This window comes from Zea mays, chromosome 4 (genome assembly GCF_902167145.1).
Source record: "Zea mays cultivar B73 chromosome 4, Zm-B73-REFERENCE-NAM-5.0, whole genome shotgun sequence".
NCBI lineage: Eukaryota > Viridiplantae > Streptophyta > Magnoliopsida > Poales > Poaceae > Zea > Zea mays.
Window position 1 is genome coordinate 204,876,139 of NC_050099.1, and position 144,179 is coordinate 205,020,317.

Below are 144,179 nucleotides of genomic sequence, written 5' to 3' on the forward strand. Positions count from 1 at the left end.
AGAGCAATATCACAAGTGAATAGAAAAGTTGGGAAGAAGGAAAATCGTGAGAAAGTAGTGAGACAAACGATTTTTATCTCTATTCAGCCAAGCCAACATCCACGTTGTGGTGTCCTATCTTGGATAAAGGTTGCACGCAACCTCTCTCAAGCGATCACGTAGATCAAACTTGAGTGCCACAGTTATTCCCTTATATTAAGAGTTGTTCCTGTTCGTAATAAGGAATCTGCACTTGGAGTCTCTTGTATCCTTACAAAAGATCAAAGTTACAACTTAGAGTAGGGTAGGGAAAAGAGTACACACACAATAGCAAAATCACAGCAACACACATAAGAGCAAAACCACAGCAACACACACAAGAGAGAAGATCACAAGTGCACAAAGTAACAAGAACAACTAAGAAATGTCACTCAGATCTCACTAAATCACTAGAACGCTTTGTTGCAGAGTGTCAGAGTGTTGTTGTGCTCTTTGAGTACTTGGGTGCTGAACGAAGGTGCCTAGGGGCTCTATTTATAGCCTCAAGTGGCATAGGAGCCGTTGCCTCCTTACTTGTAAAAATGCAGATTTGGGTTGTCTGCGGGCACACTAGACCGGTCCGGTGCACCACAAGACCGGGTCCACGTGCCAACAGTCTGGGATCTAATTGGGAGCCTTCTTCATCTAGCGGGCACTGACTATTCCGGTGCGCCACCAGACCGAGCCTATTCGTTGTCTCGTTAGTGCGTGGGAAGTTGACCGTTGGAGGCGGTCCGGCAGCACACCGCACCATGAACAGTAGAGGTTTGGAGTTTTTTAATAAAAAATCCCGAGACCGAGCAGTTCGGCCAGGACACACAGACCTGGTCTGGTGCACCACCGGACTAGTTCGATGCGGTCCATGCCAGACCAGATAAGGTTCTTTTGCGCCTATCTCCTCCAAACCGTTTTGACTTTCTTTGAGGGACTCCCTACAACTTGACAAACCTAATTAGTATGTAATTCAATTGACTAAGTGTGAGAAACTTACCACTTCTCCATAGTTTCATCAGGATTTTCAATATGGCTCAATACAAGTCCAAAAATGCACTTCTTCTACAAAAGAAGTTAGAGATAAAAAAACAAGTGCAAGATAAATTGTAATGGGCATGTGCAACTTATCTAAACATTCAAACATGTTGGTTTTACCATTTTACCCATAGTTGCACTTTATAGACCTATTTCATTTCATTTGGACTTGATCTCTTTAACTTGCCTTCAAGTGGACATATGCTCATACTCAAATCAAAGTAGTTAGTCCAATGTGGTGTGTTGGACACTTAATCACCAAAACAGGTAGAAATGGCCCTATGGCACATTTCCCTTTTAATCTCCCCCATTTTGGTGATCTACTCCAACACACTTAAACAACTTAATTATGATTGACTTAAACCAACATGAGTCAAAAATGGCAAATTCAGGTTCAAATTCAAACTTAAGGAGTATTCGAATGATTTTGTCATATTTGGATCACTTAGCCACCACTTGTTTTGGATTTTGCAATCAAAGCCATTTTTCTAACTTCTAAGTTAAAAACTTTGTTTTGCAGAACAAATCAATTTGAAACACTTGTTTTGATTAAACACCCAAAAACTCCCCCTTTTTCTCGTACTATAACTTCTCCCGATAAGAGAACAGTTTTTGCAATAAGAGGGCTCCTCTTTGCTATCTGGAGGGTTTTGATCAAAAGGACAAATTTAAAGCTTAAAATCTTTTTAAAACTTAAGTGGTGGTCGATCTAGTTGCTTTGGACTTTAACTTCTCCCCTTTGGCACACTAAAATGGAGAAACTAGTGACCTAACCTCATTGCCTCACCAAAAAAATAGCAAATGAAGTGCAAGGGCAATGAAAATCCAGGGTAATTAGTAATTTGGAACAAAGTACATTGATACCATTTATGTAGTGGAAGCTTCTTCCTTTGTCCAAATTCACATTTCCCTTTCAATCCTCCTTTGAGACTACACATACTCAACTCAAGCAAATCATTAGTAGCATATTCTCCCCCTCAACATATACCTCAATGCACTTGGACTTGTGTGGTCCACGAATGTCATTATACAACCTGAGCACCAAAATAAGCAATAATATGAAATAAAGCTTAAAGAACATGATCAAAGACATATAAGAGATGTATGCTATAAATTAATCCAAGTTCCGCGAATCTAAGACTTTTAGCTTACTACACAACTCACCAAACCTTCTCTCATCTAAAGGCTTGGTGAAGATATCAGCTAGCTGGTGATCGGTGCTAATATGGCAAATATTGATATCTCCCCTTTATTGGTGGTCTCTCAGGAAGTGATGTCGGATGTCTATGTGTTGTTGATCAGTGCTAACATGGCAAATATCAATATCTCCCCTTTCCAGAATAATATTAGAAAAGCTGAAATTCATATTTAATACTCGAAAACCACTCTGAATGCTTCAAAACTTCCCAAAAAATCCTCAAGGTAAATCGATATGTTTCGGCAACTTGTGCACCCGTAAACACTATGCAATGACATGAATGAAACAATAAACTTCTCTAGGGTTTTATTTCACTAAACTGAACCCTTGTATACATAAAATTACTCTCTATATTTAAGGAAAGAAAGAAAAGAGGAGAATAAAAGGAGGGTAACACCAGATTTTTTTAGTATAGTGCAAATAAATTTTTATACCCAAAATTCGGGGTGTTACAAATGGACCGGGTCCATGCAACATCAGACCGCCACGAGTCGCCTCCCTTGGCGCTCGGAACTTGTCCTTACTAGGCAGTCCGGTGCACCGCCGGACCATGAAAAGTACCGATCTAGTGAATTATTAAAAAATAATTCTCGAGACCTCTGAGTTCTCCCATACAGGCATTCCAATGCACACAGACTCGGTCCCGCGTACGAGCCGTCGAATGCCTGAAGTCTGGGCTCTCTAGTAAACCGGTCCGGTGAGTCACGGACTAGGAAAATTAAGTCCTTTTCTTCAAGTTTTGCTCCTTTTGACTTGGACTCTCTTGTGAGCTTTCTCTACCACACTTACATAAATGTTGTTAGCACATAACCAAAGGCTCACTAAGTTTTGCAGTTTAGCTCAAACTAAGTTCAAAATGTACTTTTCTCATAGAATCCAGTTAGGCAGTAAATCAAAGTACTAGAAACATTGTATTAGACATATGCAACTTATCTAAAGGTTCAAACCTCATAATTTTATCATTTTACCCGAAGTTGCACTTTCTAGCCACCTTTGAGCTCTTTTGGACTTAGAACCTTCAAATTGCATATAAGTGAACCTACTCTCATACACTTAGCACATAAGTTAGTCCATGATGGTGTGTTGGACACTAAATCACTAAAAAAAGTAGAAATGAATAACTATCCCATTTCCCTTTCAGAAGTAATTGATCTTGTTGTGAAATGCGGGTCAGATTATGGTAGTGATAAGCATGGCATTGCCACACAGTTGTTAGTGAAAAGGGATAAAAAGAGATGTTATTGACCCTTCCTATAAATGAAATTAGGTTGTACAAGGGTAAATATGGCAACTGAGTTTGGTAGAACTATTTTAATAATGTGTTTGCTTATTTAATTTTGGATTTCCTTTAGTTATGTAATTTCATATTCTCTTTGGTTGAACAATTTAAGAATGTATTTGATTATGTAATTTTAGATTGTGTCTGATTATGTTAGTTTGGATTCATGTCATATTTTTGTTTGTCTAAATTTGAATTGTGTTGACTTATATAATTTTACATTTGTCTCATTTCAGTATGTATGTATTATGTTTATTTGCAGATGTGTGAGTCTGATAGTGACAGTTCAGACGATGATAGTGATGAGTTTTGGAGTGTTGTTTTTGGGTGGTGCGCAAGTGGCATAAAAATATATCGAGTTGTATGTTGATAAGAATCCACCATGGATAGTGAATGCAAGTGGCATGGGTTGAATATTAGAAACATTGAAGACTTTGGGTGAATGTTATAGACAACTTCGTATGAGCACAAAAAAATTCATGGATCTTCATGACTTGTTGGTTGGAAGGTATGGGCTCGAACCATCCATGCATATAAGCACATATGAGAGTCTAACAATTTTATTATTCATTTGAGCTAGGAATGAGTCAAATAGAAAAAACCCAAAACAGATTCAACTACTCTAGTGAAACCATTAGTAGAAAATTAGATGAGGTCCTACGCTCATTGATCGATATGGCGAGAGACTTTATTGTACAAAAAATGCCAACTTTTGAACTATGCATAAGAGGATAGCCGAAGATAGAAGAGCATGTCCACGCCTCAAAGATTGTATTGGTGCTCTAGATGGGACACATGTGCGAGTATCACTACATCCTAATGAGCAAGAGAGGTACATTGGTAAAATAGGGATCCCCACTCAAAACTTTTTAGCCATTTGTGATTTTGATATGGGATTCACATGTGTGTCGTTGAGACAACCAGGTTCTATGCATGATACAAGTGTGTTGTACAATGCAATTAGAGTGGACAAAAAATCTTCCCACATTCTCTAAAAATGTAAAAACTCATAACCTTAACTATTTTTTATTAATGTTAATAATATTAGTTGCCTCTTTGTAATGAGTTCCTTGTTTATGTGTAGATAAATATTATGTTGTTGATGCGGGATATCCAAATCGTATTGTGTACCAAGCGCCATATAAAGGAGAGATTTACCATACACCAGAGTGGCACAGAGGCATGGAACCAAGAACTCTTAAGGAAAGGTTCAATCAGATTCACTCATCGATACACAATGTGATAGAAAGGTCATTTGGAGTGTGGAAAATGAAGTGGAAAATTCTCTACAAAATACCGAACTATCCAATGTGGAAGCAAAAAAATGATAGTTGTGGCGACTATGGTACTACATAACTTCATTCGCGAACATAAAAGTGGTGATTTGGACTTTGATCGTGTGGAATGAGATGAGGATTATGAGCCTACAATACTCGAAAGGTACAACAAGTATGCAATGACATGTGATGGATCAACTTTAGTTTCTAATGTGCACACGATTGATATTTCGCGATGAGTTAGCTACGACAATTTCTATGTATTGGAGCTAGGCTAGATATTATTTTATTTTGTAAAGTTGAATATTCAATATATATGTCATGAAAATTATGATAAATTTGACACATATCACTTATATAGTGTATTAAAATATTTTTTCATATTTGAAAAATTAGTAAATACAACATCACCGTAAGGGTAACATAGACAATGTTCAACAAAATCTCAATTTCATGGAGCTGTAGAAGGATTATAGCCAAACACATTAGAATACTCGTAAACTCCAGAGTAAAGTGTCGTGGTTTTGGAAACCGGGGGACAATAGATTTGTGTTTGGTGAGGATGCAAACGCGGACTCACTCTGAATGGTGGATCACGGGGATCCGAGCAAGGAAATGAGACACGATGTTTATACTGGTTCAGGCTTGCGCCCTAGTCTAGTGTAGTGATGATTGTAGTATTGCGTAGAGTGTGTTACAACTGGTGTGCATGTGTCTGTACAAGGGGAGAGGGACTCCCTTTTATACTTCAAGGGACGACCATTACATGAGAGATAGAGATAGAGTTCTTTAGCTAAAGCCCTATGTTGTAGTGCGTGGGGGCCTCTTGGGTCATTCTAAGGGCGTGCCTGCGTGCGACATGGCTCCTCCTGACGGGTCGTGTGCTACCACACTCTTGGTGCAGCGTCCTATCTCGTCTGTCCGGTGTGCAAGTTCCTGTAGCTCGCTCTATGCTCGTACTGTCGTACCTGATGGGTCCTACAAAACGTGCTCTTAGTAAGGTTGGGGTTTGTGTTCAGTATGGCTTCATCTTCCATCAATGCCTTGTGTCACCCTTAAGCACGTACTAGCATGCACTAGGTGTGTCGTCCTATCTTTTCTAATACGTGAGTGGAGACTTTGTTGTTGTGACCCCCTTGGTACTGTACGCATGGCGTGGACATGGTTTGTTGTCGACGTGCCCTGTTACGACAGTCGTGGACCAACAGTGTCGGCCTAGCCTCCCTCCTTGCGGGTCCGTTTGGTCGTTCACTCTGCCTCACAAACTTGCTCGACGGTGGCTTGGTTGTTCACCTCGCCTCACAACTTTCTCAGTGGGGACTTAGTTGTTTGCCCCGCCTCACAGACTTAGTCCGTGGGGACTTTGTCTTTTGCCCTGCCTCATAGACTTGCTCGGCGGGGACTTGGTTGTTCGCCCGCCTCACAGACTTGCTCGGCGGGGGCTTGGTTGGTAAATGGGTCGGAGAGAGGTTTATGGGACTCGCCTTGGGTACCCCTTTCCTAGGTACCCGACATAAAGTTGCTCCATGGTGGAGTTGGTAGAGAAGAGTTGGAGTTGGTGGAGTGGAGCAGTCCTAAATGCCCCTTAAATTTGGAAAGAATTACATGGGCACCCAATATTGAATTGAGTTGAAGACATAAAAGATCCGAGGCGCTCGATCGCAAAAGCACCGCTCGTCTCTAGGGATGAAAACGGAAGAAATCAGTCGAGATAACTCCTCTCTCGTTTTTTACTTTCACATTTTTATTTTGGAAACATGATCGAAAATGGGCCGTCTGAAACGACATAAAAACGGGGCTAGTGGGATGATGAAAACGAACCAAAATGAATGGAACAAATCGATAACGGATCGAAATCGGACGTTAAAAACAGAAACTTCACCGTACCGAGTATAAAAATAAAGTAGTTTTGTGATTAATTGAAATATCTCATCTAAACATATAGAAGCAATATATTATAATATAGATATGACTACTAAAGAAAATAATTAATTATATTAGTTTATTGCGATATGACATAGTAGTCTATGATTTGTTTATTATATTGTCTAAAACGATATATTATAAAAACGAGATATCATGACTAAAAACATGATTAGTCAAAAAAAAAGTCGAAAATCACTTGTGTGCTTTCCGTCCTATTTACTCACACATCTGCCAAAAATAAAAACAGTCTTGTTTGATTATTGTAATTTCATATAAATTGGAGTGTATTAGAATGAATTTACTATGCATTTAAACTGACTCAATAATACCAAATCCACATAGATTACGGTAAAACGAACACGCCCTAAAATGGAACGCCCACCGTTTTCACTAGAGTTAGCAATGAGGTCCCCCTATCACTGATTCACCGCGAGAAATTCCTCCATTAGAGGATGAGGATGGGAAAATTTCTTCCCCCATGATGCATCATGTAAACAGAAAAAATTCTTCTCCCGACAAGTAAACATGAACAGAGATGAGGAAGCATTCGACATTCCCCACCACGTTTCCGCGAGGCTCATTAAACTTACATGAGACGATGTTTTTGTGTAATAGTTAACGATAAAAATAAATAATTATCTTGTCAAGAGATTTATTCATTATACAAATGTGTTCAAATTGATGTATACATAATCTTTACTCCTATTAAGGCTGTAAGGGGTAGGCTGCCTCCCCTGGTTCTGCCTTCGGTGAATCTGCACCGTCCGCTCGCTTCCGTAAATCTACACCGTCTGCCCGCTCACGCCCACGTTCGTCCCCCCGCCTCCCCCTTCCCCCACCCCGCGTGAGCCGCCGCCGCCCCGCCTCCCCCCTCCAGTCACGGTAACCGTCGGCGGCCCCGTGTGCGCTGCTGGGGAGGCCGCCGCGCCGGAGAAAATGCCGGAGGAGGACGAGGAGATCGTGGTCGCCCCCGCTCCCGTCACTACCGCGCCCCTCGACCACAGCCGGGTATGCCTTGCCCCCGCTCCCGTCACTACCGCGCCCCTCGACCCTCCCCTCCACTCGCTGCGACATCGCCCCATTCTCCCGTGATCACCGCCGAGCAAACTCGACCGTGGTCCTCCTCCTCGCCTGTTCCTTCCATCAGCTCGAGCGCTCGCTCCCGTATTTTTCTCTCCCCGACATCGTGTCCTCTGCGCTCGCCTCCTGCTACCTTTCTCTCCTCGACACTGTGCCCGCCGCGCTCGCCTCCCCCACAATCCCCTCCATCTCGCATCCCGCTCCTGTCCTTCCCCTTTCTCTACCCGACACCGTGGTCGTCGCGCTGACCTCCCACACAATCCCCCTCCATCCGCGCGAGGACGTGGAGTTGTTCGTCTGTTCCCTCCGCAGTGGCATCTTCCTCCGTGGGTGACTTCTGTGCGCTCCCCTTGATGGGCGCCACCACAGCGGCGGACCAGATCTTGTTGAGCTCGAGGAGACGACGGTTGACCTCCTTGGAGTATGCCTAGAGCACCTCTACCCTGCTTGGCCCCACTGACGTGCTGCTGCATGATTTCAAGTTCGAGCTAGAGCAGGTGCTGAGAAGGGAGATCCTGTGCAACGAGAACTGTGTCACCGGTAGCAGCACCCCATTGTTTGGGACACTTTGTCATCCACGGGGGTGGGGCCACCGACGCCTTCTACTCGGGCCAGGAGGATGGTTCGTCTGAGTTAGGGGAGAAGACGCGTCGCAGCCGCCTCAAGTAAATTAGTGGTCGGTCTCCCTTGCCATGGAGACGGGAAAGCATTAGCGGTCGGCACCAGCCTTCTTGGCTAGCTAATCTTCATCGTACCCATCAATTTTTTGAGAAATTTTTCTTGCATATATATAATTGTTGTGGTTTGGTTTGTGGGGGCAAGAACTGTAAGCACAACCCTGAAATACATATACAAGCTAGGAGCTTTATACTGGCAGAGAAAAGGATGTGATCATGCAATATAATGGCAAATCTGATGGTTTTTATTAGAGTGGGTGTTTCTTTAGTAGCTTGAACTTGGTTACAGCTGTAGCAAATCTGACGGGCACCAAGTTTGACTTCTTGGCCTACTCGTCGGCGCTCAAGCATTTGGTACTTGGTCAGGTCTACTTATTACACGGTTCTTTCCTGTTCAAGTATCCTTGTCTTCATGGTGGCAACATGATTATTCTGGTCACCATGGAAAACTATACTCTTTTCATATTTGGATACGGACAGACAAGCAGAGAAACACCAGTTGGTCAAGATGTTAGCTGGTTTCCAGCTCGGTGTGATTAGGTCACTTGCACTCTTTGTTGCTATTGTCATCTGCAACAAAGCTCTCATCTGCACGCTTGGTTTTCCGTTTGGTTAGTACAACATACTTTGTTTTTCCCATGCATCAATGCACCTTGAATAACAAAGCATCAAGTATAGCTGCTTAGAGCAGGATGTTGACTTGTCTTGTTTATGAACCTATGTAGCTACAACATTAACAAGCTAACATCTGACGGTGGCCTTCTGCACCCTTCATGTGGGATGTGACATAGCGCTTGCATTTTTTAGCCCAAGATGATTGATGGACAAACAATGATACTCTTTGGGTTGCTGAATAGCACGTCAATTAGCCTTCTCACCCTGAGTTTCGGATTCAACTACTAGATTCTACTAGGTAAGCTCGTTTAGGTACTATCTTGATCTGGTCCTCTCTTTTTGATAATAATCCTTATTCAGGTAAGCATATCTGTTTGTTCCATTTTTTGTTTATGTTCTTCATCAGTTTCATTGTCAGTAACTAATTATTTAGATACTCCATTATAAAGTTTGTCAAGTAGAGTTGTAGCAATTTCAAGTAATCTAGAATGGAGTGTTCCGTTTTGTTTCCTGTTAAGTGGTTATGAAGTCTGATTTGTTTTCTCCTCTATACCTTGGGAAAGAATACCCACCACATTGTCAAACTTTATTATCCCTAGCATATGTGCAACTTTTAAATAGTTGTAATGCCTCTCTTTGAAGATATCGTAACTTATCCTTTGGTACAAAACTTACTCTATTGCATAAAGAGTGGCTTTTAATTATTTATTTTTTTGATGTTGTAGTATCCACATCTTCACAAATATGCACTAAATTTTCGACGACCATAGTTATTATTCAACAAGCATAGTTATTTTATTGTCTGAAGATCCTGTATATGGTGACAAACACAGTTCTCATTAGCTTTTGGACCTCTGTACAAGTTCACAAATGCCCGAGTCAGAACCAAATATTTTGCGTCCTCACCCCCCAATAACTCACACCAAACACTATAATGTTCTGAATTCTTAAAGCCCATCTTCTCGTTATGAAGTCCCACATTTTTATTTATATTAATACCCTATATTGTTTTTTTATTTGGGGATGAAGTGCACAGGAGTTTTGTAGTGTGGGTGATGATGCTTATCTTATTCTGTGGGATGCTCGAACTGGCACTGCCCCAGCTGTTAATGTGACAGTTCTCTTGTTCTATATCTAATTGGATAAAATATGTTTTTGGCCAAAATTGAGTCCATGAATGCAATGCGGCTTCTTTTGTAATAATATAACTTCACTCAAAGAGGTGATGGGCTGTTGGTTTTTAATGAGACCATTGCAATCACATGGAGCTATTTATTTAGTCAAATTGGCCTGAGATACTTTACTTGATGCATGATAATTGTGTTTCTAATTTTATTTCTCGAATGACTGTTCATTTTCATTAACTTAACTGATATAATGTGTTGGGAAATCGATCCTGACTGATTTATTGGTCGAAAGTATTTTGTTCAGTTTTTTACTTGTTCCAAACAGGGTGATATTATATTTATTTCCTAATGTGGTGTACGTTTAGAATTTTCTTTTTCAGGATATGGAGTTTGTAAATGCAGCATGGACTATGATGTTAAAAGTTATTTATTATTTATTTCCAGGTTGAGAAAGCTCATAGTGGAGATGTTCATTGTGTTGATTGGAATCCCCTTGATGTTAACTATATCTTAACTGGGTATGATGGCATTAAGGCTCGATTCAGCATAATCGTTGAAACAAATTTGATCTCTATCAGTTCCTTATACGTTCAAGTAATGAATGTTTCAATTGATATTTCAGGTCTGCCGATAACTCTGTCCGAATGTGGGATCGTCGAAATCTGGGTTCAGGAGGAGCTGGTTCTCCAATTCACAAATTTGAAGGCCATAAAACTGCTGTTCTTTGTGTTCAGGCAATTCAGGATAATATTTTTGCTGTTATTTTCTCTTTATGTGGATGTGGCTGCTTTCTATGCTGTTTTTTTTACCTTTTTTTGGCCATAATTCTCTCTTTTGGATTTCAGTGGTCACCTGATAGAGCATCTGTTTTTGGAAGTTCTGCAGAAGATGGTTTCTTAAACGTGTGGGATCATGAGAAGGTAACCACTCATACACTGAACTATCTTGTATTTTCTGAAGGAACCATGCACAACATCGGTGAAGATGATTGGGTTCAATTGCTTGTGATTTCTCATTATTTCTTAGGCCTAACTAATAGAAGTGTTTGTAATGGCATGTGGGGAAGAAGAAAAAATCTAATGTCCCAGCCGAGCTTTTCTTTCAGCATGCTGGTCATAGGTTTGTTTTCTCAGATGCAAAAACTAACCCTTAGCATACATGCTTCTATGTCTACCATGCATTTCATAATTCATATTGTACATCTTGCAGGGATAAGATTGTAGACTTCCACTAGAATTCGTCAGATCCTTGGACAATTGTCAGTGTCTCTGATGATGGCGAGAGCACTGGTGGAGGTGGAACACTGCAGGTACCACCTATTTCTTGCAATATTTTTTGACTGTCTTTTTGTTTTGACTGTCCTTTCTTGCAATATTGCAAACAAATGATTTTATAACACAAATATCAATCTGTATTTTCATAGTTAATTGGAGTCACTAAATCTTCTATATAAATGTCTTGTATTCTTACTGTTTTGTCTGTGCAGATTTGGCGCATGAGTGATTTGATCTACCGCCCAGAGGATGAAGTTCTTGCAGAGTTGGAGAATTTCAAGGCTCACTTGGCCAGCTGTGCACCGAAGAATTGAGTCATGTGGGTTACCTGCGGAATGCAATCCTGTGGAAACTGAGTAGGTGATGTAGTTTCCTGGCCATAAGTATGAGCTCCAGTTGACATTGAATCTGTCCTCTGATGCTCCTAGAGTTGTACCCTTGAGGGGCTTGTGCTTTTGTGTTCTTGGTCGCAGGTTTATTGATATGGCAGAATCCTTGTGTCAGAAACGTGCTTTGGAGGCTTTCCGTTTGGACCCGACGAAGTGGGGAGGTAAAATCTTGTATAGTCTAGCAGCAATATCTATTATGTTGCCATGTCGTATGTTCCTTTTTTGTGAACATATCTCTTCGCAGTCAATCTTTTACTACACTAAAGCTGTAGTACTTTTCTCCTTTCCTGGTTTGGATAATGTGAATTAGAGAAGGCAATGATGGAAAACACTCTATTTTACCTATGAGAGATTAAGAACAGTTTGTAGCAATTTAGAAATGTTACAAAGTTTGCAAGGAGTTCAGATTACATAGGATCAGTTGAGAGAATTAACTTCTGCATATGTAGGAATTGTTCCATCACAGACTAAACAACTTACCCATCTTACCTACATATAATGTGTGTCCACTCTTCTACATTATTATATATGTTTTTCAATATTTATCTTTTGTTTCTGACCATATTTCTCTCATAATGTTAGCTGCCTTTTCACCAAAATATTCTTAACTCATGACCAATTTTCAACCTCTACAGCGAATAATGTGCAACCTCTATCCGGTTCGCCCGCCAACTTCCATGTATACACTGCACTCTTGAGGCCACATGAAAGGATCATGGCTTTGGATCTTCCTCACGGTGGACATCTTTCTCATGGTTACCAGGTACATGGGTCTGGAGTTTCCTTGTACCTCCAACTATTTTTATTTTGATGCTGCACACAATCATGGATGTTTCCTTCTCTGTTGCCTTTATTTCCTTTCTGTCTCCGTGGTTGGTTTGGATTTCTTTATGGCTGTTCCATTATTGCACTGGCACCTGCTATGCAAAATTAAGTTCTGCCTGCATGCTTGATTATGTAATGCATACGTACTATCTGCAAATGAGTGACATTTTCCCATAAATTCTTAGTAACATTCAGATATGATGCTCTAGATACTCCTATAGCTCAAAAGTTCTACCTACTGTTTGCATACTGACACTAAGAAGATATCTGCAACTTCAATATTTTTTGAGACAATGCCTTACAGATTGGATGAAAGCACTGGATTGATTGATTACGATCAGGTCATTTGCCTTAGCAACGTGGGCGCACACTAGCTGTTCGCCGAAACTCCTGTGGAGTGAGTAGTGATAAGTATATTTTGTGACAAATGGACTGCATCGACAAGGATTAGGTTTTCTACACATTGTTTATAGTCTGACCCATGTATGTTGTTTGATTGATTTCATATCTGAAAGACATCAAAAGTGTCATGAGGGATATGTGATTGACACCCTCAATAGGTATTTTATTATGTGATATTGGACCACACATTGCCCTACTCTTTTGTGAGAGAACACATCTAGGTTGTCTCTATTTTGTTTGTGCACGAGTTTACTATGATGGTAACATTCAGGTGTCCTTAGTCTCACTAATTTTCTTAACTTGCTGTAATCAGGCTTCCAAGTCTGTCATTCCCTTGGAGGAGGCACTGGATCTGGAATGGGCATGCTTCTCATTTCAAAGATCGGAGAGGAGTACCCTGATCGGATGATGCTGACATTTTCTGTCTTTCCCTCGCCCAAGGTGTCAGACACTGTTGTTGAGCCATACAATGCAACCATGTCTGTCCATCGGCTGGTTGAGAACGCTGATGAATGCATGGTTCTTGACAACGAAGCACTTTATGACATTTGCTTCCGAACTCTGAAGCTGACGACCCCTAGCTGTAAGTTGATTTAAGCTCAAGTTTAATTTTCTTGTTTTCAAAATGTGTTCTTTGCGATATGCATTGTCAGAAGATTTATATTCCTATGATGGCTTTGCCACAATATATTTTTGCTCAATAATTTCATTGAGCTTTTATTTATTCGTATTGTTAGCAGATTATATACACAAAGCTACCGAAATAAAAAAACAAGCTGGCATTTGATCTGTACCAGATTTCAATCAATGATTTCGCTTCTTAGTGTTTACATAAATCATGTTGTCATTTAGTGTTTTAAAATTCTTGAATACTTCTGACAGTTTGTTTCTGAATAGTTGGAGACTTGAACCACTTGATCATTGCAACGATGAGCGGTGTCACTTGCTGCCGAAATAAAAAAAACAAGCTGGCATTTGATCTGTACTAGATTTCAAACAATGAATTTGCTTCTTAGTGTTTACAGAAATCATGTTGTCATTTAGTATTTTTGAAATTTTTGAATACTTTTGACAGTTTGTTTCTGGACAGTTGGAGACTTGAACCACTTGATCAGTGCAACGATGAGTGGTGTCACTTGCTGCCTCTGCTTCCTAGGACAACTGAACTCTGACCTGCACAAGCTTGTAGTCAACCTGATCTCGTTCCCTCGGCTCTACTTCTTCATGATCGGCTTTGCGCCACTCACCTTGCGTGGCTCGCAGCAGTACCGTGCGCTCACCGTCTCTGAGCTAACCCAGCAGATGTGGGATGCCAAGAACATGATGTGTGTTGCTGACCCACGCCATGGTCGCTGTCTCACAGCCTCTGCCATGTTCCGTGGCAAGATGAGCACTAAGGAGGTTGATGAGCAAATGATTAATGTCCAGAACAAGAACTCGTCCTACTTTGTGGAGTGGATCCCCAACAACGTCAAGTCCAGCTTATGATTAAGCATTATATATTTACTCTTTAGAAATTATTTGAGTTGGGTAGACATATTTATACCGTTCTGTATTTATGTTTAATCACAGATTTTACCGTCACTATTGTACTCACGTCGCTCGTCGGCAGGGCCCTAAGTCCATTAGAGGGTCACAATTTGTATTCCGTGGCATCGCACGTGCACATTCCTAGTAATTTCTTAATTCTGACAATGTGTATAAGTAACAATGATTTATATTAATAACAAATAATATATGTTCTAATTATAATTTAAACACGAAAGATAGACGATGGGAACTAGGAAAAGAAATTCTTCGCAAGCGTTCCTGGGATTCGTACAAGAAAATTTTCTATGTAGGAATACAGATGAACTATTCCGTGGCATATAATTTTTCATTGCCCATACATAGGTTTCACCCCTTCGTCCCCATCATCCGGGATTCATCCTTCGACCCCTCCCCCCCACGGTCCCTCCCCCTACCCACACCAACGCGCACACGGACCGGGAGTCGCAGCGGAAACCACAAAACCAGCGTGAAGGCGCCCGAACCACCGCGAGCCCCGCCCACCACTCCACGAAACCCAAACGCACCTCCGCAGCGAGGGATATCCCCCATCACCCCCTACCAGTTTCAATTTTCAAAAGGGCGTGGAGGCGCCGCACCACCGCCGCCGCCACCACTGACGAGGGAGGAAACGCCACCTCCCCGAGCCAGTCCGATGTTGTCCGACCAGGAGCTGGCCCAGTACGTGGAGTCCCTCGTCCAGCACACCGCTGCGCAGGGTGGCACCGGGATATCGGCGGATGCCGTGGTGCGCCAGCTCGGGGCGCAGCTCGGCGTTGACCTCTCCCCCAAGGCGCAGCTCATCCGCAGCGTCCTCGTCGCGCTCCTCGGCCCCGCGGCCGCGCCGGCGCCGGACCCCACGGGTTCGCGTAAGGATCCCTTCGACCCCGCAACCGCTGCCGCCGCCGGCGGGCCCCGCGCCGAGACTCCTCCACAGCAGATGCACTTCTCTACCGCCGCCGCGTCGTCGGCCCCCGCCCCTTCTCCAGCCGTTCCCCACTTCTTCCCGCAGCAGCACCAGCACCAGATGCAGTACTTCCTGTCCGCCCCGCAGCAGTATCAGCACCAGCAGCAGCAGCAACGCGCCGGCGCGTCCCCTTCGCCGTTTGACATCCCCGCGTCGTACCGCTACGGGCACCAGCCCTTGCCGCAGGCCGACCAGGCGCAGCTGCAGAGGCTCGTCCAGCTACAGCACCAGCAGCAGCAACTGGCCGCCGCGGCGAGAGTTGCAGCTGCAGCGGCACCGACTCCGGGGGAGAGTCCCCGTGCGCCGGAGCCGCCACCGGCGCCGGCGCCGGCAGCCTCCAAGAAGAACAGGTGACACTCCTGCACTCTTTAGTTCATCTTCGTTACCCCTTTCGAGTTAGGGTTTCGAGCATCCACTTAGGTGCTAGATGCGGGTGCTCGTGCAGTTAGATTTAGTTAGGTAGAGTAGCGTCTACGCGAAGCAAAGCTCCTAAAGCTCTAGGATCGAAAGATTTGCCCTTTCCAGATTTTGTTTGTTGATTTGAGGTGGGATGAACCGGAAGAGCTTACATGTTTTTTTGGTGGTCACACGGTTTGTAGTGGCATGTATTTGGGCTTGATTGTTTCTGGCGGACAGAAATATCTATGAGGATATGATTAGTGGGGTTAGGTGAAATAGAAGGCAAGGAACTTCTTTTCAATGGCTCCAGTTGATTCATTTGAGGAATTTGAGGCGCCATTTCTACTTGTATTAGACATTTAATGCCCGTGGCTCCAAGCTTAGGGGAGGCGGTCGTCTTTCTAGTGTACCTGTGAAAACCTTTGAATGCTCCCGTAGTCATGTCAACCATTCATGCAGAATTAAATTCCCCTGAGGCCATTAACGTAGGAAATGGATTCCCTCAACCCCATCAAAATGTTTGCTTTTCAAGCAACCGGCTTCAAACGAAGAAACTTCCATCACTGCCAATTTGACTTGCAGAGTGGGCCCCACATTTAGGTACTAAACTAGCTGGAACTTGAAAGGTATTTGTTTGCTATGTGGATTCACTTGAAAGGAATCTATCGCACTTTGTATGTACTAAAAAATCTGTACTACTATTCTGCAAACATCAAATTGTCTGCATGTGACATTGTTTCTGATATAGATCTCGACACTCACTTCACTCTCCTGGAACAAGACATGGATATGTCCCATGTTCTAAGTTGTCAGCGTTGGCTGTCATTTGCTGGTGTTCAGCCTGTTCACTGAACTCAGTGTTCTTGTTGTGGCAATGTAGCAGTGCTAGTGTTGGAGCAAAACGAAAAGGTGGTCCTGGAGGGTTAAACAAAGTCTGTGGTGTGTCTCCAGAGCTGCAAGCTATCGTTGGTGAACCAGCCATGGCTAGAACTGAGGTCCAGTCTTTCTAGCACATCTTTCTAATGCCTTGTCTATATGTTTACATCATGGCAGGAAACCTGACACTATCAATCAATGCAGATTGTTAAGCAGCTTTGGGCATACATTCGCAGGAACAATTTGCAGGATCCTAACAATAAGAGAAAGATTATATGCAATGATGAGCTCCGATTAGTTTTTGAGACTGATAGCACGGACATGTTCCAGATGAATAAGCTTCTGTCCAAGCATATACGTCCTCTGGAGAGTAAAAGTAGGTGTTTCTCCTGATGCACAATATCTTTGTTTTGCAGAAAAATACTATCTTCTTTACTGAACATGTGGTCCAAATTGTACCAGATGATTCGAAACCAGAAGCAAAGAAATTGAAGCCACAGGGTGATGAACCAATTTCTTCAGTTGAAACTGATGTTAACCAACTTCCCCTTATGGTTTCTGATGCGCTTGCTACCTTTTTTGGTACCGGAGAAAGAGAAATGGTCCATTCTGAGGCTGTTAAGCGTGTCTGGGATCACATTAAAAGCAATGATTTAGAGGTTTGGATGATTTCTATCAGAACTGCTATGTGCTACTGTTCTTTTTTGAAATGTTGGGTCCAATATTAAATTATTATAATGCTTTGCAAGTATTTTTTTTTCCAACCTTGGGAAACTATAGAAGGTCAAAGGGAATCTCTATCTATGTTATGTTTAATAGTACCAGAATACCTGTTTTCGAATGAAAATGTAAATGCATCAATATTGGTAACTCTTAACTGCATTCGCTGTGCTTTAAACTGATGTCATATATGAAAACATGTCTAATTCATGTCATTTTTTGTTAGTTGGACTGTTGGACAACCCTGCTTGGTCAATATCTTTTTTTTTCTTGGTAGATCTTTTGCTTTCTATTTTCTATCAGATTTGAGTTTGGTTGGTGGCAAGGTTGTTGTTGGTTGATGAACTAGATGCATACAGTGGTTGTTTGTAGCTATGTGTTGCTGAGTGTACATATTTCACATGTGGTTCAATTTTCGAACTTGAACTATTAAATTGGGCCAGTGTGCTTTTCAATATTAACATCATGGCGATATATGAGGATTGTTATTATTTTTTTGCAGATTGCTTGCATCTGCAAGTTGTTTTTTTTTGCCTACCCTTTTGACCTATGACAAGAGTGAAGCATAAGCAAAGCATGTTCCATATAAGCCCATCTTTTCCTTTGGCTTTTTTCATACTTAATTGACTAGTAATGATTCTGCCACCTAGCATTTTTGGAGGAGTTGCAAACGGATCCGCCGGTTCACCAATCATTGACGGCTCTAGAACCGCTAAACCTACATTACACGCAATAGTACCTAGAATTACTACTGGAAAAATGTATAAAAGATCGTTGGGCCACGCGGGTTCCCCATAATAATTATGTCCCATCCCTTTAGCTAATTTTGCTCTTAATACAGGATCATTTAAGTCAGGTTTCTTTGTTATTGGGATAGGTGAATTCTTTAGGATCCATCCCCCAAAGGAACCGGAATAGGACGAACGAACCGGCCTCCGCGGATATCTTTGCTTCGGAACAAAACAATTAGCATTAGGCTCGGTCAACTGGAATGTGTATTATCCATATGGGAGATCTTCCAATCGAGAAGATCCATCGATCTGAGACGAAGAGAAAGGGCCCATTTTCTTTACTTATTCAATGATAAATCTGAAAATAAGCAATAGGTGACTTATGTTATTGGCTACCGTACTGCAGAAATTTGCTTTTGGTCTATGGCGAGTGTAATGCATTCTTCTATTTTCCTTTTGTTTTGTCTTTGTCATGTGAGTTGCCTCTGCTCATATTTGCTGGTTTGCTTCATTAGTTAATTATTTTTGGGGGTACATTTTCTGTAAAAAAAAACATATTACAGATCCTTGTATAACCATCTGGTGTCTGCATAAGTGCAAACAGGTTGGTAGTCTGATTGGTTTTCTTCTCTTGTTATGTTTCAGGATCCAGAGAATCCTACGGTGATACTGTGTGACTCGAAGCTTAAACAACTCTTTGGACGTGAAAGTCTTACCGCTCATGGTGTCTCGGAGTTGCTTTCAGACCACCTTTACACGCAATCTACCAATATCTGACTGGTTAGTTACCGGACTTTCTCTTGGCAAATACGTTTCCCTTCCTAGTCGCGCTTGTTGGAGAATTTCAGTCGTCTGCCTTTTGGCCCTGCTTTGCCCTCTGTTAAATCTGCCGCAATAGTAAAAGGAGTCGACCGACCGCAGTCAAATTGGTACTGCAAAGTTTCGGCCTAACCGAATTTAGTTGTTCTATTCAATCTGTAGATTTCTGACCTCACTCAGCTGTGCCAGATGCGACTGTTTGGCTTGTTGGCTGCAGGCGATACGATTTTCTGGACTCGGCTGGGCTAACATCCTGGGTAGTAGGCGCTGATGAAAGGACAAGGGATCTGCTCAAATTAAGTGTTGTATTTGTATCCTCCATATTGGTGAAGACTGATTTACAGTAGTAAGGGAAAAGGAAATGGCAGTTGTGTTGCATACTATCTAGTCAGACATAGTAGTCTACGTGACTTGGAATGATGCGGCGTTAAACTAAAAAGGACAGCGAGAGCTGATGTAAATTCGGCAGCCGTATACCGTAGGCGCGTGCGTTTTCTGGTAAGACTCTCTTGCATTGCTAGTGCCCTAAGTTGACTCGAGACATCTGTACCTCGAAATGTTGCTGTGTTAGGTGATACCTAACCTTAATACAGTTTAGATCGTTATCCTTACTCATCCTTTTCCTGAACCCCTGCATGTATCATCATTGTGTGTGCATCGTATGCGGCAGCAGCTGTTTACGAAAGGAACAGCTAGCTACTGCTTTTTTCTGTTCCTGCATGATGCAGGCCGTTTACAAGATCCTGCCTACTGTACAAGGCTAGATACTTGCTCCTTGCCCTCCTGGTGGTGCTGCTGGTGGCGACGGCGACGACGAAGCTACAAGTTCTTGAGCAATGCGTAGAACAGCAGCATGACGAGGAGGCCGATGACGGCGCAGAAAACCATCGTGCTCCTCTGCTTCTCGTCGAGGGTGCCTTCTGGCAGCACCTTGTGCACGACGGCCAGGACTACCGCGTCCAGGTTCTGCAGTCGCAAAAGATAAAGGAATCTCAAACTGTTTTAGACCTTGTTTCGCTATCTGTTTGCCATTGATCGCATCGTGTGCTTGCTTGCCTGCTGCATGATCCCAAGAATCCTCTGGAGCAGCGGCACGCAGGTCTTGTTCACTTGGCTGCGTGCGGTGCGACGGCGACGGGGAGACAAGGCGGTTATTTAGCCGGTCGTTCTTTTGCTGCACGTGCAAGCATGCGAAAGCAGCTAGCAGAAGGTACCTGATGAGCAGGAGGCCGCGGTAGACGTGGGTGGTGGAGACGTTGCAGTCGAGGTCCCAGGGCAGCTTCTTCCCCTTCCACTCTGCAGAGCAAATGGTTCAGGGCCATGCTGAAAAAAAACCCCACGGACTGACTGACCAAGCAAGAGCAACAAAGTGCTGTTTCGACCGACCTAGAGACCACTTGACGCCCAGGTCGAAGCCTGCCTCGTCGTCCGGCGACGGCTTGAGCACGAACGACACGTGGTGCCGGACCATCAGCGCGTGGAGGAGCAGGAACATGTCCTGCAGCAACAACAACAACAAGCTAGTAGGGCCTTGTTAGATACGATTTGGCTGTCTCTCCTCTCCTAGGATGCATGATTAGTGAACGCTCGTTAATAGGATCTCAGCTCGTCGTCGGTTTCACCTTGCCCAGCCGCGGAACGTCGACGGACCGGAGGTTCCCGAGGAAGTAGAGGCACTCGTCGCCGAGCAGCTCCAGCAGCTCCCTGACGCTCCGGTTCTGGATGGCCGAGTTGAGCTTCACCATCCTCATCACGGCCCGGAGCCTGTCTCCTCCTCCGCCGCCGCCGAACAGCCCTCGGGCGCGGAACTTCGTGCCGGCGTCGGCGCGTCCTTCTCGCGCCGCCGGCGGCATCCTGCCATGTCTCGGGACGGTTTTGGGTCGGCGGTGCGGAGGAAGACAGTGCGGCTGCCGGTGACGGCGACGAAGCGACGACGGGAGGGGAGGAGGAGGAAGACGCGGCAGCAGCAGGGTGGAGTCCATGGAGCCGGATGGAGACAGCAGGAGGTGCGAAAAGGACGTGCCGCCGCCGCCGGCGTCTTATACGTCGCCGAGGAGTCGGTCTTTGCAGGCGATCCGTGCATGACCGGCTCGCAAGCAAAGGATTGGATTGCATTGCATGCGAGGGAAAGGGAAGAATAGAAGGAGATGATGCATGCTCTGCCGTGCAAGAGCGCAAGCTAGGCTGAGGAATTGGGCCGGTTTGCCAAGCAAAGCAAGGAAATGATGCTCTTCCAAACTTGGGTTAGGGTCCATGCATGCCCCCATAATCTATAGGGTACCTACGTCAAGCTTGTATTCGCGGAGTATTTTGTGTGAGCACGACAGAATGACTTAAAAAAAATCATGTTCAAATGTTAACCATCCGGCTCCCCAAATCTCTCGGAGGGAACCGTGGAGCCATTCCATCCCAACGGTCTTCAAAACCAAACGCTACGGTAGTGGAGCTAGTTGGGAACTTGGGATGGAGCGGCTCCGTCCGAACTTTTTTTAGATAGCCAGATGATTCAGTATCTGAGTATAATTTTCCTTTTTAGAGTCATTCTATTTTATATAAAACCAATCCAAACAATAAATTAGGAGTAGAATGGCTCCTACTCTGAAACTAAACACTGCCTAATGCTTGCACTCTAAGCAAGGGTCAAAGTGAGTCCCAGCTGCGGAGGTACGCAGATGTAATGGGCCTGTTTGGTTCAGCTTTTTTTCTGACCAGCTTTTCTGAAAATCTGGCTGTGGAGAGAATCTGGCTGTGGGAAGAATCTGAGTATCATTACGATTACGTGTGGAGGAAGATAAAGTTGTTCATAGGGCTCAGGATCTTGAAAGTGACGGATTCCTACTATTACAACGACTCAACTGATTATGTGTTTATGTTGATTTTGAATGGTTTTTGTTCCAACGAATTTTATAAAAGCTGGCTGAAAAGCCGAGCGTTTGGCAGTCCGCAGCAGCTTTTGGTGGCCAGAAGCTGGCAGAAGCCGAAACAAACAGGGCCAATATGTCCCAAGTCCACGGTCAAACTATTAGCCCAAATAGAGATCTCTTTGACAAGTATTTAGTGTCACACCCGGATTTAAGGGTAAATCCAGACACATCTTAATGCTAGAATCAAGTCTAACACATATGATCACTTATGATACAGAAATCAATGGCATATCTTTATTAAATAATAGAGGTTTTGTACAGAATAGCTAAATAAAATATATCATATGACGACAACGATCATCCACAACCATAGTTGACTGAGAGACGACAGTCTATACCTCTCCGAACTCATTGTAGAATCTTTCATGATCCTCATCTTGCGGTACATGTTTTTAACCTAGTGTGATTATAGCAAGGGTGAGCTCTCATAGGGTCATCGCTCAGCAAGTGTAGAGAAAAGTGCAGTGTAAGGCTTACTATGGAGAATGGTTAAGGCTAAACATTGCTTTTAATAAGTTGTTCAAAATTTTATTAGCAATTACTGTACGTATAAATGTATACCAACCCAATTAAATAATTGATCATAGTTAATAATAAATTTCACAATGCAATACAAATGATAGGTTAACTTTAATTCCATAAATTACTCATGAAAGAACCCGCTACGGTGTCCGGACTGTGACAGCCCTCCCAAGTTATCAGGCTCAAATGCACGAATCCTTGCCTTACTGGCCTAAATGGCTGTGCACGTGTACCGGGCAACTTAACAAGGCTATCGAGTTCGCCAACTGGAACTCATCATCCCAAGGATCTCCCACATAACAGGTATATTACAGTAATCACATTTGATACACAGACATTGGAGATAGAGCGGAAGACTTTTACAAAGTACGCTTTACATTCCAGAACTCAAGTTTTACATGGTAGAAAGAGATGTATTTATTACAAGTCCTGATAGTACTCGAAGTGCATAACTTAACTACAATAATTGGAAGGGTGAAGCCTCTCCATAAGAGATATATAAAAACATTCTAAGCTTCAAGTCCTCCACATGAAGTAACTAACCCAAAGATAAGGGAATAAAACTTCTCCTACAAAAACAACAAGGGATAAAAACCTGAGTACGCAATTACTCAGCAAGACTTACCCGACTAAAGAAAAGACTCTCAAGGGTATGCTGGCTTTTGGGAATCAAGATAAAGCTCATCAAAGTTCAAGGACTCATTTTGCAGAAAAGCTTACTAGAAGTGGGTCCTTAAGCCAAGTTTTATTTCACAAGTTAGTTTATTACCTGAATCTTCTAGCCTGAATCTAGCATTTTCCTAATCTAGATCATTCACTTGACCTACACTAGGTTGCTTTTAAAATCCAAATTTTGTTTCGCTTGTTATCTACGATGAAGGGCAGCAATCCAGTCTTCATATCCAAGAAGTAACGACGATCCGGATCGATTAATACCCAGCTGGGGATCTCCAACCACACGACATATGTAGCACTTAACCCTTGCATATGTCAACCATTCCCACGGATCCTCCACTACATGAACCGGCCCGCGCTACCCGGGAGCACATTACCATACCATTTAGCCTCTTGCCAGGAGGGTAACTGCTACTCCCACCATCTCCCACGCCCAGTGCGCGGTTGTCTTTTCACATATGGAATAGCCGGGTTCAGGCTTACCCATGACGAGGTATGTGGCCAGTTAAAAGGTCCTAGATCATCAGACCAACAATCGGTACGGTCCTTAATCGACACAGATGGGCGACCTTTCCTGCTCAACGTCTGGTCCCATTTTAAACTATTTCAAAACTTTGGCGCCTGACAGAGGGGCCATTCCTGGATAATGAATTTATCAACGTTTTGATGCCTTCATTATTCCAAGCCCATTTTCCTTTTGTAAAAACATGAGTCACATATCATAAAACATTTTTCTTAGTCTATCATCATGACTAAGCATCTCTAGTTTTTATAAAACAGGTGACAAGGTTTGGTAATCAACCTTTCAAGGATGGTAATGCATAAAGGGTTTAATCAATCAACTCCTATAACCTAATGCAGCATATAAGTGATAAAATTTTGTAAACACAAGGAAGGTGGAAAATGCACCGGGGCTTGCCTTATTGCAGCAGAAGATCCCAAAATTATTCTACTCTGGTAAGTAGTTAGATGAAACTCCACCACTGGATCAACAGGCACTGAAGTGAACTCCTTCAAACATCACTTTTTCTAGGTGTTCTACATGAAATGATATGAATATGAATGTTTGCTTATGTCAAAGAGAATGCAACTCGTAAAAGAGACAACACAGATTACTACTAGACTAAATCTATAATCCAGCATCTTAAGCTACAATTACCAGGGAACTACTTAACCCTAGACCTCACCACCTATCACTCCAAAACTTGTTAAGCCACCTCATCACTTCATTAAGACACTAGGTGTCCAAGTACTCAAGGTTGAAATCCTTTTTCTATTTTGAGCAACAATTAGGTTACTAAGCAAACCATGTCCAAACAGCTTCAAACTTTACCCAGGAGCTAATTGTTCAAGATAAACTTACATAAATTTTCCCATAATTTTTATTGCTCTATTTTCATTGAGTGATTTATTTCACTAATGGCAAAAGTATTTATAATTAAGTGGATATTTGACGACCAAATGAATATGCCCCAAAATGAACCAAATCTTACAGCGAGTGAATCTAAGCTTACGTAATACCGAGTCGAGTGGAGGTTCGCCAAAATGGTGACGAATCAAATCCGGGCAATATACAGAGAACCCGGCGAGCGACGTTCTGCACTCCACTATTCTATATTATCTAGTTCCCTTCATTTTCAACTAGTTGCAGCGCTGCAATTCACACGTATAGCCACAGGATTGACGTCGATGGTGCAAGCCGCTAGTCGACTTCCAAGTTCCGACCAGAGACGCAATACACCGGCGTGACTCCAAATACGAAGTCCACAACAATAATTATACTCGATCTAGAATATACACAACCATTTCGTCCTCTAGAGATCACAACCACTGAATGACATCGGCCACCAATAAAAGCTGCTGCACTCCTGAAGATCGAAGCTGGGAGGCCTCACCTTCGAACGGATGAAGGGCACGATGGTGACGTGGCTGGAGGTCGAACACAGCCAGCGAAGTTGACAACCAGCGAAGTACGGGTGACGGCGAAGTCCCGAGGTGACGAACAGGGGCAAGTGTCTGAGCGTGCGATGGAGGGCGCGCGACCAGAGCGTTGTGTCGGTGTGCACCAGGAAGTTGATGCCGAGTGCACAGTGAAGAAGGGGACGGTGGCCTTCGCCGAGGTGGGTGGAGCTCAGTGCCTGCAGGACGGTGACGCGACGAGGCTGTAGGGCGAGCGGTTTCGTGCTGAGCATAGAGGTAGACGATGGCTAGGCTGCGGCGAACACGGTTTGGAGGAGAGGTAAGTCCCACGGTGGCGAGGTTGAGCGTATGTCCGGCGAACACCGGCGAGGAGAGACGCGGTGATGGTGAGAGCGCTGAGCACGGAGTCGAGCGATGGAGAAAAAGTGTCGGCGTGGTGGGAGACACGACTGGCGCTGTCGACGAGAAGACCGGTGAGTAGGACCTTAAGCACAGCGCAAACAGTAGGTCCGGCGAGCCAACACAGAGGCAAGCAGCTGAGCGACGGTGGTGGAGACATAGGCATCTTGATCACCAGTATAAGCATGGCACGGACTAGCAGAAGTACCGGCTGAGGATTATTTAGGAGATGTCCAGCGACTTCCGGGGAGATATGGAAGAGAGAAAATATCACGAGATGGAGTAGTGTCCAGTAATTTCCAGGGCTGAACAAAGAGGCTACGTGGAGGGGATAAGGAGGAATTTGGTGTACACGAGAAGGCTTCCAGCCGAGCACTAATTGGATAAGAAACAGATGACGTGGTTTGGAGATAAGGATGGCTGGGATAATGACAAAGAGTGAGCAGTGGGAGAGACGCTTCAGGAGTTTGAGCGTGTGAGAGAGATGACGTGCTCAGGATAAGGAACGCTTATCGCATCAGCTAAGCGGCGACAAGGAGTAGAAATTGGATTGATTGCTCTTCATTTTGCTATAAGGTTCAGCTGTAGAGGGGTAAGGAGCAGCAAGATGGAGGGGATGAAAATAGAGTGCATGAACTGAATTTCAGTTCAGAAAGCTGAATTCAGTGAACTGTTTCTGATCTTCTCTCCCAACTAATCTTTCAAAATTATTTTCAAATTTGAATAACCACCTTTAAATTCCCAAAAGCAAAATTTGCAAAATTTTCAAAGTTCAAAGTCCACTACGTGAGGAATTAGAGCCCTAACACCAAATTCCCCAACCTGGAACAAATTTCAGTTACCATATGTTTGACAGCGCGGTTTGGAGCACGATTTGCTTCCAGTTTTAAGCGATGATAGGAACATAATGTTTACTAGGAATTGTTCCCCTACAGTAGATCTCCAGGTTTGCCATAATACCCACAGATCAAAGGCGCAAGGATTAGAAGCTAAACAGCACTAAAGCTGAGAGGAACTCACTGCCTTTCTGAAATTCAGCAAACTGAATTGAGTCCGATTGCACCGTGCCTCTCTGCTAACCCCCCCTTAAATCTCATGATTCCAAATAATAACAGGCCGACCTCAGTTAATAAAACCTGTTCATAAAACATAACTCTACAAACTTGCTACAGAAATCCTAGGTCAAAAATTCATGGATCAAAAGTTATAGTGCTCCAAAGTGGGGTGAAAACTCAAATTCAGCTGCATCAAACTGAATCAAAAACTGAACACACATGCCTGGCAGAGAATGTTTGGGCACAATTTACTTCATTTTTGTGCAGCACCAACCAAAACTTTCTTAAGGAGATTTGCTCACCATTGGTCTTCAACTTTGCTGTAGAGACATACCCCAGAACTCCATGGATCAGGCACAAAGAAGCTCTAAAGTTGCACAAAAAAAAAATTAAAATTCAGGTTTAGTTAGTTGCACTAAGTATGAAATCCAAATCTGTGAGCTCCATTTTGGACCACCTTTTCTCCAAGTTCCAAGTAGCTTTAGGGGCCTAACCTTTAACCAAACTTATACACCAACATGTGGTATTTCACTTTGGTACATAACTTTAACCCATAGCTATATGTATCAGCCACTAACAGGCCTCCAAAGTTGCTTCAGAATATAAAATCTTCAGTTTCAGAGATTACTGTCTGAAACTCCACAAGTATTACAACCCTATTTTGGACCAGTTTTACACCCAGTTGCACATGGTTTTAGGAGCAAGTTGTCTAAGCAAATTTGTATCCCTAGTGTAGCTCTACAACCTTGTTATAATGTCCACCTTGAAACTGTTTATAGATCAAAAGTTATGAGGACCCAAAAACAGCTAGTTGATATTATTTTCAGCAAACTTCAAATCTGATTCAAAACTGAATTAAGCATTTTACTCTAGCTTTTCCTCTAAAACATGGAGTTCTCCATACATGAAAGTTGTTCAACTCTCCAACATCTACAACTTTGATATATGGATCCCTAGCAAATTCTCTCTAGATTTAAAATTCCACTTTTGGGCAACTTTAGTGTTTCATTTGAGATTGTTTTCTCCAGTCAAGCCTCTCATCTTTTGTCCATCATTTAAAGGTAAAGTTGGCCTTTAACTCAAGGCCCAACTATGATACATAGTTTCCATGGCCAAAGCATCTTTAGCTTAGGAGCGGTTTACTTGCACTTGATCTCTCATTAACTCTCAAACTTCTCTAGCTCTCAACAAGACAACACACTATCCTTGTTTCGAAATTTTTAGACCTAGTAGATGCATTCTAGGTGTATCAAGCAAGATTATGATGATGCATATGATGTAATACCAATGTTTTAGTTCTCGTAACACCAGGGGTGTTACACGGACCGAAGGCGATATAGGAATCCCTCGTCCGAAAAGCTATCACAGACAGATCGATCCGAAGACCTCCCTATACATGGCAGCTTCTCCACCCCGCTTGCCTCTTTCGGGAAACGATTAACTCATAGTAGCTTTCTTAATTAATCAATTAATGACGTCTTATTCCACCTTTATGGTAACACTGTTATCTCCTTGTGGTAGCTTTTCTAATTAATCGGCCAAAAGTGTCCCATTCTATGATCATATGGGTCGGCGGCTACGGGAGTTCAGTGGGCCAACGGGTGAAGCAACGGCCCACAAAGGCAGGTGAAGTCTTCTTTTTTTATATTTTATATTTTCCGTTTCGAATTTTATATTTAAAATTTTAAATTCAAATTCCAGTCCGAGTTCAAATTTAATGCACAATAAAATAAAAACTCTAGCATGGATGCAAAGATATAACTTTTTTATCACTTTATAATCCTATTTAAGCAAGTATTTTTAAATATGCAATTCTTACATACGAAAAATATTTATATCAGGAAAATAATTTATAGGGTGTAGTATTTATTAAAAGATTCTCTAGCCTTCACATTCTAGATAATATCTCCAAAATACATTATCCAATAGCTTAACTTATATAAGGATCTTCCCATATTTCTTATCTTCTTTATAAGTGCACAAAAAAAACTCAAACTTTAAGTTTGATCCATTTTGGAGAGTAGCTTTGAAAAGAAAGGGAATTCTTGTTAGCAATTTTTTTATCAGTATAGTATGACAATCCCAAACTAAAATTTTGAGTGTTACATCCAGATCCGTTCTAAGAACGGCGCACATGAAGTTTGGAGGCCTGGTCGGCCCATGGGAACGTTCTGGGACGCGGAGCTGCTGTTGCAGTGCTTGCACTAATAAAGCCATTGGAGGCTTGACGGTTGCCAATGCCAATGCAATGTTTGGTTCCTTCCTTCCTTCCTTCCTTTCTTTCTTTCTTTCTTTCGTGGAACTTCTATCAGAAATGTCTTTGCCCTGAGCCTGAGGACTGCCTAATTGTGTGTCTCTGTTTGTTGACAACGCCAGGGGACAGGAGGACATACACTCGTGTGGACCACGCAGAGAGTGTCACACGTCAGCCGCCACGCGCTCCCCGTAGCGTACGCAATCTCCCGGCCACGCCGCCGCCTGGGCAGGCAACGGTGCCCTTTTTCTCTCTCGGCATGTGACTGAGTGGTGCAGAATGAGCGCACGCGACGGCCTGGTGGCGCCAGCCAGTCCGTCTGCGTCGCCGGCGCGCGCACGACACAAGCTTTTCGCCTTTCTCTTGACGCTGCCTGCCGCCGGTACGGTGACGGTGACTGGGCCGGCGGCGGCCGGCGGTCCGACGACGATCCGTGACGGTTTTTTGAACGCCGACGAGTGCAGCAGGACCGTTCGATCTCCTCGCAGTAATGCATGCGCTACTGGTCAACGTATATTCTACTAAAGTCAGTCAGGCAGCACATCAGTAATGAATCCGGCACGGAAAAGAAAAAAAAACTTGTATACGTACACACGGACACAGAAGCGAGTGAGACCCGACACGACGGCTAGAGCAACTTGTTTGGTGAGGGGACCAACCAAACCTTTTGGCCATAAACTTCTCCAATGTCAAACAACAAGAGGGTGCTCTAGATATTGGGTAACGGAGACGATTGGACGGGATATTGTGTGGCCAAGGATGCAACAGTCTGCTTTTTATGTATTGTTGACGTCTTTTCGGAGCGTCAAACACTCAATAAGAACCGTGGCGGTGCCCTCTGCACAGGGCGGACGGTCCGCGCGCGGGGCCGGACGGTCCGCGGCCTGGTGCGAGGCGCGGTGGTACTCTCTGCGCAGGGGCGGACTGTCCGCGGCCTGGGGCCGGACGGTCCGCGGCCTGGTGCCCGGCTAGGGCTTCTCTGCCTGACGGCCGGACGGTCCGCACCCTGGGGGGCGGACGGTCCGCGCGTACGCAGAGGCGGCGGAAGTCGCCGGCGGCGCCTGGATCTCGCTCCCAGGAGGGACCCCGTCGGGGAGGAGAGATCCTAGGTGGTGTCTAGGCTCGGGCCGGCCGACCTAGACTCCTCTAATCGACGTAGAGCCGAAGAGAGACGAAGAATTTGGGGATTGGATAGCTAAACCTAAACTAGACTAGAACTACTCCTAAGATAAAATGCGAAATAGAAGTTGTATTGATTCGATTGTTGATGATTACAAATCGGCCGTAGACCTCTCTATTTATAGAGGAGGGGGGCTGGACCCTTTACACAACTGATTCCGAGCTAATTCCGCAAATATAGCTAACAACCGTAGCACAAAACTCGGAACCCTAATCTGTTCTGCGCATGCGCGGACCGTCCGGCCCACAGGCGCGGACCGTCCGGACCGCGGACCGTCCGGCCTTAGGGCCGAACCGTCCGCTGGCTCAATATGGCGCTCAACATATGCCCCCCTGCCTTTTGGTGGAGCTGAGCAAACCAAAAGCAACTAACTCGATGTGATCACATCGGTTCTCTTAGGCATCTTGCCACATACTAGGATGGTACTGTTTGAGGAAACGCCCATTCAAAGCCTTAGGCAAATCCTTGCCTTGTAATGTTTGTAGCAAATAGGTGTTGCCAGACATCACCTGTTTTACTTTATAAGGACCCTCCCAACTTGGCGACCATTTCCCGAACTTCCGGTCTTTACTCCTTAGAGGCAGAATGGTCTTCCACACCAGGTCCCCTACTTGAAATGATTTTGCTTTGACCTTCTTGTTGTAGGCCTTGGCTACCATGATCTTGTCCTTTTCTATTGCTCCCAAAGCTATCATCCTCTTGTCGGTCACCTCATCAATATTATCCATCATTGAATTATAATAATCAGTAGCAGTTAGATCATTTTGTCTGGCGAACCTGACTGCATTCAAACTTATTTCCACAGGAAACACTGCTTCCTTGTTTCAGCATCCACCAACCTTCGGCTTATATATGTCACCACATGCTCCTTCCCCTCGGTTTCTTGTGTCAGAACAGCCCCAATGACCTTATCCTCAGCTGCAATGTATAATCGGCATGGTACTCCTGCTCGTGGTGCTTTTAATACGGGAGCCGAAGATAAGTATTTTTTGATGAGATCAAATGCTTCTTGTTGTTCTGCCCCCAAGCGAATTCGGCATCATTCTTAAGCCGAAGAATAGGGGTGAACGCATCAATCTTCCCGGCTAGGTTAGAAATAAACCTTCGTAAATAATTCACCTTGCCGAGAAACCTCTGTACCTCGACCTTACAGGTCGGAGGTCCCACATTCCGAATAGACTTGATTCGGTCAGGGTCTATTTCTATACCATGTTCATGTATGACAAATCCTAAAAACTTACCAGCCGACACTCCAAAAGCACATTTACGTGGGTTCATTTTCAAACCATACTGACGCATTTTATCAAAGGCTTTGCGCAAATCAGCTATATGAGAACTAAACTCAGCCGATTTGACTACAATATCATCAATGTAATCTTCCATAGTGTTTCCTAACAATTCATGGAAGATCAAATTCATAGTGAAAGGGAATTAGGCTTACACCTAGTCCCTAATTAATTTTGGTGGTTGAATTGACCAACACAAATAATTGGACTAACTAGTTTGCCCAAGTGTATAGATTATACATGTGTAAAAGGTTCACACTCAGCCAATAAAAAGACCAAGTTTTGGATTCAACAAAGGAGCAAAAGGGGCAACCGCAGGCACCCCTGGTCTGGCGCACCGGACTGTCCGGTGTGCCACCGGACATGTCCGGTGCACCAGGGGACTCAGACTCAAACTCGCCGCCTTCGGGAATTTCCAGAGGCACTCGCGCTATAATTCACCGGACTGTCCGGTGTACACCGGACAGTGTCTGGTGCGCCAAGGAGGAGCGGCCTCAGGAACTCGCCAGCTTCGGGAATCACCAACGGCTAGTCCGCTAAAAATCACCGGACTGTCCGGTGTGCACCGGACTGTCCGGTGTGCACCGGACTGTCCGGTGTGCACCGGACTGTCCGGTGCGACTCCGGAGCAACGACTACCTCCGCGCCAACGGCTCTCTGCGGTGCAATAAATGCGCACACAGCGCGCGCAGATGGCAGGCGTGCCCATACTGGCACACCGGACAAGGAACAGTAGATGTCCGGTGTGCACCGGACACCCTGGAGGGCCCACATGTCAGAAGCTCCAACGGTCAGAATCCAACGGCAGTGATGACGTGGCAGGGGGCACCGGACTGTCCGGCGTGCACCGGACTGTCCGGTGCGCCATCGAACAGACAACCCTGCCAACGGTCAAGTTTGGTGGTTGGGGCTATAAATACCCCAACCACCCCACCATTCATTGCATCCAAGTTTTCCACTTCTCAACCACTTACAAGAGCTAGGCATTCAATTCTAGACACACCCAAAGTGATCAAATCCTCTCCAATTCAACACAAAGCCCTAGTGACTAGTGAGAGTGATTTGCCGTGTTCATTTGAGCTCTTGCGCTTGGATTGCTTTCTCTCTTTCATTCTTTCTTGTGTTCAATACTCACTTGTAACCAAGGCAAGAGACACCAATTGTGTGGTGGTCCTTGCGGGGAGGTTTTGCTCCCGGTTGATTTGAGAAGAGAAAGCTCACTCGGTCGGAGGGACCGTTTGAGAGAGGGAAAGGGTTGAAAAAGACCCGGCCTTTGTGGCCTCCTCAACGGGGAGTAGGTTTGAGAGAACCGAACCTCGGTAAAACAAATCCTCGTGTCTCACTTCATTATTTGCTTGCGATTTGTTTTCACGCCCTCTCTCGGACTCGATTATATTTCTAACGCTAACCCGGCTTGTAGTTGTGTTTATATTTGTAAATTTCAGTTTCGCCCTATTCACCCCCCCTCTAGGCGACTTTCAATTGGTATCAGAGCCCGGTGCTTCATTAGAGCCTAACCGCTCGAAGTGATGTCGGGAGATCACGCCAAGAAGGAGATGGAGACCGGCGAAAAGCCCACTACAAGTCACGGGAGCACTTCATCAGAAGAATCCCGCACCAAGAGGAAGGAGAAGAAGAAGGACTCCTCCAAACGGAAGGAGAAAAAGTCTTCCTCTTCTCACCACAAAGAGAAGAAGGAAAAATCTTCTTCCCACAAGCCGCATCGGAAAAGCGACAAGCACAAGAGGATGAGGAAAGTGGTCTACTACGAGACCGACACTTCATCAACATCGACCTCCGACTCCGATGCGCCCTCCGTCACTTCTAAGCGCCAAGAGCGCAAGAAGTATAGTAAGATCCCCCTACACTACCCTCGCATTTCCAAACATACACCTTTACTTTCCGTCCCATTAGGCAAACCACCAACTTTTGATGGTGAAGATTACGCTAGGTGGAGCGATTTAATGCGATTTCATCTAACCTCGCTCCACAAAGGTATATGGGATATTGTTGAGTTTGGTGCACAGGTACCGTCGGTAGGGGATGAGAACTATGATGAGGATGAGGTGGCCCAAATCGAGCACTTCAACTCTCAAGCAACAACAATACTCCTCGCCTCTCTAAGTAGAGAGGAGTATAACAAAGTACAAGGGTTGAAGAGCGCCAAGGAGATTTGGGATGTGCTCAAAACCGCGCACGAGGGAGACGAGCTCACTAAGATCACAAGGCGGGAAACGATCGAGGGGGAGCTCGGTCGGTTCCGGCTTCGCAAAGGGGAGGAGCCACAACACATGTACAATCGGCTCAAGACCTTGGTGAACCAAGTGCGCAACCTCGGGAGCGTAAAGTGGGATGACCACGAAGTGGTTAAGGTTATTCTAAGATCTCTTATTTTCCTTAACCCTACTCAAGTTCAATTAATTCGTGGTAATCCTAGATATACTAAAATGACCCCCGAGGAAGTTATCGGGAATTTTGTTAGTTTTGAGTGCATGATCGAAGGCTCGAGGAAGATCAACGAGCTTGATGATGCCACCACATCCGAAGCTCAACCCGTTGCATTCAAGGCAACGGAGGAAAAGAAGGAGGAGTCTACACTAAGTCGACAACCAATAGACGCCTCCAAGCTCGACAATGAGAAAATGGCGCTCGTCATCAAGAGCTTCCGCCAAATCCTCAAGCAAAGGAGGGGGAAGGATTACAAGTCCCGCTCCAAGAAGGTTTGCTACAAGTGTGGTAAGCCCGGTCATTTTATTGCTAAATGTCCTATATCTAGTGACAGTGACCGAGGTGACGACAAGAAGGGGAGGAGAAAGGAGAAGAAGAGGTACTACAAGAAGAAGGGCGGTGATGCACATGTTTGTCGGGAGTGGGACTCCGACGAAAGCTCAAGCGACTCCTCCGACGACGAGGACGCCGCCAACATCGCCGTCACCAAGGGACTCCTCTTCCCCAACGTCGGCCACAAGTGTCTCATGGCAAAGGACGGCAAACGAAAGAAGGTTAAATCTAACTCCTCCACTAAATATGAGTCTTCTAGTGATGATAATAATAGTGATGAGGAGGATAACTTGCGTGTTCTCTTTGCCAATCTTAACATGGAGCAAAAAGAAAAATTAAATGAATTGATTAGTGCTATTCATGAAAAGGATGACCTTTTGGACTCCCAAGAGGATTATCTAATTAAAGAAAACAAGAAACATGTTAAGGTTAAAAATGCTTACGCTCTACAAGTTGAAAAATGTGAAAAATTGTCTAGTGAGCTAAGCACTTGCCGTGAGATGATTGACAACCTTAGAAATGAAAATGCTAGTTTAAATGCTAAGGTTGATTCTCATGTTTGTAATGTTTTAATTCCCAATCCTAGAGGTAATAATGATGATTTGCTTGCTAAGATTGAAGAATTAAACATTTCTCTTGCTAGCCTTAGATTAGAGAATGAAAATTTGATTGCTAAGGCTAAAGATTTTGATGTTTGCAAAGTTACAATTGCCGATCTTAGAGATAAAAATGATATACTTCGTGCTAAGATTGTTGAACTTAATTCTTGCAAACCATCTACATCTACCATTGAGCATGTCACTATTTGTACTAGATGTAGAAATGTTGATATTGATGCTATTCATGATCATATGGCTTTAATTAAACAACAAAATGATCATATAGCAAAACTAGATGCTAAAATTGCCGAGCACAACTTAGAAAATGAGAAATTTAAATTTGCTCGTAGCATGCTTTATAATGGGAGACGCCCTGGCATTAAGGATGGCATTGGCTACCAAAGGGGAGACAATGTCAAACTTAGTGCCCCTCCTAAAAGATTGTCAAATTTTGTTAAGGGCAAGTCTCCCATGCCTCAGGATAACGAGGGTTACATTTTATACCCTGCCGGTTATCCCGAGGACAAAATTAGGAAAATTCATTCTAGGAAGTCTCACTCTGGCCCTAATCATGCTTTTATGTATAAGGGTGAGACATCTAGTTCTAGGCAACCAACCCGTGCCAAGTTGCCTAAGAAGAAAATTCCTAATGCATCTAATGAACATTGCATTTCATTTAAGACTTTTGATGCATCATATGTTTTGACTAACAAATCCGGCAAGGTCGTTGCCAAGTTTGTTGGGGGCAAACACAAGGGCTCCAAGACTTGTGTTTGGGTACCCAAAGTTCTTGTTTCTAATGCCAAAGGACCCAAAACAGTTTGGGTACCTAAAGTCAAGAACTAAATTTGTTTTGTAGGTTTATGCATCTGGGGGCTCAAGTTGGATACTCGACAGCGGGTGCACAAACCACATGACAGGGGAGAAAAGGATGTTCTCCTCATATGAGAAAAACCAAGATCCCCAACGAGCTATCACATTCGGGGATGGAAATCAAGGTTTGGTCAAAGGTCTTGGTAAAATTGCTATATCTCCTGACCATTCCATTTCCAACGTTTTTCTTGTTGATTCATTAGATTACAATTTGCTTTCCGTATCTCAATTATGCCAAATGGGCTACAACTGTCTATTTACTGATGTAGGTGTTACTGTCTTTAGAAGAAGTGATGATTCAATAGCATTCAAGGGAGAGTTAGAGGGTCAGCTATACTTGGTGGATTTTGATAGAGCTGAACTCGACACCTGCTTGATTGCTAAGACTAACATGGGTTGGCTCTGGCACCGCCGACTAGCCCATGTTGGGATGAAGAATCTTCATAAGCTTCTAAAGGGAGAGCACATTTTAGGACTAACAAATGTTCATTTTGAGAAAGACATAATTTGTAGCGCATGCCAAGCCGGGAAGCAAGTTGGCACCCATCATCCACACAAGAACATCATGACGACCGACAGGCCGCTTGAGCTACTCCACATGGATTTATTCGGCCCGATTGCTTACATAAGCATCGGCGGGAGTAAGTATTGTCTTGTAATAGTGGATGATTATTCTCGCTTCACTTGGGTGTTCTTTTTACAGGAAAAATCTCAAACCCAAGAGACCTTAAAAGGATTCTTAAGACGGGCTCAAAATGAGTTTGGCTTAAGGATCAAGAAAATAAGAAGCGACAACGGGACGGAGTTCAAGAACTCTCAAATCGAAGGCTTCCTTGAGGAGGAGGGCATCAAGAATGAGTTCTCTTCTCCCTGCACGCCACAACAAAATGGTGTAGTGGAGAGGAAGAATCGAACTCTTTTGGACATGGCAAGGACCATGCTTGATGAGTACAAGACTCCGGACCGGTTTTGGGCCGAAGCGGTCAACACCGCCTGCTACGCCATCAACCGGTTATATCTTCACCGAATCCTCAAGAAGACATCATATGAACTCCTAACCGGTAAAAAGCCCAACATTTCATACTTTAGAGTTTTTGGTAGCAAATGCTTTATTCTTGTTAAAAGAGGTAGAAAATCTAAATTTGCTCCTAGAACTGTAGAAGGCTTTTTGCTTGGTTATGACTCAAACACAAGGGCATATAGAGTCTTTAACAAGTCCTCAGGACTTGTTGAAGTTTCTTGTGACGTTGTGTTTGACGAAACTAACGGCTCTCAAGTAGAGCAAGTTGATCTTGATGAGATAGGTGAAGAACAGGCTCCATGCATAGCGCTAAGGAACATGTCCATTGGGGATGTGTGTCCTAAGGAATCCGAAGAGCCTCCAAGTGCACAAGATCAACCATCCTCCACCACGCAAGCATCTCCACCAACTCAAAATGAGGATGAGACTCAAGTTGATGAAAGGCAAAATCAAGAAGATGAGCCACCTCAAGATGATGGCAATAATCAAGGGGGAGATGCAAATAATCAAGAAAAGGAGGATGAGGAAGAACCAAGACCGCCACACCCAAGAGTCCACCAAGCAATCCAACGAGATCACCCCGTCGACACCATCCTCGGCGACATTCATAAGGGGGTAACTACTAGATCTCGGGTTGCTCATTTTTGTGAACATTACTCTTTTGTTTCCTCTATTGAGCCACACAGGGTAGAGGAAGCTCTCCAAGATTCGGATTGGGTGGTGGCGATGCAAGAGGAGCTCAACAACTTCACTAGAAATGAGGTATGGCATTTGGTTCCACGTCCTAACCAAAATGTTGTAGGAACCAAATGGGTCTTCCGCAACAAGCAAGATGAGCATGGTGTGGTGACAAGGAACAAAGCACGACTTGTGGCCAAGGGATACTCCCAAGTCGAAGGTTTGGATTTCGGTGAAACCTATGCACCCGTAGCTAGGCTTGAGTCAATTCGCATATTATTGGCCTATGCTACTTACCATGGCTTTAAGCTTTATCAAATGGACGTGAAAAGTGCCTTCCTCAACGGACCAATCAAGGAAGAGGTCTATGTTGAGCAACCTCCCGGCTTTGAAGACAGTGAGTATCCTAACCATGTCTATAAGCTCTCTAAGGCGCTTTATGGGCTCAAGCAAGCCCCAAGAGCATGGTATGAATGCCTTAGAGATTTCCTTATCGCTAATGGCTTCAAAGTCGGCAAGGCCGATCCTACACTCTTCACTAAAACTCTTGACAATGATTTGTTTGTATGCCAAATTTATGTTGATGATATCATATTTGGGTCTACTAACGAATCTACTTGTGAGGAATTTAGTAGGATCATGACACAGAAATTCGAGATGTCTATGATGGGGGAGTTGAAGTATTTCTTAGGATTCCAAGTAAAGCAACTCCAAGAGAGCACCTTCATCAGCCAAACGAAGTACACTCAAGACATTCTAAACAAGTTTGGGATGAAGGATGCCAAGCCCATCAAGACACCCATGGGAACCAATGGGCATCTCGACCTTGACACGGGAGGTAAGTCCGTGGATCAAAAGGTATACCGGTCGATGATTGGTTCATTGCTTTATTTATGTGCATCTCGACCAGACATTATGCTTTCCGTTTGCATGTGTGCAAGATTCCAATCCGACCCTAAGGAATCACACCTTACGGCCGTAAAACGAATCTTGAGATATTTGGCTTATACACCTAAGTTTGGCCTTTGGTACCCTCGGGGATCCACTTTTGATTTAATTGGTTATTCTGATGCTGATTGGGCATGGTGCAAGATTAATAGGAAGAGCACATCGGGGACTTGCTAGTTCTTGGGAAGATCCTTGGTGTCTTGGGCTTCAAAGAAGCAAAATTCGGTTGCTCTTTCCACCGCCGAAGCCGAGTACATTGCCGCAGGTCATTGTTGCGCGCAATTGCTTTGGATGAGGCAAACCCTGCGGGACTATGGTTACAAATTAACCAAAGTCCCTTTGCTATGTGATAATGAGAGTGCAATCAAAATGGCCGACAATCCCGTCGAGCATAGCCGCACTAAGCACATAGCCATTCGGTATCATTTTCTTAGGGATCACCAACAAAAGGGAGATATCGAGATTTCTTATATTAACACTAAAGATCAATTAGCCGATATCTTTACCAAGCCTCTTGATGAACAAACTTTTACCAAACTTAGGCATGAGCTCAATATTCTTGATTCGCGCAATTTCTTTTGCTAGATTGCACACATAGCTCATTTATATACCTTTGATCATATCTCTTTCATATGCTATGACTAATGTGTTTTTCAAGTCCATTTCACACCAAGTCATAGGTATATTGAAAGGGAATTGGAGTCTTCGGCGAAGACAAAGGCTTCCACTCCGTAACTCATCCTTCGCCATCGCTCCAAGAAAAGGACCTTGTCTTTGGGGGAGAGAGTACAAGCCCAAAGCAAAAGGACCGGACTTCGTCTTTGGTATAATCTTAACTCATTTACTTATGACCAAAGGGGAAGATAGTACTTAATGGGCTCTAATGATTCCGTTTTTGGCGATTAATGCCAAAGGGGGAGAAAGTAAGAGCCCAAAGCAAAAGGACCGCACCACCACCAATTTCAAAAATTTAGTGCTTTCCAAGAGTATTTATCAATTGGTATCCTATTGTGTTCAAAAGGAGGAGAAAATTAGTTTTTCAAAAATGTATATCAAAACCCTCTTGAATACTAAGAGGTGGATCTCTTTTAGGGGGAGTTTTGTTAAGTCAAAAGAAAAGCATTTGAAACAGGGGGAGAAAATTTCAAATCTCGAAAATGCTTTGCAAATCCTATTCATTTACCTTTGACCATTTGCAAAAGAACTTTGAAAAAAAATTTACAAAAGAGTTTGCAAAAACAAAACATGTGGTGCAAACGTGGTCCAAAATGTTATATAAGAAAGAAACAATCCATTCATATCTTGTAAGTATTTATATTGGCTCAATTGCAAGCAACCTTTACACTTACATTATGCAAACTAGTTCAATTATGCACTTCTATATTTGCTTTGGTTTGTGTTGGCATCAATCACCAAAAAGGGGGAGATTGAAAGGGAATTAGGCTTACACCTAGTCCCTAATTAATTTTGGTGGTTGAATTGACCAACACAAATAATTGGACTAACTAGTTTGCCCAAGTGTATAGATTATACAGGTGTAAAAGGTTCACACTCAGCCAATAAAAAGACCAAGTTTTGGATTCAACAAAGGAGCAAAAGGGGCAACCGCAGGCACCCCTGGTCTGGCGCACCGGACTGTCCGGTGTGCCACCGGACATGTCCGGTGCACCAGGGGACTCAGACTCAAACTCGCCGCCTTCGGGAATTTCCAGAGGCACTCGCGCTATAATTCACCGGACTGTCCGGTGTACACCGGACAGTGTCCGGTGCGCCAAGGAGGAGCGGCCTCAGGAACTCGCCAGCTTCGGGAATCACCAACGGCTAGTCCGCTAAAAATCACCGGACTGTCCGGTGTGCACCGGACTGTCCGGTGTGACTCCGGAGCAACGGCTACCTCCGCGCCAACGGCTCTCTGCGGTGCAATAAATGCGCGCACAGCGCGCGCAGATGGCAGGCGTGCCCATACTGGCACACCGGACAAGGAACAGTAGATGTCCGGTGTGCACCGGACACCCTGGAGGGCCCACATGTCAGAAGCTCCAACGGTCAGAATCCAACGGCAGTGATGACGTGGCAGGGGGCACCGGACTGTCCGGCGTGCACCGGACTGTCCGGTGCGCCATCGAACAGACAACCCTGCCAACGGTCAAGTTTGGTGGTTGGGGCTATAAATACCCCAACCACCCCACCATTCATTGCATCCAAGTTTTCCACTTCTCAACCACTTACAAGAGCTAGGCATTCAATTCTAGACACACCCAAAGTGATCAAATCCTCTCCAATTCAACACAAAGCCCTAGTGACTAGTGAGAGTGATTTGCCGTGTTCATTTGAGCTCTTGCGCTTGGATTGCTTTCTCTCTTTCATTCTTTCTTGTGTTCAATACTCACTTGTAACCAAGGCAAGAGACACCAATTGTGTGGTGGTCCTTGCGGGGAGGTTTTGCTCCCGGTTGATTTGAGAAGAGAAAGCTCACTCGGTCGGAGGGACCGTTTGAGAGAGGGAAAGGGTTGAAAAAGACCCGGCCTTTGTGGCCTCCTCAACGGGGAGTAGGTTTGAGAGAACCGAACCTCGGTAAAACAAATCCTCGTGTCTCACTTCATTATTTGCTTGCGATTTGTTTTCATGCCCTCTCTCGGACTTGATTATATTTCTAACGCTAACCCGGCTTGTAGTTGTGTTTATATTTGTAAATTTCAGTTTCGCCCTATTCACCCCCCCTCTAGGCGACTTTCACATAGCCCTCTGATAAGTAGCACCAGCATTTTTCAGACCAAATGTCATGACAACCCACTCAAATAAACCAATGAAGCCTGGACATATAAAGGCCGTTTTAGACGCATCTTCTTCGGCCATGAAAATTTGATTATATCCGACATTACCATCAAGGAAGCTAATAATTCTATTTCCTGATGCATTATTGATTAATGTGTCGGCTATGGGCATGGGATATTCTTCTTTAGGAGTTGCTCTATTTAAATTGCGAAAATCAATGCATATTCTAAGTTTACCTGACTCCTTCTTCTCCACCGGCACAATATTGGAGACCCATTCTGCGTATCTGCAAGGTCTGATAAAATCAGCTTCTAGCAGCCGGTGGATTTCGTCCTTGATGCGTGGGAGAAGATCTGGACGAAATGTTCTAGCTCTTTGCTTGAAAGGTCTGAAACCAGATTTAATAGGCAGCCGATCTCTACGATCTCTCGGCTTAATCCAGGCATTTCAGTATAATTCCAAGCAAAGCAATCTGAATATTCCTTCAATAGACCGATCATCTCATCTCTAGGATCGGTCTCTAGGGTCTTGTTTACAAAAGTCGGCCTTGGAGTTTTACCATCTCCTATGTCAATCTCCTCCAAAGGATCGGCCGATGTAAACCCCTGTCCTAGTTTATCAAGATCTCTAAATTCCTCTATCATGTCTCCCACAGAGGAATCAGATGATCTTTGTGTGATGGCGGACTTTTCGGTCTCGGGGACCGGATCATCCGTAACACTGTCTTTTCGCTGTGGTAGATGTTCGGTCTTAAAGTCCGAACTCTTTCGTGAAAGACCAGACCATCCGGCCTTGGCGGCCGAACTGTCCATGACCAAAGACTCATGAACTTTGTGTGTATTCATCATTTAAACTTTATTTAGGATTTAGCCGATTCTCCATCGGCTCTAGCATTACAGGAATGAAACCTTCCTTATCTATACTTATGAATTGATAATCAGAAAAATCTACTCCTGTGAGACATGTAGCAGTCTCATAAGTCCAGAGTACAGGGGCATCGGCCACAGCGATGCAGGCCGATACATCAGCATGTACTTGTTCTATGTCATCGCCTACCCATTGTATTAGCATTTGATGTAATGTAGAAGGTATACATTGATTGGCGTGAATCCAATCTCTGCCTAGAATTAAACTGTAATTTCCTTCTACATCAGCGACGAAGAATGCAGCAGCAAGGGTCTTAGTCCCGATGGTTAATTCAACGGACGTGACTCCCCTGGCTTTGATCGAACTATCAGTTCCAACACCGCTGAGGGTCATGTTGGTCTTGACAAGTTCGTCATCTTGTTTACCTAATTTTCTGTATAATGAATAAGGCATTAGATTTACAGCCGCCCCTCCGTCTACCAACATCTTAGCAATCGGTATCCCATCAATGTGACCGCGCACGAAGAGCGGCTTTAAATGATTTACCGATTCCTTTGGTTTAGTAAAGGCGGCTTCTTTAGGACCAAAATCAAACTGGGCAACAACAGGTTCATCATCGCCGATGATAGTACAATCGGCAGAAAATGTAATAATATTTACATCCATACCTGGGCGTTCTGGAGAAGCCTCGTAGTCGACCAGGTCTTCTCCCAGCAAGTCGTCCTCCTCCATTGATGTTGTCGTGTCGTTGGAGGCCTCCTGGTGAACGGCGGACGGTCCGCACGCGGGGGCCGGACGGTCCGCGCCTGGTGCAGGTTGTCCAGAGGCTTCCTGGTGAATGGCGGACGGTCTGTGCGCGGGGGCCGGACGGTCCGCGCTTGGTGCAGATTGTCCAGACGCTTCCTGGTGAGGGACGGACGGTCCGCGCGCAGAGGTCGGACGGTCCGCGCCTGGTGCAGGTTGACTTTCTATTTCTGTGGCCGTTTGTTTTTTCTCGACGGCCTTTGGTCTCCATTTCTTTTGCGGTGGTGGGTATAGTGGATGCGTGTCATTGAATATTTTTTCCGCCTCTTTCTCCTGGCTCTCCTTCACTCTTAGGCGCTGTAATTTTCTCTTTTGGGATCGTGTCAATCCCGCCGGGCACCATCGAGGCATGGAGTATTTTGGATCGGCTGTTTTGACGGTAGCCGTATCCTTTTTGTTTGTGTTATCCTTTTTGGTTGTGTTGGCCGATTCACCAAAAATCATTGGCCCTTTATTGTCCCCATGTATGACCACATCTGCGGTGCCTATTTTGATGCTGCCCTTTTTTGTTGTTCTTTGAGTTGCTATAGTCATATGCCCCCCTGCCGGATTGGTCGGCCTAGGAGGCCGAGTAGTCCGGCAATCTTGTTGGGCCTGTGCCTGGTGACCGGATTGAGTAGTGCTCAATCGGTCTTGTACTGGTGGCGTCAACCTGTCAAAAACAGATGTTTGGGGTGCCCCCCAGGCGGGGTACTGTGGCATCCCAAATGGATATGGTGGCATGCCCCACATTTGATTTGGGACATACGGCGGAGGTAAATATGTGTATGGATATGGCATAGGTGGATATGGAGGTGGAGGTGTCCATGCAGGTATGTTAGGTCTCACTTGTACAGTATGACCTTTCATTTCTTCCGATTGGTGGGGTGGTCCAATCGGCCTGACCTGACGCTGCTCATGAATGGGTGAGCGGGGTCGCTTTGCTGGCCGGTCACTGGGGCCGGCCTTCTTTTTTACGTATTTAGACAATAATTGATCAAAAGTTGGGCCGGCTTTAACCAACCGACCAGCTGCCTTGAATGTATTTGTTTTCCACGTACCTATCTCTGGTCGTCGTGGTTTGAAAGTACGTGGACGTTGTGAGTCCTGAGTACAGCCGGACCGTCCGACGGAGCTCTCCGGACCGTCCGGTGGGGTCCCGGACCGTCCACGCCTATGTGCCGGACCGTCCGGGATACGCAGCACGGGTTCCTGTATCCGTCTCCCTGTCTGCGCTTGCCCCCTAGTACTGGAGGCTGTGATGGTTACTTTTAGGGTCTCCCCTCCATCGGGAGTCTTCTCAGCTATCACTTTCCTGCAAGAAACTTTATGATCCTCATCGGCCCTTTTAGAATCGCCGATGACTATCTCTTTGCCTTTATCGGCCGTGTTTGGCCGAACCAGGACTTTCTTGCCCTCGAAGTCGATCACGTTCATCGGAAAGGGCTCTGTATCCACCTGCATTTCCTGAAATTTCAATCGTCCCTCATTAATGGCCGATTGAATCTGTCGACGGAATACATTACAATCATTAGTGGCATGAGAAAATGAGTTATGCCACTTGCAGTATGCACGACGTTTTAGCTCGTCGGCGGATGGAACAGTGTGATTTATTTTAATATTGCCATTTTAAGTAACTCATCAAATATTTTATCACATTTACCAACATTAAATGTAAACTTTACCTCCTCTTGGCGTTTCTTTTGAACCGGCTGTAAGGAAGCACAAGCCGAAGATTTGGCCTGCTTTGGCCAAACCATTTCAGCAGCGTACACTTCTGCTGATTCATCATCTGAGCTACTTTGGTCGCATTCTACTATGTGTACGTTGTGACGCATTGTTTTAGCAGTTTCTTTGCTCCGGCTTTCACAAGCCAAAGCTCTCTGGTGTAACTGTGCTAGTGTAAAAAATTGGATGCCTTCTAATGTTTCTTTTAAATAATATCGTAGACCATTAAAGGCTAATCCTACTAGCTGTTTTTCTGCTAAATGAATTTGAAAGCATCAGTTTCTTGTATCTCGGAATCTCCGGATGTAATCATTAACCGATTCATCTTTTGTCTGTCGCAACGACACTAAATCTACCAAATCCAACTCATAGTCACCGGAGAAAAAATGATCATGAAATTTTTGTTCTAGATCCCCCCATGATGAAATGGAATTAGGAGGTAAAGTGGCATACCATGCAAACGCGGTTCCTGTTAGCGATAATGAAAATAAACGTACGCGAAATGCCTCTGTGTCGGTCAATTCTCCCAATTGTGCTAAGAACTGGCCTATATGTTCGCGTGTGTTTTTCCCTTGATTACCCGAAAATTTAGCGAATTCGGGTATCCTGGTTCCCTGTGGGTATGGGTGGTGATCAAATCGGCTGTCATAAGGTTTCCGATATGATTGCCCCCCAGGGACCATGCTTACTCCGAGCTTATCTCGGAACGTCCCGGCTATTTCTTCCCTTACTATATCAATGGCAGCCGGTGCGAGACCACCGGCTCTCTGGTCAAACATAGGTGGGGTTGGCTGGATATTAGCATGTTGTCTTTTCCCCCATTGGTTTGAATTACGTGGTGCATTTTCATTTGCCCTATATGGGTCATAGGTTTGATCGTTTCTTTCCGGCCTCCTGGGTGGGGCCGGAAAGCTTTCCTGGGCTCTGGATCTTGAATTAATGGGTTGATGCATTGTATAGTGCGATGGGAAGTGCTGCTGGGACGGGTGAGGATTCCGATAACAATCCTCCTCAAAAAGGTCATGTGCGGACTGTCCGTGATTATGTGCGGACCGTCCGTCGTTGTATGCGGATGGTCCGACTGGGTAGTTTAGATTCCGTGTCGTGTGTGGTGGTTCGGGCGCATATCTAGGTAACTCATGAAAAATAGGCCCGACTGTTGTTGGCCCGGACGGTCCGCGCTCACGTGCGGACGGTCCGGGCATGTGCAGATCGGCTGATTTGCTGCCGATTTGCGGTTGTTCAGGGTATGTGTCCATCGGCATCCCATAAAGGGGTTGTGACTGGTCGTGACAACCTGTAGCCGATGTGTTACGCGTGTTACCTCCTAACTCAACCTCGTGTGAAGGAAAATTTGCGATGTTAGACTTATCGAATGCACGTACTAGTCTCTTAACATCGCTTTGCATACCCCCTATGATGCTCTGCATTTGTTCACGCTGCTCTTCTACATAATTTCTAAGAGATTGTAGCTCGTTGGTATTACTTACATTGGGGATATCTGGCGTGGGTTGGAGCGAAGCCGGATCCGTCGCCCGATGTCGGACGACCTTGTTGTTCCTGTCCACTTTGAAGTTGGCCAAGAATTTTGCTTTCGCCTCCTGGATCATCCGCTCCTTGTGCTCCTCGAACTGGAGCTGCTCGTCAGCCGGCAAGGTCTCCCAAGTCGGCTCTATGATGTTGCTTGGAGAAATATCAGAGCTATCCCTTGAACCGGCCATTGAGGGCCGATTTGATGAGCTTAGATGTGCTGTCCCCAGCGGAGTCGCCAAAAAGTATGTTGACGCCTTTTCGGAGCGTCAAACACTCAATAAGAACCGTGGCGGTGCCCTCTGCACAGGGCGGACGGTCCGCGCGCGGGGCCGGACGGTCCGCGGCCTGGTGCGAGGCGCGGTGGTACTCTCTGCGCAGGGGCGGACTGTCCGCGGCCTGGGGCCGGACGGTCCGCGGCCTGGTGCCCGGCTAGGGCTTCTCTGCCTGACGGCCGGACGGTCCGCGCCCTGGGGGGCGGACGGTCCGCGCGTACGCAGAGGCGGCGGAAGTCGCCGGCGGCGCCTGGATCTCGCTCCCGGGAGGGACCCCGTCGGGGAGGAGAGATCCTAGGTGGTGTCTAGGCTCGGGCCGGCCGACCTAGACTCCTCTAATCGACGTAGAGCCGAAGAGAGACGAAGAATTTGGGGATTGGATAGCTAAACCTAAACTAGACTAGAACTACTCCTAAGATAAAATGCGAAATAGAAGTTGTATTGATTCGATTGTTGATGATTACAAATCGGCCGTAGACCTCTCTATTTATAGAGGAGGGGGCTGGACCCTTTACACAACTGATTCCGAGCTAATTCCGCAAATATAGCTAACAACCGTAGCACAAAACTCGGAACCCTAATCTGTTCTGCGCACGCGCGGACCGTCCGGCCCACAGGCGCGGACCGTCCGGTGGCTCAATATGGCGCTCAACATGTATGTATTTCTCCTAAAGCAAAGACCCGTGCTTGGAACAAAAAGGTTTTGTTGTTGTGCCTTTTTAGACCTTGTGCTCAAGAGCTGATGATTTTAGACCGTACCATGATTTTTTGCAAAGTTTTTGGCCATAAAGTTGGTTGCAAGTAAGTACATCTTATCTATACTATACTATACGATACTATACTATACTATACTATACTATACTATACTATACTATACTATACTATACTATACTATACTATACTATACTATACTATACTATACTATACTATACTATACTATACTATACTATACTATACTATACTATACTATACTATACTATACTATACTTAAAGCACTAGTTTCAACGGTCGTCCCGCGTCATCTTTTTACAAATAACCCCTCACATCTATTTCAAATTAATCTGTTGCACGTCTATAGATGGCCAAACGACGGCACGGCACGGGCCAGACGCCTGCGGGTCACAACTCTGGCCCAAGCACGTCATGCTGGCCTGCTAACTGTGCCGGACCAGCCCATTAGCCCGTCGGTCCATTTAATTAAATCAGCGTAAAATGTTAAAAAATGGTGTAGAAGGTGGGGTTTGAACCTATGCTCTGATGGAAGAAGGGCGGGAGACACGTGTGAAGCTGTCTAACCAGTTAAACATCATGCTCAGATGATTTTAATATTGAATATAAATTGTATATATGTATATACGTTTTTTTTGTAAAATAAAAAATATATAATCGTGTTGGGCCGGGCCAACACTACGGGCCGAGGCTACAACCCAAGCACGGCACGAGGCTCTTGGCTCTTGCAAGTATTAGGTCGTTTTTGAGACCACATTGGCGCAATGGACTCCATGGTGTTTGAGGTTGCTGAATTAGATGGAGAAACAATGATTTGTCATAGTAACAGTAAAATGAAAGGTTATTTGTTGGTTTTAAACATTAGTAATTGCTACGAAGTAACATAATTTATATGGAGCACATCCAGTGTTTATTGATGTTTGACTTTAGCAATCACTCCATATTTTGATCCATCTTTTTTATAAGTTTGAGTTCATGTGACTTATTTTAGAAACTTGAGCTCACAAACTTTCTCTTATTTGGTCTTTGTATGGTGGAATTATGATATTTTATAATCTATGTTCGTTTAGTTAGTCGTTGTGAACTCTCTTCTAATCGCTCACTTCATTGGTCGTGTTGTAGCATGATATATTGCATGGAGTAAACAATAACATCAGTTAGCCAAATCAAAAAATATTATACGAAGAAATGATACAATTAATAAAAAATCTTGAATTTTTTGGTGGATAGTTTACGTGAGTATTGTTGTAAGCCGTCGCAACACACGAGCAACCGACTAGTGTACTTTTAATTTCCACTAGTCTATCACATCATCATTCAGCTAGCATTTCTTCTCCGAGTGGCAACAACAGTAGTCCAAAGAGCTTTCCCGGTTATGAATATAATCAAGATTGATTTGTAAAAAAAGAATTAGTGATGAGTGGCTTAAATACTTAACTTTATGCTACATCGAGAAGGAAACTTTTGGCAAACTTTATCATGAACGATCGAGTTAAGGGGACATTTCAATTTTATGAAAGATCGAAAGATGAGTTTACCTACCCCAAAGCTTCCATGATGTTCTCAGAGCTTTTAGCATTTATATGTTTTTTCTGCTATGTTTGACATTTTTAATATATATTTCCCATTACTACATTTGTATTAATTACATGTTGTTTATGCATTTTTTTTCATTTTTTTAATTTCATGGTTTGATGTAGGATGAATTATACTCATTCAATTCTAAAATATTAGTCGTTTTAGTTCTTGATTTTATGTCTATACATGTTCAAATGGATTGATAAATCTAGATACGTATATAAAAAAACACATTAATTATTATATGAATTAACTAAAAAAATAAAACGAATTTTATTTTGGGATCCAGGGATTATTGATTATGCAACAAAAAGTCTCCTTACATGTTTTTCATGTGAAAGGTAATCATCTTCAAAAAAATCTCCTTATTGTTGAATAATTAGACAAATTCCAAATTAAATTCCGAATATAAATCATGACCAAATCAGAAGAACTGAAATAAAAGCCAAATCAGATGATGCGTACTGATTAGACTTACTGATTGTTGGCGCGCGCCAGGATCAGATGGGTTGACGAGGTCAGCAGATCACGAGCAGTCGCGAGAAGACGCTTCCCAAAAACCTTATTCGCCCTCTCCCGGTGCAGGATCTAGAAGACGAAGGGTTCCGGAGACCTGCTCTCCTGATCGCAGATGCACCTCTGCGGTCGGGACGAAGGGAACTAAAAGGCGGCTCAGCTATGAAGAGAGGCGAAAGCGAACTGGGATCTGGGATGATTTGGAGGCTGGCTGCCGGGCTCCTTTTATAGGGCCGAGTCCGCGACCCCAGTGCTTATCCGCCCACGAAAATCTCGCAATCAGTTGAGATTTTATAGGGATCGGTTAGGATAAGCGTAACAGCCAAGAAACCAAAAAATCAAACGGCAAAAGGTAGCCGCGCCCCCGCAAGGCGAGGGGCCGGATTTCGGCGGACCATTCACGCGCATGTCGTGCGCCCGCGCCCTTCGCCCCGCCCCGGCCCGGCCCGGCCAGGCGAGGCGAGGCGAGCGAGCGCGCGCGCGCGTGTGGCTCTCCACACTCTCTCCTCTCATCCATGACTTGGTGAGTGAGTGTGGCTTCCATATTTAAGTTAGCTCTACTCCACAAGAGCTAGCAATATGGTGCTATTGGTTCCACCTATCCCTTTGCCATCCACTTATATGGGCTTTTGAGATTTTCCTGGGATTTATTTGAATAACTTAATTGGGCCAAGCCCATAAATCCTAACAATCCCCCACCAGATCTCAAATGCCCATCTGCAGTTTTCGCCACTGTTCACTACTGTTTAATATACTAGTTTTTCAGCAGAGACTGTTAAGTTGAACTTCCGCCTAGAACTCCAAGTTACACCAACCCACAACTTGGACAATGGACTATGCCTTGAATTGCAAGTTTTGCGTGAATGGGTTTCACTTGAAGTCATGACTAGTACTTGGCTACCAGTAGTCCCCTTCTCGGGTGGAGCATATACGTCGTACTCCAAGGTCTCTTCATGAGTTTACTTAGAGATCACCCAGATCTCATAGACTGCGACGTTAGACAGTCTAACTCATATAGGTGTGTTCTTTCAAGAATGTTCTGCAGGACAACATCTTCGCTAATACAAGCCAACAGAACACATTAAGGCACAAAGCCAACCTGCCTTACAGCATTTGAGAGTATTGCATCTTTACTTAGAGAGGGTCAAAGGTTACTCTCCTCAGTTCACCAATGGCTTGTTCTTCCCAGGACCTAATTCACGGGATCTCCGATCACATAGACTGGGTTTCCACCATGGCAACTTTATTCGGGTCTCATACCCATCTCTCTCGATGCGATTTCTATCACATTACGTGGTAGTCCCTTGGTAAAAGGATCTGCCAGATTCTTATCTGTTGAAATATAAGTCACACTTATAACTCCGGAGTTTCTCAACTTTCTGACAGACTTCAATCGTCTTTTGACATGTCTTGATGACTTTCCATTATCCTTAGAACTCGTCACTTTAGCAATCACTGTCTGATTGTCACAGTTCATAAGGATAGCTGGTATTGGTTTCTCAACCACCGGCAAGTCCATCAAGAGTTCACGCAACCATTCTGCCTCAACGGTTGCTGTGTCAAGTGCAGCTAGCTCGGCTTCCATGGTTGACCTCGTCAAAATGGTCTGCTTGCATGACCTCCATGATACCGCACCTCCACCAATAGTAAAGACATAACCACTGGTGGCATAAAGCTCGTCTGCATCAGATATCCAGTTCGAATCACTATATCCTTCAAGTACTGCATGCTGACCAGAATAGTGAATTCCATAACTCATTGTACCTTGCAGGTAGCGCATAACCCGCTCAAGTGCATGCCAATGATCAGTCCCGGGGTTTGACATGAACCTACTCAATTTGCTCACAGCAAACGAGATATCGGGCCTTGTTGCACCAGCAAGATACATGAGTGAACCGACAATCTGAGAGTATCTCAATTGGTCTAAACCAATTCTCTTGTTCTTTCGCAGTGTCACACTGGGATCATAAGGTGTTGAAGAAGGTTTGCACTCAGAGAAGCCAAATCGCTTCAAAACCTTTTCAACATAGTGAGATTGCGAGAGAGTAATCCCACCATCTGCCTTAATCAGCTTGATGTTTAGAATCACATCAGCTTCTCCCAGATCTTTCATATCAAAACTCTTTGATAGAAAAGACTTGACTTCATTGATCACATCAATGTTTGTGCCAAATATCAATATATCATCAACATATAAGCACAATATAACTCCTTCGCCCCCACCACAGCGATAATATACACACCTGTCTGCCTCATTAATGGCAAAGCCTGCAGACGTTAGAGTAGTGTCAAACTTCTCATGCCACTGCTTTGGTGCTTGCTTCAGACCATACAAAGATTTCAATAACTTGCACACCTTGCTTTCTTGACCCTTTACTACAAATCCATCAGGTTGTTCCATATAGATTTCCTCGTCCAGCTCTCCATTAAGAAAAGCTGTCTTTACATCCATCTGATGAACAAGGAGACCATACGAGGCAGCCAAAGAAAGTAGTACTCGAATAGTGGTCATTCTAGCAACAGGTGAGTAAGTATCAAAGAAGTCTTCTCCTTCTTTCTGAGTATAGCCTTTAGCCACAAGCCTAGCCTTGTACTTTTCAATTGTACCATCAGGCTTGAGCTTCTTTTTAAACACCCACTTACAACCCACGGGTTTGCATCCATAGGGTCGATCAGTGACTTCCCACGTACCATTTGAAAGAATAGAGTCCATCTCATTATGAACTGCTTCTTTCCAATCATCTGCATCTGGAGATGCAAATGCTTCTGCAATGGTAGTAGGAGTATCGTCCACAAGGTACACAATGAAATCATTACCAAAGGATTTTTCAACCCTTTGTCTCTTGCTCCTTTTAGGAGCATCATTGTCATCCTCCTCTAGGACAATTTCATGTGGCTGTTCAAAACTCTCAATAGGTGTATTATGTTCAGGAATTATCTCAGAAGAGTATCTAGAATTGCTATGAATGTCTTTCATTGGAAATATATGCTCAAAGAAAGTAGCATCACGTGATTCCATAATAGTATCAACATACACATCAGGAACTTCAGATTTAACTACTAAAAATCTATAAGCTATGCTACACGAAGCATATCCAAGAAAGACACAATCCACTGTCCTTGGACCAAGCTTGCGCTTTTTATTAATTGGTACATTGACTTTCGCCATGCACCCCCAAGTGCGCAAGTATGAAAGTGATGGTTTTCTCCCAACCCACTTCTCATAAGGGGTTTTCTCTTCTTTGCCCATAGGAATTCTATTCAGAACATGACATGAAGTCAGGACTGCCTCCCCCCACCATGCCTTAGATAAACCACAAGTGTCTAACATGGCATTCACCAGGTCAGTCAACGTACGGTTTTTCCTTTCAGCAATCCCGTTTGACTCGGGTGAATAGGGAGGAGTCCTCTCATGAATAATGCCATGTTCTGCACAGAAATCATCAAAGACTTTGGGAAAGAACTCGCCACCACGATCTGATCTAAGACATTTGATCTTTCTCTCTAGTTGGTTTTCAACCTCAGCCTTATAGATTTTAAAGTAGTCTAAAGCCTCATCTTTAGTTTTTAGCAAGTATACATAGCAAAATCTAGACGCATCATCAATCAATGTCATGAAGTATCTCTTACCACCTTTTGTCAACACACCATTCATCTCACAAAGATCAGAATGTATGAGTTCTAGTGGTGCCAGGTGTCTCTCCTCAGCAGCCTTATGAGGCTTTCGAGGTTGCTTCGACTGCACACAACTATGGCACTTAGAACCTTTGACTATGGTGATATTCGGAATTAAACTCATGGTTGCAAGCCGAGACATAGAGCCAAAATTAATATGACACAAACGAGAATGCCAAATACTCGCAAGATCATCAACATTAGCACAAATATGGTTCACAGACTTATTATTGAAATCTAACAAAGAAAAGCGGAACAAGCCTCCGCAATCATAGCCTTTACCAATAAATTGTCCAGACTTGGACACAACTAATTTATTGGACTCTAAAACTACCTTGAACCCATCTCTACATAGAAGGGTTCTGCTAACGAGATTCTTGTGTATAGAAGGGACATGATGCACGTTCTTCAGCTGCACGATCTTTCCCGAAGTAAACTTCAGATCCACCGTGCCAGTGCCATGAACAGAAGCATGTGACCCATTCCCCATTAGCACGGAAGAATCCCGGGCGCCCTGATAAGAAGAGAACAAGTTGATGTCAGAACACACATGAACATTAGCACCAGTATCAAGCCACCAGCTAGGTGATTGAAATACTGAGAAGATGAAAGGTAAATTACCATACCCTTTGTCTTCCTCATTGCTAGCGACCACTGTGTTGACATTGCCCTTTTTGCCACGGCGATCCGCTCGATCGGGACAATCCTTGGCAAAATGACCCGCCTCGCCACATGCGAAACATGTCAATTCAGCCTTGTTCTTCTTCTTCTTGAAGTTGGTAGTTTTGTTGGGCTTGTTAGATTTTGGCTTTCCTTTGCCCTTGTTGTGGTTCTTCTGAACCATGTTGGCGCTGGAGTGGCCCTCGCCTCCTTTAGATCCCGTGTCCTTAGCCCGAGCTTTCTCCTCAACATCCAGAGACGCTATCAGATTTTCAACTGATATCTCCTGTCTCTTATGTTTCAGAGCTGTGGCGAAGTTCCTCCATGTAGAAGGCAACTTTGCAATAATGCATCCGGCCACAAATCGGTCAGGAAGGACTATCTTAAGGTGGTCGAGCTCCTTGGCTATACACTGTATTTCATGAGCTTGCTCTACAATAGAGCGATTATCAACCATCTTATAATCATGAAAGCTCTCCATGATATACAGGTCACTGCCAGCATCTGATGCACCATACTTAGTAGTAAGTGCATCCCACAACTGTTTCCCGTCTGTGTACTGCATATTCGCATCAACCAGACGGTCAACAAGGGCGCTAAGAACGGCTCCCGTGAACATAGTATTGGCATGGTCGTACTCTTTCTCCTGTTCAGGAGTCAGTGGACCCTCAGGTCTGCCTTTACTAACATGGAAGACATTCATAGCAGTAAGCCAGAGCGTGGCCTTGACTTGCCATCTCTTAAAGTGCATACCATTAAACTTTTCTGGCTTCAGCGCGTCGGCAAAAGCAGCCATAGAAAAACTAGGAAATTGTCTACAATAAGGTTTTTGGATTGTTGAATAATTAGACAAATTCCAAATTAAATTCCGAATATAAATCATGACCAAATCAGAAGAACTGAAATAAAAGCCAAATCAGATGATGCGTACTGATTAGACTTACTGATTGTTGGCGCGCGCCAGGATCAGATGGGTTGACGAGGTCAGCAGATCACGAGCAGTCGCGAGAAGACGCTTCCCAAAAACCTTATTCGCCCTCTCCCGGTGCAGGATCTAGAAGACGAAGGGTTCCGGAGACCTGCTCTCCTGATCGCAGATGCACCTCTGCGGTCGGGACGAAGGGAACTAAAAGGCGGCTCAGCTATGAAGAGAGGCGAAAGCGAACTGGGATCTGGGATGATTTGGAGGCTGGCTGCCGGGCTCCTTTTATAGGGCCGAGTCCGCGACCCCAGTGCTTATCCGCCCACGAAAATCTCGCAATCAGTTGAGATTTTATAGGGATCGGTTAGGATAAGCGTAACAGCCAAGAAACCAAAAAATCAAACGGCAAAAGGTAGCCGCGCCCCCGCAAGGCGAGGGGCCGGATTTCGGCGGACCATTCACGCGCATGTCGTGCGCCCGCGCCCTTCGCCCCGCCCCGCCCCGCCCCGGCCCGGCCAGGCGAGGCGAGGCGAGCGAGCGCGCGCGCGCGTGTGGCTCTCCACACTCTCTCCTCTCATCCATGACTTGGTGAGTGAGTGTGGCTTCCATATTTAAGTTAGCTCTACTCCACAAGAGCTAGCAATATGGTGCTATTGGTTCCACCTATCCCTTTGCCATCCACTTATATGGGCTTTTGAGATTTTCCTGGGATTTATTTGAATAACTTAATTGGGCCAAGCCCATAAATCCTAACACTTATTAACTGAGTAGTAACTGGCATGTCTAGTCTACTGTTGTGTTGCACCATAAATTTCGAGAAATGAGCCCACGCCTGGCCATAGTAACTCAGAAAATATCATTTGTACATGTATATTAGACCCCTCCAGCTATCTTGCCGACGCATGAACGAGAAGACAGGTTAGACTTTGTCGAAACCCTCTTCGCTAGTGGAGGTATCGACCATCACTCGTCACTGTAACCCGATGGTGATCGACGTCCGTGAGCTTCCATGTTATTGTGTTATGATACTTGAGACTTTTATTATGACTATGTATGAGATATTGTCTCTTATTAATACTAGATGAGATATGTCCTATTATGACTATGGATGAGACTTTTGTGATGTAATTGATGAGACTATGGATTTAAATATTGTTATGTGATTGTGTGTGAGATGTTTTATGTGAAAATATGTTGTGCTATATAGTTTTTGATATATTTAAACGGGATGTGCAACAAATAGGTTGTTTTTTAGTTAAGGATTAGGACAAAACTATTACAATGCTCTCTCTAGTTGTCTTTTAAAATTGGAAGGACGAGAGAGGACGACAGAGACGTCCCTGTCCTTCCCGCGGCCAAACGCACCCTAACTAAGCGGTATGCCCGTACTCAGGTGGGGCCGGTGTTTGGACGCGGCAGCTGTATATATATGCTTGCCTTGCCTGCCGAGTGCCGGTCGTTTCCATTTCGTTTCAGTCAGCAGCGGCTTCGCTTCTCCTCCAGTTCCCGTGCGCGTCGGAGATGGCGACGAGTAGACGCCATGTAGGTGGAGAACGGGCCGGTGCGGGTGCTGGAGGGGTGTCGTCCTTCGCCGCGTTGCTGCTGGGCTGCGCCGTCGTCAGCGCCGCCGCGCAGGGCCCCCGGCTCCCCTCCGACTACAAAACTCTGAGCGGTAACTAACGCACGCCCCATGGCAGCCAACAAGTAGTGTAATTTCCATGCAGCGCAGCAAACCATCCGATTCCGTTCCTGCTCGCAGGTGCCGCTCCACTCGTGGTGGCCGAAGGCGGCTTCTCTGGCCTGTTCCCGGACTCCAGCGAGGGCGCGTACGCTTTCGCCGTGGCCGCCAGCGCGCCCGGCACGGCCATGTGGTGCGACGTCCAGCTGACCAAGGACGGCGTCGGGGTCTGCCTCCGGGACATCAACATGAAGAACTGCACCACCGTCGACCAAGCGTTCCCCGCGAGGAGGCGGACCCACGTCATCGACGGCGTGCGGAAGACCGGCTGGTTTGCCCCGGACTTCACCATCGCCGAGCTCCAGTCCGTCTACCGTCAGTACCACCACTACTGCAAACTAAAGAAAGCTAGCCCTCCCTCCCTTGGTTTAACTAACTACCTCATCATCAATTAATTCTCCACTGTATCTGTATCTGTATCATGCATGCAATGCATGAGCAGTGACACAGGCGATCTGGTCTCGCACCGACAGGCTCGACGCGGGCATGTACCCGATCGTCAACGTCACCGGGCTCCCGTCCCTCGTGAAGCCATCTCCGGTCTGGCTGAACGTGCAGCACCCCACCTTCTACAAGCAGCGCGGTCTGGACATGAGCAGCTACATCCTCTCGACCCATCAAGACCTGGTACCCACCGTGGCATACATCTCGTCGCCGGAGCTGGGCTTCCTCCAGACCATATCCGCCGTCGCCGGTCGCACTCGCACGACGACCAAGCTCGTTTTCAGCTTCCTCGACAAGGCCCTCCTGGACCACTCCGTCAACAGGACGTACGGCTCGCTGCTGGCGAACCTGACGCTCGTCAGGTCCGTCGCGTCCGGGATCATGGTGCCCAAGAGCTACATCTGGCCGGTGACCGGCGACAACTACCTGCTGCCGTCCACGTCCGTCGTCACGGACGCCCACAAAGCGGGGCTGGAGGTTTATGCCTCTGACTTCGCCAATGATAGGGTCATCCCCTACAACTACAGCTACGATCCGGTGGCCGAGTACCTGAGCTTTGTCGGTGATGGCGGCTTCTCTGTCGACGGCGTGCTGTCCGACTACCCTATCACTGCGTCAGAGGCAATTGGTAAGCCACTAAAAATTAAAGCTCTTCATTAGTACTTAGTAGCAGTGTGTTATGTTTTTTCAATGCATGCATGCATGCATTTGGAAGAATCTTCTCATATATATCTGCAGGTTGTTTTGCCAAACTGAATTCAAGCAAGACTGATCATGGTACGTTTCAGTCTGATTGTGCTATGAGATGGTTGGACGTCTTCCATTCCAACCAGAGTTTGACTAGCTGCTCCTAGCGCTCGTCTTCCTTAATTCCAGGGAAACCCTTGGTCATCTCGCACAACGGCGCCAGCGGAGACTACCCGGACTGCACAGACCTGGCCTACCACAGCGCGATCGACGACGGCGCAGACGTCATCGACTGCCCTGTCCAGGTCACGAGCGACGGAGTTCTTGTGTGCATGAGCTCCGTCAACCTGCTTGACACCACGAATGTTCAGACAACTCCTCTCGCGACCCCTCTTTGTCTTGTCCCGGAGATCCAGTCTACGCCAGGGATCTTCACCTTCAACCTCACCTGGGCCAGCATCAGCAGCGGTGCTTTAAAACGTGAGTTTTTTTTCTTCTTCTCTTTTTCTTTTGAAACAACCTGCATGCCCCTTCATCTATATATATATCTGCAGCCAAGATTTCTTCCCCGGTGAGTGAGTACTATCTCGTAAGGAACCCAAGGTACGCAAGCCAAGGGAAGTTTCTGAAGCTGTCCGACTTCCTTGCGATGGTAATGGGCAACGATCTGTCCGGCGCCATGATCATCATCGAGGCGAGACACCTTAATTCGCTGCAAGTCCCTGTTCATCCTCCATTACAACTGAAGTGAACTCAACTCCTCAAACACACATTGTTTCTGCGCCGCCAGAACGCTGCGTACATAGCGACGTCACTAGGAATCGACGTCGTCGACTCCGTAACCGCCGCCTTGAACGCCGCCGGCTTCGACAAGCAGACGAGCAAGCAAGTCCTCATCCAGTCGACCGACAGCGCCGTCCTCGTCAAGCTGAAGCAGCAGGGAACAAGATGCAGGCTCGTCTACACCCTCCCGCTGGGCATCGGGGACGCCTCGAACTCGTCGCTGCAGGACATGAAGAACTTCGCGGAGGCCGTGGTCGTCGACAGGGGGTCCGTGTTCGCCGTGAGCTACGCGTTCATCGAGGGCCAGAACCGTCTCGTGCCGGACCTGCAGGCGGCGGGGCTGGCCGTGTTCGCGCAGGTGTTCCGGAACGAGTTCGTCGCCCGCCCGATCGACTTCTTCGGGGACGCCACCGTGGAGATCAACTACTACGTCCAGGCGCTTGGTCTGGCAGGCCTCATCGCTGATTTCCCCAGGACGGCCAGGAGATACATGGGTAAGTCTCGTTGGCTGCCATGGCGGCGGGCGTCCGCATGAATGCGTGCTCTCATCTGACGACAGCTGCGTGTATGTACGTTACGTACGCTTGCATCTGCAGAGAACACCTGCACGGTTCTGGGGAATGGCATGCCCGGCTACATGCGGCCTGTGGAGCCTGGCGCAATCATGAAGCTGCTCCGGTCCTTCCAAGCCCAGCCGCCGTACGTGGCGCCGATGCCGGCGCTGAATGCGTCGAGCGTGGAGGAGCCGCCTCTTCCTCCTGCCGCGCCAAGAACCGTGCCGCCCGGTGGTGGCCTCTCAGGACCAGCGGACGCCGCCGGAACTCCTGCTGCTGGTGCTCGTCACACGGCTGCCGTAGGCACTGGTCTGCTGCTCGTGGTGGTTTCCGCAGCTTTGCTGGTCTGGGCAGACACACGTGAGACTGTGGCTAATTTATAGATACAGGACTGTACACAGAATTAATGTGCGTGTAGCCTATATATACCTCTCCTAGCTATCCCTCTGTTTGATGTCGCTGTGCAACGGCATACATCTGATAGATCCTACTACGATGTCACGTCACGTGTGCTCGGCTCCAGCGTCCTTATATTTGTACCTCCACGCAACGAAGACATAGGCGAAGAACTGGAGGGCGCTGAGCGCGGCGAGCAGCCAGTAGAAGTAGTCGAGGTGGCCGCCGTTCATGTTATCCGAGAACCAGCTCTGGCCCCTGGCCGCCGTCGCCCGGTGGATGCCCGACACGAGCGCGCTGCTGACGAAGCTCCCGACGCCGAAGACACTGATGTACAGCGCCAGCCCGACGCTGCGCAGCCTGTCGGGCACCTGGTCATAGAAGAACTCCTGCAGGCCGACCATGGCGAACACGTCGGCGGCGCCGAACACCACGTACTGCGGCACCATCCACCACAGGCTCATCGGCAGCTGCTGCTGCGCCGCCGCCTTGCCGGGCGTGTCGGCCAGCAGGCCGGCGGCGGCCCGCGCGACCCGGAGCCGGCGCGCCTCGACGAGCGCCGCGGTCACCGTGGACGCGACGGACAGGAGCATCCCCGCGCCGATGCGCTGCAGCATCGTGATCCCCGACGGCCTGCCGGTGTACCGCCGCGCCAGCGGGACCACCACGCGGTCGTAGACCGGGATCAGCGCCATGATGGTCACGCTGATGAAGGCCAGCAGCGCCGCCGCCGGCACCTTGGCCAGCTCGCCCACGCGCCGGTCCAGCGTCGCCGCCTGCTTTGTGAAGAACGTCATGGACTGCGAGTACACCACGGCGTACACCAGCGTTGTCGCCCATATCGGCAACAGACGGAGGACGTCCTTGGTTTCGCTGACCAGGAGGACGGCTGTGTTCGTCGTCGCCACCTGCGCTTCCTCATCGACTCTGCTGCTGCTGCTGCTACGTCGCTGCCGACGCCAGCAGCCAGCGAAAGCCTCGGCGGCGTGAGCGAACAGGCCGTTCCGCGTCCCGACCGTGTCGCCGGTGTGCCGGTACGTCCTCGTACCGAGCAGGAACACGGCGAGGGCGCACGCCATGACGGCGCACGGGACGGCGAAGCCGAGGCCCCAGCCGAGGTTCTCCTGCACGTAGCTGACGACCAGGAGCGTGGCGACGGTGCCGGCGCACACGCCGAAGTACCACCAGTTGAAGAAGGCGCCCCTGGAGACGGACTCGCCCGGGTCGCTGCCGCTGAACTGGTCGGCGCCGAACGCGTGCGCGCACGGCTTGTGCCCGCCCTCGCCCACGGCCACCACGTAGAGCGACACGTAGAACAGGACCACCTGGGCGGCGGGCGGCGGCGGGCACTTCTCACCGGCGGTGTGGGCGGCAGCGTCGCAGTGCTGCCCCCCAACCACGGTTGACACGGCCAGCAGGCCTAAACCCTGCATGATGTGTGAAATTAAGATGGTGTGATCTTAGTTACTAAATAAAATTATATATAAAACAACATTAACTAACTTAATTTACGTTACCAGGATGTATAGGAGTGACGCTAAGACAATGGTGAGGTATCTTCCCAGCCACAGGTCAGCAATGGCGCCGCCCAGCAGGGGCAGCATCAGCGCCGTGCCGTTCCACACGTTTGTGGCGGCAGCCGCGGCCGCGATTCCCTCTTGCAGGGGTCCCGTTAGATAGGTGATCAGAGTTGAGGCCACTGCGTAGAAAGCGAAGCGCTCGCCGATCTCCGCCGCTGCATGCATGCACACACCCATCGATCGATCCGTATGAGTACTATATGATCGATGAACTGATCAATGAAACCTTTGACTTGCCTATTATAAAAACGGCTGATCTCCAGCCGCCGGTTCTCATCGTGAGGTACGCAGTGCAGGATCCAGGTCGTCGGCGTCGGAGCTGGAGAAGATCGAAGGTCGCGGCGTCAGATCAGAAGATGAAGGAGAGAGATGGGACATTGAGCTGAGCAGATCGGCGTGAGGGTTTGTCTCATATCGTGACATCTTTAGCCAAAGGGGACCATTCTTTCCGCATCGTGGCCTTGGCTGCCTACAAACATGGACTGTTACATGCTTACACGTATGGGGATGTCTACACTTGCATGCATGTGATCGATCCTCCAGCAACAAATCTGACCAGGTCTAGAGAGAGTGGCATGCAACCACCCAAGTTACATTAGGTACTCCACGTGAGAAGGCGACGTGCAACCGTCAAGATTGGACGTCAGACATGTCAAGATCATCTTGGCTCTCTAGGGATGGCAACTCGAAATTCCTTGTCGAAGAATGGCTCTTCATCCCTATTCCTACGGCAAAAAATTCGAGGAATGGCTCTCCATAGTTCATCCCCACTAAGGGCTTCACTACCGGAATCCGGGCCTTTGCCGAGTGCCGAGTGCAGGGCACTCGGCACAGAGAAGCACTCGGCAAAGAGCCCTTTGCCGAGTGGCAAATACTCGGCAAAGACGGCTCTCGGCAAAGGGCCGTTAGCGGCCGTCTGACGTCACCTACAACCCAGATGACGGGCCCGAGGCCTACACCAACCCCGCCGTCTACAGCCGCCTCCATGACTACACCGCCATGGCGCAGGAGGTACATGATCCAGAATATGATCCGAGCACCGAGCCGATCGACCCCGATGTGCTCATGAGGGTAGGAGGAGGCAAGAGACATGGGCAATACTGGATTGCCGACGGGGCAATCGGCTCGTCCTCCACTCCCACTCAGTCTCAGGTGAGAGCAAGGAGCACGGGCTCGAGTCCAGCCATACGACCTCGGCACGACAGCTCACAGCATCGCATACAACAACTCGAGGTTAGTGCTTCTGTAACTCGTCCTTCCTTGAGTTATATACCTTCTCTTTGAGTTACTATAACGTTGGCTTGTAATATTACAGACCCAACTAGAAGAAGAGAGGAGGGAACGTCACGAGATGGAGGCGAGGATGATGGCGGAGCGGGAGGCGGCTCGCCTGGCAGATCATCAGAGGACGGCGGAGATGTTCCAGTACATGCAGAGCCTTGACGCCGCACAGGGCATCGCTCCGCCACCTCCATTGTTCCCTCCAGTTGACCCTGCTCTCTTCCATACTCCTGTGAGTATCAAAATTGTAGTTAGATTTTGGTAATGCATCTGGTATAACACATGCAATCTCTTCTCTGTGCAGGGCCAATCTTGGGCGGCATCCAACAACCCTCCGGAAGGGTTCAGCCCAACGCAGCACCAGTCAAACCGCCCACCTCCATGAGTGTTATGTTTTCAGTGTTTAGACTTCAGAACTTGTGTAGAATACTTATGTTTGTGTTTGATACTTATGTCAGAGTTTGAGACGTATGAGACTTATGTTTGTGTTGGATACTTGTGTTGAACACTTATGTTTGTGATGGATATTTATGTTTGTGTTGGCTATTTATGTTTGTGATGATATCTGTGATGTATATATGTAATATATATATATATATATATATGATATATTTTGTTTGTGTGGATGGAATATAAAAAACAAATAAAAAAGGTGCCTACTGGTCACTTTGCTGAGTGTAATACTCGGCAAAGAGGTTCTTTGCCGAGTGTCAGGGTCATAGCACTCGGCAAAGAACAAAGACCTGGGCACTGGTATAGGTTCTTTGCCGAGTGTAATGTCTCTGGCACTCGGCAAAGAGGCACGCTTTGCCGAGTGCCGTACGTAGCACTCGGCAAAGAACCTAACATGGGGACCCTCCCTGGCGGGTTCTTTATCGAGTGTCCTAGGTGGCACTCGGCAAAGATTGATTCTTTGCCGAGTGCTGCGGGGCAGACACTCGGCAAAGGTACTCCTTTGCCGAGTGTCATCCGTGACACTCGGCAAAGACGCCGTCTCCGTCACCCGTCGCCGTAACGGCTGCTTTTCTTTGCCGAGTGCTCCCTGGCACTCGGCAAACCTCTTTGCCGAGTGCCCGAGAAAAAGTACTCGACAAAGAAGGCTTTACCGATGCACTGTGTGCCGAGCCTTCTTTGCCGAGTGCGGCACTCGGCAAAGCCTTTGCCGAGTGTTTTTAAGGCTTTGCCGAGTGCTTCAGGCACTCGGCAAAGGCGGCGATTCCGGTAGTGCTTGTTCGGTTATTTTCAATCCATATGGATTGGAGGGGATTGATACGGATTGGAATATATTTTGACTTACTAGGGATTGAAACCCCCTCAATCCCCCTCAATCCATATGGATTGAGGTAGAACCGAACAAGCCATAAGAGTTTTACGTCCCTATCCCCATGCACGAAGTTTTTTCTCCTATATGCTCGCCCTGCTGTGGAATTTATCCACATGAGGGCGTGTTCGTTTTAGTATTAATTCATGTGGATTAGGTGAGATTGAGTCAGTTTAAATACATAGCAGGTTAAAATACATCTCAATTCCACTTCAATCCATATAGGTTGGAAATAATCGAACAAGGCCTCAACAATCTATTCCCACTAGGAATACAATATTTAGGGGTAAACTTAAATTGATTGTACCAAATCAATACAAATTAAACAAGTAAGATTTAAAATTACAAGAGACGTCTACTTTGGACTTTAGTTTGCTAGTTTATAATAGACTATGTATTGAGTTATTAGTATAATTTTAACATTATCAATGAACTAATTTAGATCAAGAGATGTTCATGGGACGGGTATGCACGAAACAGGTCCCTATGAACCCGACGAAGACTAGATTTTTCTGTTACCCCCTCCCATCCCTAATGTAAAAATTCCCCGTGAAGAATCGGGATCGAGTCCCATTACCATCACTACCTCTCCAAGGAATCACTACCATTGTGACTCCAGAGGCATACGTAAGCGATGTTTCCCTCGTAAACTTGGCGACAAGAGACAAGAGCACATCCAAAAAAACACTAATTTGGAGATTTTAAATGTGCTAATTTCAGGATTTCGGATCTTAACTCTATGCTTTCAACATGACCTATTGTAAATAAAAAAACCCATCAATCAAAATTGTTACACTATGTAATCCACGCACGCCCTATGAAACCAATTTTCAGTGTTTCACATATAGCAAACACCCTTTGGATGGAGATTTACACATAGCATTTGTTGGCGCTGATCCAGGCGCCAATCACAGCGGTAAGAACCGGCGGCGGTGCTCTCTGCGGAGGCGCAGACGGTCCGTGACCTGGCGTAGGGGTTAGGTCCCTGCCTGACGAGCCGGATAGTCCGCGCGTGCATAAGGGTGGCGGAGTTCGCCAACAACGCCTGAATCTCGTTCCTGGGAGGACCCCGTCGGGGAGGAGAGATCCTAGACTTTATCTTGGGATCGATAGGCCACCCAAGACGCCTCTAACTTACATAGAGCCGAAGAGGTGAAGATTTAGAGAGAAGAATCTAATTTACTGTCTACTCATAGGGTAACAGGTAAAGAACTAGATGTATATTGATTATTTGATCGATTGTTGGTGTTTCAATCGGTCATAGCCCTCCATGTATATTGATTAACGGGAGGTCTGGACCCGTTACAAGCTATTTCTTGAGTTAATCCCCGTAGATTTAGCTAACAAACCCCGCAAAAAACTTGGAATCCTAACTGATTCTACGCGCGCGTGGATCGTTCGGCCTCAGGGCCGAACCATCCGCCGTCTTTTTTGGTGCTCAACATATGTCCCCTGCTTTTTGGCAGAGCTGAGCGAACCAAAAGCAACAAACTCGATGTGATCACATCGATTTTCTTAGGCATCTTGCCACATACTAGGATGGTACCGCTTCAGTAAACACCCGTTTAACGCCTTGGGCAAGTATTTGGCTTGTAATGTTTGCAACAAGTAGGCGTTACCGGACATCACTTGTGTGACCTTGCAAGGGCCTTTCCAGCTTGGCGACCACTTTTCAAACTTTTGGTCTTTACTCATTAGAGGCAAGATGGTCTTCCATACCAAGTCCCCTACCTAGAACGATTTAGCCTTGAACTTCTTGTTGTAAGCTTTGACGACCATGATCTTGCCCTTTTCTATTTCACTTAAAGTTGTCACTCTCTTGTCAGTCACTTCATCAATATTTTCCAATATTAAATTATAATAGTCACCGACAGTTAGATCATTTTGCCTGGTGAACCTGACATCATTTAAACTTATCTCTACATGCAACACTGCTTCCTGCCCATAGAGAAGCTCAAATAGAGATACTTTAGTAGCATGGTGTTTCTATATTCTATGAGCCCATAAAGCTTTGGACAAAATCTTATGCCAATGCTTAGGATGATTAGATATCTTCTTTTTATCAGGCTAATCAATGTTCTATTACTAGACTCGGCCTGTCCATTGGCCTGAGCATAATATGGAGATGAATTGAGCAATTTAATTCTATATAATTCAGCAAACTCATGTACCTCCTTTAACCTAAAAGAAGCCCCCTGGTCTGTGGTCAAAGTCTGGAGAATGCCGAATCTATGAATAATATGCTCAGTTATGAACTCAATTACCTCCCTGTGTGTCATGTTCTTCATAGCAAAGACTTCAGCTCATTTGGTGAAATAGTCCGTGGCAACTAACACGAACTGATGCCCTTTTGATGACAAAGGATGAATTTCTCCTATAAAGTACAATCCCCATCCTCTGAAAGGCCAAAGTTTAATGATAGGATGTAATTAGGCTGCGGGGACCAACCGTAAGTCGCCGAATTTCTGACATACTTGGCATCCTTTGTAGTACTTGAAACAATCAGCTATCATGTTAGGCCAATAGAAGCCAGATCTTCGTAATAACCACTTCATCTTTGGAGTCGATTGATGGGTACCACAAATCCCCTCATGTACTTCGGCCATGGCTAATATAGCATCACCTGGGCCCAAGCATTTAAGCAGGACATCGTTGTCCGTTCGGCAGTAGAGTTCATCACTCATTAAAACATACTTCAAAGCTATAAATCAAACATTCCTATCCGTCATAACATTAGGATTTTGTAGGTAATTAATTATGGGTGTCCTCCAATCAATTGCATCGGCTTCGTTATCAGCCGAATCAATCAGGAGAACTTTCCTGGCAACGTCGGACGGTCCGGCTCCCACACCCGGACGGTCCGGCTCCCACACCCGGACGGTCTGAGACCTAGGAATCTAGAACGGCACCGGTTATCATATTTTCGGTGTTGTGAAATTTCCCTCGCTTTATCTAAAAATTTTCCTCGCTTTATTTGATAACCTGATGCATTCTGCGCTAAATTGTTAGCTCTACAATTCTCAACCCTAGATATGTGCCGAATGTTGATTCGCCAAAAGAATGAATTATGTCCCAACACTTTTCAAGGTAACTATTTAGAGTTCCATCTAAGCATTGGTACTCTTCTAATACATGTTGGACCACCAGATGAGAATCACCAAAAGCCTTCACATGTCTTACTCTCATACAATTTAAAATCTCCAAGCCAAATAAGAGGGCCTCATATTCGGCTTGATTGTCAGTGCAATAAGTTTTTAATCGACTAGAAAAGTCAAAGGAGGCGTTACTTGTGAAACAAGCATGATTCCAATCCCTTGTCCTTCATTGCAAACCGATCCATCAAAATATAGAGTCTAGGGAGTAACAATGAGGTACAATATATCTACTATATAAGCATCATCAATCCGATGTTCTACAATAAAATCTGCTACGACCTGGCCTTTCATAACTTTTAATGGTTCATAGGCTAAGTCATACTCTATAAGGGCATAAACCCATTTGCCAATTCTACCACTCATGATCGGGTTTTGCAACATGTATTTGATCACATGAGTTTGACCAGAAACAGTGCAATGACTAGATAACAAATAACACCTACTTTTGGTGCATGCATAAAATAGGCATAGACATAACTTCTCAATGAAAGTGTACCTTGTTTCATCGTCCACCAGCCTCCGACTTAGGTAGGTTACCACATGCTCCTTTTCTTCAGTCTCTTGTGTCAGAACAACTCCCATGACTTTTTCTTCGGCTGCAATGTATAACCTGAATGGCACTCCTGCCTGTGGCGCTTTTAAAATGGGAACCGAAGACAAATATTTCCTAATAAGATCAAATGCTTCCTGCTGTTCTGCCCCCAGGTGAATTCGACATCATTTTAAGCCGAAGGATAGGAGTGAAGGCATCAGTCTTCCCGACTAGATTAGAAATAAACCTTCGTAAAAAAATTTACCTTGCCGAGGAACTTCTGCATTTTAGGCTTACAGGTCGGAGGTCCCACATTCCGAATGGATTTAATTCGGTCAGGGTCTATCCTTATACCATGTTCATGAATGATAAATCCTAAGAATTTACCAGTCGACACTCCAAAAGCACATTTGCGTGAGTTCATCTTTAGACCGTACCAACACATTTTATCAAAGGATTTGCGCAAATCAGCTATATGAGAACTAAACTCAGCCAATTTGACTACAATATCATCGATGTAAACTTCCACAGTGTTTCCCAATAGCTCGTGAAAGATCAAACTCATAGCCCTCTGATAAGTAGAGCCAGCATTTTTCAGACCAAATGCCATGACAACCCACTCAAATAAACCAATGAAGATTGGACATATAAAGGCTGTTTTAAACGCACCTTCTTCGGCCATAAAAATCTGATTATATCCAGCATTACCATCAAGAAAGCTAATAATTCTATTTCCTGACGCATTATTAATCAACATGTTGGCTATGGGCATATGATATTCATCTTTAGTAGTTGCTCTATTTAAATTGCAGAAATCAATGCATACTCTGAGCTTACGTGATTCTTTCTTTTCCACCGGCACAATATTGGAGACCCACTCTGTGTATCTGCAAGGTCTAATAAAATTAGCTTCTAGCAACCGGTGAATTTTGTCCTTTATTCGTGGGCGTAAGTCTGGACGAAATGTTATGGGTTTCTGCTTGAAAGGTCTGAAACCAAACTTAATAGGCAGTCGATGCTCTACTATCTCTCGTCTTAATCCTGACATCTCAGTGTAATTCTAAGCAAAGCAATCAGAATATTCTTTTAATAGACCGATCATTTTATCTCTAGGATCGGTCTCTGTGGGGGACAGATATCCCCCGGGTCCACTAAAAGGCGAAAGGGTCTCGCACGGGGCCTCGGGTCAGTTACCCCGGAAGGCCATCCCTTCACGGGCCGGGCTAGAGCTACTAACGGAATGGGCCGACCTGAGAAGGCGACAGACTCAAGCCCATGCATCCCGTCAAATCGTGCGCTATCCAAAGAACCGTCCGACTTTCCCGCGCATGGCGCCATCAAATGTCGAGGCATATTAGGGATGAGTCGATGATGTTTTTAGGTGATCAATTCAGTTGGTTCACTATTATTTAGGAAACATGTGATCATGGTGTACATATGGAGTGCCCCACGGTCGTGTATATAAGGCCCAGGGGGTACCCCATCATTTTCATTCACATCTACCTATCTCATTAGCTTTTCTCCATCCAAGAGACATCGCTTGTAACCCATCACATATAGATCCACCCTAGGAAGTAGGGTATTACGCCTCTCCAAGCGGCCCGAACCTGTAGAAAATTGTCTGTCTCTCTCTTTTGTGCATTCAGCACAAACCATTGAGTTACAATCAACAGCACCGTCCTACCCAAAAGCACCGCAAGGGTAACCCTGGGTGTGCGGTCGAGCTCTAAACACCGATAGTTGGCGCGCCAGGTAGGGGGTGTGTCGTTGATCCAAGCTAGCTCAATGGCCATCCCCTCCAAATGCAAGATCGCCCTTCACCCCGGGACCATGTTCTGCTTTGGAACCATCTCATTCATAGCGGATGAAGAGGGAACTCTGCACCGCGTAGCAGATCCGCTGGAGAAGAAGCTTTCCTCAGAAATCCCGAGGGGAGCCAGAATAGAACAGCGGGTGGCACAACCACTCGCATCCTGAGCAAAGATGACCTCTTACAAACCAAAGGCCGGGAGCTCGCCTACCCAAAGAACTCCGCTGTCCACCTCGCCCACAAAGGAGTGGACACGGATCACTCGAAAAAAGGAAGCAAACACCCCGAGTCAGGGGACGAGAACACGCCGAGCCATCTTTCCGACGCTTTCGCCCACAAAGGAGGACGGAAGAAAGAGCGCCATCGCGCTGGCTCCTTTCTACCCCGACGTCCTCTTTATTGAGGGGAGATTGGAGTCATCACCCATCTCCGACGATGAGCCTACCATGCAAAGGGAAGAACTCCCCAGCGTGAAGCACGACGATGGAGGAACAGACGCCGGAACGTGCGGCGACATCACGAGGCTAGGAAACGGGATCCGGCGCAGCCCGTATCCCGGGACGAAGCCTCGGAAATAGGAGAAACTCCCGACGAGCGAGTACACCGGGAGAAGCGAAACTCTCGCCGCCGCGATCGCTGACAAGCTTAGGTCCGAGAACGAGAGCAAGCCGAGCAAAGTGCAAGGCTGCGCCGAGAGGACCCTCTATTCGCTCGGAACCTGTACCTCGACTTTGCTCGTGCGATGAACACGCCGAGTGAAGTTGGAGGGGTATTGGCTCAGATAGCTTACGACCTCCTGTGAACTCCAGACGCGGAAGGCTACCGGCGGCTGCTTACTCAGGTAGCTAATCACCTTCTACCCATCGCTCATCCTCTAAACGACCTGCGTCACGCCATCAACAGCCAGCGAGACGCACAGATCTCCATCAACGCTTCGCGCGATCGACGACACGAAAATGAGATAAGGCGCTGGGAGGAGTATGACCGGGATCACGGTGTCCCGGCACGAAGTCGCGCCACCCATGCTGAGTCAGCTGTAGCCTCGACTAGTGGGCCATTCCAGGGACGGTTGAGACGACATACTACCGACTCCTCTCCCTGGGGCTGACAACACGAACACCAACAAGAAGACACGTGCGGAGTTTCCACGCTTACTCCGCGTCTCCGGGCCATCCAGTGGCCCCCAACTTCAAGGTCTCCATCGTCGACAAGTACGAGCCCAAGCAGGACCCGGGCGGTTTGGTTGGCCGTCTACACGACTGCTGCCTGGGCCGCCGGGGCGACAGAGGACGTGATGACAACATACTTGCCCATTGTCCTAGGGCAAGATGCACTACAGTGGTTCCGACATCTACCCCGACACTGCATCGATGATTGGAACGACTTCAATCGGTGCTTCATCGCCAACTTATAGTCCCTCTCTGACAAGCCGGCGCAGCCATGGGACCTCAAATCCATCTGACGCTAGAGCGAGGAGACCCTTCGGTCGTACCTCAAGAGGTTTCAGACCATGAGGAACCGCATCCATTCGGCGCAGCCATGGGACCTCAAATCCATCTGGCGCTAGAGTGAGGCGACAATGATCAAAGACTTCTACCGGTGATCTAATGACTCAGCCTTTGTATGAGCCATACTCCAGAAAGCACCCGCCACCTCCGAACAATTGTTCCGGGAGGTGGACCTCTACATCACCGCGGATGAACGGGCCCAGGACCTCACCGGAGGCACAAAACCCGCGCCACATGCGCCACGGTGCGACGCGAACCAGCAGCCTGACAAGCGATGGGAGAAGAGGCCCCACGAGAAGGTGCACACCACCGGGCCACCCGTCGCTCAAGCCCGCGGCGCACCCCGCGGAGGGGTACATACAGTGGATGAAATCCTCGATGCCCAGTGCCTGTACCACAAGGACATGCGCCACACCCTATGGAACTACAGGGACTTCAAGCATTCCGTCGGGCATGGTCGACCATTCCAGCCTCTACCGCCTCCCCCACCGCGAGGAGAGCCTGGCGAGCCCAGGCAGCCTCGGCAACAGGAAGGGGGAGGGGGTTGAGCTTTCCCATGCGTTGACAGGGAGGTCAACGTCATCTTCGGAGGGCACAGAGCACAAGAGAATAGGAGGTAGCAAAAGCTCAACGACCGGCAGGTCCTGGTGGCTACCACCAGTGCCCCAGCTCCTTACTGGTGGTTGGAGCGCGCGATAAACTTCAGTCGAGCTGATCAATGGCTCAACTTTGATCATCCCGGCAAATACCCGCTCCTCGTTGATCCAGTGATCCGAGAGAGCTGGGTGAAGAAAGAACTAGTGGACAGTGAAGCAACATCAACGTCACCTTCCCCTGGACGCTCCTGGCCCTGGGGGTCGCACTCAAAGACCTCACCGAGTCAGATACTCCTTTCTTCGACATCGTGCAGACTGAAGGGGAGTACCCACTCGGACACATATACATGTCCATCACCTTCGGGACCCCAGAGAACTACAGAACCAAGTTCTTGAGGTTTGAGGTGGCGCACTTCGATTGCGGGTACATCGCCATCATCAGAAGGCCAGGACTGGCGAAGTTCATGGCCATTCCACATTACCCATACATGATACTAAAGATGTCGGGACCTCAAGGAATCATCACTGTGCGTGCTGACTTCCAAGGCGCCACAGAATACTTCCGGGGAGCCATTCAAACATCTCTCACTGCTGGGCCCTCGACAGCTCTTCCCACGCAGGCGAACACCAGGTTGGAGGAGGAGAATCTCACAATACCCACTAATGAAGCTCAGGTCGTGACCTCTATACGGCCGACTGAAGAGACTAAGAGGATTAATCTGGGATTCTCTGATGAGCGCAAGACTGCCATCATCAGATCCAGCCTTGATGACAAATAGGAAAGCACGCTCATCCAGTTCCTGCAAGATAACCGGGACGTATTCGTATGGCAACCTGCGGATATGCCGAGAGTCCCGAGAGAACTGGCCGAGCACAAATTGAAGGTGTATCCACAAGCAAGGTCGATTCGACAAAAGCTACATCATTTCACGCCTGATAAAAGGGAATCTATTCGCGCCGAGTTAGCTCGCTTAGTGTCAGCAGGGTTCATTAGGGAGGTACTGCACCCTAAGTGGCTAGCAAATCCTGTTCTTGTACTAAAAAAGAATAAAGTTGATTAGTGCATGTGCGTTGACTATACTGATCTCAACAAGCATTGTCCGAAGGATCCCTTTGAGCTCCCTAGAATAGATCAGGTAGTTGACTCAACTGTTGGCTGCTCTATGCTCTCCTTCCTATACTGCTACTCCGGATATCATCAGATCAGCTTAGCAAAAGAAGATGAGGAGAAGTCTGCTTTCATCACACCATTTGGAGATTTATGTTATACCTCCATGTCGTTCGGCCTCAAGAACGCTGGAACGACTTACCAGAGAGCCATCCAAACATGTTTAGCCGATCACTAGGGCAAGAAGGTGGAAGCTCACGTCGATGATGTGGTTATCAAGACAGAAAACTTAGAAAACTTCATTGAGGATTTGCAACTGGTCTTCAACAGCCTGAGGCGCTAACGGTGGAAGCTGAACCCAGAAAAATGTGTCTTCGGAGTACCAGCCGAAAAGCTGCTCGGATTCATTGTCAGCCATTGGGGAATTGAAGCAAATCCGGAGAAGATCGAGGCCATCATGAGAATGGAAGCGTCGCGATCGCAAAAAAGGTGCAGAGGCTTACTGGATGCATGGTAGCTCTAAGCAGGTTCATATCGAGGCTAGACGAGAAAGGAATGCCTTTTTATAAATTACTCAAGAAGATGGACAAGTTTCAGTGGACCACAGAAGCACAAGAAGCTCTAGAGGCACTGAAGAAGTTCTTGACCACTCCACCAGTACTCAAGCCACCACGTCGAGCTACACCCGGTCAGCCGGCAGAAGATCTGCTCCCGTATATCTCCTGCACGACTCACGTGCTAAGCACCGCGTTAGTAGTCGAGCGGGTGGAGGAAGGACACTCATACCCGGTGCAGCATCCAGTTTATTTCATTAGCGAAGTCCTCGGGCCCTCAAAGATAAGGTATCCTCAAGTCCAAAATCTGCTGTATGCGGTACTTCTAACCGCTCGCAAGCTCTGACACTACTTTGATGACCACAAAGTCATAGTAGTAACAGGATTTCCGATAGGTGACATTCTTCACAACAAAGAAGCTATGGGAAGAATAGACAAGTGGGCATGCGAGCTAGGAGCTCACGACATAGAGTTCCGAACCCGCACGACAATAAAGACTCAGACACTGGTGGACTTCATATCAGAATGGACTGAGCATCAGGTCCCAGAAAGCCCAGAAGTTGCTGAAGTATGGAGAATGTACTTTGATGGCTCGCTGAAGCTGCAAAGAGCGGGTGAAAGGATTCCCTTTATTGCTCCCGGAGGTGAACAACTTAGGTATGCACTCCAGCTTTTGTTTCTGGCATCCAATAATGCAGCAGAGTACGAAGCACTGGTCCACGAGCTGAGCATCGCGGTATCACTCGGCATCAAGAAGCTGATGGTGTACGGGGACTCGCTGGTAGTCATAAGCTAGATAAACAAAGATTGTGACTGCTCGACCGACTCAATGGAAAATACTGCGCAGCCATGCGGAAACTGGAAGACAAGTTCGAAGGATTGGAGTTTCATCATGTGGAAAGGGATCGCAATGCGGCAGCTGATGCATTGTCGAAACTGGGATCCAGTCGGGCCCAAGTTCCACCTAGGATTTTTGTCCAAGAAATACAACAACCAAGCATCATCACGGACCAGATGGAAGAATGCAACGCCCTGAGTCAGCCATAGGCAGATCCTAATGACTAGAAAGAGCCAATCATCAGGTACATAAAAAATGAAGAGGAGCCGGATGACAAGGCTGCGACAGAGCGCATTGCAAGGTAGTCAACCCACTACACCATCATAGGGGGTTTGCTGTATAGAAGAGGCGCAGGAGGAGTCCTCATGAAATGCATCCACTCGGCCACCAAGAGACATCTATTAGATGAAATTCATGATGGGCAGTGTGGTGTGCATGCTGCATCAAGGACTCTGGTGGGAAAGGCTTTCAGATCCGGTTTCTACTAGCCAACTGCGAAGAGTGATGCTGCCGAGTTAGTCCAAAAGTGCGAGGCGTGCCAATTCTTGTCAAAACAGCAGCACTTGCCCCACAACAGCTGTAGACCATTCCTGTAACCTGGTCGTTTGCATGCTGGGGGCTGGACATGATCGGACCTTTCAAGAAAGCTCAGGGAGGTTATACTCATATACTGGTTGCCATTGACAAATTTATGAAGTGGATAGAATACAAGCCAATTGCTTCCTTGACCTCAGCAAAAGCAGTGGAGTTTATTCAAGAGATAATGTTTAGGTTTGAAATACCAAATAACAACATCACCGACCTGGGATCCAACTTCACCAGCTCGGAGTTCTTCGATTTCTACGAGCAAAGGAGCATCCAGATCAAATACGCATCAGTGGCACACCCAAGAGCTAATGGCCAAGTGGAAAGAGCCAACGGAATGATACTGGATGCACTCAGAAAAAAGGTATTCGACAAGAGCGAGAAACTTGCAGGGAAGTGGATCAGGGAACTGCCATACGTGGTCTGGAGCCTACGAATGCAGCCCAGCCGAGCTCTGTATGGAAACACCCCGTTCTTCATGGTGTATGGGTCAGAGGTAGTGTTGCCTGCCGATCTGGTCTTTGGGGCGCCTAGGCTGACCTTTGAAAGCATGGCTGAGGCAGAAGCAACCAGGCTAGAGGACATTGATGTGCTGAAGAGAACGACTAAACATGGTAATCCAGTCGGCCAGGTACCAGTAGACTTTGAGGCGCTACCATGACAAAGCTGTGCGACACTGATCCTTTGCAGTAGGAGACTTGGTCCTCCCCCGAGTACTAACGGGGGAGGGGCGGCACAAGCTATCACCACCATGGGAAGGGCCATTCGTCGTAGCAGAGGTCACGCGGCTGGGATCCTACCGGCTCACTCAGATGGACGGCACCGAGGTGGGGAACTCATGGAATATCGAGCACCTCATGAAGTTCTACCCTTAGTGATACCTCAAAAGTCTCGAGGGCAAGTTGTACTCTGTAATCAGAAGATTTCATCATCAATAAAGCTTTTATCTTCCAAAGGCATTCAAACTCTTGATTAACAACTGACTTAGATTGGGCTCGACTTGAAATCAGCATGACATGACGTAGGGTGATCACTATACGCTACTAACGGAGCAATTGGCTTATGTCGGAAATGCCTTAAGTCGGTGCGACATGCTCACGCTTACATGACTTAGGGTGATCACTATGCCCTACTAACGGAACAATCGACTTAAGTCAGAAACGCCTTAAGTCAGTGCGACATGCTCACACTTACATGACTTAGGGTGATCACTATGCCCTAATAACGGAACAATCGGCTTAAGTCGGAAATGCCTTAAGTCGGTGCGACATGCTCGCGCTTACATGACTTAGGGTGATCACTATGCCCTACTAACAGATTAATCGGGTTTAAGTCGGTGTGACATGCTCATGCGAATACAAATTAGGGTGATCACTATACCCTAGTAGCGAAATAGCCAACTCAAATTGGGAGTACTTCGAAAAAAGAAATATCTTGCTTATAGTGCCAGGGATGTTTTTTCAGCACCCTACCGACGGAACAAACAGTTCAAACATAACTGTTGCACACATACAGAACTCACATTACACTTTTTCTCTAAAATATGCTAACTCGATAAACAAGTGTTTTTCAGGCAAATCATTGCGCTGGAGTATTCTTGTAGGAAGCATCGTCTGCAGGAGCAACAGAAGAAGATGGACGGCTTGCGGCATCAGGCGTGGCCACGACATCGGCGACAATGTCTTCAGGCACCACGACGCCGGGCCTCCTCATCAGGATTCGCCCATCGCGAACAGCCTTATCCATGGCCTTGTCGCACATTGCCTTCATGATGACACGGTCATCCTCCAAGGCCTTGATAGTGAGGTGGGCGGCTTCCAACTCCTGTGTGACAAGCTTCTTGGAGGCACGCAACTCCTTGATGGCGGAATCTTTGGTGGACAATAGCTTGCCGAGTCGAGACACCTCATCCTGGGATGTCCTCAGTTCATTGCGATGGTGGTCCAAATCCGACATGGTAAAGCGATGGCTCCTCTCCAGAATGGTCAAGGAGGTACAAGCATCACGATACAACCTGTCCAGATTATCAGATTATCACGCGAAGCAATGAGTGCTCGTTTTTCCTCCTGCAAGCAAGAACAACACTAAGCATTGAAGCAAGGGAAACAGAACAGAAGCAGCCAAGAAAGTTGACCTCATGCACAATCTTCTCGGAGTTGAGTTGTGCATTCAGAGAGGAGTTCAAGGAGCGAGCACCATCCAAGAAAGCAGAAGTTTGGCTTAAATCGGCCTGGCTCTGGGAATACTTCTCTTCAATATCAGAGCACCGCCGAGCCAAATCTGATAAAGCAGCAGAAGAAAAGTGCAAGAATTAGAATGAACCGAGTAATGAAAGCAAATAAGGAAACTATGAGCTCACTAACCAATATTTGACGCCCTCATATTATCTATTTGTTTTTGAAGCAGTAGAAGGTTCCACTGCATCAGAGACAAAACATGATGGGGACAGGAGCACCGCAGGATCTCAGTTGGGCAGATACACCACCATGAACATACAATGATTATGAAAAGATAAGCACAAAATCTAGTTTGCCAGTGGGAACAGTAAAAAAAGCAAAAGTCGACTCACCTGAAGATTGGAGAGGAACAAGGGAAGACCCAAAGCAGGAAGAGTTGATACATTGCTTGATGAGGGGAGATCAGCGGGAATGATATCAAAGGCATGACTTGGAGGAACTTCAGCCCCATCAGCAGGCGGTGGACTCCTAGCATCTGGTTCAATGACCTCTAAAGTAACCAGACCAGCGAGAGCCGTAGATAGATGTGTCACCACAGACTCCTCAGATTGGACGGACGATGATCCAACGTGGACGTCCATGGAAGCAGCAGAAGGGGAACCTGCCCCAATACCCTTAGGGGCTGGGTCACTCCCAACACCACCCTCGGGGGTTGGGTCCTCTGTGACAGCCACCTCTAGGGCTGAAGATCCCTCGGCCACGTCCATAGGAGCCGGGTGACTTGGATCAGTGTCTTCGCGAGGAAGACCGCCCTCTAAGGTCGACGAGGCACGAGAAACTACCCGAGTTATCTCTTGCCCGGCAGAATCATGCGGCTGAAGACCATCATCTGGGACCTATGAACAGATAATGGGATTGTCAGCTTCAGGAGGCTCTGATAGAAGGTTTTCAGGGATGATCTCTTCCAGCGCTTGGTCAAAATCAGATATTGAAAACCCATGGAGGCTGACAAGCGCTGACAAGGCTTGTATGGGAATGTTGCTGACCCTGTGGCGACGACTATTCTTTCGGATCAGTGGAATTTCTTCTTCTTCCTCCTCTTCCTCATCAAGCACACCGCCAGCAACCTAAGCATCATCACAACCTCCAACATTGTCCCCAGGGATGGTGCCCGCCGGGCCATCGCCAAGGAAGAATGTGGAAGGGCCAGCGTCTTATTACAGGCATGATAACCACCGGAGTCGCCTTTTCTTCTTCTCCTCGATAGGTGTAGCTGGATGGTTCACTCAGCGTGAACGCTTCCGACGAGCACCTTCTGGTTTCTGAATTTCCTCGTCTTCGTGAAACTCTTGCCCAATCGCAGTTACCATCGGCTCAGTGCAGGCATAGTCAGATGATTCTCCGGCCAGCAGGCTAAGAACAACATCCATCTTAGCATCATCGGTGCTAGATAGCATCTCGAAGTGAGTTTGCTTCTTAGCCTCGGGAAGATTTTGGAGGGGAGCAATTAAGGCCTCAATGTCCTCTGAGGAGGATCGCATTCTATGGCCCGGGCTACCATCTCGAACAGGAGGATTGGAGACAAAGTCAGAGAAGGGACTATGCGGAGGCAGGTTCCATGCAGAGTAAGATAAGGGGGCACCAACATTCGAAACCCTGCCCCTTAATATCATATCAAGTCGGCTTAGCAGGTCCTCATTGGGAATTTGCCTGTTAGTGACTCGGGTAGAATCGTTGACACCAGTGTACAAGTAAGCAGGTTAGACTCTGTCCTTCAAAGGTTGAATGTTCTTGAAGACAAAGTTAGCAACTACGGCTTCGGCAGTCAGGCCTCTGTCCTTGAGCAAGCAAATTTCAGCAAGCAACACCTTGGCTTCGGCTACCTCTGAATAAGTGGGGGACTCCAGCCAGCTGGGCGTGCGAATGTCGGGCTGCCTTCCTAATCGAGGGGGAGGGATTTGTTGTGATTCTCCATGGTGAACCACTCGAGGCGCCATCCCTTGATGCTGTCCTTGAGGGGGATGTCAAGGTATTCCACTTTCCTCCCCCGGCGAAGCTCCAAACTAGCACCACCGATGAGCTGATGCTGTCCTCCAGCCATACCAGGCCGACAGTGGTAAAGATACCTCCAGAGTCCAAAGTGGGGGAGAATTCCAAGAAAGGCCTCACACAAGTGTACGAAGATGGCAACTTGAAGAATGGAATTGGGATTTAAATGTATAAAATTTAAATCGTAAAAGTCAAGGAGACCGCGGAAAAAGGGAGAAACAGGAAGAGCAAGTCTGCGGATGAGGAACAACACATAAACAACGGCCTCATGGGTGTCCTCTGTCGGAACAGTGACCTCGCGTCAGATTTGCCAAGAACACAGTTCTTTCAACGACAAAACCCCAGTCTCCACAAGATGCAAAAGATCTAATTCAGAAATTATGGACATGTGATTACCAGTGAATGGAAGCTGGCTGTTGGGATCGATGGACGGAATGATCAGAACGGCGACGCTCTGTCTCTTCCGCTTGGGAGCCATTGCAATCTCTCGAGCGGAACGAGCGGGCTCAAGAATTTAAAAAATGGTCTAGTTACTTTAGAGAATTCATCGCCTACCAATTGTAACAACATTTGATGTAAAGTAGAAGGTACACATTGATTAGCATGAATCCAATCTCTGCCTAAGATTAGACTATAATTTCCTTCTACATCAGTGATGAAGAATGCGGCAGCAAGGGTCTTGATCCCGATGGTTAATTCAACGGACGTGACTCCCTTAGCTTTGATCGAACTATCAGTCCCAACACCACTGAGTGTCATATTGGTCTTGACCAATTCATCATCTCGCTCTCCTAGTTTTCAGTACAATGACTAAGGCATTAAATTTACGGTCGCCCCTCAATCTACCAACATCTTAGCAATCAGTATTCCATCAATATGATCGCGCACGAAGAGCGGCTTTAAATGGTTGACCGATTCTTTTGCTTAGTGAAGGCGGCCTATTTAGGACCAAAATCGAATTGAGCAACGACAGGTTCATCGTCGCCGATAATAGTACAATCGACGGAGAACATAATAACATTTACGTCCATACCTGAGTGTTCCGTCGTAGCTCCGATGTCGACCAAGTCCTCTCCCAGCAGGTCGTAATCCTCCATAGGTGTTGGCATGTCATTGGAGGTGTCCTGGTGCAGAGCGGACGGGCCGGGCTCGAGGGTTAGACGGTCCGTGTCATCCGCGAACGATCCGACCTTTATAGCCGGACTGTTTGTCGTACCTGCAGAGAGATGTAAAGTTGTTGTATCGTTTTTTTTATCTTCGTGGCTGTTTGATTTACTTCAACGGCCTTTGACCTCCACCTCTTTTGCGGTGGTGGGGTACTACGGATGCGTGTCATTAAATATTTTTTCTGCTTCTTTTTCCTTGCTCTCAAGCGCTGCAATTTCACTTTTGAGACTGTGTCAGTCCCGATGGGCACAATTGGGGCATGGGGTATTTTGGGCCGGCTGTTTTGCTAGCAGCCATGTCTTCTTCTTCGCCAGTATGGGTCGATTTACCAAAAATCACCAACCATTCATTATTTCCCTGTATGACGACATCTGTTGTACCTATTTTGATGATGTCCCCTTTTGTCGTCCTCTTGGTGGCTATAGATATATGCCCCATGCCGGATTGGTTGGCCTTTGCGGCCAAATAGTCCGGCAATCTTGCTGGACCTGTGCCTGGTGACCGGATTGAGTGAAAGGGAAATAGGGTTTAACCTTTTCCTATAAATGATTTTGGTGGTTGAATGCCCAACACAAATAATTGGACTTACTAGTTTGCTCTAGATTATATTCCACAGGTGCATAAAGGTTCAACACAAACCAATAAAAAGATCAAGTTAGGGTTCAAAAAGAAAGGAGCAAAGAAACCCAAGTGTGCTCTGGTCTGGCACACCGGACTGTCCGGTGCACCAGGACCGTACAAGTCCAAACTCTTCACCTTCGGGTTTCTGCAGCGCCGCTCCGCTATAATTCACCGAACTGTTCGGTGTGCCACTGGACTGTCTGGTGCACTAAGCGGAGCAACGACTACCGGCACAACAGTCGACTGCACAGTGCCCCTGACAGTGCTACAGTTCGCGGTAGAAGTCAGAGCAGAGGTCAAAGGTGAGAGCACCTAGAGGGGGGGTGAATAGGTGATCCTATAAAATTCAACACTAAATAGCCACAAAACTTAGTTATAGAAGTGTTAGTGCGACTACGTAGTTGAGAAGCGAGTTCTTGTGGACCAAACAATCACAGAGAGGGCAATCACAAGAGACAACGTGATTTTATCCCGTGGTTCGGCCAAGTAACACTTGCCTACTTCCACGTTGTGGCGTCCCAATGGACGAGGGTTGCACTCAACCCCTTTCAAGTGATCCAATGATCAACTTGAATACCACGACTTTCTTCCTTATAGTATTCTTCCTGTTTGCGAGGAATCTCCACAAGTTGGAGCCTCTCGCCCTTACAATATTGATCACAAAGAAAGCACGAAGTAAGGTTGGGAGAAGCAACACACGCAAGACTCAAATACGCAGCACACCCACGCACACAAGTGAAGACTCGAGCTCAAATGACAACAAAGGGAGTTCATGACTCGAATGGAGCTCAAATCTCTAACACAACAAAGCGAATGCGCGGGAGCAGAGTCTGGATGCCTTAGAATACTTAGTGAATGCTTGGGTATATCCTCCATGTGCCTAGGGGATCCCTTTTATAGCCCCAAGGCAGCTAGGACCCGTTAGAGATCAACATGGAAGGATATCCTTGCCTTCTGTCAAGTGGCACACCGGACAGGTCCTGTAGACGGTCCGGTGCGCGATTGCCTTCCAAATCGGGCATAGATGACCGTTGCAGCTCCGGGCTTGCTGGCGCATAGGACACTGTTCGGTGCACACCGGACAGTCCGGTGCCCCCTGCCGACCGTTGGAGCTGCCACGCGTCGTGCGAAGATTGGGCGGCTGACCGTTGGCGCCGGCGACCGTTGGCTCACCGGACAGTCCGGTGCACCACCGGACAGTCCGGTGAATTATAGCCATGTCGCCCCTTTGCTTTTCCCGAGGGTGACGAGTTCACCGCAGATGACTCACCGGACAGTCCGGTGGACCACCGGACGGTCCGGTGAATTATAGTCGTACGCCGCCGTCGAGTCCTGAGAGCGGCCTTTTCACACGGACCAGCCTGGCGCACCGGACAGTCCGGTGTGCCAAGCCGAGCTGGAGTTGGCTGCATAGAGCCAAGTCTTTTTCCAATTATTTTCTCCCTGTTTTTAGTACTTAGACAAAATATGTTAGTACTCAAAACAATGTACTAAGTCTAGAAATATACCTTTTTCTTTGATGTGCACTTCTCGCTTTATTTTGCACATTAGAACTCAATTAAATGTGTTGGGCACTTAATCACCAAAACATTATAAAAATTGCCCAAGGGCACATTTCCCTTTCAATCTCCCCCTTTTTGGTGATTTATGCCAACACAACCAAAAGCAACCAAAAGAAGTGCAACATCAATGCAATTGAAGACCAAATTGTTTTTTACTATAATTTGGCATATTTGGATCGCTCTTTGCCACCACTTGGTTTGTTTTTGTAAATTAAATCCTTTTTCCTATCTCTAAGTCAAACACACTTGTTTGGGCAAATCAAGAGATATTCCAATGGAAAAATTGATCAAGTACCAAACTCTCCCTTTTTCCCATAATAAAAAATTCTCCCCACAAGAGACCAAATTTTGCAATAAGAGTTTTTCGGACAACTCAAAAGTTCTAACTCTATTGTTTTCAAAATTCACAAGTGGTAGCTGATCCATTTGCTTTGGCCTTAATTTCTCCCCCTTTGGCATTAAGCACCAAAACGGGATCATTCTTGGCCCTTTAACCCCATTGCCTCACCAAAAATGTCAATTAAGAGCAAAAGGCAAAGGAGACTATAAGTATGAACTTGGAGTTAATTACACTAATACCGGAGTGCAGTGGAAGTCTTTGCATCGTCCATGTCCACATTTCCCTTTCCATGCACCTTTGAGACTACATCAAGTATACTCAAACAAACAGATTAGTCTCAAAGGGTCAAGTTGTAGCACATCTTGTGGCGGAACTACCCGAATTATTCCGACTTAAGTGCCTAAGTCCCGCCTTAGAGGAAAGACCACACTTAAATGGGAATAACCCGTCAATCCCTCGGATCTAGTCCGACGAGGCCACTGACAGGATCAAGTACCACAATCTCACTCGATGGTGAGTCACAGAGCAAATACAATAAAGCATAAAACCATACATTAAGGAGTATTAAATTATTACATCACCATCGGAGTTTTGCACAAGTAGTCATCATTGTTCGAAGTGCAGCGGAATAAAACTAACGATAGATAAATGGAGGGATGGGGAAGCCTATCCCATCACTCCTCATGCTCCTCCTCAGCCGAGGCGGGGTCCCACTCGATAGTCCAACCCGGTGGCAAGATGGAAGGCCAAGTCACTCCAGCAACCATGTCCTCCAAAGAACCTATAAAATTATGCCACAAGCAAGGCTGAGTATACTAATACTCAGCTAGACTTACCCGGTGTGAGGAGTCTACTCCTCTACCTCTAGACATGCAGTTGTTTGGCTGTGGGGTTTGGTTGCCAAAAGCACTAGCTGAGTTTCTAAATCAAGTTTTAACTTTGTCAAGTTTAAGTGTGACTCTCTTAAGGCTAAATATGTACTAACTACTCATACATAGTAGCAAACATTTTTAGCAATCAACATCTTGTATCAACTCATCATATTTCCACTTGTTACTCAATGTAGCAGCATGGATCAAGCAGTCTCATTAGCTGCGAGAAGTAGACGATTCGAATCGAGTTTTTATCCTTGCAAGGTAAACCTAAACACATGATGTGTAGGGGCACTCCGTCCCCACACATCAACCGTCCCCATCGATTCCCTGGCAACAGATCAGGGCTCACCGCCTTGGCGTACAATGCCTCACTGACCCCGACTGCCGTCGTGCAGTGACTGCACTTGTACCCACCATAACCGGAATGGGAGACCACGTCTCAGGTCGCGTGAGGGGTAAAGTCTGCGGGCAGGTTCACTCAGGTACTAGGCTTACCGATTTACCATATTTCTCGGTATGTGTTTAGTACGTTTAAACGCTTGACTCATGGTACCACACCTTAATCTTTATTCAAATTTTTATCCCGTGGACAACCAATCCCCATGGATTGTTGTCCACAACCAGCATCATTATGAGAAGAAAGTGGATACAACCAATTTCCTGACCTCGCGCGAGTGCTAGAAAAATCACTCGACTTCTACTGAGATCCTAATTAATAAAGCAGCTACCTCGACCTAGCATACTAGTATTCATCTCAAAAGGATTCCTGAGATCATGCAACTAGGGTTTCAAACAACTCCTACACCTAAGTGCACAATCAATCCTACAATCATTAAGTGTAGTAAAATAGCATAAATAACAGGTTATGCATAAACCGGGGCTTGCCTTCCAAAGCAGTGGCAGGCAGATCCTCTGGTGCAGGCTCTGGTGCTGGATCCGGGGCTACCTCCTGAGCAGCTCCTTGCTCCGGCACGAGGACATACTCTCCGTTAGCGAGGTTACAGTCTATCGAAATGCAATGAATATGTATGTCATGATTATCAGGATTTAATAACATTATGCTAAAGGAAGAAAAACTAAGTTAGTTGGCAACTTAGGGTTTCTTGGTCATACGTGGCTTTTAGTGGTTTATGCTTATCACTTTAGGTTTAGGTTTTGTTAAGGATAAGCATAGTGGATTGGTATTTCCTTTATATCTTTCAGTGGACAATTTACAAAGGGTTTTAGGATGACACTAATTTCCATTATTCATTTTCCCTTTCTTTATTTTATATTTATGAATTCTAGTGTAGGTTTGAACTACAATAGTGAATTAACTTTTTCCAAAAATTCTGTAAAAATTACAGTGGCTTGCCATTGGTCAATATAGCCTGTTCTAGGAATTTGAGGTTCAAAATAAAAAGGCTATGCTTTAGACAAAAATAACAAAAGTTGTGTAAATGGGCCACTTTGCACTACAATTCTTAACTAGGGGTGGGTTCTGTCCTAAAGGTTATTTTTGTTGGCATTTAATAATAATAACAAACTTATGTGCCAAAAATCACAGAAAGCTAAGGGAGGGTTATTTAGTTGTGATTTTCCAAAGTTTAATGCCAAAAAGGCACTTTCCACTACCTTGTTATTTGAAAAATGTCAAATAGCAAATTTCATATTTTTCCTATGTTCTTCATAACAAAACATTAACTATCCCAAGGGTTGGGGTGTTTTCACTCTGGGGTTATTTTTGTAGGGTTTTTCTAAGTTTTCCTTGTTTTCTTAAAATAAAAGGTATCCTATTTATTTTATACTAAACCAGGGTATAATAAATTTTTCTAGTAAACTACACTAAATAAGTAGACTAACAAAAATAGGGGTGCCCCTGGTTCCTTAATTAAATCACCTTTCTTATTTTCTTTAACTTTAAGCACAATGTGAAATAAATGGCAAACTCTACCTTAATGGGGTGTACAGAGGGGTTTATCATTTTTAAATAGATTAGTAGGTGGTCATGCACTTCTCCAAATTTTCTTAACCTCAGTTAAATAGTGCAACTATTTTTCTTTCTACTATTTAGCTTTTGGCCAAAACCATAATTAAATCAGATTCCTAAAGTTTTCTGTAGCATTTAGGGGTTTTATATTTTTCTTAAGTAGTTTATATTATTTAAGATCTAACAAAATTGGTTTGACTCAATTTGGATGAATAAAACAGAAGATATGAATTATTCAAGTTTTGTTTTAATTTTAAATCAGATTTAATAAAAGGTTTCCTAGAAAACCACTTTGCACCGGGGTCCTTGGGTTATTTCCAAACTAACTCTCTCAGTTATACCCCCGCGCTACTATTTCTCTGAGTCACTGACATCGCGCAAAACCCCCTAGCTTTCTCTTCTTCTCCCCCACGGTCCCTCCATAGGTCTAAACAGTACCCGCAAGAAAGAAAAGGGCGACGCGACTTACCAGCGGTGAGAGAGGTCCGGTGAGGGGCGGGGTTCGCTCCGGGAGGTCCTGGCGGTCACAACGGTGTACGGCTCGACGGCGGGGGTGGCCGGAATCGTTCGGTCCACGTGCGCAGGCGGGTGCTCTCGTCGGCGGCGGGTGTGCCGGCCAAACCACGACGACCTAGTTCAATCCAATGGCACAGTGAGCTTCACGGGGTGACGTAGAGGCTGTGTGCACAAGGAATCGAAGAATGGAGCAGAGGATTACCCGGACTACGCTCGCCGGCGGTCGGGTGGAGTCCGGCGACCGTGGACTGGCCTCTCCAGCGAAGCAAACTCCGATTCCTCGCTCGGGGAGCTTCACCGAGGTGTGCTAAGTCTTCTCCGAGGGCTGGACGGGGTTGGGAAGGGTTCTGTTGGCCGATCTACGGTGGCAGGGGGATCGGGCGGCCGCGGACACGCCGTGCACGGGCAAACGCCGGTGGGTTTGGGCTCCGGTGAGGTCGAGCGCGTGCGGAGAGGTACGGTCAAGGTCCCTGGGTGCTTTATAGGCGCGGGCGCGGGCCATGGTGCCGGCTTGGCATTGGCGCGACGTGGGGCACGCGGGGGCGCGCGAGGGCGTGCTCTGTTGAGCTCAGAGCGCGTCGAACACGTGGCTCTTTGCTTCTGCCCGTGTTCTTCCCTCTGCTGAGCGACCAAAATGTACGAATCTTGCCCTAGAGCCTGTGAGAGATCTCTTCCCTGCACCTAGAGCTACCTAGTTCATGTGAGTTCCAAGGGTAGATGTGGTCGGGTTAGAGAGATATGGGGGTGGGAAGTCGGCTATGTCAGAGATGTCTAAACCGAGACAAAAATGGTGCCAAGTCATGTCAAACGTCTTAGGGTAGGTGTCAACTTTTTCCAGGGCATTCTAGGGTTAATTTGGCGCCACTTTGTCAATTGAGTCGAAGTGTTTTGAAGTTTGAATGAGGGTGCACATGTGTGGTCTTTGGCCAAAGGTTAGTTTTGGACTTAGGCAATTTCTGATTTTTCTTTTGTGCTCAAACCTTTGGTGAACCTTTTGGGGCTTTTCTGAAATCTTTTTGGGGTTACTTTCTTACTATTATTTGTAGGTTATTAAGTGTACTACAACTTTTATATTTGGCCCAAGCCATGATCATAAAGTTTTCATGACCTTTTGGTCATACTTACACCTAGGGTTCCCATTGTCCAAAGGGGTTTGCTTTAGGGTTTGGGCAATTCTCCCCTTTAGATGTGCATGATAAGTTAGGGTATGATATCCAAGATGGGTTGCACTTGCTTAGGACCTTGAATTCTAAGTTTGATGTACTTTGCTCAAACTAACCCACATGTGATAGTAGGTTTAAATGGTGCAGCCCTGGGTGGACATCCTGAGTAACACCTAGGGTGTTACAGCCCTCCCCCCTTAAAGGAATCTCGCCCCGAGATTTAGGTAGAGTCCCTTGGAGGGGTGCGTGAAGGTGTGTTGGTGCGCTACCCTTTCTTTTACCCAAGTTTCTCTTGTTAACTGCTCTTCGAATGTCATTCTCTTTGCAACTTCAGAAGGAAGCCCTTTTAAAGTTAAATCCACAACTTTGACTACCCTTGTTATCTAAGTTTTTCTTATAATCGTATTCAAAGGGCAGGTGGGGGTGTGGTTTTGGGTTACGTACCGACTGCTTTGGGCAGAAAGTCGGGGAAGCGAGAGCGTAGAAAATCCTTGCCCCTGTTTGTTTGGGATTTTTCCAGCTTCTGGCCACCAAAAGCTGCTGCAGATCGCCAAACACCACAGCTTTTCAGCCAGCTTCTATAAGAATCGCTTTGATAAAAACCGTCCAAAATCAACATAAACACAAAATCGGTCGAATCGTCGTGATAGTAGGAATCTGTTGCTTTCTAGATTCTGAACCCTTTGGACCACTTCATCTTCCTCCGCACGTAATCCACACAATACTCAGATTCTTCCCACAGCTAGATTTTCTCCACAGCCAAATTCTCAGAAAAGCTGGTCAGAAAAAAGCTGAACCAAACAGGCTAGTCTCCCATGTAGCTTCTTCTATTGAATGGTAACTCCACTGAACCTTATACATTCTGATTGACCTTGCCCGCGTTGACCTCTCTTTTTGATCCAATACCCTGACAGGGTACTCTTGATAGGACAAGTCTGGTTCTACCTCAATGTCTGGTTCAGGTAGCACTTCAGTGGGCAGGCGGACACATTTCCGCAGCTGAGATACATGGAACACATCATGAACAACTGACATGCTGGGTGGCAACTTCAATTGATAAGCTACAGGTCCACAAGCCTCCTTGATCTCGTAGGGTCCAATGTAGCGGGGAGCTAACTTGCCCTTGATCCTGAATCTCTGGACACCCTTGGTGGGTGACACCTTAAGATAAACATGATCTCCCACTTCAAATTGTAGAGGCTTCCGCCTCTTGTCATGATAGCTCTTTTGCCTGGCCTGAGCAGCTTCTAAGTTTTTTGTAATAACTCTGACCTTTTCCTCTGCTTCAAGTACCAAGTCTGGTCCAAATATTTCCCTCTCTCCTGCTTGAGACCAATTCAGCGGGGTTCTACATCTTCTCCCATATAAGGCTTCAAAAGGTGCCATCTTCAAACTGGACTGGTAGCTGTTATTATAAGAAAACTCTACCAAAGAAAGGCACTTGTCCCAATCTTTTCCGTAGTGCAGCACACATGCCCTTAACATGTCTTCCAAAATCTAGTTTACCCTTTCTGTCTGGCCATCTGTTTGAGGATGGTATGCTGAGCTTCGTACTACATGGGTCCCAAGTGATTCCTGCAATTGTTCCCAAAATCGTGCCACAAATGGTGCTCCTCTGTCTGATACTATAGTCCTTGGTATCCCATGCAAACGAACTATCTGGTCAATGTAGATTTCTGCATACTTCTCCGTCCTGTGGGTGGTGTGTACTGGCAAGAAATGAGCGGTATTGGTCAATCTGTCCACAATAACCCAAATTGAATCATGGTGCCTGGAGGTATTGGGTAGTCCCACGATGAAGTCCATGCAAATGTCCTCCCATTTCCAAGATGGTATGGGGAGGGGTTGCAAAGGGCCTGCTGCCTTCAAATGACTGGCTTTGATCCTCTGGCAGGTGTCACACTCGGATATGTACTTGGCAATTTCCCTCTTCATTCTGGTCCACCAGTATAGGGATCTGAGATCATGATACATTTTATTACTGCCCGGGTGCATGGAGAATTTTGAAAGGTGAGCTTCATCCAATACCTTCTTTCTGAGCTCCGGGTCCTTGGGAACAACCAATCGATCTCCAAACCATAGGATTCCTTTGCTGTCCTGTCGGAAGCATTTGTATTTTTCTGCTTTTTGCTTGATCATTTCCTTGATAACCTGAACACCCTTGTCTTCAATCTGTGCCCTGACTATCTGCTCTTGTAATGTGGGCTCCACCGAGATATAGTTCAAAGCACCTGAAGAAACAACTTCCAGGTTTAGCTTGCACAACTCATCACACAGGGTGGTAACTCTTGCATCCATGTTCATACAATTGCACTGGGCCTTTCTGCTCAAGGCATCTGCCACAACATTGGCCTTGCCGGGATGGTAATGCACCTCCAAATCATAGTCCTTGATTAATTCTAACCACCTCCTCTGCCTCATGTTCAGATCTGCCTGAGTGAAAATGTATTTGAGACTCTTGTGATCAGTGTAAATGTTACAGTGAGCTCCCATCAAGTAGTGTCTCCATATCTTGAGAGCATGAACCACAGCTGCCAACTCCAGATCATGTGTAGGGTAGTTCTGCTCATGGGGTCTGAGTGCTCGGGAGGCATAAGCAATTACTCTGTTATCTTGCATTAAGACACATCCCAATCCAGTACCGGAAGCATCACAATAAACTTCAAAGGGCTTGGTGTTATCAGGTTGAGCCAGCACTGGGGCTGTTGTCAAATGCTGCCTCAGTGTATGAAAGGCATCTTCACACTTCTGGCTCCAATTATACTTGACTCCCTTCTTCAACAGTTCAGTCATTGATTTGGCAATTCTGGAGAAATCAGGAATAAATCGTCGATAATACCCTGCCAATCCTAGAAAACTCCGAATCTGCCTTACTGTAGTCGGGGGCTTCCAATCCATCACCTCTTGTACCTTCTCAGGATCAACAGATATCCCATCCTGAGAAATTGTGTGACCCAAGAATTTAATTTCCTTTAACCACAATTCGCATTTAGACAATTTGGCATACAACCGATGGTCACGTAGCCTCTGAAGTACAGTATGCAAATGTTTGTTGTGCTCGGCTTCATTCTTGGAATAGACCAGAATATCATCAATGAAAACAACCACGAATTTGTCCAGCTCTGGCATGAATACTAAGTTCATCAGGTACATAAAATAAGCCGGGGCATTGGTCAGCCCAAAAGACATTACCAAAAACTCATAAAGCCCATATCTGGTTGAGAAAGCCGTTTTGGGAATATCACTGGTACGGATCTTGATCTGATGGTAACCCGAACGAAGATCTATCTTAGAGAACACTTTGGCTCCCACCAACTGATCGAACAAAACATCAATGCGGGGTAATGGGTATTTGTTCTTGATAGTCACCGCATTGAGAGGGCGGTAATCAACACACATTTTCAAACTCTCATCCTTTTTCTTCACAAATAAAGTAGGACATCCCCAAGGTGAAGTACTCGGGCGAATGAACCCCTTGTCCAACAACTCCTGCAGTTGCTTTTTCAGCTCTGCTAATTCCGCGGGAGGCATCCTATAGGGTCTCTTGGAGATAGGAGCAGTCCCGGGTTGCAATTCGATTGCGAATTCGATGTCTCGGTCAGGTGGCATCCCTGGCAATTCATCCGGAAAAACATCTGGGTAGTCACGGACCACTGGGATCCTTTCCACTGGGGACTCTATCATAATGAAGGCACAAGAACGGGTACAACCTTGGTCGGGCAAATATAGTGTGGTTTCACCACAAGTCGGTGAGTGCACCTCAATGGCCCTAGCTGCAATATCAATAACTGCCTGATGCCTGGTTAACCAGTCAGTTCCCAATATGATATCCACGCTATCCAAACCCAAAATGAGGAGGGTGGTTTTAATTATTAGACTACCAAACCTTATGGGCACATGTCTGTTGACTTGGTAGGTGGCAACCCTGCCTCCTGGTGTCGAAATTGTAATACCCCCATTGGTGTGGTGGAAAGGCAATTGACACTTGGCACTAAATTTGGCACTAATAGAGCTATGTGATGCACCAGAATCAAAAAGAATAATAGCAGGATAATTCAAAACTGTAAAGATACCAGTCATGACGGGTGCTCCCTCTGGAATATCAGCCATGGTGGTGAAGTTCAGCCTGCCCTGCCTCACTTGCACCTTCTGTCTCTTGCCTTGATTCTGATTAACATTCTGCCCCTGCCTCTGCTGGTTTCTGGGGCAATTCTTGGCATAATGTCTGGTGTTGCCACATGTGAAACACCTGTTGTCATTTGCCTGGCGATATTGCTGCTGCTGTTGATTGTTCCTCGGAGCTGGAAACTGGGTACGGTTGGGTGCCTGCTGCTGCTGCTGTGGTCGGATCACCCATCGCCCTTGCTGCTGCTGAGGCCCCCTGCTCTGAGTGTCGGACACAATCCTGAAGCGCTGTGGCTGAGCTGAGGGTCCTACCACAGGGGTCTTCCTCTTCTTCTCGGCCTAACGAGCGGTGATACAGTCCTCCTGAGAAATGGCCATGTTGACCAACTCATTATAGCTGTTGGCCCTGACGGTGTTGAGACGGTCACGGAGCTTAGTGCTGAGCCCCCTCCTGAACCTGTCTCTCTTCTTCTCGTCCGTATCTGCATGATACCTAGCATACTGGCACAAGTCATTGAAGGCCTGAGCATACTGCAACACTGTCCGGTTGCCCTGAGTGAGTGCCAGAAACTCGTTGAGCTTTCGGTCCATAATTCCGGCTGGTATATGGTGCCCCCTGAAAGCTGCCTTGAACTCTCTCCATTCCACCTCTCGTTCATCTGGCTGCATAGCAAGAAAATGGTCCCACCAAGTCCTTGCGGGTCCGCGAAGCTGCTGGGTAGCGAACCTGACCTTAGTGACCTCTGAGCAAGCTCCATGGAGTAGCCGGAATTTGGATTCCACTACTCTCAACCATACATCCGCATCGAGTGGGTCCTCTGCCTTGGTGAACAATGGTGGCTGGGTACTGAGGAACTCCTGGTAGGTGGCTGCCGCGGGGTGACCCTGATGATCTCCACCACCATAGTGCTGAGGTGGTGGCTGACGCTGAGCTAGCTGCCTCAAGATCTCATTCTGCTGAGCCATTATCTCATGCAGAGTGGGAGGCGGTGGCGGCGGTGGAGGAACGCGCTCATTCTGACCGCGACGCGCTCTCCCGGCCATCTGAAAAATCACATATATTCTCAATAACACATCTTTAAGGTTCAAGGTTCAATCGCGAAGAAAGAGTCAAAAGGCGAAGTGATAGATTCTTGCATAAACATAAAGGATTTCACAAGGCATAAACTTTTCTTCCCAAATTAAGACTAACATCATCCATCAACCATGCTTCCAAAAGAGTTTATCATGATTACATCAATGGCCAAAAAGACTCAACTCTATCTAGCCTAGTACCCCAAGGGTGCAAAAGCTAAGCTAGCTTTGAGGAGTCCCACCATCACCGACTTCTAGCCCTACTCCTGATACCTAGTGAGCGAACGAGGCAACACTCGACTCGGGGGAAGGTGGTCTCCCTGAGCCAGCAGTGTCCAAGCTGGAGGCAGGCTCCTCTCCTCCCTCAATGTCGACGTCCTCGTTGGCCTCCATATCCTGGATCTCCTGGTGATGCATATCCAGGTGCTCATTAGCCTCGGCAAGCTGCTGCTGGGTGTTGATAAGCCGATCCTCGAGAACCTCGACGGTGTTCTCCCTTGTTCCCACTAATTCCTCCAGGTCTTGGATCTCATTTGACAGCTGCTCCACCTGCAAGTCCTTTTCCACCATCTCAGTGGACAAATCTACCACAAGCTCCTCTCTGTTGTCCAGGGTGATCTTAGTTGCCTCCAATAGTGCCATCAGATGGGACATTGCCTCACCACGCATCACTTGCAGACGGTACAGGGCATTCATGCACCGCACTGTCAAGTGAGCAGTCTAGCCCGGGTAGATAGCCCAGATGTCCTTGGCATGCTCCACCCGATCCTTCCACATTGGGTCGTCCTCCTTCTCAGCGGGGAACAAACCAATGGGGTGGGAGGACAGCTCCAAGGGATGAAATTCGCAGAAAGTGGTCAACCCGTGCAGAGCAATCGCCTCGATCGTGTCCTTAGCCCGGTATCCGAAAGACTCAGAGTCCAGCGAACGCCAGCCTGGCTGCAGGGGATGAGGCTCCAAGGTCATCCTCATCCTACAGCGGGGCACTCAGTGCTTCTCGAACTGCTGCACCGCATACTAAGGAGGTGTCGTGTATCCGGCCCCCTGAAGTACCTCCCACAAAATACGGGGAAAGCTCTCTAATGCAAGCCCGTCAGTGTGGGACAGTGCATTCCCGTCGTCTGAGGATCCGTGGGAAGTCATATGTGTACGGTTAAGTGTAAAAAAAAGAAAAAGAATTATAAAAAGGAAAAGGAAACACAACTCAGCCTCCCTCTACATATAACAATGGTACTGGGGTACTTAGTTGGTCATCATTTTGTATTAAAGTCCTTACCCAATTATCCATTTGTTTTAATTTAAGAATGCATGCATGCTCGTCCTGAACGACCTCACATCAATGTAAAGGGAATAGGGAAGAATTCCCATCCCTTATAGTAGTCGGTAGGGCTTAATCACTTAGCCACCTAACTACCCCTCTATCATCCTAAGGCTTCACGTCCTAGGTCTATCCTGATCATCCTACGATCTATCCAACATTGTTTCTATCAAGTTTTACTTCGGAAAAGGATGGTATTTATATTTTATTGATTCCTCTGTGGTGGTACAAGCTCCGATACCAGCTGTGGCGGAACTGCCCGAATTATTCCGACTTAAGTGCCTAAGTCCCGCCTTAGAGGCAAGACCATACTTAAATGGGAATAACCCGTCAATCCCTCGGATCTAGTCCAACGAGGCCACTGACAGGATCAAGTACCACAATCTCACTCGATGGTGAGTCACAGAGCAAATACAATAAAGCATAAAACCATACATTAAGGAGTATTAAATTATTACATCACCATCGGAGTTTTGCACAAGTAGTCATCATTGTTCGAAGTGCAGCAGAATAAAACTAACGATAGATAAATGGAGCGATGGGGAAGCCTGTCCCATCACTCCTCATGCTCCTCCTCAGCCGAGGCGGGGTCCCACTCGATAGTCCAACCTGGTGGCAAGATGGACGGCCAAGTCACTCCAGCAACCATGTCCTCCAAAGAACTTGTAAAATTATGCCACAAGCAAGGCTGAGTATACTAATACTCAGCTAGACTTACCAGGTGTGAGGAGTCTACTCCTCTACCTCTAGACATGCAGCTGTTTGGCTATGGGGTTTGGTTGCCAAAAGCACTAGCTGAGTTTCTAAATCAAGTTTTAACTTTGTCAAGTTTAAGTGTGACTCTCTTAAGGCTAAATATGTACTAACTACTCATACATAGTAGCAAACATTTTTAGCAATCAACATCTTGTATCAACTCATCATATTTCCACTTGTTACTCAATGTAGCAGCATGGATCAAGCAGTCTCATTAGCTGCGAGAAGCAGACGATTCGAATCGAGTTTTTATCCTTGCAAGGTAAACCTAAACACACGACGTGTAGGGGCACTCCGTCCCCACGCACATCAACCGTCCCCATCGATTCCCTGGCAACAGATCAGGGCTCACCGCCTTGGCGTACAATGCCTCACTGACCCCGACTGCCGTCGTGCAGTGACCGCACTTGTACCCACCATAACCGGAATGGGAGACCACGTCTCAGGTCGCGTGAGGGGTAAAGTCTGTGGGCAGGTTCACTCAGGTACTAGGCTTACCGATTTACCATATTTCACGGTATGTGTTTAGTACGTTCAAACGCTTGACTCACGGTACCACACCTTAATCCTTATTCAAATTTTTATCCCGTGGACAACCAATACCCATGGATTGTTGTCCACAACCAACATCATTATGAGAAGAAAGTGGATACAACCAATTTCCTGACCTCGCGCGAGTGCTAGAAAAATCACTCGACTTCTACCGAGATCCTAATTAATAAAGCAGCTACCTCGACCTAGCATACTAGTATTCATCTCAAAAGGATTCCTGAGATCATGCAACTAGGGTTTCAAACAACTCCTACACCTAAGTACACAATCAATCCTACAATCATTAAGTGCAGTAAAATAGCATAAATAACAGGTTATGCATAAACCGGGGCTTGCCTTCCAAAGCAATGGCAGGCAGATCCTCTGGTGCAGGCTCTGGTGCTAGATCCGGGGCTACCTCCTGAGCAGCTCCTTGCTCCGGCACGAGGACATACTCTCTATCAGCGAGGTTACAGTCTATCGAAATGCAATGAATATGTATGTCATGATTATGCAGGATTTAATAACATTATGCTAAAGGAAGAAAAACTAAGTTCGTTGGCAACTTAGGGTTTCTTGGTCATACGTGGCTTTTAGTGGTTTATGCTTATCACTCTAGGTTTAGGTTTTGTTAAGGATAAGCATAGTGGATTGGTATTTCCTTTATATCTTTCAGTGGACAATTTACAAAGGGTTTTAGGATGACACTAATTTCCATTATTCATTTTCCCTTTCTTTATTTTCTATTTATGAATTCTAGTGTAGGTTTGAACTACAACAGTGAATTAACTTTTTCTAAAAATTCTGTAAAATTACAGTGGCTTGCCATTGGTCAATATAGCCTGTTCTAGGAATTTGAGGTTCAAAATAAAAAGGCTATGCTTTAGACAAAAATAACAAAAGTTGTGTAAATGGGCCACTTTGCACTACAATTCTTAACTAGGGGTGGGTTCTGTCCTAAGGGTTATTTTTGTTGGCATCTAATAATAATAACAAACTTATGTGCCAAAAATCACAGAAAGCTAAGGGAGGATTATTTAGTTGTGATTTTCCAAAGTTTAATGCCAAAAAGGCACTATCCACTACCTTGTTATTTGAAAAATGTCAAATAGCAGATTTCATATTTTTCATATGTTCTTCATAACAAAACATTAACTATCCCAAGGGTTGGGGTGTTTTCACTTTGGGGTTATTTTTGTAGGGTTTTTCTAAGTTTTCCTTGTTTTCTTAAAATAAAAGGTATCCAATTTATTTTATACTAAACCAGGGTATAATAAATTTTTCTAGTAAACTACACTAAATAAGTAGACTAACAAAAATAGGGGTGCCCCCTGGTTTCTTAATTAAATCACCTTTCTTATTTTCTTTAACTTTAAGCACAATGTGAAATAAATGGCAAACTCTACCTTAATGGGGTGTACAGAGGGGTTTATCATTTTTAAATAGATCAGTAGGTGGTCATGCACTTCTCCAAATTTTCTTAACCTCAGTTAAATAGTGCAACTATTTTTCTTCCTATTATTTAGCTTTTGGCCAAAACTATAATTAAATCAGAACCCTAAAGTTTTCTGTAGCACTTAGGGGTTTTATATTTTTCTTAAGTAGTTTATATTATTTAAGATCTGACAAAATTAGTTTGACTCAATTTGGATGAATAAAACATAAGATATGAATTATTCAAGTTTTGTTTAAATTTTAAATCAGATTTAATAAAAGGTTTCCTCGAAAACCACTTTGCACCGGGGTCCTTGGGTTATTTCCAAACTAACTCTCTCAGTTATTACCCCCGTGCTACTATTTCTCTGAGTCACTGACATCACGCAAAACCCCCTAGCTTTCTCTTCTTCTCCCCCGCGGTCCCTCCCTAGGTCTAAACAGTACCCGCAAGAAAGAAAAGGGCGGCGCGACTTATCGGCGGTGAGAGAGGTCCGGCGAGGGGCGGGGTTGGCTCCGGGAGGTCCTGGCGGTCACAATGGTGTACGACTCGACGGCGGGGGTGGCCGGAATCGTCCGGTCCACGTGCGCAGGCGGGTGCTCTCGTCGGCGGCGGGTGTGCCGGCCAAACCACGGCGACCTAGTTCAATCCAATGGCACAGTGAGCTTCACGGGGTGATGTAGAGGCTGTGTGCACAAGGAATCGAAGAATGGAGCAGAGGATTACCCGGTCTACGCTCGCCGACGGTCGGGTGGAGTCCGGCGACCGTGGACTGGCCTCTCCGGCGAAGCAAACTCCGATTCCTCGCTCGGGGAGCTTCACCGAGGTGTGCTCAGTCTTCTCCGAGGGCTGGACGGGGTTGGGAAGAGTTCTGTTGGCCGGTCTACGGTGGCAGGGGGATCGGGCGGCCGCGGACACGCCGTGCACGGGCAAACGCCGGTGGGTTTGGGCTCCGGTGAGGTCGAGCGCGTGCGGAGAGGTACGGTCAAGGTCCCTGGGTGCTTTATAGGCGCGGGCGCGGGTCATGGCGCCGACTTGGCATTGGCGCGACGCGGGGCACGCGGGGGCGCGCGCGGGCGTGCTCTGGCGAGCTCAGAGCGCGTCGAACACGTGGTTCTTTGCTTCTGCCCGTGTTCTTCCCTCTGCTGAGCGGCCAAAACGTACGAATCTTGCCCTAGAGCCTGTGAGAGATCTCTTCCCTGCACCTAGAGCTACCTAGTTCATGTGAGTTCCAAGGGTAGATGTGGTCGGGTTAGAGAGATATGGGGGTGGGAAGTCGGCTATGTCAGAGATGTCCAAACCGAGACAAAAATGGTGCCAAGTCGTGTCAAACGTCTTAGGGTAGGTGTCAACTTTTTCCAGGGCATTCTAGGGTTAATTTGGCGCCACTTTGTCAATTGGGTCGAAGTGTTTTGAAGTTTGAATGAGGGTGCACATGTGTGATCTTTGGCCAAAGGTTAGTTTTGGACTTAGGCAATTTCTGATTTTTCTTTTGTGCTCAAACCTTTGGTGAACCTTTTGGGGCTTTTCTGAAATCTTTTTGGGGTTACTTTCTTACTATTATTTGTAGGTTATTAAGTGTACTACAACTTTTATATTTGGCCCAAGCCATGATCATAAAGTTTTCATGACCTTTTGGTCATACTTACACCTAGGGTTCCCATTGTCCAAAGGGGTTTGCTTTAGGGTTTGGGCAATTCTCCCCTTTAGATGTGCATGATAAGTTAGGGTATGATATCCAAGATGGGTTGCACTTGCTTAGGACCTTGAATTCTAAGTTTGATGTACTTTGCTCAAACTAACCCACATGTGATAGTAGGTTTAAATGGTGCAGCCCTGGGTGGACATCCTGAGTAACACCTGGGGTGTTACACATCTCCCCCTAAATATGTGCATCATTCACACATGGACTTGTAAGGTCCGGGGATCACTTGCACAACATGAGCACCATAGATAAGCAACAAATCAGATAAATACATAAAGTAACATGATCAAAGGCATAAAACACATGTATGCTATAGATTAATCCAAGTTACGCGAATCTAAGACATTTAGCTCACTACGCAACCTGCAAAAGGTTTTCTCATCTAACGGCTTGGTAAAGATATCGGCTAGCTGGTTCTCGGTGTTAATATGGTACACCTCGATATCTCCCTTTTGCTGGTGGTCCCTCAGAAAGTGATGCCGGATGTCTATGTGCTTAGTGCGGCTGTGTTCAACAGGATTATCTGCCAAGCAGATTGCACTCTCATTGTCACATAGGAGTGGGACTTTGCTCAGATTGTAGCCAAAGTCCCGGAGGGTTTGCCACATCCAAAGTAGTTGCGCGCAACACTGACCCTGCGACAACATACTCGGCCTCAGCGGTGGATAGGGCAACGGATGTTTGTTTCTTTGAACTCCAGGACACCAGGGACCTTCCTAGAAATTAGCACGTCCCTGATGTGCTCTTCCTATCAACCTTGCACCCGGCATAATCAGAGTCTGAGTATCCAATCAAGTCAAAGGTAGACCCCTTTGGATACCAGATCCCGAAGCAAGGCGTAGCAACTAAATATCTAAGAATTCGCTTAACGGCCACAAGGTGACATTCCTTGGGGTCGGATTGTTATCTAGCACACATGCATACACTAAGCATAATGTCCGGTCTACTAGCACATAAATAAAGCAATGACCCTATCATAGACCGGTATGCCTTTTGATCAATGAACTTACCTCCTTTGTTGAGGTCGACATGCCCGTCGGTTCCCATCGGTGTCTTCGCGGACTTGGCGTCCTTCATCCCAAACCTCTTGAGAAGATCTTGAGTGTACTTTGTTTGGGAGAGGAAGGTGCCGTCCTTGAGTTGCTTCACTTGGAACCCAAGGAAGTAGGTCAACTCGCCCATCATCGACATCTCGAACTTTTGTGTCATTACCCTGCTAAACTCCTCACAAGACTTTTGATTAGTAGAACCAAATATTATGTCATCGACATAAATTTGGCACACAAAAAGATCACCATCACAAGTCTTAGTGAAAAGAGTGGGATCGGCTTTCCCAACCTTGAAAGCATTAGCAATTAAGAAATCTCTAAGGCATTCATACCATGCTCTTGGGGCTTGCTTAAGTCCATAGAGCGCCTTAGAGAGCTTGAACACATGGTCGGGGTACCTGTCATCCTCAAAGCCAGGGGGTTGTTCCACGTATACCTCCTCCTTGATTGGCCCGTTGAGGAAAGCGCTCTTCACATCCATTTGAAACAACCTGAAAGAGTGGTGAGCGGCATAGGCTAATAATATTCGAATAGACTCTAGCCTAGCCACAGTAGCAAAAGTCTCCTCGAAATCCAAACCTGCGACTTGGGCATAACCTTTTGCCACAAGTCGAGCCTTGTTTCTTGTCACCACCCCGTGCTCGTCTTGCTTGTTGCGGAACACTTGGTTCCCACAACATTTTGCTTGGGACGTGGTACCAGGCTCTAAACTTCATTTCTTTTGAAGTTGTTGAGCTCTTCCTGCATGGCCAACACCCAATCCGGATCCTGCAAGGCCTCTTCTACCCTAAAAGGCTTAATAGAAGAGACAAACGAGTAATGCTCACAAAAATTAGCTAAACGTGAGCGAGTTGTTACTCCCTTGCTTATGTCACCCAGAATTTGGTCAACGGGGTGATATCGTTGGATTGTTGCTCAGACTTGAGTTGGAGGGGCCCGTGGTGCTTCTTCCTCCATCACTTGTTCTTCTTGTGCTCCCCCTTGATCATGCTCCTCTTCTTGAGGTACCTGTCCATTATCTTGGGTTGGGGGATGCACCTGCATCGAGGAAGAAGGTTGATCTTGTTCCTATTGTTCCTGTGGTCGCACATCACCAATCGCCATTGTGCACATTGCGACCGTTGGAACATCATCTTCATCTATGTCATCAAGATCAACATGCTCTCTTGGAGAGCCATTAGTCTCATCAAATACAACGTCGCTAGAGACTTCAACCAAACCCGATGATTTGTTGAAGACTCTATACGCCTTTGTATTTGAGTCATACCCTAGTAAAAACCCTTGTACTACCTTGGGAGCAAATTTAGAATGTCTACCCTTCTTCACCAGAATGTAACATTTGCTCCCAAATACACGAAAGTAAGAAACGTTGGGTTTGTTATCGGTAAGGAGTTCATACGAGATCTGCTTGAAAAGGTGATGTAGGTAGAGCCGGTTTATGGCGTGGCAAGCTGTGTTCACATCTTCCGACCAAAACCGCTCAGGCGTCTTGAATTCTCCAAGCATCGTTCTCGCCATGTCGATGAGCGTCCTGTTCTTCCTCTCTACCACACAGTTTTGCTGTGGTGTGTAGGGAGCGGAGAACTCGTGCTTGACGCCTTCCTCCTCAAGAAACTCCTCCACTTGCAGATTCTTGAACTCGGACCCGTTGTCGCTTCTTATCTTTTTCACCTTGAGCCCAAATTCGTTTTGAGCCCTCCTTAGAAAGCGCTTTAGGATCCCTTGGGTTTCTGATTTATCCTGCAAAAAGAATACCCAAGTGAAGTGGGAAAAATCATCAACAATTACAGGACCATACTTACTTCCCCCGATGCTAAGGTAGGCGACGGGTCCGAAGAGGTCCATGTGAAGAAGCTCCAGTGGTCTTGATGTTGTCATCACATTCTTGATGTGATGCGCGCTTCCCACCTAGAGATGGCAATGGGTAAAAACCCGCTGGGTATTACTTGCCCAAACCCATACCCGCAAAGAAGAAATACGCCCGCTAAAAAACCCATACCCATGACGGGTATAAAATTTTGCCCAAACCCATACCCATGCGGGTTTCGGGTACCCAACGGGTTTCCCATACCCACTAACATCAACATAAAAAATAATTCATCATGTAAATGACAATTAATACATTAATAAGCTAGCATAAAAGGAACAAGTGATAACTAATTTGAGCCTAAAATTTGTTACATGAAGTTTATTTCAATTAGAACATATTCAATTAATAATATTATTTGACATATTTTTAAGGAATGTTGATTTTAAGGCGGGTTTTAAAAACCCATGGGTTTGCGGGTATGGGTAGTGGAAGAACAAACCCATGCCCACATACCCGTTGGGTTTCCATTTGAACCCATTAACAAACCCATGGGTAGAGAAATTGACCCAAACCTATACCCTAATAGAGCAAAAACCCACCGGGTTTCGGGTAGCGGGTACCCATTGCCATCTCTATTCCCACATGTTTCCCTGCCTGACAAGCTGCACAAGGTCTATCTTTCTCGAAACAAACATTGGTTAGTCCTAACACATGTTCTCCCTTTAGAAGTTTATGAAGGTTCTTCATCCCAACATGTGCTAGACGGCGATGCCACAACCAACCCATACTAGTCTTAGCTATTAAGCATGCATCTAGATCGACCTCCTCTTTTGAAAAATCAACTAAGTAGAGTTTGTCGTCTAATACACCCTTAAACGCTAATGAACCATCACTCCTTCTAAAGACAGATATATCAACATTTGTAAACAAACAATTGTAGCCCATGTGGCACAATTGACTTACAGACAGGAGGTTGTACCCTAATGACTCTACTAAAAATACATTTGAAATAGAGTGCTCGCTTGTGATGGCTATCTTTCCCAAACCTTTGACCTTGCCTTGGTTCCCATCTCCAAAAATAACTGTATCCTGGGAATCCTTGTTCTTGATGTAGGAGGTGAACATCTTCTTCTCCCCCGTCATGTGGTTTGTGCATCCACTATCGATTATCCAGCTAGATCCCCCGGATGCATAAACCTGCAAGGCAATTTAAGCTTGGGTTTTAGGTACCCAACTCTTGTTGGGTCCTACAAGGTTAGTGAAAGGGAATTAGGCTTACACCTAGTTCCTATATAATTTTGGTGGTTGAATTGCCCAACACAAATCTTTGGACTAACTAGTTTGCCCAAGTGTATAGATTATACAGGTGTTAAAGGTTCACTTTCAGTCAATAAAAAGACCAAGTGTTGGATTCAACAAAGGAGCAATGAGGCAACCGAGGGCACCTCTGGCTGGAGGCACCGGACTGTCCGGTGTGCACCGGACAGTGTCCGGTGCGCCCAGAGGACACCAACTCAAACTCCTCGCCCTCGGGATTTCTCGGAAGCCGGCGCGCTATAATTCACCGGACTGTCCGGTGTGCACCGGACATGTCCGGTGCTCCAAGGAAGCGCGGTCTTCGGAACTCGTCAGCCTCGGGTTCGCGCGGCAGCCGCTCCGCTAAAATTCACCGGACTGTCCGGTGTGCACCGGACTGTCCGGTGTGCCAGCGGAGCAACGGCTCCCTGCGGCGCCAACGGCTCCCTGCGGTGCATTTAATGCGCGCGCAGCGCGCGCAGACGTCAGGCTCGCCCATACCGGTGCACCGGACATCAAACAGTACCTGTCTGGTGTGCACCGGACACCCTGGCGGGCCCACAAGTCAGAAGCTCCAACGGTCAGAATCCAACGGCAGTGATGACGTGGCAGGGGGCACCGGACTGTCCGGTGTGCACCGGACTGTCCGGTGCGCCATCGAACAGACAGCCTTCCAACGGCCACTTTTGGTGGTTGGGGCTATAAATACCCCAACCACCCCACCATTCATTGCATCCAAGTTTTCCACTTCTCAACTACTACAAGAGCTCTAGCATTCAATTCTAGACACATTCAAAGAGATCAAATCCTCTCCAATTCCACACAAAACCCTAGTGACTAGTGAGAGTGATTTGCCGTGTTCATTTGAGCTCTTGCACTTGGATTGCTTCTTTTCTTTCTCACTTGTTCTTGTAATCAAAACTCCATTGTAATCAAGGCAAGAGGCACCAATTGTGTGGTGGCCCTTGCGGGGAAGTTTTGTTCCCGGCTTTGATTTGAGAAGAAAAGCTCACTCGGTCCGAGGGACCGTTTGAGAGAGGGAAGGGTTGAAAGAGACCCGGCCTTTGTGGCCTCCTCAACGGGGAGTAGGTTTGAAAGAACCGAACCTCGGTAAAACAAATCCGTGTGTCACACTTCATTATTTGCTCGCGATTTGTTTTGCGCTCTCTCTCGCGGACTCGTTTATATTTCTAACGCTAACCCGGCTTGTAGTTGTGTTTATATTTGTAAATTTCAGTTTCGCCCTATTCACCCCCCCCTCTAGGCGACTATCAATTGGTATCGGAGCCCGGTGCTTCATTAGAGCCTAACCGCTCGAAGTGATGTCAGGAGATCACGCCAAGAAGGAGATGGAGACCGGCGAAAAGCCCACTACAAGCCACGGGAGCACTTCATCGGAAGAGTCCCACACCAAAAGGAGGGAGAAGAAGAAGAGCTCCTCCAACAAAGGGAAGGAGAAGAAATCTTCTTCTCACCACAAAGAGAAGAAGGAAAAATCTTCTTCCCACAAGCCGCATCGGAAAGGCGACAAGCACAAGAGGATGAGGAAGGTGGTCTACTACGAGACCGACACTTCATCAACATCGACCTCCGACTCCGATGCGCCCTCCGTCACTTCTAAGCGCCAAGAGCGCAAGAAGTATAGTAAGATCCCCCTACGTTACCCTCGCATTTCCAAACATACACCTTTACTTTCCGTCCCATTAGGCAAACCACCAACGTTTGATGGTGAAGATTACGCTAGGTGGAGCGATTTAATGCGATTTCATCTAACCTCGCTCCACAAAAGCATATGGGATGTTGTTGAGTTTGGCGCACAGGTACCATCCGTAGGGGATGAGGACTATGATGAGGATGAGGTGGCCCAAATCGAGCACTTCAACTCTCAAGCAACAACAATACTCCTCGCCTCTCTAAGTAGAGAGGAGTATAACAAAGTACAAGGGTTGAAGAGCGCCAAGGAGATTTGGGATGTACTCAAAACTGCGCACGAGGGAGACGAGCTCACCAAGATCACCAAGCGGGAAACGATCGAGGGGGAGCTCGGTCGGTTCCGGCTTCACAAAGGAGAGGAGCCACAACACATGTACAACCGGCTCAAGACTTTGGTGAACCAAGTTCGCAACCTCGGGAGCAAGAAGTGGGACGATCACGAAGTGGTAAATGTTATTTTAAGGTCTCTCATCTTTCTTAATCCCACTCAAGTTCAATTGATTCGTGGTAATCCTAGATATACTAAAATGACCCCCGAGGAAGTTATCGGGCATTTTGTAAGTTTTGAGTGCATGATAGAAGGCTCGAGGAAAATCAACGAGCTTGGCGACTCATCCGAAGCCCAACCCGTTGCATTCAAGGCAACGGGGGAGAAGAAGGAGGAGTCTACACCAAGTCGACAACCAATCGACGCCTCCAAGCTCGACAATGAGGAAATGGCGCTCGTCATCAAGAGCTTCCGCCAAATCCTCAAACAAAGGAGGGGGAAAGACTACAAGTCCCGCTCCAAGAAGGTGTGCTACAAATGTGGTAAGCCCGGTCATTTTATTGCTAAATGTCCTATATCTAGTGACAGTGACCGAGGCGACGACAAGAAGGGGAGAAGAAAGGAGAAGAAGAGGTACTACAAGAAGAAGGGCGGCGATGCCCATGTTTGTCGCGAGTGGGACTCCGACGAGAGCTCAAGCGACTCCTCCGACGACGAGGACGCCGCCAACATCGCCGTCACCAAGGGACTCCTCTTCCCCAACATCGGCCACAAGTGCCTCATGGCAAAGGACGGCAAAAAGAAGAAGGTTAAATCCAACTCCTCCACTAAATATGAATCTTCTAGTGATGATAATGCTAGTGATGAGGAGGATAATTTGCGTTCCCTTTTTGCCAACCTTAACATAGCTCAAAAAGAAAAATTAAATGAATTAGTTAGTGCCATTCATGAAAAGGATGACCTTTTGGATGCCCAAGAGGATTGTCTAATTAAAGAAAACAAGAAACATGTTAAGGTTAAAAATGCTTATGCTCTAGAAGTAGAAAAATGTCAAAAACTATCTAGTGAGCTAAGCACTTGTCGTGAGATGATTGACAACCTTAGAAATGAAAATGCTATTTTAAATGCTAAGGTTGATTCACATGTTTGTAATGTTTCAATTCCCAATCTTAGAGATGATAATGTTGACTTGCTTGCTAAGATTGATGAATTGAATGTATCTCTTGCTAGCCTTAGATTAGAGAATGAAGATTTAATTGCTAAGGCTAAAGATTTTGATGTTTGCAAGGTTACAATTTCCGATCTTAGGGATAAAAATGATATTCTTCATGCTAAGATTGTTGAGCTTAATTCTTGCAAACCCTCTACATCTATTGTTGAGCATGTATCTATTTGTACTAGATGTAGAGATGTTGATATTCATGCTATTCATGATCACATGATTTTAATTAAGCAACAAAATGATCATATAGCTAAACTAGATGCTAAAATTGCCGAGCACAACTTAGAAAATGAGAAATTTAAATTTGCTCGTAGCATGCTTTATAATGGGAGACGCCCTGGCATCAAGGATGGCATTGGCTTCCAAAGGGGAGACAATGTCAAACTTAATGCCCCTCCTAAGAACTTGTCTAACTTTGTTAAGGGCAAAGCTCTCATGCCTCAGGATAACGAGGGTTACATTTTATACCCTGCCGGCTATCCTGAGAGCAAAATTAGGAAGATTCATTCTAGGAAGTCTCACTCTGGCCCTAATCATGCTTTTATGTATAAGGGTGAGACATCTAGTTCTAGGCAACCAACCCATGCTAAGTTGCCTAAGAAGAAAATTCCTAATGCATCAAACGATCATGCCATTTCATTTAAAACTTTTGATGCATCTTATGTGCTTACTAGCAAATCCGGCAAGGTAGTTGCCAAGTTTGTTGGGGGCAAACACAAGGGCTCCAAGACTTGTGTTTGGGTATCCAAAGTTCTTGTTTCTAATGCCAAAGGACCCAAAACCGTTTGGGTACCTAAAGTCAAGAACTAAAATTGTTTTGTAGGTTTATGCATCCGGGGGCTCAAGTTGGATACTCGACAGCGGGTGCACAAACCACATGACCGGGGAGAAAAGGATGTTCTCCTCATATGAGAAAAACCAAGATCCCCAACGAGCTATCACATTCGGGGATGGAAATCAAGGTTTGGTCAAAGGACTTGGTAAAATTGCTATATCTCCTGACCATTCTATTTCCAATGTTTTTCTTGTTGATTCTTTAGATTACAACTTGCTTTCTGTTTCCCAATTATGTCAAATGGGCTACAACTGTCTTTTTACTGATGTAGGTGTCACTGTCTTTAGAAGAAGTGATGATTCAATAGCATTTAAGGGTGTGTTAGAGGGTCAGCTATACTTAGTAGATTTTGATAGAGCTGAACTTGACACATGCTTAATTGCTAAGACTAACATGGGTTGGCTCTGGCACCGCCGACTAGCCCATGTTGGGATGAAGAATCTTCATAAGCTTCTAAAGGGAGAGCACATTTTAGGATTAACAAATGTTCATTTTGAGAAAGACAGGATTTGTAGCGCATGCCAGGCAGGGAAGCAAGTTGGAGTCAATCATCCACACAAGAACATCATGACGACCGACAGGCCGCTTGAGCTACTCCACATGGATCTATTCGGCCCGATTGCTTACATAAGCATCGGCGGGAGTAAGTATTGTCTTGTTATTGTGGATGATTATTCTCGCTTCACTTGGGTGTTCTTTTTACAGGAAAAATCTCAAACCCAAGAGACCTTAAAGGGATTCTTGAGACGGGCTCAAAATGAGTTCGGCTTAAGGATCAAGAGGATAAGAAGCGACAACGGGACGGAGTTCAAGAACTCACAAATTGAAGGCTTCCTTGAGGAGGAGGGCATCAAGCATGAGTTCTCCTCTCCCTACACGCCACAACAAAATGGTGTAGTGGAGAGAAAGAATCGAACTCTATTGGACATGGCAAGAACCATGCTTGATGAGTACAAGACACCGGACCGGTTTTGGGCCGAAGCGGTCAACACCGCCTGCTACGCCATCAACCGGTTATATCTTCACCGAATCCTCAAGAAGACATCATATGAACTCCTAACCGGTAAAAAGCCCAACATTTCATACTTTAGAGTTTTTGGTAGCAAATGCTTTATTCTTGTTAAAAGAGGTAGAAAATCTAAATTTGCACCTAAAACTGCAGAAGGCTTTTTACTAGGATATGACTCAAACACAAGGGCATATAGAGTCTTTAACAAGTCCACTGGACTAGTTGAAGTCTCATGTGACGTTGTGTTTGATGAAACTAACGGCTCTCAAGTAGAGCAAGTTGATCTTGATGAGATAGGTGAAGAACAGGCTCCATGCATAGCGCTAAGGAACATGACCATTGGGGATGTGTGTCCTAAGGAACCCGAAGAGCCTCCACATGCACAAGATCAACCGTCCTCCTCCACGCAAGCATCTCCACCAACTCAAAATGAGGATGAGGCTCAAGTTGATGAAGGACAAAATCAAGAAGATGAGCCACCTCAAGATAATGGCAATGATCAAGGGGGAGATGCAAATGATCAAGACAAGGAGGATGAAGAGCAAAGGCCGCCACACCCAAGAGTCCACCAAGCAATCCAACGAGATCACCCCGTCGACACTATCCTCGGAGACATTCATAAGGGGGTAACTACTCGATCTCGGGTTGCTCATTTTTGTGAACATTACTCTTTTGTTTCCTCTATTGAGCCACACAGGGTAGAGGAAGCTCTCCAAGATTCGGATTGGGTGGTGGCGATGCAAGAGGAGCTCAACAACTTCACGCGGAATGAGGTATGGCACTTGGTTCCACGTCCTAACCAAAATGTTGTAGGAACCAAATGGGTCTTCCGCAACAAGCAAGATGAGCATGGTGTGGTGACAAGGAACAAAGCTCGACTCGTGGCCAAAGGGTATTCACAAGTCGAAGGTTTGGATTTCGGTGAAACCTATGCACCCGTAGCTAGGCTTGAGTCAATTCGCATATTATTGGCCTATGCTACTTACCATGGCTTTAAGCTCTATCAAATGGACGTGAAAAGTGCCTTCCTCAACGGACCGATCAAGGAAGAGGTCTATGTTGAGCAACCTCCCGGCTTTGAAGACAGTGAGTATCCTAACCATGTTTATAGGCTCTCTAAGGCGCTTTATGGGCTCAAGCAAGCCCCAAGAGCATGGTATGAATGCCTAAGAGATTTCCTTATTGCTAAGGGCTTCAAGGTCGGCAAGGCCGATCCTACACTCTTTACTAAAACTCTTGAAAATGACTTGTTTGTATGCCAAATTTATGTTGATGATATTATATTTGGGTCTACTAACGAGTCTACATGTGAAGAGTTTAGTAGGATCATGACACAAAAATTCGAGATGTCTATGATGGGGGAGTTGAAGTATTTTTTAGGATTTCAAGTGAAGCAACTCCAAGAAGGCACCTTCATCAGCCAAACAAAGTACACTCAAGACATCCTAAGCAAGTTTGGAATGAAGGATGCCAAGCCCATCAAAACACCCATGGGAACAAATGGGCATCTCGACCTCGACACGGGAGGTAAGTCCGTGGATCAAAATGTATACCGGTCGATGATTGGTTCATTGCTTTATTTATGTGCATCTCGACCGGACATTATGCTTTCCGTTTGCATGTGTGCAAGATTCCAATCCGACCCTAAGGAATCCCACCTTACGGCCGTAAAACGAATCTTGAGATATTTGGCTTACACACCTAAGTTTGGGCTTTGGTACCCTCAGGGATCCACGTTTGATTTGATTGGTTATTCGGATGCCGATTGGGCGGGGTGCAAAATTAATAGGAAGAGCACATCGGGGACTTGCCAGTTCTTGGGAAGATCCTTGGTGTCTTGGGCCTCAAAGAAGCAAAATTCGGTCGCTCTTTCCACCGCCGAAGCCGAGTACATTGCCGCAGGACATTGTTGCGCGCAATTGCTCTGGATGAGGCAAACCCTGCGGGACTATGGTTACAAATTAACCAAAGTCCCTTTGCTATGTGATAATGAGAGTGCAATCAAAATGGCCGACAATCCCGTCGAGCATAGCCGCACTAAGCACATAGCCATTCGGTATCATTTTCTTAGGGATCACCAACAAAAGGGGGATATCGAGATTTCTTACATTAATACTAAAGATCAATTAGCCGATATCTTTACCAAGCCACTTGATGAACAATCTTTTACCCGACTTAGGCATGAGCTCAATATTCTTGATTCTAGAAATTTCTTTTGCTAGCTTGCACACATAGCTCATTTGAATACCTTTGCTTATATCTCTTTTATATGCTATGACTAATGTGTTTTCAAGTCTATTTCAAACCAAGTCATAGGTATATTGAAAGGGAATTGGAGTCTTCGGCGAAGACAAAGGCTTCCACTCTGTAACTCATCCTTCGCCATCACTCCAACCATCTCTCTATTCTTTGGGGGAGAAATGAGCATCAAAGAAAAGGACTTCGTCTTTGGTATAATCTTAACTCATTTACTTATGACCAAAGGGGAAGAAATTACTTCGAGGGCTCTAATGATTCCGTTTTTGGCGATTCATGCCAAAAAGGGGGAGAAATGAGCCCAAAGCAAGAGGACCGCACCACCACCAATTTCAAAAATTAGTGTTTTCCAAAAGTATTTATCAATTGGTATCCTATTGTGTTCAAAAGGGAAGAAAGTAGTATTTTTAAAATATATATCAAAACCCTCTTGATCACTAAGAGGTGGATCTCCTTTAGGGGGAGTTTTGTTAAGTCAAAGGAAAAGCATTTGAAACAGGGGGAGAAAAATTCAAATCTTAAAAATGCTTTTGCAAACTCCTATTCATTTACCTTTGACTATTTGCAAAAGATCTTTGAAATAGATTTACAAAAGGATTTGCAAAAACAAAACATGTGGTGCAAACGTGGTCCAAAATGCTAAATAAGAAAGAAACATTCCTTGCATATCTTGTAAGTAGTTTTATTGGCTCAATTCCAAGCAACCTTTACACTCACATTATGCAAACTAGTTCAATTATGCACTTCTATATTTGCTTTGGTTTGTGTTGGCATCAATCACCAAAAAGGGGGAGATTGAAAGGGAATTAGGCTTACACCTAGTTCCTATATAATTTTGGTGGTTGAATTGCCCAACACAAATCTTTGGACTAACTAGTTTGCCCAAGTGTATAGATTATACAGGTGTTAAAGGTTCACTTTCAGTCAATAAAAAGACCAAGTGTTGGATTCAACAAAGGAGCAATGAGGCAACCGAGGGCACCTCTGGCTGGAGGCACCGGACTGTCCGGTGTGCACCGGACAGTGTCCGGTGCGCCCAGAGGACACCAACTCAAACTCCTCGCCCTCGGGATTTCTCGGAAGCCGGCGCGCTATAATTCACCGGACTGTCCGGTGTGCACCGGACATGTCCGGTGCTCCAAGGAAGCGCGGTCTTCGGAACTCGTCAGCCTCGGGTTCGCGCGGCAGCCGCTCCGCTAAAATTCACCGGACTGTCCGGTGTGCACCGGACTGTCCGGTGTGCCAGCGGAGCAACGGCTCCCTGCGGCGCCAACGGCTCCCTGCGGTGCATTTAATGCGCGCGCAGCGCGCGCAGACGTCAGGCTCGCCCATACCGGTGCACCGGACATCAAACAGTACCTGTCCGGTGTGCACCGGACACCCTGGCGGGCCCACAAGTCAGAAGCTCCAACGGTCAGAATCCAACGGCAGTGATGACGTGGCAGGGGGCACCGGACTGTCCGGTGTGCACCGGACTGTCCGGTGCGCCATCGAACAGACAGCCTTCCAACGGCCACTTTTGGTGGTTGGGGCTATAAATACCCCAACCACCCCACCATTCATTGCATCCAAGTTTTCCACTTCTCAACTACTACAAGAGCTCTAGCATTCAATTCTAGACACATTCAAAGAGATCAAATCCTCTCCAATTCCACACAAAACCCTAGTGACTAGTGAGAGTGATTTGCCGTGTTCATTTGAGCTCTTGCACTTGGATTGCTTCTTTTCTTTCTCACTTGTTCTTGTAATCAAAACTCCATTGTAATCAAGGCAAGAGGCACCAATTGTGTGGTGGCCCTTGCGGGGAAGTTTTGTTCCCGGCTTTGATTTGAGAAGAAAAGCTCACTCGGTCCGAGGGACCGTTTGAGAGAGGGAAGGGTTGAAAGAGACCCGGCCTTTGTGGCCTCCTCAACGGGGAGTAGGTTTGAAAGAACCGAACCTCGGTAAAACAAATCCGTGTGTCACACTTCATTATTTGCTCGCGATTTGTTTTGCGCTCTCTCTCGCGGACTCGTTTATATTTCTAACGCTAACCCGGCTTGTAGTTGTGTTTATATTTGTAAATTTCAGTTTCGCCCTATTCACCCCCCCCCCTCTAGGCGACTATCAGTTAGTCACAATAGTTTTTGGAACTCATATGCAAGTTTTGTCTCCCTTGCCTTTGGATCCCAATTTCCTAGCCACTACTTTTGCATTCTTGCATGAAAGAACAAAAGAAGTGTTGCAAGCATGGAAAACAGTAGTAGATTCATTACACACTATCCTAGGCACATGATGCACAACATGATTTCTCCTAGGCCTACTTCTATCGTGAACAAAAGTAGAACTAGAGGCAAACATAGCATGTGAATCAAAAGCATCATGATCATAACTCCTATTATAATTGGAATGACTAGCAATTTTCCTATTATAAATGAAGGCATGATTCCTTTGAGTACTACTAGCCATAGGGGCCTTACCTTTCTCCTTGGTGAGAGTGGGAGCCTTTTGGCTTGTTAAGTTCTTGGTTTCCCTTCGAAAACCAAGTCCATCCTTAATTGAGGGGTGTCTACCAACAGTGTAGGCATCCCTAGCAAACTTTAATTTATCAAAATCAATCTTGCAAGTCTTAAGTTGAGCATTAAGACTTGCCACCTCATCATTTAATTTAGTAATGGACGCAATATGTTCATCACAAGCATCAATATCAAAATCCTTGCATCTATTACAAATAACAACATGCTCTATACATGATTTTGTTACATTAGCTTCCTCTAGTTTAGCATTTAATTCAACATTCAAATTCTTTAGACTAGAGACAGATTCCTGACAGGCAGACAACTCAGAGGACAATATTTCATTTCTTTTAAGTTCTAAGGCAAGAGACTTTTGAACACTTACAAATTTGTCATGTTCCTCATATAAAATGTCCTCTTGCCTTTCTAGCAATCTATCTTTTTCATTTAGAGCATCAATTAACTCATTGATTTATCTACTTTAGCTCTATCTAAACCCTTAAATAAATCAGTATAGTCTACTTCATCATCAGATGACTCTTCATCACTAGAAGTAGTGTACTTAGGGGTATCTCGAACACGTACCTTCTTTTCCTTGTCCATAAGACATGTATGGCGTTTATTGGGGAAGAGAGAGGACTTGTTGAAGGCCGAGGCAGCGAGTCCTTCGTCGTTGGAGTCGAAAGAAGAGCAGTCCGAGTCCCATTCCTTTCCAAGGTGCGCCTCACCCTTTGCCTTCATGTAGCTCTTCTTTTTCTCCTTCTTCCCGCTCTTTTCTTGTCCCTGGTCACTGTCATTATCGGGACAATTTGCAATAAAGTGACCAGTCTTACTGCATTTGAAGCAGGAGCGCTTCCCCCTTGTTTTGCTCTTGGAGGGATATTCTTTGTGTCCTTTGAGTGCGGTCTTGAAGCGCTTGATGATAAGCGCCATTTCATTCTCGTTGAGCCTGACAGCCTCTACTTGTGCTACCTTGCTTGGTAGCGCCTCCTTGCTGCTTGTTGCCTTGAGCGCAACGGGCTGCAGCTCGTAGACGGGTAGAGGACCGTTCAAGGCGTCATCCACATATCGTGCCTCCTTTACCATCATGCGCCCGCTCATGAATTTTCCGAGTATCTCCTCAGGCGTCATCTTTGTGTACCTAAGATTTTCACGGATAAGATTCACAAGATGGGGGTCAATAACTGTAAAGGACCTGAGCATGAGTTGGACAACGTCGTGGTCCGTCCATCTTGTGCTTCCATAGCTTCTAATCTTGTTGACCAAGGTCGATCTTGAGCCTGTTGTAGGTTTGTGTGGGCTCTTCTCCCCTGATCATGGCAAATCTACCCAACTCGCCTTCCACCAACTCCATGTTGGTGATCATTGTAGCATCGTTTCCCTCATGTGAGATCTTGAGGGTGTCCCAAATTTGCTTGGCATTGTCCAAGCCACTTACTTTATTGTATTCATCCCTGCAAAGCGAAGCTAACAAGACAGTAGTAGCTTGGGCATTCTTATGAATTTGTTCATTAATGAATACAGGGTTATCAGTGCTATCAAAATGCATCCCATTTTCCACTATTTCCCAAATGCTAGGATGGAGAGAAAATAGATGACTACGCATTTTATGACTTCAAAATGAGTAGTCCTCTCCATCAAAGTGTAGAGGTTTTCCTAGTGGAATAGAAAGTAAATGTGCATTCGAATTGTACGACATGCGAGAATAGTCAAAAGAGTAATTTTGATTAACCGTCTTTTTCTTTGACGAAGAATCGTCATCATCGTCGTCTCTTGGTGAAGAAGAAGATGCATCGCTGTCGTAGTAGATGATCTTCTTGATGCGCCTCTTCTTCTTCCCGTCCTTCTTCTTGTGACTCGAGCCAGAGTCAGTGGGCTTGTCATCTCTTGGCTCGTTGAAGATGGACTCCTTCTCCTTGTCGTTGACCACCATCCCCTTTCCTTTAGGATCCATCTCTTCGGGCGATTAGTCCCTTACATGAAGAGTACGGCTCCGATACCAATTGAGAGCACCTAGAGGGGGGAGGGTGAATAGGCGATCCTGTAAAATTCAACACTAAATAGCCACAAAACATAGTTATAGAAGTGTTAGTGCGACTAAGTAGTTGAGAAGCGAGTTCTTGTGGACCAAACAATCACAGAGAGGGCAATCACAAGAGACACGCGATTTTATCCCGTGGTTCGACCAAGTAACACTTGCCTACTTCCACGTTGTGGCGTCCCAATGGACGAGGATTGCACTCAACCCCTTTCAAGTGATCCAATGATCAACTTGAATACCACGACTTTCTTCCTTATAGTATTCTTCCCGTTTGCAAGGAATCTCCACAAGTTGGAGCCTCTCACCCTTACAATATTCATCACAAAGAAAGCATGGAGTAAGGTTGGGAGAAGCAACACATGCAAGACTCAAATACGCAGCACACCCACGCACACAAGTGAAGACTCGAGCTCAAATGACAACACAGGGAGTTCGTGACTCGAATGGAGCTCAAATCTCTAACACAACAAAGCGAATGCGCGGGAGCAGAGTCTGGATGCCTTAGAATACTTAGTGAATGCTTGGGTATATCCTCCATGCGCCTAGGGGGTCCCTTTTATAGCCCCAAGGCAGCTAGGAGCCGTTGTAGATCAACATGGAAGGCTATCCTTGCCTTCTGTCGAGTGGCGCACCAGACAGTCCGGTGTGCCATCGGATAGGTCCTGTAGATGGTCTGGTGCGCGATTGCCTTCCAAATCAGGCACAGATGACCATTGCAGCTTCGGGCCCGTTGGCGCACCGGACACTGTCCGGTGCACACCAGACAGTCCGGTGCCCCCTGCCGACCGTTGGAGCTGTCACGCGTCGCGCGAAGATTGCGCGGCCGACCGTTGGCGCTGGCGACAGTCCGGTGAATTATAGCCACGTTGCCCCTTTGATTTTCCCGAGGGCGACGAGTTCACCGCGGATGACTCACCGGACAGTCTGGTGCACCACCAGACGGTCCAGTGAATTATAGCCGTACGCCGCCGTTGAGTCCCGAGAGCGGCCTTTCCACGCGGACCAGCCTGGCGCACCGGACACTGTCCGGTGCACCACCGGACAGTCTGGTGTGCCAAGCCGAGCTGGAGTTGGCTACACAGAGCCAAGTCTTTTTCCAATTCTTTTCTCCATGTTTTTAGTACTTAGACAAAATATGTTAGTACTCAAAACAATGTACTAAGTCTAGAAACATACCTTTTTCTTTGAAGTACACTTCTCGCTTTATTTTGCACATTAGAACTCAATTAAATGTGTTGGGCACTTAATCACCAAAACATTATAGAAATTGCCCAATGGCACATTTCCCTTTCAAGAGGCGCAGCGAACAATGAACAGTGCCTATCCGGTGCGGCACTGGATTGTCCGGTGCCACCAGAAGTCAGCGCTCCAATGGTCGATTGCTTCAGAACCCTAACGGTTGGGTGACGTGGCTGGCGCACCGGACAGTGTCCGGTGCGCCCATCGACAGCAGCCAGCCCCAACGGTTGTTTTGGTGGTTGAGGGCTATAAATACCTTTATACAAGCTTCCCCACATACCACACATGATGGGATGTCATTATAATAGAACCAGCTTCGGAGATCAAGAAATGATCTGGAGCCCAGACCAATCTTGCCTGTGGAGGTATATGACAACCAACAATCCCGTATCAGTTCATCTAGAGCTTTCTCTTTCTCGCTCAACGAGAGGTTCTTTATAGGAAGATGAGATTGGTTGTCCTGTGAACCATCTACAGTCGTGACCTGGGAAAAGAACAATCAACAACTCAGTGAATTGCAATCAAGATTAAGGTTTGTCAATGAGTGTATATAATATTGCTGCCATGCCATGCCACGAAAAATACTGAAAGGTGCTACCAATGATGACATAGCAACTGCAAAATAGCATATGCAACTATTATATGCATAACTGCTTGTATATTTGTAACTGTTATGAGCCATACCAGGCACATGACCGTTTAGTACATGTTGATACAAGACTGGTAAATACAAGAAAACTAGCAACTATTATATGCTTAACTACTTGTATATTGTAACTATTATGAGCTACACCAGGCACATGACCATTTAGTACATGTTGATATAAGACAGTGTGTGGTAAATACAGGAAAACCAACAAATCCTGTTCCCAGAATTACTGTGCAGCAAACCTGGTTTTCAAGTTGGACATTGAGAGCATCAATACTGGTTATGCTCCCATCGTTTCCAGCTTCCCGAATAATTGCTTCTAACTACCACAGGAACAATTTGTTACATCAATACATGAGAAGTCAACACAGCATATATAATGTCACTATACGAAGGAAGCTATCACATACTAGTCCCTTGTAGAATGCAATCTGGGACACATAATACTTTGTTCCGAGCTGTGATTCTTTGTCAGCAACATTATTACCACTCCGTAGTACACCATTCCATCATATTGATTGATGAATGCTTGCAACTCAAAGCTCACAAATGCGAGTTCTTTGTTGATGTTCCAAAGCGTATCATTGAACAGTTGTTGATCATTGGCTGCAAGCCATATATGAAATAATTCAAATAAGTGGTTGGAGGCTAGACATTTGACAAAATGAATAGTTGTTGATCATTGGTGCTTGATATATGATTCAGCTGGCCAATAAGGTTTATAAGTGAAAATAATTCCAACCCAATGTACAATGAAAGCCATTATTTCAGACAAACAGATAATGCGGGTTTGAAATGCAAGTGTAATTTCCAGTAAATTCATTGAAATGATTGTGATCGGTTTGGCTCATCAGCAAATGAGCAGTCAAATTTCCTTAGTTATATCTTCGATTTTTTTCTTAAGATAGTGATACCTTTGATGAGAAAGTAAGTGCAGCTACTTCTGGAGTCTCGATCGGACAAAAAATCTAGAAAATTGTTTGATTACATGAGAGGTGAGAGGATCATTTCGTCGAACAGTTGTTGCGCTATGACGCATAAATAGAAGAGATGACGATGACTTACCGGTGTTCTTGCCAAAGGCGCCATCGAAGATAGCGTGGAAGTCGCGCTCGAAGAGCGGGCCGCGGGCGAGCAGCGCCTGGATTAGGACTTGGTGCTTCCTCGACAGCGGCGCCATGGAGGTGAGGATGCCGCTCCGCCGTCGTCTACGCACCTCCGCGAGACGTGCTACCCCGGCACCCCGCAGCCGGCCTCCACGCCGCAAGTCGCTGCCCGCTAGGGTTAGGGTTCGCTATTCGACAGGAGTCGAAGACAAGCAGATGTCGAGATAACTAGACAGAGGGGCACTAGGTTCAACATTTACCTGGAACACAGGACATCATTTACTTGGATAACTTGAAAAAAGAAAAAAACATTTTCATTTTTTACCAGGAAAAACTGTAGGGAAAGCCCCCATAGTCGGAAAATTTTCATTTATAAAGAGTTAAAAAAGGGGGAACGAGAAGGAAACATTTTCGTTATCGCAACTAGCGGGTTCGTCCATGTATGCATGCCACACGCGACAGACAATCATCAGCTGTCTGGTGGGCCCTAGTTCTCCGACCGTCCGTCTTCTTCCTTCCTGCTGCTTTTTTCCTGCGCGCGGTGTCGGTTCATCTACTCCGTCGGCCGCCGACCGGTTAGGGTTGTCGGGTTGCCTTTGTGAAAGGGAAATAGGGTTAACATTTTCCCATAATTAATTTTGGTGGTTGATCATCAACACAAACATTGTCTCCTGGGTCGGATAAGCTTTAACCAACTCGTACCAGAAACAAACATTGTCCCTCTAGTTGCTCAGTGGCAACGACGAACCCTCAACCCCAACACTAGCCTAAGCGCCGTCATACCACGATCGGAGGCGGCGTCCACGCCGCCGGCCCTCCCGCTACCACCGTTGGGCCGGCCTGCCTCCCCGGTCCGACATGAAGTCCAAAGACAGTGGAGGGGTGGTGGCGGCCGGCGAGCGGGGGTGCGCCGAGACGAACTCGGTGCGGTGGTCGTAGCGCGTCATGCAAAACAGCAAAGAAGGAAGTCCAGAACCTGAATCCTAATCCCAACCTTGGCCTAAGCCCCCGGCGGCGGTGTGGGCTGTTGGACCGAGACTCGCGACCAGAGGGGGGTGAATGGTCGAAACCAAAAACAAACCCCTCGAAAATGGGCTAAGTGTCGGCCACTCGGAGGCTACACACTTAGCAAAGCGCAGCAAACACACCCCACAAGGCCCCCTGAAAACGCCCAAGAGAATGGACGCAAGAAGCACCAGCACCCCTGAGATACACATGACGGACAACCCATCGATAAACGACCCGTCGTTAAGGGCAACTCAGAGGCCAAGAATCCTCAGTGTTGACTCCCTGTCAACACGACGGACGGTCCGTCGTTAAACGACGGACGGTCCGTCGATAGTCGACGGACAGTAACGACCGAGAGCCTCCAAAACTGAGCTCAACCAAAAGCTACACGACGGACGGTCCGTCGCTTGACAGCGGATAGTCCATCATGTACAGAGACAGACACAGAGCTAAAATCAGACAAGGCACGGTGCAACTTCTGCACGACGGACGGTCCGTCGCTGGTCCGTCGTATGCAAAAAGGCCGGCCCGAAACCAGATGACTCCTGTCCAAAAACCAAATCAAAGAACCACTTCACCAAAGAACTCCAATCTTCCCCAAACCTTCATGGCACCAAAACTAAGATTATATTCTCATACATGGTTCTAAAAAATTAAACAATTTTGTGAATGATTTAGACATTTAGTTACTGCTCCAGAAAAAGAACAGCAAGCGAAGTGGATAGCGGGTCGTATCACGTCGTGAACCGATGATGGGCCGGAACGCTCGAACAAGCATCACCGGGGCTCATTTCTTCTGTATGGGTGGCCTATAGGCTACAACGCCCATCTTCTCGACCGGAAAAAACAACACCGCTCCACTGCGGGGCTGCCCATCTTCTTCTGACCTCTTTCTTCTCCGCATCCACTGCCGCGACGGGACCTCGCCGCGGTGCGACCTCACCGCTCCACTGACGCAACCTCGTCGGCTGTGCCATGGGAGCTCTGGCCCCCTCGCATCAGCTGCTGGCGGGCCCGCGAGCTAGGGTTTCCGGTCACCGCGGATCTCGACGGCCTCCTTCGCTGAGCTCCTCACAGCCCCGCGATGCAATATCGTCAGCCGTGCCGCCTGAGGTAACTGCCAAATGAATTAGCCTGTCCTCCCTAATCATAATCTGTTCAATAACCTTGTAGTGCCCAAGCTTAACAGACTCCGGATTATCAAAAGTTGATGCGATCTCACCACCAGTGACAAGAGCTAGCCGTTCAATGCCCTCAAAATCAGCATGCTCAATTGCGAGGATGCCAACATCAACAAAGAGTTCTTCAGGGAAGTTATAGATTAACTGCCTGTTGACAAAATAGTTGATCCCATGCGCTATAATCTTCTGCACCTTCTTTCTCATTTTCTGCTTTTCAGCAGCTTCAATATCTGCAACCTTAAACATTGAATCCACCCAGACACATGCCCCATAGTCTTAAATCTGTGTCCATAGCACTGTTTGCAACCAAAATTTTGGCATTCTCAATTCTCTTAGGTTGCCCAATGCCAATTTTCTTGTCAAGAATGAACCCTTCATCCAAAAAGGAGTCCTTAAGAGATCCTCCAGGTTTCTTCAGAATTTGAATGGCTTCCAGGTTGGTGCTGCCCTTAAGCCTTAATACAGCGTCAACTGCAAGTTCAGCAAAGTACTCTTTATCCTGGGAAAGAATTTTTGAACTAAGGGTAGTCATAGCAATGTTCATGAGATCAGCTCTGAACTTATCTGAACATACTGTACATGTTAAATCAGTGCTTTACTTTGAACTAATAAAACACCGTTAACTGGTAATTTATCATTGCTATGGTCCTTCAGGCTATTTGAGGAGATGTCGTCATCGTCATCATCATCCTTACTCTCTGGCTCCAATACTGTGAGTGTTGAGCTTCATCTAATCCCTTGCAAGCTCTGCAATGGGGTGGTGATTGAGCGGGTCTCCAAACAACCAGAAAGCACATCGAGGAAGTTCTACCGGTGCAGAGCCAAGAAAATGGTTATTTCTCAATTTTTGCTCAATTGATAAGTTATATGGTTTGGGTAATTTTGAGGGCCCAATGCTTTCTTCTTTACAGGATGGGTCTCAATGTGATTTTTTCCATTGGCAAGCGAGCTATGCTGTTTTGTTAATCAAGGATGGGGTTGTCAGTGGTGACCATTGCCTTGAGTTGTTAATGGTCGCACTTAATGATCATGGCAAAGCTGTTGAATCTCTAACCAATTCCATCAGAGAGATGAAGAAAAAGTTGTCCGACCTGGAGTTAGTGATGGAAGAGCTGGATAACGTGAAAAAGTCAATGAAGGCAGCCATGGTTGGAATTGAGGAAAACAATAAAACGATAGCTGCATTGAAACTGATGGAGAATGAGATGCAAATGCTGAAAGGGTCAACTAAAGTGAAACCTAGGAATATGGCACTGTGTTTTCTGCTTTTGGCGTTGATTGGGTGGTTTGTGATGGGACAGATGTATTGGGGGGAGGATTAGGAAGCATCCGGCCGATTTATGCTGAGAGGCTAATGAACTTTGGATGGACTTTTGTATAGCTAGATATAATCAGAACTGGTTAGGCCTAGAGATGGCAATGGGGACCCGATCCCCGATTCCCCGCGGGGAATTCATCCATTAGGGGATGGGGATGGGGAAGAAACTTCCCCCGCGGGGATATAAACGGGGAAAGTTTATCCCCCGACGGGTAAATGGGGATGGGGACGGGGAAGCATTCCCCATCCCCGTTCCCCGTGGGGACCCGTTAACTTGCATGTGACTATGTTTTTGTGTACCGGTTAACAACAAAAATAAATAATTACCTTGTCAAGAGACCACTAATTGTACAAATGTGTTCATTTTGATGTATGCATAATGATTTCTTACATCTGACAATGTGTATAAGTGATAATGTTTAACATTAATAACAAAGAACATATGTATTAATTATAATTTTAACGGGGATGGGGATCCCCGTTGGGGATTTATCCCCGCGGGGAACGGGGATGGGGAAGAAATGTTCCCCGCAAGCGTTCGTGGGGATCCCCGCGGGGAAATTTTTTCGTCGCGGGGACGGGTATGGGGAGCTATTCCCCGGCGGGGAATTCCCCGTTGCCATCCCTTAGGCCCCCTGGGAGTGGAAGCTAGATGTAAGAAGTTGATTGTGCTGCGATTTGATGCTCTAGAGGATGATGATGAGCTCTGATCGAAGCAAAGTTGTGCCACTAATGTTTTTTTCTTATTGAACTTAGTAGTTTTCTGTATGAACTTCTGTTTATCGGATACCCAGTTGCACAAGTTCAGTACTCTATTTATGATATTCAGTATTTGTAATATTAGCGGTTGACTTTAGGAAATCAGAAATTATTTGGCTCATGACAATCTCATGTGATCACGCTGCATAGAGAAGGTGAAGCCTGTTTATTGGCAGAGTGAGAAAACTTAAGACTAGGGGAAAATGATGTCTAACCTATATGTATGTATGGAAACAATATAGCTCGTAATTAGATCTATGTTGTTTATTTTAAACACCCACCACCATAAAATAAATAAAAAAATCAATTTGTAAATTTGAGCCAAACAATCTTAAGTTTAACCAAACCTACAAAAAAAATATGGCAGATCCAAGCGGAGGAGATGTTCTTCCGTGAAGGGAAAAGAAGGAAAGGAGCTGAGGGAAGAAGAAAAGAAAAGTGAGGGAGTTTGAAAGAAAGAGTGCTCGACACAGTGTTTTCAAATCGCTCGATTAATCACGATTAATCAATGATTAATCGACAAATCGTTCCTTAGACACCGACTAGGTGCTTCGATTCGATTAGTTCAACTAGAGCGCTGCAATATATTGCCTAGGCCGATCTGTCGACTAGTTCGACTAGCCATAAACTAATCGCGACTAGTCGATGACTACTCGCGATTAATCACCTAATCGGTGCCTCGGCGACTAGAAACCTAATCGCGAATTGCCTCGACAAGAGTCACCCAAGGGTCATTCCTGGAATCGTTTGCCTCACGCTATTCCTCATCAGTAGATGAGGTAATTTTCAGAACACAACACATTTTGAGATAGCTCTTGATTCCATTGCTCCAGCTAATTACCTAGAGAAGGCTCAATCTAGATTGCCCGAGTGCACTTCCTGGAATCGTTTGCCTCACGCTATTCCTCATCAGTAGATGAGGTAATTTTCAGAACACAACACATTTTGAGATAGCTCTTGATTCCATTGCTCCAGCTAATTACCTAGAGAAGGCTCAATCTAGATTGCCCGAGTGCACGACCATTATTTGGTTTTGCTCATTGTTTCACCATTGTATTTTTATAGGGCGCCAGAAAAAGGAAGGGACACCCAGTGGATTTTGGAGAAGCTCACGAAATATCACAAAGTTCCTCACTAGGATATGATGAGGTAATTTATTCTTATCTGTGTAATTGGTTTTAGAATTAGACTATATTTAATACTTATAACTAGCGTCCAAATATTCGATGTGACGAGACTAAAATTTAAATTTAGCTAGCAGGAAACAAACACCCCCTAAACCCTACTATTGGTGGCTAAACCTTAATTGCAGTTCGGAGATAGACGAGAAGCCAGGCGATTCAGATTCAGATGGCAAAAGGACAGCGAAGAGGGCAAGCCGGCGTCGGGCAGGGGCCGGCGGTGACCGGCATCGCAAGTCACGGCGGGTCGAAGCGAGCCACTCCTCGTCATCGGCTAGGCCAGGAAGGTACGCAACGACGACATCCTCAAAGTTCCATTCCTTGCGCGCATGGGGTGGGGTGTGCATTGGGGGCCACTGGGTACAGATGGGCCTTTGGCTGGGGATTCGGTGCGGGTGGAGCGGGGAGGGAGCAAGGCCACCAATGCCAGCGTAGGGGAACGCGGTGGCGTGGCCTGCGGTGCCGGAGCTGGAGCGGGAGGCGGTGCACCATGGGCAGTGACGACCCTGAGGGCGGGCAAGAGGAGCGAGCGCTCCGACCCCCTAATCCTCGGGTCCCCACCCTCATAGTAGATTAGCTAGTAGTTTATTTGTTTATATGTGGATGAGAACGAGCATGCAGTCCAAACTACAGTGGCAAAGCTCTCCTTTTTTCCTAGCGCGCATCAACTGCAAACAAAAGAAGCTCGATCTTTGCCTAGATCAATTTTAACCATCCCCTTTGTATCATTAACAGGTATGGATGGTGAACCTTATTGAAAGGGAATTATGCTTACACCTAGTTCCTAAATAATTTTGGTGATTGAATTGCCCAACACAAATCTTTGGACTAACTAGTTTGCCCAAGTGTATAGATTATACAGGTGTAAAAGGTTCACACTCAGCCAATAAAAAGACCAAGTTTTGGATTCAATAAAGGAGCAAAGGGGCAACCGAGGGCACCCCTGGTCTGGCGCACCGGACTGTCCGGTGTGCCACCGGACAGTGAACAGTACCTGTCCGGTGCATCAGGGGACTCAGACTCAAACTCTTCACTCTCGGGATTTCTCGGAAGCCGGCGCGCTATAATTCACCGGACTGTCCGGTGTGCACCGGACATGTCCGGTGCTCCAAGGAAGCGCGGTCTCCGGAACTCGCCAGCCTCGGGTTCGCGTGGCAGCCGCTCCGCTAAAATTCACCGGACTGTCCGGTGTGCACCGGACTGTCCGGTGTACCAGCGGAGCAACGGCTCTCTTCGGCGCCAACGGCTCCCTGCGGTGCATTTAATGCGCGCGCAGCGCGCGCAGACGTCAGACTTGCCCATACCGGTGCACCGGACATCAAATAGTACATGTCCGGTGTGCACCGGACACCCAGGCGGGCCCACAAGTCAGAAGCTCCAACGGTCAGAATCCAACGGCAGTGATGACGTGGCAGGGGCACCGGACTGTCCGGTGTGCACCGGACTGTCCGGTGCGCCATCGAGCAGACGCCTCCAGCCAACGGTCAAGTTTGGTGGTTGGGGCTATAAATACCCCAACCACCCCACCATTCATCGCATCCAAGTTTTCCACTTCTCAACTACTACAAGAGCTCTAGCATTCAATTCTAGACACACTAAAGAGATCAAATCCTCTCCAATTCCACACAAAGCCCTAGTGACTAGTGAGAGTGATTTGCCGTGTTCATTTGAGCTCTTGCGCTTGGATTGCTTCTTTTCTTTCTCACTTGTTCTTGAGATCACAACTCCATTGTAATCAAGGCAAGAGGCACCAATTGTGTGGTGGCCCTTGCGGGGAAGTTTTGTTCCCGGCTTTGATTTGAGAAGAGAAGCTCACTCGGTCCTAGGGACCGTTTGAGAGAGGGAAGGGTTGAAAGAGACCCGGCCTTTGTGGCCTCCTCAACGGGGAGTAGGTTTGTAAGAACCGAACCTCGGTAAAACAAATCTCCGTGTCTCACTTGCTTATTCGCTTGGGATTTGTTTTTGCGCCCTCTCTCGCGGACTCGTTTATATTTCTAACGCTAACCCGGCTTGTAGTTGTGTTTATATTTGTAAATTTCAGTTTCGCCCTATTCACCCCCCCTCTAGGCGACTATCAATTGGTATCAAAGCCCGGTGCTTCATTAGAGCCTAACCGCTCGAAGTGATGTCGGGAGATCACGCCAAGAAGGAGATGGAGACCGGCGAAAAGCCCACTACAAGCCACGGGAGCACTTCGTCGGAAGAGTCCCGCACCAAAAGGAGGGAGAAGAAGAAGAGCTCCTCCAACAAAGGGAAGGAGAAGAAATCTTCCTCTCACCACAAAGAGAAGAAGGAAAAATCTTCTTCCCACAAGCCGCATCGGAAAGGCGACAAGCACAAGAGGATGAGGAAGGTGGTCTACTACGAGACCGACACTTCATCAACTTCTACCTCCGACTCCGATACGCCCTCCGTCACTTCTAAGCGCCAAGAGCGCAAGAAGTATAGTAAGATCCCCCTACGCTACCCTCGCATTTCCAAACATACACCTTTACTTTCCGTCCCATTAGGCAAACCACCAACTTTTGATGGTGAAGATTACGCTAGGTGGAGCGATTTAATGCGATTTCATCTAACCTCGCTCCACAAAAGCATATGGGATGTTGTTGAGTTTGGTGCGCAGGTACCATCCGTAGGGGATGAGGATTATGATGAGGATGAGGTGGCCCAAATCGAGCACTTCAACTCTCAAGCTACAACAATACTCCTCGCCTCTCTAAGTAGAGAGGAGTATAACAAAGTACAAGGGTTGAAAAGCGCCAAGGAGATTTGGGATTTACTCAAGACCGCGCATGAAGGTGATGAGCTCACCAAGATCACCAAGCGGGAAACGATTGAGGGGGAGCTCGGTCGGTTCCGGCTTCGCAAAGGGGAGGAGCCACAACACATGTACAATCGGCTCAAGACCTTGGTGAACCAAGCGCGCAACCTCGGGAGCGTAAAGTGGGATGACCACGAGGTGGTTAAGGTTATTCTAAGATCACTTATTTTCCTTAACCCTACTCAAGTTCAATTAATCCGTGGTAATCCTAGATATACCAAAATGACCCCCGAGGAAGTTATCGGGAATTTTGTGAGCTTTGAATGCATGATCGAAGGCTCGAGGAAGATCAACGAGCTTGATGATGCCACCACATCCGAAGCTCAACCCGTTGCATTCAAAGCAACGGAGGAGAAGAAGGAGGAGTCTACACCAAGTCGACAACCAATCGACGCCTCCAAGCTTGACAATGAGGAGATGGCGCTCGTCATCAAGAGCTTCCGCCAAATCCTCAAACAAAGGAGGGGGAAAGACTACAAGTCCCGCTCCAAGAAGGTTTGCTACAAATGTGGTAAGCCCGGTCATTTTATTGCTAAATGTCCTATATCTAGTGACAGTGACCGAGGCGACGACAAGAAGGGGAGAAGAAAGGAGAAGAAGAGGTACTACAAGAAGAAGGGCGGCGATGCCCATGTTTGTCGGGAATGGGATTCCGACGAGAGCTCAAGCGACTCCTCCGACGACGAGGACGCCGCCAACATCGCCGTCACCAAGGGACTCCTCTTCCCAAACGTCGGCCACAAGTGCCTCATGGCAAAGGACGGCAAAAAGAAGGTTAAATCTAAATCCTCCACTAAATATGAATCCTCTAGTGATGACAATGCTAGTGATGAGGAAGATAATTTGCGTTCCCTCTTTGCCAACCTTAACATAGCTCAAAAGGAAAAATTGAATGAATTGGTTAGTGCTATTCATGAAAAGGATGACCTTTTGGATTCCCAAGAGGATTGTCTAATTAAAGAAAACAAAAAACATGTTAAGGTTAAGAAGGCTTATGCTCTTGAAATTGAGAAATGTGAAAAATTATCTAGTGAGCTAAGCACTTGTCGTGAGATGATTGACAACCTTAGAAATGAAAATGCTATTTTAAGTGCTAAGGTTGATTCTCATGTTTGTAATGTTTCAATTCCCAATCCTAGAGATAATAATGATGATTTGCTTGCTAGGATTGAAGAATTAAACATTTCTCTTGCTAGCCTTAGATTAGAGAATGAAAATTTGATTGCTAAGGCTAAAGATTTTGATGTTTGCAAAATTACAATTGCCGATCTTAGAGATAAGAATGATATACTTCGTGCTAAGATTGTTGAACTTAATTCTTGCAAACCATCTACATCTACCATTGAGCATGTCACTATTTGTACTAGATGTAGAAATGTTGATATTGATGCTATTCATGATCATATGGCTTTAATTAAACAACAAAATGATCATATAGCAAAACTAGATGCTAAAATTGCCGAGCATAACTTAGAAAATGAAAAATTTAAATTTGCTAGAAGTATGCTCTATAATGGGAGACGCCCTGGCATCAAGGATGGCATTGGCTTCCAAAGGGGAGACAATGTCAAACTTAATGCCACTCCAAAGAACTTATCTAACTTTGTTAAGGGCAAGGCTCCCATGCCTCAGGATAACGAGGGTTACATTTTGTACCCTGCCGGCTATCCTGAGAGCAAAATTAGAAAGATTCATTCTAAGAAGTCTCACTCTTGCCCTAATCATGCTTATATGTATAAGGGTGAGACATCTAGTTCTAGGCAACCAACCCATTCTAAGTTGCCTAAGAAGAAAATTCCTAATGCATCAAATGATCATGCCATTTCATTTAAAACTTTTGATGCATCTTATGTGCTTACTAGCAAATCCGGCAAGGTAGTTGCCAAATTTGTTGGGGGCAAACACAAGGGTTCCAAGACTTGTGTTTGGGTACCCAAAGTTCTTGTGTCTAATGCCAAAGGACCCAAAACCGTTTGGGTACCTAAAGTCAAGAACTAAAATTGTTTTGTAGGTTTATGCATCCGGGGGCTCAAGTTGGATACTCGACAGCGGGTGCACAAAACATATGACTGGGGAGAAAAGAATGTTCTCCTCATATGAGAAAAACCAAGATCCCCAACGAGCTATCACATTCGGGGATGGAAATCAAGGTTTGGTCAAAGGACTTGGTAAAATTGCTATATCTCCTGACCATTCTATTTCCAATGTTTTTCTTGTTGATTCCTTAGATTACAACTTGCTTTCTGTTTCCCAATTATGTCAAATGGGCTACAACTGTCTATTCACTGATGTAGGTGTCACTGTCTTTAGAAAAAGTGATGATTCAATAGCATTTAAGGGAGTGTTAGAGGGTCAGCTATACTTGGTAGATTTTGATAGAGCTGAACTCGACACTTGCTTAATTGCTAAGACTAACATGGGTTGGCTCTGGCATCGCCGACTAGCCCATGTTGGGATGAAGAATCTTCATAAGCTTCTAAAGGGAGAGCACATTTTAGGATTAACAAATGTTCTTTTTGAGAAAGACAGGATTTGTAGCGCATGCCAGGCGGGAAAGCAAGTTGGAGTCCATCATCCACACAAGAACATCATGACGACCGACAGGCCGCTTGAGCTACTCCACATGGATCTATTCGACCCGATTGCTTACATAAGCATCGGCGGGAGTAAGTATTGTCTTGTAATAGTGGATGATTATTCTCGCTTCACTTGGGTATTCTTTTTGCAGGAAAAATCTCAAACCCAAGAGACCTTAAAGGGATTCTTGAGACGGGCTCAAAATGAGTTCGGCTTGAGGATCAAGAAAATTAGAAGCGACAACGGGACGGAGTTCAAGAACTCTCAAATTGAAGGCTTCCTTGAGGAGGAGGGCATCAAGCATGAGTTCTCTTCTCCCTACACACCTCAACAAAATGGTGTAGTGGAGAGGAAGAATCGAACTCTATTGGACATGGCAAGAACCATGCTTGATGAGTACAAGACACCGGACCGGTTTTGGGCCGAAGCGGTCAACACCGCCTGCTACGCCATCAACCGGTTATATCTTCACCGAATCCTCAAGAAGACATCATATGAACTCCTAACCGGTAAAAAGCCCAACATTTCATACTTTAGAGTTTTTGGTAGCAAATGCTTTATTCTTGTTAAAAGAGGTAGAAAATCTAAATTTGCTCCTAAAACTGTAGAAGGCTTTTTACTTGGTTATGACTCAAACACAAGGGCATATAGGGTCTTTAACAAGTCCACTGGACTAGTTGAAGTCTCATGTGACGTTGTGTTTGATGAAACTAACGGCTCTCAAGTAGAGCAAGTTGATCTTGATGAGATAGGTAATGAAGAGGCTCCATGCATCGCGCTAAGGAACATGTCCATTGGGGATGTGTGTCCTAAGGAATCCGAAGAGCCTCCAAATGCACGAGATCAACCGTCCTCCTCCATGCAAGCATCTCCACCAACTCAAAATGAGGATGAGGCTCAAGTTGATGAAGGGCAAAATCAAGAAGATGAGCCACCTCAAGATAATGGCAATGATCAAGGGGGAGATGAAAATAATCAAGAAAAGGAGGATGAGGAAGAACCAAGACCGCCACACCCAAGAGTCCACCAAGCAATCCAACGAGATCACCCCGTCGACACCATCCTCGGCGATATTCATAAGGGGGTAACCACTAGATCTCGTGTTGCTCATTTTTGTGAACATTACTCTTTTGTTTCCTCTATTGAGCCACACAGGGTAGAGGAAGCACTTCAAGATTCGGATTGGGTGGTGGCGATGCAAGAGGAGCTCAACAACTTCACTAGAAATGAGGTATGGCATTTAGTTCCACGTCCTAACCAAAATGTTGTAGGAACCAAATGGGTCTTCCGCAACAAGCAAGATGAGCATGGTGTGGTGACAAGGAACAAAGCTCGACTCGTGGCCAAAGGGTATTCACAAGTCGAAGGTTTGGATTTCGGTGAAACCTATGCACCCGTAGCTAGGCTTGAGTCAATTCGCATATTATTAGCCTATGCTACTTACCATGGCTTTAAGCTTTATCAAATGGACGTGAAAAGTGCCTTCCTCAACGGACCAATCAAGGAAGAGGTCTATGTTGAGCAACCTCCCGGCTTTGAAGACAGTGAGTATCCTAACCATGTTTATAGGCTCTCTAAGGCGCTTTATGGGCTCAAGCAAGCCCCAAGAGCATGGTATGAATGCCTAAGAGATTTCCTTATTGCAAATGGATTCAAAGTCGGCAAGGCCGATCCTACACTCTTTACTAAAACTCTTGAAAATGACTTGTTTGTATGCCAAATTTATGTTGATGATATTATATTTGGGTCTACTAACGAGTCTACATGTGAAGAGTTTAGTAGGATCATGACACAGAAATTCGAGATGTCAATGATGGGGGAGTTGAAGTATTTTCTAGGATTTCAAGTCAAGCAACTCCAAGAAGGCACCTTCATTAGCCAAACAAAGTACACTCAAGATATTCTAACCAAGTTTGGGATGAAGGATGCCAAACCCATCAAGACACCCATGGGAACTAATGGGCATCTCGACCTCGACACGGGAGGTAAGTCCGTGGATCAAAAGGTATACCGGTCGATGATTGGTTCATTGCTTTATTTATGTGCATCTCGACCGGACATTATGCTTTCCGTTTGCATGTGTGCAAGATTCCAATCCGACCCTAAGGAATCACACCTTACGACCGTAAAACGAATCTTGAGATATTTGGCTTATACACCTAAGTTTGGGCTTTGGTATCCTCGGGGATCCACATTTGATTTGATTGGTTATTCAGATGCCGATTGGGCGGGGTGCAAAATCAATAGGAAGAGCACATCGGGGACTTGCCAGTTCTTGGGAAGATCCTTGGTGTCTTGGGCTTCAAAGAAGCAAAATTCCGTCGCTCTTTCCACCGCCGAAGCCGAGTACATTGCCGCAGGTCATTGTTGCACGCAATTGCTTTGGATGAGGCAAACCCTGCGGGACTACGGTTACAAATTAACCAAAGTCCCTTTGCTATGTGATAATGAGAGTGCAATCAAAATGGCCGACAATCCCGTCGAGCATAGCCGCACTAAGCACATAGCCATTCGGTATCATTTTCTTAGGGATCACCAACAAAAGGGGGATATCGAGATTTCTTACATTAATACTAAAGATCAATTAGCCGATATCTTTACCAAGCCACTTGATGAACAATCTTTTACCAGACTTAGGCATGAGCTCAATATTCTTGATTCTAGAAATTTCTTTTGCTAGCTTGCACACATAGCTCATTTGAATACCTTTGATCATATCTCTTTTATATGCTATGACTAATGTGTTTTCAAGTCTATTTCAAACCAAGTCATAAGGTATATTGAAAGGGAATTGGAGTCTTCGGCGAAGACAAAGGCTTCCACTCCGTAACTCATGCTTCGCCATCACTCCAAGCAGCTCTCTATTCCTTGGGGAGAAATGAGCATCAAAGAAAAGGACTTCATCCTTGGGGGAGAGAGTAAAAGCTCAAAAGCAAAAGGACCGGACTTCATCTTTGGTATAATCTTAACTCATTCATTTATGACCAAAGAGGAAGAAAAACACTTCGAGGGCTCTAATGATTCCGTTTTTGGCGATTCATGCCAAAAAGGGGGAGAAATGAGCCCAAAGCAAAAGGACCGCACCACCACCACCAAATTCAAAAACTTAGTGCTTTCCAAAAGTATTTATCATTTGGTATCCTATTGTGTTCAAAAGGGGGAGAAAGTAGTATTTCAAAAATGGTATATCAAAACCCTCTTGAACACTAAGAGGTGGATCTCTTTTAGGGGGAGTTTTGTTAAGTCAAAGGAAAAGCATTTGAAACAGGGGGAGAAAATTTCAAATCTTAAAAATGCTTTACAAACTCTTATTCATTTACCTTTGACTATTTGCAAAAGATCTTTGAAATGGATTTACAAAAAGAATTTGCAAAAACAAAACATGTGGTGCAAACGTGGTCCAAAATGCTAAATAAAGAAAGAAACATTCCTTGCATATCTTGTAAGTAGTTATATTGGCTTAATTCCAAGCAACCTTTACACTTACATTATGCAAACTAGTTCAATTATGCACTTCTCTATTTGCTTTGGTTTGTGTTGGCATCAATCACCAAAAAGGGGGAGATTGAAAGGGAATTAGGCTTACACCTAGTTCCTAGATAATTTTGGTGATTGAATTGCCCAACACAAATCTTTGGACTAACTAGTTTGCCCAAGTGTATAGATTATACAGGTGTAAAAGGTTCACACTCAGCCAATAAAAAGACCAAGTTTTGGATTCAATAAAGGAGCAAAGGGGCAACCGAGGGCACCCCTGGTCTGGCGCACCGGACTGTCCGGTGTGCCACCGGACAGTGAACAGTACCTGTCCGGTGCATCAGGGGACTCAGACTCAAACTCTTCACTCTCGGGATTTCTCGGAAGCCGGCGCGCTATAATTCACCGGACTGTCCGGTGTGCACCGGACATGTCCGGTGCTCCAAGGAAGCGCGGTCTCCGGAACTCGCCAGCCTCGGGTTCGCGTGGCAGCCGCTCCGCTAAAATTCACCGGACTGTCCGGTGTGCACCGGACTGTCCGGTGTACCAGCGGAGCAACGGCTCTCTTCGGCGCCAACGGCTCCCTGTGGTGCATTTAATGCGCGCGCAGCGCGCGCAGACGTCAGACTTGCCCATACCGGTGCACCGGACATCAAATAGTACATGTCCGGTGTGCACCGGACACCCAGGCGGGCCCACAAGTCAGAAGCTCCAACGGTCAGAATCCAACGGCAGTGATGACGTGGCAGGGGCACCGGACTGTCCGGTGTGCACCGGACTGTCCGGTGCGCCATCGAGCAGACGCCTCCAGCCAACGGTCAAGTTTGGTGGTTGGGGCTATAAATACCCCAACCACCCCACCATTCATCGCATCCAAGTTTTCCACTTCTCAACTACTACAAGAGCTCTAGCATTCAATTCTAGACACACTAAAGAGATCAAATCCTCTCCAATTCCACACAAAGCCCTAGTGACTAGTGAGAGTGATTTGCCGTGTTCATTTGAGCTCTTGCGCTTGGATTGCTTCTTTTCTTTCTCACTTGTTCTTGAGATCACAACTCCATTGTAATCAAGGCAAGAGGCACCAATTGTGTGGTGGCCCTTGCGGGGAAGTTTTGTTCCCGGCTTTGATTTGAGAAGAGAAGCTCACTCGGTCCTAGGGACCGTTTGAGAGAGGGAAGGGTTGAAAGAGACCCGGCCTTTGTGGCCTCCTCAACGGGGAGTAGGTTTGCAAGAACCGAACCTCGGTAAAACAAATCTCCGTGTCTCACTTGCTTATTCGCTTGGGATTTGTTTTTGCGCCCTCTCTCGCGGACTCGTTTATATTTCTAACGCTAACCCGGCTTGTAGTTGTGTTTATATTTGTAAATTTCAGTTTCGCCCTATTCACCCCCCTCTAGGCGACTATCACTTATGTTGTGCCTCAGCTTTTTGATATCAGCATTTACCAGAAGCATAGATCTTACTATGCTGCGGTCAAAGGTGAGCACGTAAGCGATATAAAAGCACGGGTGTCGAACACATTCTTGCCGTTACACCCTAAGTTTGCACCGAGGTTAGTTTAAAAGCATGCATATAGATACTCGTCGCTTCAATTAAGAATATGTTCATCTATAAACTACATATTGTTACTGCAGATTACGTGAGATTGGGCTCCATGTGTTCGCATGCTTGGTGAGTCGCAACAGACGGTTTCCATATGATTACCCCCTGATGACATCAATGATAGACAGGTGGCGCCCAGAGACAAACACATTCCATCATAGAATTGGTGAGGTCACCCCAACTTTGCAAGATGTTTCTATGTTATGTGGCCTTCCATTGAAAGGCAAACCAGTGTATTCTATCAATGTGCGCAATGATTGGCTGGAAGACCTTAATAAACGGTTTTCAAGTATTCCATGGAAGGAGGGAATGAATGTACCGGAGGTTGAAAAAATCGATACCAAACACTCAAATGGCCCACTCCTGCATTGGCTCAAATCTCTCAGTGTAAGATGATTGGTTTTTCTACACTAATTTACCCTTGCAATCACCTACACTAATTTACCCTTGCAATCACAGTCTTAAAGACTGTTTGTGAACACAGTATTTTCCTAGTTTCAACACAATACTTTTTTGATGCAGTCTAAATACATGCCTCATGATGCTAATGAGGCCACAATATCTCTTTCCTTGGAAGCATATCTGCTTTGGCTTTTTGGATATGTTATGTTTTGCAACACGTAGGGCAACGTTGCAGATAAGTTCTTCATAACATATGCTAAGCTTTTAGCTGACATGAATAACAGAGATTGCATTTATAGTTGGGGGTCAGCAGTACTAGCAGCAACATATGAAGGACTTTCCAAGATTTGCATAACAACAGGACTTTCAATGCCCAAGGTACGCACACTTACGGGATGCCCATTGCTTCTCATATAGACTTGATTAATTTGATCTGGTACATGTGCTTGTGTTAATTTGATCTGGTACACGTGCTTTCAATGCCCAAGGTACGCACACTTACGGGATGCCCATTGCTTCTCAACCTCTTTGTGTATGAGAGGTTCATTGAATTGCGTCCTCGATTAAAAAATGCATACAATTATTCGACTCCGGACAACATGGATGGGGACACTATGGGTTCACGGTGGTGCTGAAGTGAGGTACATAAAAAGAATCTTAATCCAACTATAATTCGTGTCAATAATTCTTGTCAATATTGAATCTAATTTCACTTTAATTGGTTATGACGGTGCAATTTTTGCAGTTGAGGTGGGCTAGCGAGGATCCTAAGAAGGCACGTAAAACATTCACCGAAATGTTAGATAACATTAAAGACATAGATTTTTTGTGGAACCCATACACCAGAACATGTATTGAAACAGTTGCACCACATGGTCTCTCATTGTTGTGCTCTTGTGACAAGGAATATTGGAAAACCAAGGATGGCCTCATCTTCAACAACACTGTCCAGAAGCACCCGGTAGAGCGGGTGATGCGACATTTTAGTTTATACCAAGAGCAGTTGTTGGTTGCAGTAGAGGATCAGCAAGAAGGTGAGCAGTTGTTGGTTGCAGTAGAGGATCAGCAAGAAGGTGTTGCATGGCCAGAAAGAGAGCCAACAAATGTACTGAAGGAGGAAAGGGTACACGATGTTGATGCATTCAAGGAGTACCTGAAATGGTTTAGGGAACGTTCACGTGTACGTGTGGCTTTCATTCCTGAGGATCCCAGAATGACCAACGAGGATCCCAAAATGACCAACAACAACCATCTTCTTTCAAAAGCAATAAGTATTTCCATACCAGTTATTAGTTGCTTTTATGACACCATAGTTTCCTCACTACTCAACACAATTAAGTATAATTTTCTTATTTCTCAACACAATCTCTTCTTTTGGCAGGTTGATATTATCACATGGGCCCAGGAGAAAACGGCAGCAGACTACAACCAGGAGACTGTAACAGATGAGGCCATGATATTGTTAGATATCAATGTGAAGTGCAAAGAATTCCTGGATTATTATAATGAACTTCAGCCAACGACCTTGGATGCATAGGATGAACTAACAGAGGACAAAACTCACACAACCATGGATACAGACGTCAATCCAAATTCTGCTTCAGTTTGTAACGGCTCTTAAAATTCTACTTCCTTTTGTGAAGGTGGCAGTCGTGAAGGTGGCCATGAACAAAAAAATCCAAACACTTTTGTGAGAGAAAGCAGGTCAAAAAGGCGGGCTCTGTATAAAGCTTGCATAGATTTGGCTTGTACAAAAAGTGAAAATGATACATACAAAAAAAATCATAGGAAACAGGGCTGCTTTGGCAGAATTATCAAGCAAATATCTGCGTCACCTAATGCCTGTGTAAGCATTTTGTTTCTCAAATGTTAAATCACTCTCAAAGATTTTCTTTGCTGATAAAATATTCCTAAATCACTCTCAAAGATTTTCTTTGTATTTTATCAAGTGGACATGGTTTGTAGTCACAAACAGTGCTTAGATGAATTACTAGACTAAGCCCCACGGCCAGGGCTGACCAGTCCCCCAGCACGCGGCTACTGCAGGCCAAGCCCCTGGCGCCGGCATATTTGCATTTAGGCCCCTAGCGCGCGTGGTCGCCATTGCTGTGAAGCTTTGCCCCCATAGCTTCTTCAACACCTACGACCTATGGGTGGCCGCCGTTGCGTCCAATCGCCATTCCTCTCCGTCGCTGACAACAACCGCCTGAAACAACCTCAATTGCTGCCCTCCAGCTCTCCTTCCTTTTTCGCGCATGAAAGCCGAATCTTCTGCTTCTTGCGTCCCTGGTGGTTCCTCTTCGTGGAGGTCCGGCAGGCGTCCTGGTTGTGCTGCTCCACGGAGGCCCATCCGAGGCATCTCCGCTGGCGCATCTCGCCGGACTCACTCGCCTTATTCCAGGTGCGTGCGCCCACCCTCAAGCGGTCGACCTTGTCAGTATTCACCCAGTCGATTCCCAGGTGCAAAGCATGATTCATCTTGACCTGTGTAACTCATTTCCCCCCAACATTCGGATACATTTTTTTCTCCCATGTAGACTGCGCGGATTCACTGGTCATGGACTGGCCTTGAGATCTGGATCGGTATTTCGTGAAAGAGTGTTATAAACTCAAGGAGCGTGACTGTTGTCCAGAAGCATCGCCGTTGGTTTTTTATGGTGATCTTAAACAACAAGTGTCCTCAGTGACGGGTCTAGATTTGGAAAAAACGTTTAAAAAGTTACGAAGCTTGTGGGGAAAGTACACTATGACTATGCAGGCATCACTTGCACATAAGGGAATTGTCTATGGTGAACAAGTATGTACTAACTTAACCACTTTACTGTATTTCTCTGTTTGAACATTTCGCTGTATTCCTCTGTTTGAACCACTAAGTTTGGCTTTCCATTGCAGAAGAAAAATGAGTTGTCCTCAAAAAAGTACGCACTTATTGTGGAATTTGAAACTGAGTTGGATGAAATCTTTTGTTTCTGTGATGAGTTCAAGACACCAGCGGTAATGGCATGTAGAACCATGTCTCCTACAAATCGCAGCAGCAGCAACACAGGATCTATTCAGCCCTTCACCCGCCAGACTCGGCGGAGGAGCTCAGAAGTTGGTACGTCTGAGTCATCACATCGCATGACCCACTCGAGTGCAATGAAATATCTTAGACAAAATGATATTAAAGGCGATTCTGATCAGTATGCTATAGCTAATGAAGTACTTAAAGACGAGGCAAATTTGGATGCATTCGCCTGGCTGCCAGACATTAAGGAAAGGATGGGTTTCGTGCTTCAAACCTGGAACGTAAAGGTAAGCCAGGCATCTAATGTGTTCATGTTTTAATTTTTTAGCTGTATTTGTTCAAACTTACTGTTCTCAAAGCAGGTGCATGGTAGCCTGAACGCAGGGGACATGAACTCTTGAGCGCCTGCCTGCTGGTAAGCCAATGTCTTGCTAGCATATTTTTCCCCTATTGATCCTTTTCTAGTATTTAGGTTCTGCAGTTGCAGCCCTCCCATACTGCAGCTCATCATTTGTTTCTTGTCGCTTTCTTAGTTCCTTTGCATTTTAGTTTCATTGATGATTAGTAGCTCAGTGCTTTGTGAAAGGGAATTAGGCTTACACCTAGTTCCTAAACAATTTTGGTGGTTGAATTGCCCAACACAATTCTTTGGACTAACTAGTTTGCTCTAGTGTATAAGTTATACAGGTGTCAAAGGTTCACACTTAGCCAATAAAAAGACCAAGAGTTGGGTTCAACAAAAGAGCAAAGGGGCAACCGAAGGCACCTCTGGTCTGGCACACCGGACTGTCCGGTGTGCCACCGGACAGTGTCCGGTGCACCACCGGACATGTCCGGTGCACCAGAGGACTCTAACTCGAACTCGCCACCTTCGGGAATTTCCAGAGGCCACTCCGCTATAATTCACCGGACTGTCCGGTGTGCACCGGACATGTCCGGTGCTCCAAGGAAGGGCGGCCCCAGGAACTCGCCAGCCTCGGGTTTTCATTCCAGCCGCTCCGCTATAATTCACCGGACTGTCCGGTGTGCACCGGACTGTCCGGTGCATCTGCGGAGCAACGACTACTTCAGGCGCCAACGGCTACCTACAGCGCATTTATTGCGCGCCAGCGCGCGCAGAGGGCAGGCACGCCCATGCTGGCGCACCGGACACTCTACAGTACGTGTCCGGTGCGCCACCGGACATCAAGGCGGGCCCAGAAGTCAGAACTCCAACGGTCGATTTCCAACGGCACTGGTGACGTGGCGGGGGCACCGGACTGTCCGGTGTGCACCGGACTGTCCGGTGCGCCATCGAACAGACAGCCCAGCCAACGGTCAAGTTTGGTGGTTGGGGCTATAAATACCCCAACCACCCCACCATTCATTGCATCCAAGTTCTCTACTTCCCAACTACTACAAGAGCTCTAGCATTCAATTCTAGACACACCAAAGAGATCAAATCCTCTCCATATTCCACACAACTCCCTAGTGACTAGAGAGAGAGATTTGCTTGTGTTCTTTCGAGCTCTTGCGCTTGGATTGCTTCCTTCTTTCTTGATTCTTTCTTGTGATCAAGCACTCACTTGTAATTGAGGCAAGAGGCACCAATTGTGTGGTGGCCCTTGCGGGAAGTTTGATTCCCAAGTGATTTGAGAAGAGAAGCTCACTCGGTCCGAGGGACCGTTTGAGAGAGGGAAGGGTTGAAAGAGACCCGGCCTTTGTGGCCTCCTCAACGGGGAGTAGGTTTGCAAGAACCGAACCTCGGTAAAACAAATCCGCGTGTCACACTCTTCATTTGCTTGCGATTTGTTTTGCTCCCTCTCTCTTGCAGATTCATTTATATTTCTAACGCTAACTCGGCTTGTAGTTGTGATTATTTTTGAGAATTTCAGTTTCGCCCTATTCACCCCCCCCCTCTAGGCGACTTTCAATTGGTATCAAAGCCCGGTGCTTCATTAGAGCCTAACCGCTCGAAGTGATGTCGGGAGATCACGCCAAGAAGGAGATGGAGACCGGCGAAAAGCCCACTACAAGCCACGGGAGCACTTCATCGGAAGAGTCCCGCACCAAGAGGAAAGAGAAGAAGAAGATCTCCTCCAACAAAGGGAAGGAGAAGAAATCTTCTTCTCACCACAAAGAGAAGAAGGAAAAATCTTCTTCCCACAAGCCGCGTCGGAGTGGAGACAAGCAAAAGAGGATGAGGAAGGTGGTCTACTACGAGACCGACACTTCATCAACATCAACCTCCGACTCCGATGCACCCTCCGTAACTTCTAAACGCCAAGAGCGTAAGAAGTTTAGTAAGATCCCCCTACACTATCCTCGCATTTCTAAACATGCACCTTTACTTTCCGTCCCATTAGGCAAACCACCAACTTTTGATGGTGAAGATTATGCTAGGTGGAGTGATTTAATGCGATTTCATCTAACCTCACTCCACAAAAGTATATGGGATGTTATTGAGTTTGGTGCACAGGTACCATCCGTAGGGGACAAGGATTATGATGAGGATGAGGTGGCCCAAATCGAGCACTTCAACTCTCAAGCGACAACAATACTCCTCGCCTCTTTAAGTAGAGAGGAGTATAACAAAGTTCAAGGGTTGAAGAGCGCCAAGGAGGTTTGGGATGTGCTCAAAACCGCGCACGAAGGAGATGAGCTCACCAAGATCACCAAGCGGGAAACGATCGAGGGGGAGCTCGGTCGGTTCCGGCTTCGCAAAGGGGAGGAGCCACAACACATGTACAACCGGCTCAAGACTCTGGTGAACCAAGTGCGCAACCTCGGGAGCGTCAAGTGGGCGACCACGAAATGGTTAAGGTTATTCTAAGATCTCTCATTTTCCTTAACCCCACTCAAGTTCAATTAATTCGTGGTAATCCTAGATATACTAAAATGACCCCCGAGGAAGTAATCGGGCATTTTGTAAGTTTTGAGTGCATGATCGAAGGCTCGAGGAAGATCAACGAGCTTGATGATCCATCTACATCCGAAGCTCAACCCGTCGCATTCAAGGCGACGGAAGAAAAGAAGGAGGAGTCTACACCAAGTAGACAACCAATCGACGCCTCCAAGCTTGACAATGAGGAGATGGCGCTCGTCATCAAGAGCTTCCGCCAAATCCTCAAACAAAGGAGGGGGAAAGACTACAAGTCCCGCTCCAAGAAGGTTTGCTACAAATGTGGTAAGCCCGGTCATTTTATTGCTAAATGTCCTATATCAAGTGACAGTGACCGAGGCGACGACAAGAAGGGGAGAAGAAAGGAGAAAAAGAAGTACTACAAGAAGAAGGGCGGCGATGCCCATGTTTGTCGGGAGTGGGATTCCGACGAAAGCTCAAGCGACTCCTCCGACGACGAGGACGCCGCCAACATCGCCGTCACCAAGGGACTTCTCTTCCCCAACGTCGGCCACAAGTGCCTCATGGCAAAGGACGGCAAACGGAAGAAGGTTAAATCTAACTCCTCCACTAAATATGAGTCTTCTAGTGATGATAATAATAGTGATGAGGAGGATAATTTGCGTGTTCTCTTTGCCAATCTTAACATGGAGCAAAAAGAAAAATTAAATGAATTGATTAGTGCTATTCATGAAAAGGATGACCTTTTGGACTCCCAAGAGGATTGTCTAATTAAAGAAAACAAGAAACATGTTAAGGTTAAAAAGGCTTATGCTCTAGAAGTAGAAAAATGTGAAAAATTATCTAGTGAGCTAAGCACTTGCCGTGAGATGATTGACAACCTTAGGAATGAAAATGCTAGTTTAAATGCTAAGGTTGATTCTCATGTTTGCATTGTTTCAACTTCCAATCCTAAAGATAATAATGATTTGCTTGCTAGGATTGAAGAATTGAATATTTCTCTTGCTAGCCTTAGAGTAGAAAATAAAAATTTAATTGCTAAGGCTAAAGATTATGATGTTTGCAAAGTTACAGTTTCCGATCTTAGAGATAAAAATGATATTCTTCATGCTAAGATTGTTGAACTTAATTCTTGCAAACCCTCTACATCTATTGTTGAGCATGTATCTATTTGTACTAGATGTAGAGATGTTGATGCTATTCATGATCATATGGCTTTAATTAAACAACAAAATGATCATATAGCAAAACTAGATGCTAAAATTGCCGGGCACAACTTAGAAAATGAGAAATTTAAATTTGCTCGTAGCATGCTTTATAATGGGAGACGCCCTGGCGTTAAGGATGGCATTGGCTTCCAAAGGGGAAACAATGACAAACTTAATGCCCCTCCTAAGAACTTGTCTAACTTTGTTAAGGGCAAGGCTCCCATGCCTCAGGATAACGAGGGCTACATTTTGTACCCTGCCGGCTATCCTGAGAGCAAAATTAGGAAAATTCATTCTAGGAAGTCTCACTCTGGCCCTAATCATGCTTTTATGTATAAGGGTGAGACATCTAGCTCTAGGCAACCAACCCATGCCAAGTTGCCTAGAAAGAAAACTCCTAATGCATCAAATGATCATACCATTTCATTTAAAACTTTTGATGCTTCTTATGTGCTTACTAACAAATCCGGCAAGGTAGTTGCCAAGTTTGTTGGGGGCAAACACAAGGGTTCCAAGACTTGTGTTTGGGTACCCAAAGTTCTTGTGTCTAATGCCAAAGGACCCAAAACCGTTTGGGTACCTAAAGTCAAGAACTAAAATTGTTTTGTAGGTTTATGCATCCGGGAGCTCAAGTTGGATACTCGACAGCGGGTGCACAAACCACATGACAGGGGAGAAAAAGATGTTCTCCTCATATGAGAAAAACCAAGATCCCCAACGAGCGATCACATTCGGGGATGGAAATCAAGGTTTGGTCAAAGGATTGGGTAAAATTGCTATATCACCTGACCATACTATTTCCAATGTTTTTCTTGTTGATTCATTAGATTACAATTTGCTTTCCGTTTCTCAATTATGTCAAATGGGCTACAACTGTCTATTCACTGATATAGGTGTCACTGTCTTTAGAACAAGTGATGATTCAATAGCATTTAAGGGAGTGTTAGAGGGTCAGCTATACTTAGTAGATTTTGATAGAGCTGAACTCGACACCTGCTTAATTGCTAAGACTAACATGGGTTGGCTCTGGCACCGCCGACTAGCCCATGTTGGAATGAAGAATCTTCATAAGCTTCTAAAGGGAGAACACATTTTAGGATTAACAAATGTTCATTTTGAGAAAGACAGGATTTGTAGCGCATGCCAGGCAGGGAAGCAAGTTGGAGCTCATCATCCACACAAGAACATCATGACGACCGACAGGCCACTGGAGCTCCTACACATGGATCTATTCGGCCCGATTGCTTACATAAGCATCGGCGGGAGTAAGTACTGTCTAGTTATTGTGGATGATTATTCTCGCTTCACTTGGGTATTCTTTTTACAGGAAAAATCTCAAACCCAAGAGACCTTAAAGGGATTCTTGAGACGGGCTCAAAATGAGTTCGGCTTAAGGATCAAGAAAATAAGAAGCGACAACGGGACGGAGTTCAAGAACTCTCAAATTGAAGGCTTTCTTGAGGAGGAGGGCATCAAGCATGAGTTCTCTTCTCCCTACACCCCACAACAAAATGGTGTAGTGGAGAGGAAGAATCGAACTCTATTGGACATGGCAAGGACCATGCTTGATGAGTACAAGACTTCGGATCGGTTTTGGGCCGAGGCAGTCAACACCGCTTGCTACGCCATCAACCGGTTATATCTTCACCGAATCCTCAAGAAGACATCATATGAACTCCTAACCGGTAAAAAGCCCAATATTTCTTATTTTAGAGTCTTTGGTAGCAAATGTTTTATTCTTGTTAAAAGAGGTAGAAAATCTAAATTTGCTCCAAAGACTGTAGAAGGCTTTTTACTCGGTTATGACTCAAACACAAGGGCATATAGAGTCTTTAACAAGTCCACTGGACTAGTTGAAGTCTCATGTGACGTTGTGTTTGATGAGACTAACGGCTCTCAAGTAGAGCAAGTTGATCTTGATGAGATAGGTATTGAAGAGGCTCCGTGCATCGCGCTAAGGAACATGTCCATTGGGGATGTGTGTCCTAAGGAATCCAAGGAGCCTCCAAATGCACAAGATCAACCATCCTCCTCCACTCAAGCATCTCCATCAACTCAAAATGAGGATGAAGCTCAAGTTGATGAAGTAGAAGATCAAGCAAATGAGCCACCTCAAGATGACGACAATGATCAAGGGGGAGATGCAAATGATCAAGACAAGGAGGATGAAGAGCAAAGGCCGCCACACCCAAGAGTCCACCAAGCAATACAACGAGATCACCCCGTCGACACTATCCTCGGCGACATTCATAAGGGGGTAACTACTAGATCTCGTGTTGCACATTTTTGTGAGCATTACTCGTTTGTTTCCTCTATTGAGCCACACAGGGTAAAGGAAGCACTACAAGATTCAGATTGGGTGGTGGCGATGCAAGCGGAGCTCAACAATTTCACAAGGAACGAGGTATGGCACTTAGTTCCACATCCTAACCAAAATGTTGTAGGAACCAAATGGGTCTTCCGCAACAAGCAAGATGAGCATGGTGTGGTGACAAGGAACAAAGCTCGACTTGTGGCCAAAGGATACTCCCAAGTCGAAGGTTTGGATTTCGGTGAAACCTATGCACCCGTAGCTAGGCTTGAGTCAATTCGCATATTATTAGCCTATGCTACTTACCATGGCTTTAAGCTTTATCAAATGGACGTGAAAAGTGCTTTCCTCAATGGACCAATCAAGGAAGAGGTCTATGTTGAGCAACCTCCCGGCTTTGAAGATAGTAAGTACCCTAACCATGTCTATAAGCTCTCTAAGGCGCTTTATGGGCTCAAGCAAGCCCCAAGAGCATGGTATGAATGCCTTAGAGATTTCCTTATCGCTAATGGCTTCAAAGTCGGCAAGGCGGATCCTACTCTATTCACTAAAACTCTTGACAATGATTTGTTTGTATGCCAAATTTATGTTGATGATATCATATTTGGGTCTACTAACGAATCTACTTGTGAGGAATTTAGTAGGATCATGACACAGAAATTCGAGATGTCTATGATGGGGGAGTTGAAGTATTTCTTAGGATTTCAAGTGAAGCAACTCCAAGAGGGCACCTTCCTTAGCCAAACGAAGTATACTCAAGATATTCTAAGCAAGTTTGGGATGAAGGATGCCAAGCCCATCAAGACACCCATGGGAACCAATGGGCATCTCGACCTCGACACGGGAGGTAAGTCCGTGGATCAAAAGGTATACCGGTCGATGATAGGTTCCTTACTCTATTTATGTGCTTCTCGACCGGACATTATGCTTTCCGTTTGCATGTGTGCAAGATTCCAATCCGACCCTAAGGAATCCCACCTTACGGCCGTAAAACGAATCTTGAGATATTTGGCTTATACTCCTAAGTTTGGGCTTTGGTACCCTCGGGGATCCACATTTGGTTTGATTGGTTATTCAGATGTCGATTGGGCGGGGTGTAAGATTAACAGGAAGAGCACATCGGGGACTTGCCAGTTCTTGGGAAGATCCTTGGTGTCATGGGCTTCAAAGAAGCAAAATTCGGTCGCTCTTTCTACCGCCGAAGCCGAGTACATTGCCGCAGGCCATTGTTGCGCGCAATTACTTTGGATGAGGCAAACCCTGCGGGACTACGGTTACAAATTAACCAAAGTTCCTTTGCTATGTGATAATGAGAGTGCAATCAAAATGGCCGACAATCCCGTCGAGCATAGCCGCACTAAGCACATAGCCATTCGGTATCATTTTCTTAGGGATCACCAACAAAAGGGAGATATCGAGATTGCTTACATTAATACTAAAGATCAATTAGCCGATATCTTTACCAAGCCACTTGATGAACAAACTTTTACCAAACTTAGGCATGAGCTCAATATTCTTGATTCCCGCAACTTCTTTTGTTAGATTGCACACATAGCTCATTTATATACTTTTGATCATATCTCTTTTATATGCTATGACTAATGTGTTTCCAAGTCTATTTCAAATCAGGTCATAGGTATATTGAAAGGGAATTGGAGTTTTCGGCGAAGACAAAGGCTTCCACTCCGCAACCCATCCTTCGCCGTCGCTCCAAGCCACTCTCCATCTCTGGGGGAGAGAACAAAAGGACTTCATCTTTGGTATAATCTTAACTCATTTGTTTATGACCAAAGAGGAAGACATTACTTCGAGGGCTCTAATAATTCCGTTTTTGGCGATTCATGCCAAAGGGGGAGAGAGTATGAGCCCAAAGCAAAAGGACCGCACCACCACCAATTTCAAAAACTTAGTGTTTTCCAAGAGTATTTATCAATTGGTATCCTATTGTGTTCAAAAGAGGGAGAAAGTAGTATTTCAAAAATGATATATCAAAACCCTCTTGAACACTAAGAGGAGGATCTCCTTTAGGGGGAGCTTTGTTTAGTCAAAGGAAAAGCATTTGAAACAGGGGGAGAAAATTTCAAATCTTGAAAATGCTTTGCAAAATCCTATTCATTTACCTTTGACCATTTGCAAAAGAACTTTGAAAAGGATTTACAAAAGAGTTTGCAAAAACAAAACATGTGGTGCAAGCGTGGTCCAAAATGTTAAATAAGAAAGAAACAATCCATGCATATCTTGTAAGTAGTTATTGAGAGCACCTAGAGGGGGGGTGAATAGGTGATCCTGTAAAAACTTAACTTATAGCCACA

General features: G+C 45.9%; 5 protein-coding genes, 3 long non-coding RNA genes and 1 pseudogene across 13 annotated transcripts; 6 read left to right on the plus strand and 3 right to left on the minus strand.

Annotated features, from left to right (window-relative positions):
• Nucleotides 1-10,126: 10,126 nt before the first annotated feature.
• On the plus strand, nucleotides 10,127-10,954 carry LOC103655852 (uncharacterized). Its single transcript, XR_002268873.1, has 3 exons — nucleotides 10,127-10,210; nucleotides 10,671-10,744; nucleotides 10,849-10,954. It is a non-coding gene; the product is annotated as an uncharacterized lncRNA (long non-coding RNA).
• Nucleotides 10,955-11,296: 342 nt separating this feature from the next.
• On the plus strand, nucleotides 11,297-12,050 carry LOC109945614 (uncharacterized). The gene is made up of 3 exons (XR_002268872.3): nucleotides 11,297-11,345; nucleotides 11,436-11,535; nucleotides 11,713-12,050. It is a non-coding gene; the product is annotated as an uncharacterized lncRNA (long non-coding RNA).
• A 1,390-nt stretch (nucleotides 12,051-13,440) lies between these two features.
• Nucleotides 13,441-14,604, plus strand: LOC103655853 (tubulin beta-1 chain). Its single transcript, XM_020552809.2, has 2 exons — nucleotides 13,441-13,699; nucleotides 14,207-14,604. Exons 1-2 carry the CDS (start codon nucleotides 13,474-13,476, stop codon nucleotides 14,602-14,604), a joined length of 624 nt encoding a protein of 207 aa, XP_020408398.1. The 5' UTR covers nucleotides 13,441-13,473.
• Nucleotides 14,605-14,957: 353 nt separating this feature from the next.
• On the plus strand, nucleotides 14,958-19,791 carry LOC103654486 (formin-like protein 5). Its single transcript, XM_023302395.2, has 6 exons — nucleotides 14,958-15,981; nucleotides 16,911-17,025; nucleotides 17,111-17,282; nucleotides 17,369-17,565; nucleotides 19,003-19,137; nucleotides 19,394-19,791. Exons 1-5 carry the CDS (start codon nucleotides 14,966-14,968, stop codon nucleotides 19,132-19,134), a joined length of 1,632 nt encoding a protein of 543 aa, XP_023158163.2. The 5' UTR covers nucleotides 14,958-14,965; the 3' UTR covers nucleotides 19,135-19,137; nucleotides 19,394-19,791.
• A 3,121-nt stretch (nucleotides 19,792-22,912) lies between these two features.
• Nucleotides 22,913-25,849, minus strand: LOC100502162 (uncharacterized). The gene is made up of 3 exons (NR_160008.1): nucleotides 25,193-25,849; nucleotides 24,217-24,335; nucleotides 22,913-23,191 (listed from the first exon to the last, which is right to left on the minus strand). It is a non-coding gene; the product is annotated as an uncharacterized lncRNA (long non-coding RNA).
• Nucleotides 25,850-55,789: 29,940 nt separating this feature from the next.
• Nucleotides 55,790-58,989, plus strand: LOC103654488 (glycerophosphodiester phosphodiesterase GDPDL3). Its single transcript, XM_008681318.3, has 8 exons — nucleotides 55,790-56,001; nucleotides 56,089-56,382; nucleotides 56,510-57,139; nucleotides 57,250-57,288; nucleotides 57,388-57,678; nucleotides 57,753-57,892; nucleotides 57,989-58,475; nucleotides 58,578-58,989. The coding sequence occupies exons 1-8, from the start codon at nucleotides 55,851-55,853 to the stop codon at nucleotides 58,916-58,918; spliced, it is 2,373 nt and encodes a 790-aa protein (XP_008679540.1). The 5' UTR covers nucleotides 55,790-55,850; the 3' UTR covers nucleotides 58,919-58,989.
• LOC103654487 (protein NRT1/ PTR FAMILY 5.10) lies at nucleotides 58,883-61,052 on the minus strand. Its single transcript, XM_020552810.1, has 2 exons — nucleotides 60,449-61,052; nucleotides 58,883-60,358 (listed from the first exon to the last, which is right to left on the minus strand). Exons 1-2 carry the CDS (start codon nucleotides 60,686-60,688, stop codon nucleotides 59,039-59,041), a joined length of 1,560 nt encoding a protein of 519 aa, XP_020408399.1. The 5' UTR covers nucleotides 60,689-61,052; the 3' UTR covers nucleotides 58,883-59,038.
• A 52,743-nt stretch (nucleotides 61,053-113,795) lies between these two features.
• On the minus strand, nucleotides 113,796-116,508 carry LOC103655854 (uncharacterized; annotated as a pseudogene).
• Nucleotides 116,509-117,728: 1,220 nt separating this feature from the next.
• On the plus strand, nucleotides 117,729-120,068 carry LOC100277935 (uncharacterized). Of its 6 annotated transcripts, XM_023302192.2 has the most exons (4): nucleotides 118,002-118,291; nucleotides 118,368-118,795; nucleotides 119,014-119,191; nucleotides 119,271-120,023. In XM_023302192.2, exons 2-4 carry the CDS (start codon nucleotides 118,785-118,787, stop codon nucleotides 119,679-119,681), a joined length of 600 nt encoding a protein of 199 aa, XP_023157960.1. In that variant the 5' UTR covers nucleotides 118,002-118,291; nucleotides 118,368-118,784; the 3' UTR covers nucleotides 119,682-120,023. The 6 variants fall into 6 exon arrangements, with proteins under 6 accessions (XP_023157958.1, XP_023157959.1, XP_023157960.1 ...); XM_023302190.2 differs by lacking the exon at nucleotides 118,368-118,795 and having other exon boundaries at nucleotides 117,729-118,291; XM_023302191.2 differs by having other exon boundaries at nucleotides 117,991-118,795.
• Nucleotides 120,069-144,179: the final 24,111 nt, after the last annotated feature.

Bases quoted from the DNA above. Each gene is read 5' to 3' on its own strand.
- LOC103655853 (XM_020552809.2), top strand. From the start codon at position 13,474: ATGGGCATGCTTCTCATTTCAAAGATCGGAGAGGAGTACCCTGATCGG. The intron at 13,700-14,206 runs GTAAGTTGATTT...GTTTCTGGACAG, and splicing joins GAAGCTGACGACCCCTAGCT to TTGGAGACTTGAACCACTTG.
- LOC100277935 (XM_023302190.2), top strand. From the start codon at position 118,263: ATGCAATATCGTCAGCCGTGCCGCCTGAG. The intron at 118,292-119,013 runs GTAACTGCCAAA...ATGGTCCTTCAG, and splicing joins CGTCAGCCGTGCCGCCTGAG to GCTATTTGAGGAGATGTCGT. The intron at 119,192-119,270 runs GTTATTTCTCAA...TCTTCTTTACAG, and splicing joins GGTGCAGAGCCAAGAAAATG to GATGGGTCTCAATGTGATTT.
- LOC103654488 (XM_008681318.3), top strand. From the start codon at position 55,851: ATGGCGACGAGTAGACGCCATGTAGGTGGAGAACGGGCCGGTGCGGGT. The intron at 56,383-56,509 runs GTCAGTACCACC...ATGCATGAGCAG, and splicing joins CGAGCTCCAGTCCGTCTACC to TGACACAGGCGATCTGGTCT. The intron at 57,289-57,387 runs GTACGTTTCAGT...CCTTAATTCCAG, and splicing joins TTCAAGCAAGACTGATCATG to GGAAACCCTTGGTCATCTCG.
- LOC103654486 (XM_023302395.2), top strand. From the start codon at position 14,966: ATGAACTATTCCGTGGCATATAATTTTTCATTGCCCATACATAGGTTT. The intron at 17,026-17,110 runs GTCCAGTCTTTC...CAATCAATGCAG, and splicing joins CAGCCATGGCTAGAACTGAG to ATTGTTAAGCAGCTTTGGGC. The intron at 17,566-19,002 runs GTTTGGATGATT...GTTATGTTTCAG, and splicing joins TTAAAAGCAATGATTTAGAG to GATCCAGAGAATCCTACGGT.
- LOC103654487 (XM_020552810.1), bottom strand. From the start codon at position 60,688: ATGGGTGTGTGCATGCATGCAGCGGCGGAGATCGGCGAGCGCTTCGCT. The intron at 60,359-60,448 runs GTAACGTAAATT...CACATCATGCAG, and splicing joins CGTCACTCCTATACATCCTG to GGTTTAGGCCTGCTGGCCGT.